Source organism: Chaetodon auriga, chromosome 17, assembly GCF_051107435.1.
Source record: "Chaetodon auriga isolate fChaAug3 chromosome 17, fChaAug3.hap1, whole genome shotgun sequence".
In the NCBI taxonomy this organism is placed as follows: domain Eukaryota; kingdom Metazoa; phylum Chordata; class Actinopteri; order Chaetodontiformes; family Chaetodontidae; genus Chaetodon; species Chaetodon auriga.
This window is the reverse complement of record NC_135090.1, coordinates 7,535,162-7,679,340: the sequence shown is the minus strand read 5'-3', so window position 1 is coordinate 7,679,340 and position 144,179 is coordinate 7,535,162. Positions and strand designations below refer to the sequence as shown.

Sequence of the window (144,179 nt, the reverse complement as noted above, 5' to 3'; positions counted from 1 at the left end):
ATCCCACAGAGAAGAAGCCAAATGAGAGAGGCTGTGCTAAAGCTTGACAGACGATCTCAGAGGAGCCAAGCCGCCCATCTCCCAGATGGCTCCATCTACAACAGTTAGGGGGGTGTACGTTGCAAAATTCCTTGACGAACTAATGAAGCTCCTGTTGCTGTGAGAAAACCTCTAACTGTGAAAGACAGTAAAATTTGGTTAAATGCTGGTAAAATGAGAAGGAAAACGCTGTCTTCGGCCTCACTCTTATGGCCTAAATGTTGAAAGATCAGTGCAGATTAAGAGTCTACAGCCATGCTAGAGGCTCTGTGAGGACATACAAAGCAGGCTTTCACTCTAATGCTAACATCAGCATGCTAACACACTTACAATGACGTTCACCATCTTAGTTTAGCAAAGCACAGCTAAGACTGATTAGAATGGCACTTGTTTGCTCTGGGCTCATTTGCTTGAAGTCAGGGTATAACCAAAGTGATTAAGAATCCATGAATATCTGTACAAAACTCTGCAGCAATCTGTCCAGTAGCTGTTGAGATATTTCAGCCTGGACTAATGTGGTGAACCGACCAGCCACCAGACTGGCATCAACATCCCTAAAGCCAAGTCGTTACCGTGGCTAAAGATAATCAACAGACAAATTTATAATGAAGCTATTTACTAATTCCATGTCTAGTGAAGGACTTTGTAGGTTGGTAACAGATACATTTTGCAATTAAAATTGTTGAATAAATGAATTATTTTCATATCATCCTACTTCTACTTGTAATTCATTACAATATTACATTCTTGATTCGACTTCCTGGTATAAAAAGCTCTGCTGATGCTGAGGGTCACTGAATTCCTCAATGTATTGCATTCAAAAGCAACCGTTTTCACAGCACGCTCTGTACTTTGACCCAGTCAGCTGACTCATATTACAGTAATGGACTACGAACAGCATGGGTGAAATGACTCAACTACATGTTATTAGATATGACTTTAAATTTCATTTTGTACTAATCCTAATGGTTTTTGTGAACAGCTGGATGTTTCAGTGATCAGGATCATTTCAGTGTGAATTGGATCATTTATTCTTTTCTTTATCCAGCTTTAATGAGCTGGATAAATAAATACCTTAAAGTCACAATCAAGCCATCCTTGGTTGACGCATGGAATCAGTTGTGTGGCCACAGACTGATCACTTAACATAGTGGGCAGATGTCAGTGTAAATCAGACATGCTCACAATACTGTATTAAACTCAGTTCACTCATGGAGCACCTTTGGGAGGCCTCTGAAACACCTTAATAATGAGAAATTGCCTCAAATGTTTTGTGTTATTTGGGGCAAAATGCCACTCTAGACAGATTACTTGTTATTGGAGAGGAAGCCTTGAGCTGCAGTGTTCAGCAGTCCTGATTGAGCACTAAATTGAGCACTTAAGACCAAACTCAATCTGTGTCTGTCAAAGAGGCTGTTAATTAGAAAGAGGGGATGATAACATATCTCTGTCTGCCACAGCACCCGTCCATCCATCCTTTCCTGTTGTTTTGTTCTTTTTTCCTCACCTTTACTGTTCGTCATGGGGAGCGACCACGACAACAAATCAGCGATCGAAGAACTGCTGTGACTTTTGTAAGTTTATCACTTCCTAGGAGGTGGTACTAAATCCAAGCCCAGGTGTTTTCAACATGGCAAACACTGCAGTTAATAATGCAGGACACATGTTTCGATAAGCATTGCAAGAACGTTTGTTTCTATATACAGGCAATATTCTGAGCCAGAACACCCAACGTGTGTTCTGCTGTAATTTCCTGCATATGTCTGTGTAAACTTTACAGTGTTGCACAGTCTTGGGAGTGCGCTGATTTTTTAATTACATCTGCCAGTAACTTTCCATTAGGTTGGTATTTTCAATGTCCAAATGCTATTTTCTCCACTTGGAAGTCCGTAGTGCAATCAAATGCTGCATCATTATATTCCACAAGGACAAAAAAAACCTCAGAAATTATGACTCTACAGCCGATACAATAAAATTCAAGTTTTATACTTGATGGTTGACTGCAATTACATACTTTATTCTATAATGAGCCAAACGTCCAAAAAGTTGGCGTAGTGCTTTACAAATCCAGTAAGAGCCAAAAGTACTTCACTTATGGTAACAAACAAATTCTTCAACTTATATCCGTACTTTGATAGATTTTCGAGACCTCATGTTTAAAATAATCTCTGTTAATTATACATTCACTACTGGCACTGAAAGACGTTATTTTCTACTAATCCTACATCCAAATTTAAAATTCTGGTATCGTGACGAGATCATTGATAAATAATTGCTTTCCATTAAACATGAGTGTCAACATTTTCAGTTGTCAACATTTACCCTGGAGCATTTCCACACTGGTGATGTTACTGTTGTGCCGCTGATCATTAGTGTTTTCACCGCTGAGGCAAGCCCCCTGAGAGGGAGCTACAGAAAGATTTAACACTGCGCGTTTGTGTATGTAAATAACACACATCCCCTTCTATCATAGGATGTTTAAAAATGTACCACAGTTCCCCCGACAGTGTCACATCGCTTCTCCTCATTGCTGACAGCAAGGGCAGCAGTAAAGCGTCTTACCTCTCAATGCCTGCCCTGCTCAGCTTGATGGATGCATCCACCATCACCACATGTCAAAATATGGCAGGCCTTGAGACAAATCACAGCAGCATATGCTTGCGTCTCTGCTGCTGCAGGGGGATTGGTATGATAGAGCGGTGCTGTATGGTGGAAGGTGATAGTTAGAGTTGCATTGTGGGGGGCTTGCACTTAAAATGTGGGTCCTTTCTCCAGTTCTTTTCCAACATCAAAAGCATCTCCAGCTCTGAAAAAGGCCTCTTAAGTTGAGGACTCATCATGATAATGAAGTTTATTCTTAGCTGAAAGTTCTTCCCTGTCACCCTGTCTTTATTTATGTATGCCTGCGGACCTTTATGGTGACGTGCGCTTATGAAGTCTCTCTGGTCTTCATTAGAGTTTATATTCACAACTTTTGTTACAAAGAGAGAGAGAGAGAGAGAAAAGGGAATACAGGAAAAGGACAGGGGAGAGAAGAAGACAGCGACAGAGACATGAGAAGATGTTTGAGAGGAGAGAAATGAGAATAGATTTGCACTTCAAATGCACATTCTCATCAACCACCACATAGAGCATGAGAGTAAAGGTTGAACTGACAGTGCTTAACTGTATCAAACTGAAGGCACATTTAATGCAGAAATACTGGAGGTAACTATGAGTACATGTAATGAAGTGTAATGTCTAAATATGCATAAACCCAGTGGTGTATAATTATAGCTGCAACTGGAGCTATAATCACAGAGAGATGGCCACAGTGTCAACTTTGAAAGACGCATATGAACATAAGGAACTGTAGAAATGTACCTCCAATACTGCTCTCACTGTTATGAAGAAAATACATTTTACAAGCTATAAACCTTCTTGTTTTCTATTACTACATTGGTAACGCAGACGTTTTCTGCAGATATAAGATGCAATAGGAGTGAGACTGTATTGGGAAACCATTTGGATGATGATGATGTCCGTGATGTCCTTTAAAGATCATCAGGAGGGTAAGGATCAGAGAAATAACACAGTATTGGTAACCTCGTGCATGTTAAATGCACGTTGCATCAATATTTGATGGGCCGAGAGGCTTCGCAGATATTGTGGCGTCAGCTGACAGATGTTGGCTTCAGAAGAATATGCACTGTCTGGTTAGCAATGTCCAGTTACACTAGGTTTAGGGAACAAAACAACCGTCCATTGTCTTAAATGCGAGTTGGGAGTGAGAAGAGGTCGGCTGTGCTTGTTTCTTACTGTTCGAGACTAAGAGAGTGTTAAAGAAAAAGTGACAATTTAGGTTGGGGTTTCTTTGAGAGTATGTTCCATTTTCCTTGTGCTGCCCTGATTTTCTAACCATATGAAGTTGTACACACTGAGATATTATCACCATATGAAGTTAAAATGGCTTACTTGCACATTGATCAAACATGAAACGAGAGTAGCCTTAAAATGCAATGTGTGTGTTGAATCTGAGTCTAATTTTCACTTTCCTTTTAGCTCCGTTTTGGTCTCCACTAAGTATCTGGCTCTTCAGTGGCTAAATGCTCCGCTGTTTTCACCAAGCAGTCACTTACTGTGTCCCCACAGGCAGTGTACAGCTCTATTAGCAGCTTTAAATATCTAAACTGTATGTTTTTCTTTAAATTGTGGTAGAATTTAACAAAATCCATTTTTATTCAGTTTTATCCAATTACATAAACCAAACAAATACATCTATAACTAGGGATACAGCACCTAATCCCTAACAATCCTACCATCATTTGATCTGAATAAGTAACTGGTGGCGTGCCACTGAATCGATCAGTGATCTGTTATGCCAATAGCTCTGTGTTTGCTGTTCTCAGTTGATATTGACTAAATCATTATCGCAGCAGAAGCAACGACGCCATCCCAGCCTCTTATCCTGCTATCAGATGACTTTTAAATGTTGTGCACACATCATTCGGCTCAATGTGCCGTGAATTAGACTTCAAACTTACCCACATGTTCCCTGTGGATCATTAACACTGCTGCTCCATGCCAGCACTTCAGCACGCGTGATGGATCAATTTCCATTTTCTCTACAGGAAGAAAATGAAAGCAGCTGGGGCCACTTTCTCATTCTAATAAGATACCCTTGATAAAGCCTTTATAAGTTTAGAAATAGTGTCAATGACCTATTTCCTATTGATTATTTAGCCTTTATAAAGCATGACTTATTACAAAGTGGTACTGAAATAGGTGATAACTCACTGTTGTTGAATATCAAGTTCTGGTTTTAATTTAAGTCTTAGTGCCAGTCAATCCGCTACTTTGGTTCAGAATGAAAATATTCCAGCTATCATCAACTATGGGATGGATTGTCATGATTTCTTTTGTCGATTTGCTGATGAAACTGACATTTTTGCTCTTCCATCGGATGGACTGGGACAGACATTTCACACATTTTCCACAGACATTCATGGTCCTCAGAGGATGAACCTCTGAAGTTCCCTCTGGTGCCAATATGAGGTTAACATTTGTGATATGCAATAGCTGACTATGCTGCTGGACACGTGAAATTCATCTGTATCAGCTGTACATTTTTTCTGAATTAAGAGCCTTGAATGGAAATCTTTTTGGATAATTTAACTTGCCTGCAATCATTCAGAATGATGCTCTAAATCTTCTACTTGGATGAATGGATTTACTCACACACTGATGACTAATGTCTGCGTTCTCATCACGTAAGAAGTGAGGTGACTGAAATGGGCCAGGCTCCTGAATACCCTGTGTATTTCTCTAAAGTCTATCAGAGTTCCTGAATGAACCCCCCCCAAACATGAAACAAACTACGATGCTCTTCACCACTGGGTCTTCTTCTGTCGTCAGAGATAAAGAAATGCTAATGTTCAAACAGAAAATTCTATGAATGAGTGGGAGAAAAAGCAGAAGGCAGAAAAGAACAAAAGGAGGATGGAGAGGCAAAAAAACAGAGGTGTTATGGGAAGAGAGGGCCGTGGGCGATGTATTCGTTGTAAGTGTTTGATCTATGTCCATGTTCATGACCCGTGTGTGTGTGTGTGTGTGTGTGTGCTCTGACCTTTTCACACTGTAGCAACATGGCAAATCTCCCCCTGGCTGCTTCTGTTTGTGACACACTTGTAAGAAACAGCAAGAGAGAAAACAAGAAACGCTGACTGAATAAATAATAAGATATATCATATTGACAAGCAGCACACCTTATTTATGCTTGACTGACTTGTACGAGGTTGATGTAACAAACAAGAGGAGTTAAGGAATGACAAATTGGCAGGATAACTATGAGAAACACTGGCATGGTGAAATTAAACAACTCTCTGGAGAGACTGAGAGCTTTTCTTCAAGCAAAATAAATGGCAAAAAAACAATAAATCAATAGGTAAATATTCATACAGCAGATGAAAAGATGTTTTTCAGGAACATGCTGCTGAAGTAATTAAATGGGGCCAGGTGACTTTTTTCCGTCATGTTTTCCTCTTCATATGTATGAAGTACAAAATGTAATCTTCAGAAAGACACACATTCTGCATCACTGTGTGAACTCCTGGAAAAGTTAGCACTGACCAAGTCAGCTAGCAAGACTTATTAGCATCGTGGTCCTTGATGAAGTGAACATGTCAATGAAAATGAAGAGATAGTGTTATGGAGATCGGCATTGTCAGAATCAGAATCAGAATCAGAATCAGAAAAAGCTTTATTGCCAAGAATGCTTTTACACATACGAGGAATTTTTTCTGGTGAAATTGGTGCATGACACATCTACTAAGTCACTGATGTACTGTAACTCCAGACTGCAGCGATGGCATCCAGCCACTTCAATGAACTTTGCTCGCTGAGCAGAGAAGCCAAAAAAAAGTTTTCTAGCTTTGGGGTTTACAAGGTAAGCCTATGCTGGTTGCCAACAACACAGTATCTGACAACCTGGTGAACCCATATGGTTGACTGGCACCCAAAACGACGGCGAGAGAAGAGGCAATTAAAACACACCTGTACCAGCATGATTGAACCCTACGTCAGCAACTGCACAATTAATGGCAATATCCAGATAAATGTTAGCAATCAGCCCAGTCTTTAAGCGTGCTCTCCACAGTCTGTGTGTTGCTGCATCTGTGTGTTGCCTGGCAACCATTCTGTAAAATGTTGCTGAAGCACTACATCGCTTGGAGGATGCACTAACTGTCTTATAGCAACAAAAAGAACAGCGAAGGGGGTTTTAGGCCTGGCAGCGCCCCTAAGCTGTTCTAAAATCCCTGTAAACCACAGCCTCGAATGGCTCTGATTTATTATTTTCTGTAAAAGGCTAGAATACAACATTCATTCTATGGCTTTGCATGTTTTCGTTGTGCAGTAATTCCTTCATTTGGCATATTTCCACACAGCGCAAATTTGAGTGCAACACCATCCAGTGTAGGAGCTGTTTCCCTGTCAATTAACTTTCTGTTGGTTTAGTTATTGAGATATACTAAATTCAACATGTTTGTAACAGTAAAATCTTGGATAACAACTTTGTGTTGCTCAGTTTTGGCATTTTTTGTTAGAAAATCATAAAGCAACATAAAAATCTGCCATTTCCTACTATTTGAACGGTCAAGATCCCAGAGCATGATGGAGGCGGGGGAGACGCATCTCACAAGCCTGAATGCGGCATCTACTGTAGATATCAACACTGGGATGATGTCACACACTTTAACATGTGTTTTCTAGACTCTGGGAAAGTCTGACAATTCTCAAACCTCTGTGGATTAAAAAGACGTAATACAATGAGCAATAATCGACCTTGTTTGCAGTGTCAGGTGTCCTGTCAACAGTTTACAGTTATCTCTTTTATCGTGGTGGTCTATGGGGCCTTTTGGGCTACAGGGGCCACTTGGACAAGTTAGCTAGCTAGCTTTTTTACCTTTAGCTTGCTGGCTCAGAAGCTTTAGCTACTGTTAAAAGAGCTTATACAGTGATGCAGTATGTGTTACAGTACATAGACAGTTAACATTAAGTGAACTGGCTGGTGTAAACACATAGTTTCATTTCAAAATAAAAGTTCCTGGCGAGGATACATCAGAGCGGCAAAAACCCCAAAGACACATGTCTTCACTGTGCTGTCTTTTATTAGAATTCACTGTTGAGCATCATATTCCATCTGCATCACTTCCTGTGGTTATTTTTTCTTTTTGTCATGCATACAACGCACGCATGAAAGGGCCGAAATTTCTGGACAGGAGCAGGCTATATCTGCTATATCTGTGCAGGAGATGCGGTGATCCACAATCTGTTTCATTTTGCTGGGAGGACGCATGGGATGGATGGACGGGTAATTTGCGCCAGTGAGCACAGCGCCCAGAACAGAGCAGAGGTCAATGAGCTCTTATATGGCTACATCTTCCATCTGTCGCTTTGTATGGTTATCAGTCCACTGGCTGCTGTAATGGAATGGTCAGGTGTGTGTATGTGCACACGCGGGCGAGTGTGTGTCTAATAAGCTTGTCTGATGCATGATGACTAGGGAGAGTAGTGGTCAGCCCAGACAAAACATGAGGTTACAAGGCCACACTGAGTCTATAATCCTATTGGTTTATGTCCCCCCCAATGTTATTCACATTCAATCACATTCACATTCTGCCTGACGACGCTGCTATAGTGGGGTTGCCATGACTCACTGACAGGAGGGGAGGAAGATAAAGATTGTTATGATCCAATTCGTCCGAGGAAGAAATTAATCAGAGGACACCAGGTAACGCAATGGTCAGAAGTAACCACGTGACCCACAGATGCTACGTCAATACAGCGTCACCCAAACTCATCCGTCCCATCTTCTTTAAAGGGGTTCACCAAAGAACTGCCATGCAGAGCTTCTGTCTCTTGGGACAAATTGAAGCAAAGTATCACTCAACTTGTCATCAAAGTGGGCATCATCTCTTGAGTTCAGTCAGTCGCCTTTGTCTCATTGTCGCTGGTGCAGAAGAATGCGTGCATACATACTATGTGTGGGCGCATTCTGGATGTTTGATGAAGTGGTGGTGTGGAAGTGTTAATGTTAAGAGTACAATAATGGATAAGAAAACAAACAAACTACCTAAGTGGATGGGGTGGTGAATGTACAGTAGGTGATGTTGTTTCTTGGCTTGCGGCAAATCTGTCCAGCAGCAGCAACGGAGAATAAACACCAGTCACTGCAAGACATAAGGGGGATTTTAACACCTTATATTTAGCAGCTGAATCTGCCTGTACGAGTCTGTCCTCAGCTCTGTTCACGGTGCGACAACAGGCATGAAAGAGGCAATGGTGACACTGCACACATGAAGACATGGAGAGGAATTGAAGGACAGTATGGCACAGAGTTCCAGATGATGTAAGAGAGACTTTAAGACTGCCGGCGCCAACTGTTTTTCTCAAATCCAATGCAACCATTAACAAAGAAGTTGTTTTTCATGTTTTTCACTCGGTGTATCTTGTTATTTTTCTTGGTGGAAAGCCTCATTATCTCATGCGCAGGGTTGTTTCCATGATGAGGCGCAGCGCAGACATCTCTTGGGTGTGAGCTGGAGTCAATATGCTTGAAAAGTCTTTGAAGAGAGTGAAATAGAAGACAAAATCAATGTCTGTATCTCTCTGTGTTTCTGTGCCGCTGCCACACATCTCCTCCCTCCTGACACCTCCTCAACTCTGAGGAATGACTCTCCTCATGACCACAGTTGAAATGGATATGACGGCACCTCGGGGGAATCACGTTCTTCAGGAGTCTCGACGACGTCACGGCCTGCATCACCTCGGCGTCAAGACTACGTCAGCAGCTGGCTCTGCTCTGTACGAGAGGGGTCGGTCAAATCCTCCCACGCCTCGGTATCTCAGCTAACATCGAGGTCCTGTGTCATACGTCCTGACCTGCTCAGAAGCTCAAACGTACCTGGAGTAAGTGCTCGAAGTTGGCTATGGGTCAAAAAACATACAATGTCTCAGAACTGACGACGGTTTGACTCTAAACCACTTTTTATATGAGGGAAAAACATATTTCCAAAGTGTTTAATATGAAATAAAGTAATTGTGAAGGAAATAATTACATGAATAAATACTGAAAAATGCATAAATAATTGGAGAAATGATTAAAACCCAATTGTCACTTTTATCTAAATTCATATTATAGAATGCTTTATTTCAAAATGTCTTTTTTTTAAAGTTCAATTAGTGCTAAGATTTAGCCTGCTAAAAGAAGCACAGTGCCAATGTAATTTATCAACCAGAAGCTGCTGTAGATAAACTCAGTAATTAACATCTCCTTTAATTTAGAGGATTTAAGTGATATTTTCATAACAATGTATGAATTGGCGAGATGAAAACAGCTCCTAGTGAGGAAAATACACAGAATTATCCTAAGAATCTGCCGCTCCCCTCAGCTTTATGTTGAGTTGCTCATGGTGTTGTTTTCGGCTGCAGAGGCTCTTGTCAGGGAAAAAGCTCTAAAAACCCACAGAACAATAAAGACTCTGCACCAAACAGCAGACAAACAAAGTTAGCCACAGGCTGGTTAACGTACTGAAGCATTTCCTGAAGAGCCAGATATTTCCCTCGGGAGTTTGTGGAGACCAAAACGGAGACAAAAGAGAGTGAATTTGTGGACTTAAATTTTTCAGGTGGACACCAAACACATGAAAATGTTGCTCCGTAGCTGCTGGATGTAGAAATAAGCAACAAGTTTGCCATAAAAGGTTTTAAAAGGTGATCATACTGTATGGCTATATATGTTCCCCACTTGTTTGCTGCCCCAAGTGGCCAAAAAACAAAATAAAAAGCCCCCAAACAAAATCAGTTATTGCTGGTTGAACAAGGCTAGTCATGCTACCTATGTAGCTTGCTAACAAGCTAGTTTTGACGTGAATGGCATTATTAATTATTAATGGTATTAATTATTATTGTCAATGTTCCTAATAATGATTTGAGTTTTAATAATTCCTTGAATTATTTCAGATTTCACACTTGATTATTTCATAATGTGTGGGTTTATTATTATTATTATTATTATTATTTATTTATTTATTTATTTATTTATTTCACATTGAACACTTCAGGGCTCCACAGATTTTGGGTCTCTCAATGTGAGCCTCTCGTCAACGCTCAGTGGAACGAGTAAGTGGAGTAAAATTATGAACATGTAACCCAGCTCTGCGGTGACTAAAGGTGACTGATGCTCTCGGCTGATTCTGGCAGAACGGCGAGTGTGCGCCGCCGCCAAGGCGAAACAATCTGGATCTCTGTGCTCTGTGGCACCTTCACAGTCTGCTACAGCTAATTGGCCCCTCTGAGAGCCATGTACAGCCACTCATACACATACAGTAGATGACATCCATGTGAGCGCACACCAGCAGAGGACCTCCCAGCCATCTGTTGGGGGCTCACACATACAGGTGCTCCTCTGCTCCTGCTGTCCCAGCTCAGCGCTAAGGAGATGTTTGAGGTCCCACCAGCCTGCTGCTGTGTTTGATCAGTGACGCTGCGTCGTGTCTTGTCATTGTAATTTTGCAAAGCTGCACTTCACACCTCATCTGTGTCCACACAGCTACTGCTCTCACATCCTCCAACCTCCAACTGCTCATTCTCTGTCTACCTGGCTGCTGGAAAGACGCACTTCAAGCAAGAGATCTCAATCAGACAGATGCTCCGCAGCACATTTCGCAAAGCCAACAGTCCTTTTGATTCAGATCATTTGTTAATATACTGTACCACATATCTACTGTAGCGTAATCAGCCCACAGTGTTGCTCTCAGGGTGAATCTGAAACGTAGCACTGCTGACATCAAGTTGTAGAGGGAAGGAACTACAACCGTGTCTGACACACATCACTGTCCCTCTGTGGGAAACTCGTCCTGGGACTTATTGTCAATATTAACCCAACTCCAACTCACTGAGCTGCTGAGTAAATGCAGGAAATTGTTTGAACGTTCAGAAGAGACTTGACATGCATTTTGCATTTTTATATGCTACAGTGGGAAAATTAATTATCAATGGCTGCATTCCGTTTAGCAGTAAAAAAGCTGCATTGGGCTGGCTTGCTCGTATGGTAGAATGTGACAGAACGGATCAGTTTTAACGTCATTTGTTACACCTGTGCTTTTCTTGTCAAACTGTTGTGAAATACCCAGAAGAATAATGTCAGTCCTCAATGATTCGGGGTGATTTATTTACTGACAGTACTGACAGTCACCAATCATCCAGTGCAAAAAGGCAACAGCAGCCCCAGTAAACCACAATCCACTGCAGCTACACCTCATCTCTTTGCTTGCCTTCATGCAAAATATGTCTTTTATGCAACATTTTACATCCAGACATGGCAGATAATGGCATGTCTCTCCCTTGACGCTGACTTTTATTAACTACCACACGCACACAACACACAAAAGCTTTCTGGGAAATGTAGGAAATCAGTATCTGAGGTAGCAAACGAGTACACCAAATATTAAGTGTTGACAAATTACAGGCTGACATGAGGTAGGCTGAGCCATTTGGACTTGACATATTAAGAAAAGCACTGGTGTTACCAATAACATGAACAATGACGCCCTTCTGTTCAAATGTGCCAGCAAGTTCAGCCAACTTTAACTATTCACACAGCAGTAGCAACAAAGCACAGGTAGTATTAGTTTATAATACCAGCAATAGTAGCAGTAGTGTGTGCATAAACTCTATCTCCATATAATTATTATCATACATGGATCTGAGTATTTCTGTAGTGTCGGAGCAAAGAAAGAGTCACAGGTTTTGAAGTCAAAGAAATACAACTTTATTTAAGTGTAAACAAAAAAAAGCAAACAAAAAAACTGCATAGGAAATGTTTAAAGTCCACAGAGTACAGAGAGAGCAGCAGGTGGCCAATATATTATAGTCTCCTCTGCCTTATTTAGACTGAAGACCTGACATCTGCACTTAAACTCAGCACCATGTGTGAGTGTGTGTTAAGAGGGAGGGGAGGTGTGCTGGCAGACACACACAAACACACACACATACATACACACGAGGTTTGACTGATAAACACACACACACACAGCGGCCTGGCAGAGGAAGTGCCAGCAGCACCCATCTAAACTCAGCTGGCCACCCTGGCTCGCCCTGCCTCTTGGACTGTTCGGAGGATACATTCAGTGGATTTCTGCTCAGACAACATGGATGCAGCGCACAAACACAATACACACTCCACACACAACTGGCTGCTGGGAGAACGGGATGCAGTGGAAAACAAGAGTTTGGACAAGATGAGCTGGCAAATACCTTCCTCATCTGATGTTGAAGCTGGTTTCTAAACGAACGGTGCTGCGTGTTCCACGACCACATGATTCTACAATACTCTGAGCATTGCTTGTGTGGAACATTTGGCACCACGTGTTAAGAGGGACATGGAGGATTCTTCTGTGGTCTCTTATGTAATGGCACCAGCAGCTGGTTGGAGCGAGTGAGCATCAACAAGATCCCATTTAACCCCTTTCTTCACAAAATACATTCTAAAAGGGCCAATGAGCATCAAGTGGTAAGAGGTATTTGTACTTTTTGTGAAAGAAAACAAAACTTGGCCAAAAATACTAAACAAAAGAGATTAATCAGGGGAAACTAATCAAAAGCCTTATTGTTTCAGATTTAGAAATAATTTGTTTTTATAATATGCAAATGGACACACGAAAGAATCAGACTAGTACTGAGAGGTCATAACGGGGGAGGGAAAAAGTCACTACATCATCACTATGGGACACGTTTCAATGAGACACCTGCAGGACAGGGCTGCCGAGAACTACCTGAGTTTATTTTTTTCCTTTCTAAATTTTCCATCCTTTTTTCTTTCTTTAGAGTATACAATCATTAAAAGGAGGTCTACGACCTTGCACACGCCACCCGGTGCAGCTTTGCTTTTTCTCTCTTAAAGCCGTGAGAGGCCAGAAATAAAATGGTGGAAAAAAAAAAAAAACAACCCCCCACCCCACCCCAACCCCCGCCAAAAGAATGAAAGAAAAAAGCCGAGCAGGAGTGCGGTCAACCAATCACTTGCTCAGCAGCCGTTGCCACGCTTCCTGGAGTCTTTTAAAAGACGAGGAAGGGAGCTGATTGCGAGTTTGTGCTGGAGGAACCGAGCTGCTCCTCACCTGAGTGAGAGGGTTCCCGTTCAAACACTAAATGGACTCATCATTGTTGGGAAGGTTCATCTCCAGTCAGCAGGAAGCTTTTACAGCCTGCTGACATTACAGGGCTTGCGTGTGAAAGGACAATATGTTAACATGTCTTCCCATATCATGCATATTTTTGCGAGTAACCGAAAATGAAGCACCCGCCTCCTGCATTTCTGTGAAAAACCCTGCCTCTGTTGTCGTTTCAGGAATCAAGGTACGGCAGGCTGAACAGATTGTGCTCTGCGGAGCCTCTTGAGAACAGGAAATACAATCGCAAAGGTCAAAGGTTAATTCCATCCAACGCAATCCTAACACACATACACATCTTTGGGTATATATTTTGGTAAAAACCATCCCAATATTCAGCCCCCATCTGAGTTTTGCAACACCTATCTGAGAGACGCCATTATAATACAAGGACTTTTTAAAGCATGCAACAAAACGAAAAACAAATAAAGGTTTAAAACACACGTTTCCTCTTTAAGAGTGAAGACCTAAGGATCTTAAAGATAGAATTCTGCCATCTTAAAAACGGATGCAACATGAATGAACATTTCACAGAGTAATACTGAAAAGCAAAAAACAACAACAAAAAAAACAATCTTACTGGTGAAGCTAGGTATTGAGTTCAAAGCAGCAGGGTGTGTGGAATCAAACTGGTTGCCATCTATGTGCTAACAGCTCCACTTCAATAATAAACCGGCCTGTTGTCACGCGTTAGGCGTAACCCTCTGAGTGTTTGTTTAAACACAGTCAGAACGGTTGAGTTTAGACTTGTCTCAAAGTCCTCCACAACCAACATCAAGCATCTTTAAATCCACACTGAAATATTGGTAAATTGTGCTGAAATTAGAGGTAATTCTTGTGCGTTAAAAGGCGAATTTGTGAAGTTCTTCTTAACTCTTTAAAAGAGGCCACATCCTCTTTCCCTCACTCCTTGCGCACAGTAACAAAGTACAAGTGGAATCTGCATGTTCATCATCATCATCATCATCATCAATCATCATGAGGTAAAGATAAATGGGGCCCAGCCCTCTTAAGTGCATCCAATCAGAGAGTAAGGATTTCTTCTCAGGTGCTCTGACTTAACATTTGCATCTATGATATAATGGTCCAGTGACATTTGTTGTCTACAACAGTGTGGTCCAAATGCCAACCCTGTTTGGCACAGAACTCTCACAGATCATTTTGGCACAATGCTTTCATCTGAAATATTTGGTTTCTTGATGATAAAAGGCATAGACTACCAGGCAATTTGACAGTAGAGGGTTGGAAGATGGAGCGATGACTATAATACAAATTTCATTTCAACTCAGAACAGTACCATGATCTTTGGTCCTAGAGCTGCGGGACATGTACTGTACTGTAACACAAGACAATTCATCGAATGAGGTATATTCGTAATGCATAAATATCTGATGAGGTATGCTTAAATAAAAGAGTAAAAATGAGGTATTCAGAATGAGTAACAAGTTGAGGTATTCGAATGTTTAAATGCACAGTAGCAATGAGTGACATATTTGAGGTATTCAGGAGTTGAGGTATTCGAGAAAGGAGGTAATATGATCGTTGAGGTACAGGATGTCTGAGATATGACAGATGTGCAGACAGCCCCCCCCGAGAGGTGAGAGGCAGTCAGAGAATCTTTTCATAGGTCCCAAGATTCTTTGCTAGGCTAAGGAAGTGGCTAACAAAACCTTAATTGTCTAGTGCTTCCAGCGGGACACGGATTGAACGAAGGGAAAAGGGGATTTAAAATCCCACAATGTTTTTACCACAAACAGTTTGTGTCAATTCGTTTCAATGGTAGATAAACTGGGATACAAAGGCTAATCTGAGATGCTACTTTGAACCTTTGGGCCATCTAATAACGATAAAACTGGGGCATCATTTGATGGTCTGAGGCAATAAATGCGAGGGGGAGAAAGGGGGTCTCTTTGGTGCGGGTATCTTCTGTTGTCTACGCGAACATCTCTGCAGACAGACGGACAGGATCTTCTTTCAAAACCTGTCTCACACAACAAGGGTCTTGGTGTTAGCAGGATGTGAAGTACTCAAGCACAACAAGCTGTGCCCCAAGCACACCTCATTCTTCTAAGTCGAACATGGACAGTGCTATGAACTCAACTCCATGAGTTTTATCAATTTTAGTCTTCCCAGCAAAATTATTTAAGATAATGTTTTAAAGGGGATTTTTTGTTTCTTTAATTGCCAAATCTACAGTTGGCCATTGTGCAGAAATTCTAACTTTGGTTGACTCCAGCAGCTGGTCTATAGACCTCCATCATTAGAGGATTCGGTCTACTAGCGCTCATTCTGGAAAGGTCTCCTCAACTCCTAGGATCAATAAATAGGGCAGGGCTTGGTACTCACGCCCTCTCGTTGGACTGGACTAAATCTCAGGCCCGAGGAGCTGAGGGAGTGGCTTTCAACCACACTCTAAATCAAAAGGATTGTAAAGGTAGGCCTTTCAATTGATGTCATTAATGTCCTCTGGACGGCCAAATTAGGAGTCTACTTGTGAGGCTTTTGTTAGACAGCATGCCTCTCCAAAAAGGTGTCATTCAATTATATGATTAAATCTCTACATTAAAATCACTAATAGATCCTGATCTTGGAAAATCCATCTCCAAAATCCTTTGGTGGGTCCTCCCTTTTGAAGGAGACGCTGCTCTCCTTGCATACTAGTCTTTGCATCTAGTTGTTCATGCAACTGACTGGATAGTAAAGACACAGGTTGTCTTATTTCATCAGAAACATGACTTCATCCAGCCTTACGTGGCATGATTAGGGGTGGGGGTGTATGGATAATCAAAGAGGGCTTATTTTGGGGATCATATCAGGGATCATTTAGGAGCTCCTTTCCTCAACTCTAAATTTTTACTTGTCAATAAATTCATCACATCAGCATTAGCTACTAAAGTTAGAGGGAGAACCAGAAAAGTACAGATCATTTTAATTAGTTCTACTGTGACCTGGGCTAATTTGGATTCTATCGTGTTTGGCATCGCTCGGTGCGCTCTTCTTAGGCTGTCATGACGCTACAAACTTCACAGAGCCACGAAGAGATACGCGTCGATGCATGAGCAAAAACTAAGTAGCCTAACATCATGGAAAGGACACTACTGTACTCTAGTTTCCTCTCAAAGCGAAACCCTCTAATGAGAATAAATCATGCAGCCTCTACAGCGGTCTGAGTATTGTCTCAGCAACAACATTCAGGAGGTTCACTTTAACTCAAAATGCACAGCAAGAATTCCATTAATCCTGTGCAAATATCAACTGAACAGTCTATTCTTTTTCGTCTCTCTTAAATAACAAAGTATAGAGGTAGACTTTTCTTCTTTGTAAAACTTCACGGACTAAAACCTCTGCTCAGTGACTATGAGTACATTCATAAAGAGCTAAATGAGGTAGGTATGGAGCAGAGGGTACAAGATTTCAAGAAAAGTGAGAAATTCCCTGAGATGGATAATTAAGGAGAGCTTCCAGAGAGAATTCAGAGCTGAGACTGAGGGAGGGAAATATGGCTCTTTTTCTACTGATTATCAATTTGTAGAGGTCCCCTTTGTCATACATACCACAGATATCTGATTGGAGAATATCAATGCAAATGAAAGAAAAAATAATATACAATTTTAATTTCCCTTCATTTCAACATGCTCTCAATCCTCTCTGAGCTCTCCTCCCGTTGTGTCTGTTGATTCATTCTCTCTCCTCCGTTTCCTTCATCAAAAAACTGCAAAAGGGCAAACGGAGGGAGAGAATGCAAAAATAAACTTTTTTTTCTTCTTCTTCTTTCTTTCTTTTTTTTTTTTTTTTTTTTTTTTTAGAACTTGAGAATGCGATTATTTCCAAAGTCAACAACCACAATGACTCCGTCAGGCATCACAGCCACACCGGAGGGGCGATCCATCTGTCCGAAGCCGCTCCCCTGTGTGCCAAATTTGCATAAGAAGTTTCCGTTGGGCTCGAACACTTGGACTCGGTGGTTGCGGGAGTCCGCCACGATGATGCGGTTCTCCTGGTCCACGGCGACGCCCTGGGGCCGTAGAAACTGCCCGTTCCCGGTGCCCTCAGAGCCCAGAAAGCGAGCTGACTGGCAGTCTGGCCGGATGACGAGGAGCCGGTGGTTGTTGAAGTCGGTCACCACCAGGTGGTCTTCGTGGTTAAAGGCCACTCCTCTGGGAGAATCAAAGTGTTTCCAAAGGGCCCCTTCAAAGCCGTACTTGTTGAGGAAAGAACCATCAGGGGCGAAGAGCTGTACGCGGTGGTTCCTGGTGTCTGAGACCAGGATCTTACCCTCAGAGTTGACAGCCACATCCCACGGATAGTTAAACTGCCCATTCTTGGTACCCTTTTCCCCAAACTTCAGCAGGAACTGGCCCTCAAAAGTAAACACCTGTCAGACAAAGCAAATGTGTTAGGGCCCAACGTGTTTATATCTGCAGTAGACAGACGAATCACAAGGAGTTACGTGTTTACATATGTGTGTATGAGTTTACACGTTTTCAAAGGCCAACATGCTCTCTGAACTTACACAATTGTACATTTACATTTTTTCTCCCGCAGCTTTCCTTTGGCTTTTGGACTTTCAGATTCACGTCAGTACTATAGACTAAGTTGGTGGGTGTTCGTACCTGCACACGGTGATTGTCCTTATCAGCCACAATGATTCGTCTCTGACTGTCACACGCAACCCCTGCTGGACGATCAAACTGACCAGGCCGGGAACCCAGAGAGCCAAACTTATGGTGGAAGGCACCACAAGGCTTGAATATCTGAACAGAGAAGGAACAAATACGTTGCTTATTGATTCAAGTTGAAAGTTACAAAGTTGGAGCCTTCACTATGTACCAGCTCTCTGCTACTACTGCTCTACTATAGACTCTCCCAATGTTTTTACACACAGCTAAAGCCAAGCAAAGCAATACACATACCAGCCTGTAGGAACTACTTGAGCATATGAGTGTGTGGTGAGCTGTTAGGGCCCTCCTGACACTGTAAACTTCAAATTTATGCCATTTGTTCACGTAAATAGAGCACTATTTTTAGTTTTTCAAACCACTGACTATACTTTGTTACCACAGTGTGACTGAAGAGAAATAGAGACTGAAGGTCGTGCTCTACCTGTATGCGGTTGTTGCTGCGATCGGCCACCACCACGTATCCTTCCTTGTCCACGCTGATGCCCCAAGGACGACACAGCTGGCCATCTCCCTCCCCCTCGCACCCGAAGGATGACACCTGGGAACCCAGGGAGCCGTAGCTTCTCCCAGACTTCACAATTACCTTGAAGGGGCTGCCCTGGATGTGCTGGTTACACACCAACACTGACACAAGGTGCTCCCCCTCACATTTAGGTAGGTAGCTGACAGTGTACGAGCCATTCTGGTGGTCCATTACCTCCCCTGCAGACAGGTTACCATCTGTGACCGACATGACTATTGCTGACACCGTGTCCCCGCCGGAAAGACGTGGCTCGCCGTCATGGTCATATCCAATCACAGTGAAAGAGGCGGGCTTGCCACGAAGCGCACTTTTTAGACCCTCACCATGGGCTTTGGTGACTGGGGCAAAGGCTCCGCTGCTTATGAGGCCCATGGACTGGATGGCTATGTACAAAGCCTGTGAAAACAATGATGGAATATATTCAACTGCTACGTGATTTTAAAAGGTTTCCTTGTAAACTTTCAATCTCCTACAGCTACTATTATTACATGAAGTATTCAGAATGTTAAAACCCATCCAAACATTAGGTGATGACAACTTGTTTATGATCCACGGGGTCTCAGTGCCTACCTGGTCTGGAGGAGTGAACATGAAGCGATCATCCTCTTGCGGCTGCAGCAGGCCCCTCAGAGCCTTGAGTTCATGGATCTGAGAGAGCATTCGCTCCCTGGCCAGCAGCACGTCGAGGTGACGGCCCTCATCCAGCACCTGGCTGACAGCAGCGATGGTGCTGTCCAGCTTGGTCAGACTTTGGTGCAGTTTCTCCACCTGCAGGTACAGAGACTTGGCCTTCACCTGACGAATCTTCTCCACCTGAAAGGAGAGAGACGCAATGTTTACCATCACAAAATGGGATTTTATTGTTCAAACAGCAGTGAAAGCACATGACAGAGGCATCCATAATTATCGTTATTATTATAATTATTATTGTTTTTTATATTTGAATTGATGATGTTTAATGTACAAGTAATGTTGGCACCCAAAACACAGACACAGCTAAACACATTTTTCTATCTTATAAGGTTTTCCTGTTCCTGACGTGACCCAACTACATGAACAATGTACAATATAGAGTAATCCAATTAAATAATACAACAAAAGGGTTTCAAAAATTACTCTGTGGTTGGTTCAATACCTTGTAAGTACTACTGGACCACTTTCTGTGGATGTGGTTACCACTTCTTCCACTTTTCCTCTATTTAATTTCAAAGTAAATTGAATGTGGAATTAAACAGTCAAGTCTCCAAGCACCTCCATTCCACAGACTGTTATCAGCAAGTGTGCCCACAGGATGGCAGCAATGTGCTGACCACGCCAAGTCTGTCAAGACATTCAGGAAGAAGAAAAATACTTTGCTACTAGCTGCCTGCACACCAGTTTTGATTGGGCATCACAGCATCAATATCAATCAGTCCGGTAGAACGTAGATATCACAAAACTGATTTGAAGCTGACTTAAGTGAGCAAAGAGGGGAAATATTGCATCATTGATTACAGTGGCAAAATCAAACTGTAGGCAACTGACAAAATGTAAATGAATTGTGATGAAATCACATTTAAATCACATTTATTTCTGAGTAATAATGATTAGTGGGGAGTTTGTTTTACAACTGAAAACACAACAATGGGATGCTCTTGCTCCAGATTGCTGATGAGGTTTTCTTTCAGCACAAATTCTGCCCTATGAAACATTTCTAAACCAACTGTAAAGCACCCATCGAAAGTATCTTTCTTCTTGCCCAAACAATACAATACAAGACAATAACATAACTATGTGCAACACTGTATGCAAAGCAGACTATTCAAAGAGATAGGGGGGTTGGGGATGAACAAAACTGAAAAAAAGTGTTACTGTGGTGAGCTCATCAACAAGAATAAGGTTGATCGTCACTTAATGATGGCACATTTCTGTTATGGTGAGCCAGATCAATTTAGAGTACAGTGAGTGAGAATAAAGCAGTAAAGAGTGGGGCAGAACCTGAGAAGCAGAGACTGAGCTCTTACTTACGGTCACCTAACAAAAAGAGTACAACACAATAGCCTGACTGGCTCCATGGTCAGAAAGACTTTTGATGAAAGAAACAAAAACTCCACAAGAGAGGGGCCTTTTGTTAATTCTTGGCATAAGTGGAACAGCAATTTGCATCTGTGAGACTAGAGTTACACTTTACAGTCACTGAGGACAAAGGCACCAGTTAGGCTTTCTGATGGACAGACAACTAGTTTCAGTTCATACGCTGAACACACTCAATGGCTGAGTCGGTGTGTATTTCACACAGTTACAGAAGGAAAACTCCAGAGACAGAGAGAAGGAGACCTTGATGTTCTTTGAAGTAATAACAACTCCCGTGCGACACATTCACACAATAACATATAGAAGATACACCCAAACTCACAGTCATAGCTCTCAACTGGCATGTTTTACCCATGAGTCACATTTAGGTTAGGGTCATCTCACAGCCATAAATCTCTCTACATCAGTGACACGGTGCTGAGTCACTTTGAAATGCCTTCCTAGGTTCAGCTAAATTTTTCCTGACACCACTGTCAGCACAGGTGGCCATCAACAGTGTCTCGTAAGATTCAGGTTTGTTTTAACTTACGAGCTTTCCACGCCTGAGCTGAAGGAAGTAGAGGAGCAGAGCAGCGTGCAAAAGGTGGCAGGTAAAGAGCTGAGCTAAAACCCAATAATATTCCATTTAAAATAAAACTGCAGCAAGTACTTACATTTAAGAAAATGGAACTAGCTAAAAGTTGCCATAAATGACTTATACGACCACTAAGTTGCTGACAAAATCAGTCAAAATGTTCTTCCTAATTGCCCTGTTTGATATGGATGCATACACAAGTAGTAGTGAACCCACAGCAGGACAGCCTCCTACCCCCTCTATAAGCAACAAATGACCATCCTATACAACCCATCAGCACCCTCCTACTTCACATATAGCTTTCTCCAGTCTCCAGTGATATTCCCGAAATTTTCAAATCCATTTCTCAATCAGCTATAGTTATGGCATGTTTAACAGTCAAGAAAGGAAACAAAGAGACTTGGTGTGTGAGGGGAGGTGCTATGGTTGCCTGTAACAACATTATCAGGTATAGGACAAAGAGTGAGTCCTGTAGTGGTGTAAAAAGGATTAAAAGGGGGAACACGAGTAAGTGAAAACCTTCTTTGTGACATTTTGACCTGCACACACACACACAGACACACAAGAGATGTGAGATCTGAGGGAGTAAGACACAGCTCAGTTTTTACGATGTCATCGAGCCTGCTCTCAGGAGAAGAGGAGAAATAAGAGTTTGGAGCCTAAATTATTGCTTACACTCTGTCAGGCTGGAAGCTACAAATTTTCACATGTACATAAATGCACCCTAACCCTAACTGCACACATACACATTTCACTATCTGGTTTCAGTTGTAATCGATAGGATGCAGATTTAGTGTGTTTTTACATGTAAGTGTGTTACAGACTTGACTGGTACATTGTCATGCATGACGCACAGTCTCCTTTTTATGTGGTTATGCATTTGTTACTCATGGATTGGGGATTAGAAAGCATGGTTGAGTCAAGGGTGAGGGGCCTCAGGGATGAAGGGGTCTTGCTTTCACCGAAAACTCCAGTCGCTCTGGGTAACCTTAAACCTGGGAAGCCTTTACAGAGGGTTCCTCAAGCGCAGGCCACAGGCCAAACTGCCAGCCTAACCAGCACCTTGGTTTTGTTTAACAAGTTTGAATTAATAAATCCTGGAAATACCACTTTATGTCAGGGGTAGGGAAGTTTAAAAAAGCTTGTTTCTTTGTAGCTAGGTGAGTAGACACATGCACAGTCTTTTATTCATTTCACCTCAAGTGATTTCACATTTGAAAGCAGAGAGCTGAGAAGCTGCTGGAGCTTCAGGTTCAGCTCTGAGGGGTATTTGTTAATGTCCACCATGAAGACCAGATCACACAGACACTTGCTATTACTGAGTTTCCACGTCAGCTTTTCCTTCATCTCTATGAATTATTCCAGACAAACTGACACTTTGGAACATTTTTATTTGTCTGCTTGTAGCAGCTCTGCAGCAGCATCAAGGCTCTCCTTCACAAACTCTGCTTCTGAATGAGGTTTCAGCTTCTTAGCTGTTAGCTCGCTCACCACAAAACCTGCCTGCAGAACACTGTCTCTGTCAGAATGTGGTCATGTGAAAGCTGCATGTTAACTTTGTCCAAGTCCTTGCAGCTCATCACTGCGAGCATGTCCCCACAAACTAATTTAGTCACACTTGCTTGCCTTTTACTTCAATCAATCAATCAATCAATCAATCAATCAATCAATAAATAAATAAATAAATAAATAAAATTAACTAAATTAATGTTTGTCCATTCCTCTGGGAAAGTGCAACACTCTGCATCTTTGTCCACATGGTTTGTTAACAAGCACCATGATGCATAGACATGATATCTTTAGCACTGGAAAAAGTCACAGTTTTTTTCTGGATCAAACAGTCTGGTGGGCTGTATACAGCCTGGAGGCTGTAGGCTTCTCCCTCCTGACAACAGCTTCACTCCGTGTACCATGAGAAAATCTACACCTTGCTAAAACTAAAGCAGTCGCAGAGCCCTGCACTAACTTCTACCTTTACGATGGCTCTAAGGTTGAGCTTTGGTTAAAACTGTTTGAGAGATGTGTTGATTGAACAGTAATGACAGAATAATGTGACAGCTAACCATCTCTCATATCACAGTACATTCAACCTACTGACAACAGTTTCTTGTGCAGGCTACTCAAAAAAGTGCTCCTGTACCTGTTCTGTTCTTCAAACAATAGCAATGACAGTCATAATAAGCATGCCACAGCTACAGTGTTATGCATGATGGTCCTGGTGCCAACAGGATATTTAATTAGTGAAAAGAACTCTGCCCAGTATGCGAAGTGACAGGACGCTTATGAGAGCTACAGCTCACCTTCCACAGTAGTTCACACTCCCTCTCCTCGAGTGCTTTCTTGTGCCTGAGGACAAGGGCCTTCACTTCAGTCTGCACCACTTTGGCTTTGATCTCCACCTGCTCTGCCATGGCCTGGACCTTCTCCATGCTTAGCTGAGGAAGCAAAACACAAAGATGTGATCTTACTGATGTGGCATAACAGCCCATCATTTTATCTGACAGTCAGCTGAGGCGAGAGAGAGAGAGAGAGAGAGAATTTTAAGAATGACCACTTTCTGCACACTCTGTAGTGTGATTAAGGACAAGGACAGGAATGTCTAAATGCTCAAATGCACCACTGGTCTGTTTTATTTGTCAGATGGGACACAGATGCCCCCCAGAAACAGGATGCAGAGGATCAGGAAGCATTAAAAGAAAGGACATCGTATGTGACATCTTCCTGGCAATTGAATGGACAAACACCTGCTCGGTTTTTGTGATCTATTCCTTTCTCACGTCTGGTGGTGGCTCCTTTTGAGGGGAAAGGGAAATGAGGGTCAGGAATAGGAAGTCACTTCACACTGCACGGGATGATGCAACTTCCTGCTGGGCTGAACCCCTGCTGACTCTTGATACTCTAAAAACTATAAGCACGACATTGGCTACAGTTTTCCCCGTCACAGAGCAGGATCGAACCTACCAAAAAGTGCCCACCAAAAAAAGTGAGTATTGAAAAGTCAATTTATAAGTCGGCATTGCAATCTTAAGCTTGGTTACCTACTCTTTGATCAGATATTTTATTATTAAAGCTTCTTTTTTAAATTTATTACTTCAATTTAAATTTTATTCCAACTTTAGAATATCTTATTAAGGCAAATTTCTTTATTTAACAGAGTTTTGATTTATGAAAACATGTTACATTCCCTCAACAAAGATACTGAAAAAACATGTTTTGGTAGCAAAACTCAGGCATCAATCAAACATTTTTAAACACTACCAAGCCCGATAAAACCATTAAAGATGATTCTTTTGGCGTGGTATTTACAGTTAAGAGTGCACGTACTGAACAAGATTCTTTTTACCCTGTGCCCCTCACTCCACTGAATAGATTTAGATAATCAGGGCTTAAATACAGCCACTAAAAAGCAACTGTATGGCACAAACTTTCTAACTTAATAGAGGGTTTTAGCTTTTACAACCTACAATTTGGGCTTAACGCACATTTTCCTCTTTGTTCCCCAGCCCCCCATTTTATCTGGCTTTTCCTCTGGTGCTTTCTGGGAGGTCACAGGGTGAACCGGACCTCACAGGGACGCAGGGGAGGTGGGATAAAGCTTCCTTTGTGATATTGGCCAAAGGGACCAAGGGTCACCTAAATCTCTACAGGTCGTCATCTGCAACCCCTGTCTTAAGACACACAGCGCCCTCCCCCACAAGAACAAAGCATAGCAGCAGGGTCCTTTTCTCTTTCGCCTGGCCATTTGAAGTGGACGGCTACAGGGTCAACTAAATCAGGACCCCAAAGATGGAACAGCAGGGAGTGAGTCCTGGAAGAATCAAGGGAGGAAGACAGTGAGGAAGGAGGCGGGGTGCCATGTACAGCCACCACCTTTCTCCAACTGTCTCTGTGTATTCCTATAAAATGCTAAGTTCCCTTCTCTAATTTTCATTCTATTTATTTTCTCCATTCTTTCTCCTCCAAGGTGACTGTCTATGCATGTCCATCTCTTTTTCCATCTTTCCCTCAACATTCCCAGAAGAGCACAGCTTGGAACACAAAGAGGGTCAAACTGACCAATCAAACTGCAGAGTCAAAGAGCTCTGGCCAACCAGGAGGTCACAAGTCCAGGGTCAGAGGTCAGGGAAGATAATGGGTGTGGAGTGGGCGGAAATTTCCGACCTCAGGGGACAGGAGCGTGTGTGGTGTGGTGTGGTGTGTGCGTGTTTACATATACTCTGGCATCAGCATATACTCCCATGGTGACCTCGGAGAAAATGGACAAACACAAACCAAACACCGCAACGTATTGCCAGATGGCAGGCGGTGTTTCTCATGACTCAGCTGCACAGATCCTGGTGCTTCTCATAAAATGAATTATTCAAATTGCGGATTTGTCTCTCACTAGTCAAGAACCAGTGAGTGCTGTGGTACGTGGCTTTGGCTTTAAACTCTGCTGGCCTGGAGTCGAGCATTTAACTGAGCACATCCATGTTGCCATATCTTGGAATATGTAGAACATTGAGAGTGATCCATTCAGGTAAAAGTGTGAACTGGTCACTCAAAGGTCAGGCACAGTGTGTGTGACCTATCCCAGTTACAAAGGGATGATTGCATTTATCTTTTTTGTTCACTTATATTCCGTAAAATGTTAAAAATAATAGTCAAAAATGGCACTTTTAGGCAAACTAGAGGCATGGCTGTAGTGATGGTAACATCGGTTGGTCCTCCATTTTGGTCTGATCTGAAACATCAACATGTTTCCCAGGCAGTGTATCCTAATGACATTGATGATGCCCTGACTCAGAACTTTTGTGACCCCTTCACTTCATATGGTCAAAATTTGGATCAGTGACAGCAAATGCTACTCGTGGTGCTTTTTGGACAAAGTCAAAAAAAGCCTCAACAAGACTGTTTAGACAGCTATCAGACTGTTAGTGAAACCTTTCATCCTTTCTTCACTTGTGTAACACTGTAGATGGAATATAAAGGTCTCAGAAGCTGCTGCCCAATCTCTAAATGAAGAGAGGCAGTGTGTGTGTGTGTGTTTGTGTGGGGGTGAGAGTAGGAGGTGGAGGGAGGGAGTGAGAGAGTGACTGAATAGGGGAAGGGCAAAGTGTTCCACTTTTTGAAAAGAGGAGGGGAGTTTTCCTTTCTCTGAAATCCTTTAAATACCTCATCTACCCTCCCCCATCCTCCTCACCACTCCCCCTCCCCTTTGACCTTCAGCCCTGCCCCCGCCAGACCTCACCCCATGCAACCCACCCCCTTTCAGGGCCAGCTGGACACCTCTAACCTCTGGTTTCCCAGCAGCGCAGGACTGGTCACTCTCATATATATTCAAGCTGATCATCTCTAATAGCTGGTTTCTCTGTGCCAAGGGATGATGGACAGACACAGCTGCTCTCTTTAGACTCTCCTCCATCTCTCTAGGAGATGGATGAGTGTGGATTTGTGTGGTTTGATCTTGATAAGGATCGTTTTTGTTGTCAGACCTTGGAGAATAGGGCAGGAGAGCTCTTGACTCTGTTAAGACTTACATCAGTTTGACCTATTTGAGTCCTGTGGAGTGATACAGGACCAATTATAAGAGCATCTTATTTATTATTATTTTATTATTATTATTTATTATTATTATTATTTTATGCATATGTATCTTGGTTCCAGATATAAGGGGTAGAAAAAGCAAACAGATTAATAAATGACTAAAGGATATTTGTTCACTTTATTCTCTGTGATTTGTGTCTGCCTGGGTTCTTGTCTCACCTGCACGGCCTGTCGTCCCTGTTGTGCATCTGCCAGCAGCTGTATGGTGATGGCCCTGCAGTCCTGTACGGCGTCTTGTAGATAAACAAAGGTGTGGCCCATGTGACGGCCCACACTACACTCCCTGCAGATCGGCACCGAGCAGGTTTCACAGAAGAACAGGAATACCTGGTAAAATGAAAACATAGATGGACAAATTAACCAACATAATGCCTGCCTCTATTAGCTTATCCACTAACCACATATAATTGTTGAGCCTTAATTTCACAGCATGAATGAGTCACTGTTTAGCAATAAAGAAACGCAATCTTTAAAATTCCATGCAGTACCAAAAATATACCAAACTGAGCCTAAATCAACAGTAATTAAGGACCTGTACATTTTGTAATACTGGCAGACTCAACGGTGCACTGTTATTGTTGTTTGTCTGTGGCAAAGTAAAAATTGTCAACGTTTTTTAAAACAGACACAAAGACATATTTGTCATCATCACATCTCTCTCTATGCCTTGATAAGAAGACAACCCAGCTCTATAAGAGCTAATGGGTTTTACTGTTGTGAGTCACCGAAGGCTGACAATGAATGAGATGGAGAGGACGAACACATTAATCACAAAGTGTCACTCTTTCCCCGTCTCACTCACTCGCACACACACAAAGGTAATACATGAGAAAAGACCATGAATGATAACCAAGTTATCCATATGCATGTGTTACCAGGGAGGCTCAAATAGGCTCGACACCCCAGAGAGCTTCTCTCTTCCAAAACACAGAGCCAGAAGAAGCAGGACCAGAGGGACCAAAGGCCACCAAAACTAGATCAATACTAATTCTGGACAATCTATGAACATCTGAGGAGAAGGGCCATAAAGGGATGTTGATCCAATTTCACATTTTCAAACAATTTATTACTGTAATTAAGTTGGAAACAGTCTTGTGCATTTCTGCTGAAAGGTTTTACTTTTAGCCGAAGATGTACAACTGTATGTGCGCCACATTACATGTATCTATCGTTTTAGCAGAAAAGCTCAGTACATAAGGGATGAAGTAAAACCAGCACTGATCATTGGTTGACAAAAAAGTGCCCCTGTCCATCAGGATGAGAAGGAATAATGATATTTATCCTTTACTGCTAAAAACTAAGCTTTGCTTTAAACCCCTTGTCTGAATGCTGATTGGCTGTGATAGAAGGCTAATTAAATATGCACTAGCCGTCATATCCCAAAGAGACACCAGATCAATGGCTTCCAATAGCAAGAGACCTGAGTGGATGGGGAGGGGACTGCAATCAATCCATCAATAATGGCTGTTCCCTCGGGGAGCAGTATAATCTAATGAGACACACACACACACACACACACACACACACACACACACACACACACACACACACACCTCCCCCGTTATCTGACTTCCTCCTCCTTTTTGCCTTCTCCTTAAGCTCCTCTTGGATCCTTTTCTTCTTGTCCCTTTCTTTCTGCTGAGCCCTGTCCTCTACTAGAGTCTCTGCACAGCTCTGTCACTCAATCTCCCCCTCACCCATCAACATCTCCAAAATTCCAAGGGGACTGAGCACACAAAGGCAAGGAATGCAGCCAGGCTGGAGTGGAGGTGGAGAAAACGATGACGGACGGGGAGCTGAGGCAGTTGTTGATGAGGGGCCAACAGATTGATGGTGCAAGGACAGGGTGGATTGGGGTGAGCGAATGAGCCGTCGTATCTCCAGCACCCAGATCACCAAATGAAACCGTTCCAATATTTACAATTACATGGCGAGTGTTTTTATGAACTACGCATCTTTACGGCATTTTCATGTTAGAAAACCGGTTCCCAACATAAAAATGCTGACTTGCTTACTTGCAAGTTGTGACGTTCATAGGCCTAGCACCTATTGTTCAGTAGAGGAGCCTGATAAAGTCTTAAAAACAAAATATCTATCCCACACCACCACCTGCAAAGGCCACCACCACCATGTTCTACCGGTATTACAAAGGTGTCTTGTTCCAATTAACACGTCATCGACTGGTAGCTCTACAGATGGGTCAATAACTGATAGCTGCAGCCCCAGAAAGACCCTCAAATTTGTATTCAGAAATATGAGATCACTGTCTACTAAACCTGCACTGATAAATGACTGGATTTTTCAGCACTGATGGACAGAAATACTTATGTTATATGTGGCTGAAAACATGTTTTCTTACCATTAAATGAAACTTCCCCACCCGACCAAACCAATAATCATGTAGCTTGGGACATTAAACAAGGTGAACTGTTTCAGATGTGTGTAGGTGTGTATGTGCAGTAAGATTTACGTACATGCACATCGGTATATGTGAGCGGTTTTATTGCTGTATAATCAAGACTTTCACTGTTGTGTGAACTTGATATCGCATCAAATTACGCTTTCACAATAACCAAAACATAAAAATATAAAAGCAATATTTGCTCATTGCACTAAAGGTGAATCATTTGCAACAAACTCATCATCATCATCTAGAGTTCGTGCACTTCAATTTCCGATGGCCAACATAAAACCATAAGGGGGAAAAAACATTATATGCAGCCACAAGCCTCCATCTACTGTTTAGTTGGATACATGTCGTTACCGTGGAAACGACGACTATTCCTGAAGTCCTGACTACATTCCCAGTTATCACCACTGCACCCATCACACATATAGAAACCTACAAAACATTAAGAACAACTGACCCATGAGATTTTATACGGACCTTTCAGGAATCGATTGTTTACAGTCACCTTTTGTGTATGTGACACATCGCAAAACGAGAAACGACGCCTGTTATTGAAATCAATGGAGTCCTGTTTCTCACAAGTAGATCCTCTGACAAATACCTGGAAAAAGCTTCAGATATCTTCTATCAGCGCTATTGCATCGTATGTGTCATGAACAGCTCAACACTCCTCGAGGTGAAACGCACTCATACAAGCAAGGCCGTAGATTACATAAGACGTCGGCCAATTGGAAAACCAGTCAATATTATTGATCCACACAGGATACTGGTTCTTCCAAGAGGTCTTCATGGAAAGGATCCCTCTCTGTTTGCCTTAGCCTTTATCTTCCTCTCTCTCTCAAACCCATCATTCAACAAGCTGGAAGCAATGTGACGATAATATTTATTTTATTCAACTTATGGGAGACAAAAAGGCACCACGCAAATCACATTCTTTGCAAGCCAGGAAAACAGCTACCCCAATAAACATGTGGTTCTTGAGCAGGCTGGGCATTTTACAGCCATGTCATAGACTGGACACGACGGATATCCTCACACATGCAAGAGCACACCAGAAACCTCCGGCGTACACGTGACATTAATGTGAAAAACAACTCAAAAAGATGTGAAATAGGCAAGGTGTCACGCTGACAAAGCTGTAAATTCCACAGAGAACGCCCTGGAGGGAAGGCTGTCAGGCAGAGGTGACTCACCTACAGGATTTATTTATTACACATCAACATGTAGCACGCTTTAACAAAATATACAAACATGTTGATGTGTATGTAAAAGGCTCAACAAAACACACACACACAGGCACACAGAGTGAAATGCTAGTAGTGACGTGCTATCGGAGAGGGGCTGGAACAAACATGCCTTCACCAGCTCTGTAACTGAGCAGGAGGGCTCAGCTACGTTGGGGGGGGAATGAGTTATTGTATTTCATTAGAGCACCGGATGTTTCTCATTCACCCTCTGTGCCCATTACGCTCCTCTATTATGAGTGTGCACTTAGACACGCCCACATATGTTGGGGTGTTTGCATGTGACTGAAAATGTCTTGTCATAAACCAAACCGATACTTCCAGAAGAATTTAGGGATTATTTTTGTTCACGTTTTGTTTTTGCTGCCACCTTATTTCCATTAAAACATGCTGAAATGATGAGTTGATTCATCGAGTGGAAAAATCAACAACAATTTTGACAATCCATTTGGAGATTTGCTGATTTTTGCTGTTTTGTATCATTGGAAATTGCAGGATTTGAAGACATCACATTGCACGCTGGAAAATTATGGGGGTTATTCAGACTTTTTTCTGACATTTCACAGACTAAGAATGTAACTGTTATATCCTATAATAACTGACAAACTAAATCAAGAGTGAAAGTAATTGTTAGTTGCAGGCATACATCCAAATATAGGCTAATACTGCTAGCGCGCCAGTCAGGTGGTGCCAAGAACTATAATGTAGAAATCATGGACTAGTAATTCTAGTAGCATAACAGTAGAATAGTTGATACATTGTGGAAAGTGTCTAATTTTGTGGGTAATTAGAAATTACAAAGTAGCAGAGACACACAAGCCCTGAAAACAACAGGAACATTACATTTTTTGATGTGTAATATCATGAATACATTAATACACATTCATGTTGTAATCTGCTGCTTATCTAGAACTTGAATGACAGTATCGCACCACGTTCTGGCTCGACAAGAGCACAACACTGAAATCTTAGGGGAAACATTCGAAATATGTGCTTGGCCTTGTGCTCACAAAGTGTGCAGGCAACGGTAGGATCAACCCGCGATCCTCCCTCCCTCTCTACCATCCTCCCCTCCCCTCCCCTCATAGGTACTGGGAACTGGGGGAGAGGGCATGAGCTCAACTAGCCAGTAAAATCACTGTATGCAGCACTCACTGCCTGCTTACACAGCCCAGTGGGGGGAGGGGACAAGGGCCATGTAATATCACACTGTGGTGCCAGAAAACCGGGGCTGCTCTGAGAACTGTGAAAGCACATTCTCTCAAAGAACTTGAACACGTTTTGCATAGACATTTGTGATGGTCATGTCTAAATGCCTTTTCTAAACAGTTTGCATCTTACTCTGTGCCTTGTAGGGTTGGCTGATATGATGGTTAACCCTTAGTGTCTCTGCTATATATTCAGGGCAGGCTATGTAGCAAATCAGGGCTTGATTCTTGCTTGATCTCATGATCTTGTGAATTCCAGCTGCCTTGCCAGGTAACATGACTTGGGTAGCAGGACTGCTCACTACATTCTCATGTGACGTGGGAGCGACAGTTGAAGGCGGTAATGCACCTCTCCCTCGTGTGTGACAAGCAAGAAAAAAGGATTTCAAAAGTATGTCAGAATTTGTTTTGCAGTGTCTTTCAAAGTCACGGCTTGTATGACTTGAAACTCGACCTACGACTGGAAATTAATGGATTGTTTTTGCAGGAACAAAAAAGAAAATGTAATCGAATGTAAAACATGGGGCGGAAAGTCATTTGATATCCCGCAAGACAACGTGCATGTTTGACTGTTATTTTGTGTCAATCTCTCTCGCTGTAGTCAGGCATCACTAGTTACCACAGTACTCGATCCTGATTAATCAGGCTAACATGTTTGCAGCAGATAATAAGTGTATTTATCTTCATAATCAAACTGAACAGTTGAACAGTTTTTGAACAGTTGAATTTCACATTGATTATAATTTCAGATGCACAAGGAACTGAAACTGATTAAATTAAATTAGAAAGATAATACTGTTAGTGACCCATTCAGATGTAAGAAGGAGAGATGTGAGTTTATTTCTAGAGATGAGATCAGACTCTTGTTTCCTCTGGGATTTTATTTTCCGAGAAGCAGTGGAAACGAGCTCAGGTTAGCAGGATCTGATCTGTCTTTAAACCTGTAGAAAGAAAATCTATTTCTGTTTAAGGCTGCTGGAAAAGTGTTTGCATCAGTTGATCGTCTGTTGAAAGGACAAAGTATCCAAAGTAATATTTTTAGAGAATTTGCTTAAATTTTTAACAGATACAGACCTTATTTGTTTTTTGTTAGACTACAAGGATTAAATGTCATAATATCCTTCTCTGTCTGGTCTTTCTTGCACTGCCTGTCAAGAGACAGAAGCAAGAAAGGTCAGAAAGGTGTGGATACAAACACACACACATACACACACATTCCTAGAAGCTGATGTCAGGTGTCAGTGTGTTTAACAGCTTGGGCCAAACACATTTTAGAAAGGAAGTTTCTCTTGAGAAATGGACAAATCCTGCTTGAAGGAATCATCTGAATGCACTTTTTACACACCCTGCTTTACACTCACTTAATTATCTATAATTTCACTGAGAAGATGTCCTGTTCATCTGCTGCTCACTGAGCAGCAAACTAGAGCATTTGGGGCAAAGGTGCCTTGCTTAATGTCATTTTAAAGGAAGTAACTAGTCATTCATAACTTCATTAACTCCAGTTAAGAAAAAATACTGCTATGAATCAAAAATGTGGGCTCTATTTTTACTGCTGTTTTTAATAATTACTTCAAAAACATAATAACAAAAGCAGCAGTTTTCAACTCAGCAAATGCTGGTTTTATTTTCCGTTGACAAGAGCATATTTCAGACAGATTAAACCTGCTTTTGAGGCCTCAACGGGACATCTGGTCAGCAGAGCTGCATCACAAATCATGTTGAAATTGTGGAGATCCTTTAAATTACAAGATAAACTCATGTCAGATACAACTGCAAAGCATTTGAGAATTGAGATTTGATGGCAAACATAACTGTCATGCCTCATTCCAACACACCAGGCGCAAGCAGGTGTAAGCAGGCTTAAGAAGTCCCACAAAACGATTTCTTCCTCTGCGATGAAAGTGATCACATTGTGGAGCTGTCTGTGAGGAAACTTGCTTCAACATTGTGAATCTGTTGTTGTTGGGCTTGAGAGGTGGGGAAGGGCAGAAAAGATTTGCATAGTTACTTCACTTATGAACGGCCAAATAGACATCACCAGCCCTCAACTAGTCTGGTACGTCCAAGCTGGATAATCTGTGGAATACCCAATCCCAACATAACCAGCAATCCCAGGAATACCATCTGCCAGACAAAGCTCCCTTTATGGAACTCACTGACACCTACTCTCATCTTTTCCAAACACCCTCCATATCTTCTTCACATGTAGTTTTTCCCTCTTCTCTCCGTCCCCGCCGTCAACCTTTTTCTCTACATTGCTATTTTCCTTCCTCCTCCACCGCCGCTCCGCCCTCTCGTGGTAACCCCTGTTGGCTTGTTGCCACCGACACAATGCGCACGCGGACATGCCTGCTGATGTTTTGAAACTCTGCCAGATGCAACATGGGGGGCGGTGGCTGTAAGCCAGCGATCTGATTGGACGGCCCCACAGCGGAGAAGGAAAACAAACCACAGTCAGCTGGCCTCCTTACCCAGCGAGCATGTGACTGACTGTCCTGTGCTTAATACTTAAGCAGTAAAAAAAAAAGAGAGAGAGAGAGAGAGAGAGAGCGCGCGCAAAGGGACTGAAAGGGTGGGAGAAATGACTGTTGATAAAAATCAAGGGAAAAAGGAGTTCAACAACAATAAGACAGTGAAGAAGAGAAACATGAGAAGGAGCCACAGCTTCCAGCAAATGACAGATGAAACGGAGAAGCTGTGCTGTGTTGCTGAGACGTAACGAATGTACATATCCGCCCAGTCACAAACCAGCTATTCTTAAACAACCCGCATGCTTAATGACCCTAAATCCTTGACAACGAGACTTCCCTTTAACCGCTGTCTACCACTCACACATCAAGCTCTCATTGTTGTCTTGATGATACATATGTCAATGAAACATAACCAGTGAAAAAAGAAAACAAAGAAAGAACACTTTGATTCATAGATTATCATTATGTTGCTATACTGCCCTGCAACAATTATATACATTTAACATTGATGAGGACATGTTTCAGGTACCAGTGAGGCAAAATATAATCCAAGGAAGTCAGTTTGAGTACTAGGTTCATGTGTTTGAAGTTCTATCAGACGCCAAAACGGAAGATTTTACAACATTGGAAAGTTGTCTCTGAATAATCCTTGTGCAACAATCATCGTCCTACAACTTAACTACTACCAACCCATGACAGATGATGAAAGACAAATGGTTCACCCAATCAAATGAACAAAGGGGCTGCACTTTTCCACCCGGTGCTGCTGCCTGTCAAAGCATGGCTTTATTGCAATGTTTTACACAAATGAGCCAAGCTTTAAGAGCCTGTTAGTCAACACTGCAGCCAATCAAAACAGATGGCTACCTAAGAAAGCACAAAAAAATACACACTAGAATCCAAATCTGTACAGCAGAAAATGGCCAGCAAAACCGTAGTGCTTAAACCTGCAAATACACTGGTATGGTCCTTTAATGCCATCATGACCATAGCAAAAGAAGCATCTGAAGCTTGAGAGCAGAACATATCCAAACTACGGAAAGTGTGCCACTTGTTTACCTCAACTGTTAACAAACTAGCAAAGTTTTGCCTAACATTAAACAAACAAACAAACGAAAAAAAATTTTGGTGGGCAAATTTTGGCTGGAAGCTGTGCAGCATCCCCCAAATAGGGCCGAGAGCTTTAACGTTAAATGTGTTAATAGTACAATCCCGTTGAGTGAGGTCAAATAATGGCCAATTAAAACCCCATTTGTGCCCGACCACTAAGAAAGGAAGTGGCAGGTTCAAGCTTTTGCATGGGTTTTAAATCCTGTTGTCAAAGAGAATGTGATAAATGCCTTCCTTTCTATCCATTAAATTTATATGGCCCAAAGTCCACAAATGGACATCAAAGCTAGGACACACACACATACACACTCCCCCTTAGTCTACATGAAACACATTCACAACACACAGGAAACAGGGAATGCGCTCTAATTACTGGGCACATGTTGCACATTAAAACCCTGGAAGTCCAACTTCATATAATCCAATTCTGCTGGCTGTGTGGAAACGCACACACACACACACGCACTAAAATCCTCTTCAGAGGATAACTACCTGCAGATGGGAGATGCTCTTAGAAAAGAAAACGCTACCGCCACACACTCACAGGGATACTTCCAGGAGTGATGAAATGTAATCACTTGGCCCTCAACAGCAACAGCTGCTAAATCACATTGAGGAGACTTTCTGCATCCATAATGTCCACTGTCTCTGACACAGAGCAGACAGAGAGCGCTGATGAGAAAGGCAGGAGACGGCAGAGGAAATACCCAGTGTGAGAGAGAGAGAGGGAGAGAGAGAGAGAGAAGGAAAAAAGCAAACCCAGGAGGTATAAACTCAAGTTACAGGAATTCCTCTGGCCTTGTATCAGCGTCAGTGTTGGGTTCGGTTTCCTTACAAACATTCTCTGCAAGCGAACTCCAGACAGGGGGAGTAAAACTGGTGATTCACAAAGCCATATGTTTTAAATGATAGTCTTCCTCTGCAGAACTCCACAATAAAGCAGTAAAGTTTTACAAAGAAAAGCAGAATTGTGGAAATGTGTGGCCGACTACAATTAAATCCTGAGACCTCCCACTGCAACTGATCATTGCACCTTTAAAGCTACACAAAAATGGCCCCTGAGGAGATACAAAGCATTGGCAGGCCGTCTACCTGATTAGTTCAACTTCACCTCATCCTTATAAACACGATGCATTGTAACCGCTCATTGCCCGGCAACCATTTTCTGTCCACTCTCAGCCTGCTCCGGTACGCCCACCACCACCACCACCACCACCACCCCCACCACTGGTATATAAAGACTATTATTTGTGTGTGTTGCTGAGACGCCATGTGCGCGCACAGCCAGGCATGCTGTCATGTTGACAACAATTCAATCTAAAGCGCAGAATGGCACATTGTAGGATTATCATATCATTAGGTGTCTCTCAGACGGAGCTGCGTATGCATCTCTGTGTTGGAGGGTGACATCACAGGGAGCCAAGGGCAGTCCATTGATGTAATCCAATTTTCCATTTCCACTCCACACACACACACACACACAACGTGGGACCCTCTCTGACTGCCACTGGTTGAGATGAGTAACAACTGACATTCATGCTGTTTAAGTAGGCTAACATATTCACTCATGTGTGCACATACCCTTTACATTCTTATCAGTGGGGAACTGGACTGCCGAGGCCCAAGAAGCCTTATCTTCCAACTGAAACCCTTCATTTTGCCATCAATCCTTCTGTTTCCACCATTTGAGAATCAAATACTTCGACAATTTCTGATCGCTTCTATTACCCTTCTATTACTTCAATTGAAGTGTGCGCTTTAACCATGGGTTAACTCAACATTACTGATGTATCTGTGTGCAGAGAACTGGGAGAAGACGCAAGCCAAAGCAAACAAAGGTGATTTTCACTTCCACAGTCTGCATATGGACAGAAAAAACAACTCCTCTCTCCATTACAGCTGAAGTTAAACATGAAGTGAGAGATTTTGCATATCCCTCCCTGTCAAAGTATCAGCAAGCCTGTTTTTCCAATATCAGGGTCTCCCAGGTTGTGAGGGTGCAGCAAAACTGAATCAAGCACTATGTATGTTACATACTTGTATAGAGGCTTCCTACATTTAGCCAGCACTGCCGCCGCTGTCAGGAGAAATGAGAACTGTTGTTATTGACAAAGTAAAGACCTTTGAGGCAAATTGGTGATTTGACTATACAAACTGACAAAATCTAAAAACCGACTATTGGCAATGGTGCAGTCCTAATTTGAACTGGCTTGAACTAGTACCTCCAGAATACAGAGCTGTGAAGCTGCACACCACGTCAGCCTGTGCAGCTATCATTTGCTGAATCTGAAACACTGTCGAGCTGTATCATTCAGTCAGATATCATTAGCTTTAGCACAGTCAGACATGACTTACCCGTTAATCTTCACTATTGCCACAGGCTGCAGCACAGTTACCATCTAAGATTTCATTCCAGAATGTCAGGCTTGACTTACAGTAAAAGTCCTTTTTCATTCCAGATGACGTGTCATAGCAGGAATAGCACAGGTGTAGCTAATAATACTAACGCAGCCATTGTTAATGTTAATTAATTACACCTGCGCTAAATTTCTTCTTATTGCACACTTTTTCCAAATCATGACCACCATCTCAGACGATGTGTTTCTGGGCCAACAAAATTCTTCTTCTTCTTCTATTTTAATGTTCTAGTACCCCTTTTCAACACGGGGAGCCAAGCACTTCTACAATAACCTAAAAAAAACAACACTTCTTTGCTGTTAAGGTGTTTCAGCAGTAACCATCGTCACCACCAATCTCCCGGGAGGGGAGAAATTCCTTGGACGGATTATGTAAGACTGTAGAGGGGACCAACTCCTGAAAAAAAAAGCTCTGCTCCATAACTCACACAACACTGTCCTCTCATTTTGGTACACCATGCTGAACTCAAAGAACTGGCTCAGACAAAGGCAGATGTAGTGCCTTTGTGTTCTTTTGAGAGTTGCACTTGAATGCACAGCGAAGGCTACAGCTGATGGCCAACTGACTGCAGACATGCAATGTATGCTCTGGGCTTGCATGAGAGGAACTGAAGGAAATACAGTCGGTAGTCGGCATTCTGAAAACAGAAAACAAGCCACAAAGAACACTGAACATATAAGGTGATTGTTTTTGTGCGACTGCAAAAAAAAAAAAAAAAAATCTGATGACAGAAGAGAAAATCATATGAAAGAAAAAAATCTCTGCTCTGCTGTCCCCTTTCAGTAACCAGTTCCCACAACCCATAAAACTAGATGACAGAAATATCTGCTTGGGGCTTTGCTGGACAATTGCATTCAAAATAGTAACAAGGTCTCCTCTTAATGTTCACACAGCTGTTTGGGACAATACAAACTGTCAGGCTAAAACAACCAGTTTCAACACAATATTGTTTAAATATGTCTCTCCTGAAGACATTCATGGAATTGTAGATACTCAACTGTCTAACAGACAATTCTGATGGAGTATGAAAATCACCAAAAAAGACCCCTACACAAACTTTGAAACGGAAACTTGTGCATTAAGTAAATTTGTATTGGATAAGCAAACTGGGGATTAACAGAGCAAACAACGTATGAAAATCCTGAAAAGGGCCAAAACTGGTTTGGTCAAACTGGAACCATTTTAACATATAATGGATGTGGAGCTGGGAGACGGACGCTGACTCTGCTTGCTCAGTGCTCATTGGTCAAGGCGAGCCTTCTCCTGTGTCATTCCCTCCCCCAGGGCTGAAGCACAGTGAGTGAGTGAGGTATTACTGGGAAATGAAGCCTTTACTGGAAAACTGAACCCACCTATTTACTGGCAATGGACAGGGGGTGTGTATGGGGTGGGGGCTCATGGAAAAAAAAAAAAATTAATTGGAAATCTGAACTGGGCCTTTGTGACTAGGTGCTTAATTAACGTTCTGAAAACTGCAGACAGAATTACTCATTTATTCATATCGCTGCATTTTAATGTGCATTCAGCACATTTTAACAAATGCTAAGTAACTGTGAACCTGAATTTACCAGTAAATAAACATTTGTCTGATAGCTGGGGTAAAAAAAAAAAAAAAAGAAAGAAAAGAATGGATGGTGGATGTTTATTAAACTTGAAATTCAAGAAGATTTCAACACAAGCTCACCTTGTGTTGTTATGTGAAAGCTGGTTGGCAAGCCGTTGGAAACAGAAAAAAAAACAAAAAACAAAAAAACACTACAAGCCACCCTGCTTCTTTTTCAAAGCCACTACTTTGCATTTGATTCACTCTGTATCCTGTGTGTCCCTCTGTGGCACGTGCACAGAACCAGCATTCAAGATAACTTAACCAATGCCTAAAGTTGTCTATGGCTACAATCCAGTACGAACAAACAAAATTAAAAGCACAGTCTATAGCATTGTAGTATAGAAAATTGTGTCGTTTAGGGTGAGTGACGTCACTGATAACGTTTGAAAGCCTCGCTAGTTCAGGAATTGGTTCGAGTATTGGCGCGATTTATGAACATGTATTTATCGCAATGGATCCACTCACACTTCGAGGGTTAGTGTTGGTGATTTGTTGGTTTGTGTGTGACACAGAGGTGCATTTTGTTATATTGCTGCATATTTTGATGGAGCCCGTGAGAAAGAGAAAGTTTTGATCTGATCTCTCCCAATAAAATAAGTACACTTTCAGTAACGTTTTTACATGTGTTTATGTTTGTTATGCAAGGTGAAGTGTTTGTTGTGTGCTAAAGAACTGGGGTACAACAACAACACCTCATCCATGCTGAGGCATTTTTGTGCTTTGCAAGAAAATAATGAGGGGAATGTGGCTGGTCCTTAAGTCCTTAAGTTGCACAGTCAAATTCACTGCCCTCTTCATGTTCACGAACACGTCAGCTGCCCCTTACCTTGTTAAAACACTGCAACAGTTTGAAAACAATTGTTCTCCTGTCATTATGAGTTATTCAAACGTTGACAAAAATTATTTATTGATAAACGTTTGACAATATTAGTTCAATATTATACAATATTATTCCATTGTGTTGTCATGTTACATACCCATAATACACTAAACAAAAATATTAATTGAATTGATATGAATGAATACATGAACGATACCTGAAATGTATTTATTAAGATTAATTAATTTATTTTACTTGGTAGTCATTCTCAAGGCTGCACTGTTGCAGGACAGTCTTGAGTATCTACAAATTGATAAAAATTTCTTATATATCTGGCTGTTTAGCAGTCTTTGACCAGCAGTGGGATTTGTGCTCACATGAAGCCTCGAGAAACAAACCTTTTTGTGAACCATTTTGTGTACTGTTAGGCCGGAGGGCTTCAAGGCTTCAAGAAGCTTCATCTCACCATCACTAATATTAAGTAAATGTTTTCTGAGTGCAGAAATGCCCCCAACGTGTTTGATCAGGCTCAGAGCTACACATTGTTTAATCTGGTGAGAAACACCACATGAGAAAAACTGAATAACTTTGCAAACATCTTTAATTTACATACTACTTTCTTCTCATGTTTCCACTGTATTGGTACAAGACAAAGCAGTTAACTTCCTAAGCTATGTGCTTCCATAAATTGCATTTCTTATGCTTGTAAGTCCCATCAGTGTGCAAATATATTGTAAACTGCCAGTTGTTGGGCTGACAGTGGCCGGTCAGAAAATTTTAACGCATCACCCAAACCCAGTGAGTGCACCCAGCACGTTCCCCGAGGTTCAATTAACAATAGCCTCTTTCACACATTAGTTTCACTAGTCACACGTGCGGCTTTCCATCTTGCGCCTCTTCACACATGCCATTACAATGCCAGAGCATATGGGGCAAGGGACAGTCCATCAGATGGTGGTAATGCAACACAACTGCCAAAAAATTAATCAGAAGCAGAAGAGGAAGATTGGGCAAGGTTGACGTAGCACGTGTACATGGTGGAAGACAATGAGGTCAAAGGGTGGAAGACTGGGTCTTGCATTGCTTGTTAGTTATCAAACCAACTGCGAAAATATTGGCAGGACAACCTAAAACAAGCTGCAGATTCAAATACAGCATCAGTGGAGTCTTAACATGCTCGTACCTGCAATGTTACGGTTTTCATTCACAACACAGCGATTTCCCTGAAATATTACTAGGTTCTGAGGTGGGGAATTGTCGGTACAGGTTTCCCTGAATATCGATCCCTGCTCTCCTTCACACATGACCCCATGCAGGAAATGTTCCTGAACATGTCAGGGATAGACTGCATGTGTGACAGGAATTAATGAATAGCATCCTGCCACATCTCCAGTGTTAGACACACACTACTGTAACTTTAAAGATTAATGTGTAACCCACATCTGTTGATTGACCCTTCTCTAAAACCTGCCCTCCTTAGTTACTGTTGCTACATCTGTCAAGCTTTCCCTCCTTGAACTGCACATACAGTGGTAATGGGGTCAAATCTACCATATAAATGCATAGAATTTTTTTTGACGGACTAGGTCTTCAATGGCTCACAGAAGCAAACAAAAGCAGGCTTATCATTTCTAAAAGGACGACTTCAGATTCTGTCGGCTAAAATGATTCTTGCAAGCAGATTTTGTTACTGTAGCTAGCTAGTCCGTCTCCAGCTGACCCTTCAATGCGAGACATTTTAGGACAAGAACCCTGCAAAAGGGTATTAAATATGTACTTGACGGCTGTGCACATTATAATGATAAAAGACTGAGGCTAAAGCTACATGTTCAGGGCATAACATTAGCATCCTCATCAGCTAGCTCACCCCATTGCTGGAAAGGTATTTTTCCAATGTAACCTGTAACATCACAAAATAATATAGACCAAATAACACGCAGATTGCCTTTGGAAGTAACGCTTGCTGACTCCTCTAGGTGGTTAGCCAATTAGCCAGACACGGTAACATTTGTAACTTAAGTTATAGCAGATAAAGACAAATGTTGATCCACGTTCCTCATGTTTTAGGTTCATGAAAGACTTAAAAAAAAAAGAAAAAAAAAAAGACACCAGCCTCTAGATAACTGAGTAGGGCTCTTCCTAAAGCCTCATGCATGCCGCATCAACATGTAGAGAAATGTCAGAGCTTGACAGGCCTGCTGGTGCCTACTTACACTTACTAAGCAATGATTGGACAGTTTCTGTTCAGAGGGGTTTAGCGAAGGGTCAATAGGTTATGTGGGAAAGCTAACATGGCTAAAATTCCGTAACAGCACTACACTCTTTGATAAATTCAACCATTGGAGTGTACGTAAATATACTGTGTGATTTGCTGACTTAGCGATCATACCTACAGATCTCATTTGGCCAGACCTTTTTGATAATGCACTTGCACAAAACATTTTTTACTCATGCTCTTGTGCCCATAAGTGTATTCTCCAGCAGCAGGAAGAACTTCTCTGAGCTCCTAGACAGAAACCAGAAATAGCACAAAAATGACATTCCAAGAAGCCCTGCTTATGCTATTTGTTATTTTTCCTGACTATTTGACTAAGCCAAGAAAAAGTCAGTTTCCTGTTTAACACACCTTTGTAGTTTACTTTGTTCCAATCACATGGTTGGAAAAAAGAGGGTCTAGAGTTCCAACTGGTTTCCCATTGACAGAGAAAAGCTAAATCTCAATAATATGTCCATGGATAGGACTTCTAACAGTCATAGAAACATGTGTGCAGTTACTACAGGGGCCTCTCTCTGCCCTGAATGGATGGTGTGGTACAGATTAACCAGACTCTGCATGTGTCTATGCTTACAAGTGTGTGTGTGCACGCAGGGTCTCTGTGTGTGTGTGTGTGTGTGTGTGTATAAATCCAGCTCAGCACACGTGCCTGTTTGTGTCCAGGGAAGTAGGTGAAGAGCCACTCAGCTCCCTTTGAACCTAAGGCCATATGGCCCCCAGTATGGTTCTATACTACACACATAATGCTATTACACTATAGGAGTGTGAGTGTGTGTGTGTGTGAGTGTGTGTGTGTGTGTGTGTGTACATTTAATATGTTATTACACAATACAACAGGACCAGTAGGCTGGGACGTATAGAGGCCAAGACAGCCCAGTCGTGCATATATTTCCTACTCGTTTCCAAAATGTGTTGGTTATATGAATGAACAGAAACAGCCCTTCTTCTGTCGGTCCATGGTGCAGTGGTTCAAATTTTATTCTTATGCTCTACTCACCTCATTATCATGGTGTTGGCAGAAGCTCATGCGATCCTGGAAGAGGGAGAGCAGGGCAAAGTTGTTCTGCAGGGACTGCGCGAGGGACACCGACACCCCTGGCTGGCCTGAGTTGCTGTTTGCATTGACACGGCCCAGGTGGAGGCTGTCTGCCAAGCACTCGATGAAGTGGTCCTTGGTCAGCCGCACCCGCTGGTGTGCCCGCACGCAGTTGTCACACAGATACTCCTGGCAGTCGAGGCAGTGGGAGGTGGCTGGGTTCTCCTCATCGCAGGAGCTGCACTGAGGCTCTCCCAGGTTGTGAGGGTGCAGCAGGCCTCCATGAGGGTGATGGAAGCTAGAGGAGCCTCCACCTAAACCTCCCCGGTGGTGGTGGCCGTTCTTGTTTTGGATCTGCTCCTCTGAGCTCACCACCACATCCAGCAGGTTGCTGAAGAGGAAGTTGGAGGAAGGCAGGGAGTCTACCCCAGCCTCAGAGATGGAGACCTTCTGGTCGCAGGTGGGGCACCGCAGCTTCAGCGGGTCCCCGGGACTGCGCTGGCCCTCTAGGCACTGCCTGCAGAAGGCATGGAGACATGGTAGGACGTGGAGCCTCCTGGTGGTCTGGCTGGAGGAGGATGAGGTATGTGAGGAAGATGAGGAGGTAGATGAGCTAGAGGAAATAGGAGCAGAGGAGCCACACAGCTCCTTGCAGAGCGGGCAAGTCTGCAGGTCCGACTCTGGAAACGAAGCCATCTGTAGCGTTACCGAAACACAGGCTGAGTCTACAACAGCAATGTGATTGAGGTATTGATTAGGGGACACATCGGCCCACTGTGTTGTGTAGAAAATTAAGTTGTATTTGAGGTAGATTCATGAGGTATTAAAGTCAGCTTCAACAGTGAAAACGGTGCTCATCGACTTACAGATTTTTCTCTGTATTATATAACTTCGAACTAATGCAAAACAAAGAGGTAGCCAGTTCTTCCAAACACTTCTTCAAAGATTGTTTCTGGGGTAACAAAAACAAAAAGACTTAGGCTGTTAAGATCACATCAAATCAGTTGTGTAAGGCGTCTGTGGAGGGGGGGGGGGGGGTACATCCGCGTCATTCTTTCAAATAAGACCAAACAGATGACAATGTACAATGTTGGCGCCTCTGTGCCGATAGATTGGCCGATGGTGCTGAGTTGAGGCTCATAAAATAAATCCGAAACTGGAGTGACACTGGATCGGCGTCGAAATACTAAGGGCTCCGTCTCTCCTCCCCCACCAACTCAGCAACATGACTACGGGGCTCTGCGCTACAAAACAACACCTATGAGAGTAGCCTATGAGGGAATTTATAATTTTCGTTTTGTTTCTGTTCTCCAAGTTAGGCCCGTGTTGTCGCTGTGGTGCTTCTCTCTAGTCCACCATTGGGGCCCGTTCAGTGGGCGTCGGGCGCAGCCAACGGACGGCTGGGAGTCGCAGCGCGAGCCTCGGACACCGAGAACGTTAAATTATTCATCAAAACAACGATCTCATAGTGTGCCTCGGGTCACTAGGGCATCAGGCACAAACACACAGAGTCTCGGATAAAGCCAAAACATCAGACAGGACGTCTGTCACCAGCCTCTGTGGGTGAATTCCCCGGTCCACCTTGTGAAGAGGCCGCTTCCAGCTCTCCTTCCTCGTTGAGTCCGTCGGTTGGTCTCCCTCTGTGGCGCTCTGCGTGGTGGAATGCGCAGGGTCTTTTCCCCGGGCAGCGTGGAAAACAGTGCCTCACAACCGGGAAAAACTCGGTCCAACGACCGTATGGACCTTATTTACGTCCCTTACTCCGTTGTTGTTGCCGTTGTTTCGACTCGGGCGAAATAACATTAACATAAACATGAGGCGTGCAGTCTCGTGGACGTGGGTTGCTCTCGCTGCAGCTCCTCGAGCCACTCTCATCCAACTGAGGCAGAAAAAATGGACCCACTTCCGCTGTAGGGAGGAGAGAGGAGCGTGCGCCAAATGCTCGCTCCCGATAGCGAGGGAGGCGGGGTCGTGCGCGCGCAACTCTCACGGGCGTGAGTGGAACGTGACAGACAATTTTTGCCGCCAGTCAAAAAGATCAAAAGTTTTAATAATTGAAAAAGCTAAAGTAAATGAAATGGTGTGAAACCCAGAGGCACTTATGTTTTATCAAATTTACAGTTCTCCTTGGACATACAGTACATGAAGCTAATTATGATTGATATTTGTACAGTTTCAACGGTTGAGAGAACACCAGCCCTCCAGCTGGTGCACTGGTGGAGGTTATCTAATGGCTACTGAAGTTACTGGAAAACTTAAAAGTTGTGGTCTTCAGTCAACGCTGTAGATAGGCTAGAGAAATTTCCACCATAATGAACAATATGTTTTTACAGTATTGTGTGCAGCAATTAAAGTTTAGCCTACAATATGTTTTCACTTGCACTGAAGGTGATAGCGTAGCAACTGCTTAAACCACATTTCCTTGCAATCAGTGCACAATTAAGTGCGTCTAAAATTAAGTAGATTCTATTAAAGCACTAGACTGATTTTCTTATACATTTCATACAGATAGAAATTGGCAGACAAGACGCAGCATTTAAAAAACTGCTCAGCAGATTAGTAAACTGTGTATGTATACTGACTAATTAACACATCCTCTAATATATATTTTTTTTTCTACAAATGGTTTCCTGAACTCAGAAAGAAAAGGAAAAGATGGCAGCATTCCACTGTTGGAAATCTGTATGCTCTCACGGATATGTATCATCTCTGTGACGTACAGCTCGGTATGTTGGAGCAAACAGTGGTCTGTGGACTTGTTTAGAGGCAAAGCAGCTTATTGGTCTGCATGTGATACATACAGTCATCTACACATCACATTTGAGAGGCCAAAACCAGAAAACATGTTGCATTTTTGCTTGAAAAATGACTGAGGTAATCTGTGGATACAAAGATGTCAATGATCTTTGCTGAAAGGGGGATAAATTGATGGACTAGGTCAATAATGAAAAGAAAGGTTACACAAGCATTGTAGGAAAGCAGTATATGGAGCAGACAAGTCAAAACTGTGGGGTTAGGTTGTTATCTAAGTGAGATCATATGAGACACTTGACAAATTTAATTTGACACACGGGTCACAAATGTTACTCCATTAATCTCGAAGGTTAAAGGAAAGAACGGTGACTCGGACAAAAAGGGGAGGCAGGGGGATGATTTACAGCAACCTTGCAAAGCGATCAAAGTAACAGAGGGCAGATAAAAGGATGAATCACTTGAAAAGATGCCAGAGGTTATGTTGATATGTCAAAGTGAGAAAACATTCCTCGTGAAGGAGCACTACAGAAGGCAGTGTGTTTCACACGAGCCCTTCACAAAGCCACCGCAGGCAACTGATGAGTCCTTATGACCCCAGCTACAGAAGTCCTCCTTTCTTTGAGTGTGAAGGAGAATTCATTCTGTCATATGATGAAGCATCAGCCGAAGATGACACATGGTTGGTCGCGAGGGCAGGCAAGGTTGCTGAGGGGCTTGAGGCGACGGGGTGGTCTGAACATGATTAAGACAGCGCTGCTCGGAGCAGAAAATAAAATAAGATCAGAAAAATAAATCAGTGTCTGTGTCAGGATCCTCTCTTTCCCTGGATGACCCACACACTGGCGTCTGTGTTTGGGCCCCAGCAATTTTCCATTATTTACAGCACATCATCTGACTGAGTGGTGTCCCTCTGTCAAGAGTTATGTTATAAATGTAGCTGCAAGCAGATATAGAGTATGTTATTAGTTATTAACGTACAGAATTGGACAACAATTCAAATTCTGACCTGCGCAAGAGGAGTTCTGATTATTAACAACTAGATTTTAAAGCAATTATTAAATGTTTATATACTGTTTCTTCATGCTAAATTAAAGGGGCCTTACTGGCACGGGCCTCCGGACAATGTCGGCATTCATGTGGGCAGACCATGTGAACTTATTAGAGCACTGAGTGGGACAACACATCATAAAGACACAGGATAAAACATCAGATTGAAATAATACAGTTTTAGTATTTGTGTTTCTTGTGGTCAACGGTGTAATCTCTCATTTCTCTCTGGTCATCTCAGGCGTGGAATTGTGGCTGCAGCAGCTGGGTGATTGCTTAACATGACAACCATTACAATTCCTCTCACCACGGTCCAGTACTTCCCCCTGGTGGTTCAGTTGTTCCGTAACAGGCAGCTCATGCCGGTCAAACACGTCTCGTCAGTATCAGACCACATCAAAGGAGAAAGTAATCAAATAATTTTGATTTGAATTTTCCTTTTGTGTGACAATGGCTGAGTGACTGTCCTGCTTTCTCACTTCTTCATAACACTGAAGGTTTGAGCAGCGTCATCCTTAAACCAGATAACACTGCGCTGCTGAATCAACAGGAAGTTAAACTGACTTCTGCTTTATCAGTCGACCATCCCCGGGCTGTCATGGTAACTGGTAACACTATTATTAAAAATAGTGTACGCTGTGCTCGGCTTGAGTAATTGCTCTACAGAGCTGAGAAAAGCTCCATGTCAGTGCAGCTCCCATCGTTTGTAGTAAAGGCTGCAGAGGCTAATTATGTGTCAGCTGGACATGAAAGCACAAGGTGTTTATCTTTAATTAGAGCGCCATCATTAGTCCAACCGTGACTGCAAGGCTCATCAGGCATGTGCAAAAGTGCAACCAGACCCGTCAGCTCTGTCAAAGTAATGCATTATCAGTGCAATGTGCCAAAAGGTTCAGCCCTCAAACTGATTGGTTGCGGTGTGGAATCTGCCCTTCCCAGTTACTGATAACTGAAGGGGGACCTTCAGGGCTGCTAGGAAACTGGTCTCTCTTCTCCAGAGGTATGTAGTGAAAATGCTTCAAATGTGGATGTTGCTGCAAAGAAACTACAAACTGTGAGTCGTAGATGCTTCAAACACACAGCTCAGAAGACCTACGTAGTCACCACAGTTTCAAGGTGGCGGCCAAGATAAGTGTCAACAATTCAGTATCTGACCTAATGTGGATTATGGTCCCAATCTACTTGAGTTTTGCTGTTGAAAAATGGCCAGAAAAGTGTTTCAGCAAAAACCTTTTGGATATAAAATGTCATCACTGGCCAAAAACATGTTTTGTGTGGTCACGCTGACCTTTGACCACCAAAATCCAATCAGTTCTTATATGAGTCCAAGTTAACATTTGTGCCAAATTTGAAGAAACGTCCTCAAGGCTGCGTTAAGATCGCATTCATGAGGATGGGACGGACAACCTGAAAATATAAAAATCTGTCTCAGGATTTCCTTTTCCTTTTATGAAGAAACACTAGAGAGTTAAACTTGTTGGAGCAGAACAACTTTTTTTTTGTTTTTTAATAAAAACGTCATACAAACAAAATGTAAATCACAGCTCTTGAACGAGCAACAATCGAGGTTTTGACAATCAGCGATATAAAACGGTAACATAATACTGTTGTTAAAGACTAAACACAATTACAGATATCTACCTATATACACTCAGATGTTATTTACATTTTCGGTATCAACAAAATCTAATAACCCTACAAAATGATGCTGGGCTTATTTTTTTCAAATAATCAATCACACAAACACTGAGTGACATCAATCAAAGACAAAACAGCTAAAAGAACTCCCAGGAAACAACAAGGAAGTAACAAAAAAAAACCCTTTGCAAAAAACAAAGTTGAAGGTTCTGGTGTTGCTTCTTAATCAAAGCCGAAGTTGAAATAGTGGTGTTGCAGACACACAGCCAACAGAGAGGCACATGCATTTGTTTTTCCTGATTTCATGGGTTGTTTCCCCAGAGTCAGCTGAAGGGAAAGTTAAGGACTTCACGGGCCTCAGTTTGGTTCAGTGCGTCCACACCTCATTGGCCCACAAGTGATTGTGTCGAAGCCAGCATCGGGCAGAGGAAATGTCGAGTCTGAACACTTGCTCCTGCGAGGAGTTAACTGCTGTGTAGTGAACGATTAGTTTAGGCTGAGGGATACAAGCAGCGGAGAGGAGGCGGCTGCCGGCCGAGAGGTACTCGCGCTCGCAGCTCTGAGTCCTGGAAGAGGAGGGAGCAGCTCATGTACATGCACGTCACATGATGCAGGCGGGGATCCCACACATGCAAACACACACACCTTACCTTTTGAGAGTGATGCTGAGGCAGCGAGTGGTCATCTCTGAAAGGTGGCAAATGGCCGTTGCGTTGACGGTGATAAACATCTCGAAGGCGAGAGCCAGCTCCACCTCCCCCAGTCGACAGGGGACCATCAGTGTCATGAGGCCAGGCGGAGCGGACACAGCTGGGTAGCATCCCACACTCAGAGAGTCTGATCAATATGAGTGGAATCATGAGGAAGTCAAAGTTTCAACAACAAGTCATTCACTTCTCTAGTCTTTGTGTTAATAATGTGTATTAATATAAGTGGAGCAAGCCGATAAAGCAGAAAGTGTTACTTACGTCTGAAGACTTCCCGAGCTCGGAGCCAGAGGTTTTGCTTGCCCAGTTTCTGTAAAAGTATCTGCAGCACAGTGTGGTCAACTGCCAGGTTGTTCGAGAGCATGAAGTCCACTGTGTCCGAAGCTACAAGAAGTGCCTGCCTGTCCACAAACACTTGCAGGTGAGAGTTGAACAGAGGATGGTACCTGGAGATACTGATCAAGTCTGAGGAAAAAGACAAACAAACGATTACAAGCAAACACGCTGAGGGCATCACCAGAAACACACCGACAGCTGCTGTGCTCGCCTATGAATATTCCCTCTGTGCTAAGAATGCTGCTGCTCAGATTAATGACTGCTAAAGTCTGAGTCATTCAAAGTCAAAAATGACTTCTGTCATTCACAACGATGAGTCAAAGCCTTGATACTGTGTCACTGAACCTCAATATACAGGTATGTAACAGTGTATTTGATCTAAAGTGAAAGAAATTGGGGTTTTAACATTACAGGCAGCAAAAATATATTCTTCTTCTTCTCTCACCATTGGGCTCTTTGATTCCTGGGAGATTCCGGAGCACATCCAGTGTGTCTCTGTGACATGTTTTCTCAGCCAAACGTATCAAGACACGAATCCGACTCTCCAGATCAGCAGGCTTGCACGGCCACGAGCACGAGCTCAGGAACCATTCGTTTTCTGAATTAAGAGAAGAGATTTAACCAATGATGCTCAGAAGTACAACTGCATTTGAGCCACAGAGTAGCGGAACTGTGCGCGAGGTCAGCTAAGCCGATCATGGCGCCCTGTTCGCTCCGGGGTCAGAGCTGTTACCTCGGAATGTGTTTAGAGCTCCCTCCACGCTGCCACTCAGGAGGAAGAGCTCAGAGGCCACAGTGACCAGGCAGCAGCGTGAGGCTCCATTCTCATTCCCAAACAAACCCTTCAGCGTGGAGTAGCTGACTTTTGAGATGGACATCACCTCCACCACCCTCCGACCCTACACATACACGCACACACACACACACACACACACACACACACACACACACACACACACACACACACACAATACAAGGCAATACCCTTTTGCTGGCATTAATGCATCTTAAATTCTCCATTAAAAAAGGCTTATATTTGTAGATCCGCATCATTTCTGTGTTACCATCATTTTTAATGAATTGCTAGTCGCTGATTCGTCGTCAGTGGAGATAACTTCACATTCTGTCTGTTCAATCTCTGCACTTGCCTTTTAGCTGCATCACTGGACACAGAGAAACGTAGGAGCAACAGGTCGGCACCAGTCGAGGCTCAAAATAACCACAAACCACAAAAGTGACTGTGTTGGAAGCAGAGAAGGGCGACTGCAGTCTGCTCCGATGCTCTCTGCTCCAGTGATGACTGTCAGTGAAGCCAAACCACTTCTGAACCACACCACGGTACGACCTTTACTGCCGTCCACTGTGATTGACTCTTGGGCTGACAGGCTGTCAGCAGCCCGGCGACAGAGACACTCCGTGCTGTGCTGGGATTTTATAACTGAACTACATGAGCAGGGTGCACACTTTTACTTTCTCTGTGTGGAAATCAGATCATTTCACATCACAGATGTTCGAAGTGAGATAAAAACAGGCTATAAGAGCTAAACAGAAACACGTCTGCTGCCTGTCTCATTATTTGACATTTGTCAGCAATTCAAATGGGCCACAGTTCAAATCTTGCATCTCTTGTGGCTCTTTTATTGATTTCTAAATGCTCAAAATTATACTTCCCATGACTCTGCTGCGTTTGACGATGTTAAAGTGGTCAAGATCAATACTGATACCCACAGCAATAGATTTTCCTGACTGCCAGATAGTTGATAAGAAAGCAAACTAACAAAAAGGAATGAATAGTCTAATCTTCACACTCAACAGTCAAATCTAACTGGACTGACAAAATTCTGAGTCAGGTACATCCCTAGAAACTACTACATGAATGTCGTGCTATAGGCACTTCTGTTACTTCCAGGACCGGCAGGCCATGACAGAGATGACATGTACATAAGAGACAGGCGTATGAAACACATGAAGAGAGTACCTTGGCCCACTGATGCGTTTTGTGGTATCGTAACATGAGAGAGACTCCAATTCTGCCTAAAAAGCTCTTGATCAGGTTGTCCTTGTCTTCATTCTGACACACTAGAAATCAGAACAAATTGTCAGCAAATTAGTCACTAGAAACAATCCCGTTTTATTTTCTTCTCATCTAACATAACAGGTTTTTACCTGTCTCAGCGAAGGAAGCAAAGGGCAGCGACAGCTTGTCTTTGCCCTCAGACAGCAGCGCTATGGCAATGCGACCGCTGATTTGTTCCACTTGGTTGGGACGTTGGCTGGATTGGCAGATGGACCTGAAAACCTCCCCCATCCGCCTCCAGTGTTCCTGCTTGGCACAGAGCTGTCAGAAGGAAAACAATGACAGACTGAACACAACACCATTTCATCCTCGGATAAATTCACAAAAATAATCCAGTGAAGAGAAGAGCTAACCTCTATTTCCACGATGGCATGGGCCAAATTCAGGTACTCTGGAAAGGCTGCACCAGTGGACAACCTTTTATAAAAAAGACAGAGCAAACCAGCCACTTGTGCTATATGTCAAAAAATAAATCACATGACATTTCAGAAATAAGAGTCATGATTATGGATGGAAATGAACTACTTTATTAACAGTGTCGTGACTGACAGTGTTTGATAAGTTCCACTCACTTGTGGCTGCCAGACGCTGAAACAAGTGAGTTTGGACAGACAGTCTGCTGGACCTCAGGAGCGTTTTTTACACAGTCAAGGCAGTCCAAACTCAGCACTAGGCCTGCATTGGCCATCTGTCAACATGCACACACAAGAAATTCTTACACATAACACATAATACAGACCCAAGTCTTGTCATAAAGTGTGTCGGAATGAAGATACCTTGAATGTGAGCTGCATGAGTTCAGGTACAAAACCCAAGAGAGCCTTTTCTCTCACAATGTTGAAGAGGGCCAACACGAACTCATGGCCAGGCTAGCGAGACAGGAAGAGAGAGTTCAACATATATCCTCATACCCGCAGTGGTAATTAGTGCTCATTTCCCAATACAAGATAGAACGTGCCCTGCCCTCTGCTGGACCACAAGGTGCACTGCAGCATTACATGACTGTTAAAAGACGAAAAGAAGAAAAACACACTGACCACAATCTTGTGGGCCAAGCTGACATTGAGGACTGAGAAGACATCGGACACCATGCCAGCTTTGAGCAGGGCCCAGAGGAGGGACAGAAGCATCGGCATGGAGAAGTACACTCCTGGAGGGTTGTTGTGGTAGTAGCCTGTAAACACAGCTCCTGGAAACAGAAGCAGATGACGGGCAGGAGACCCACAGAAAACATTATATACAATATATATTCACACTGTATAAAACTGTAAAAAATGTGTCCATTTGGGGTAAAATGCTCAGATACACTGAAAACTTGCCTGCTTTCTGAAGGCACATTGGATTTTTGGTGAAGCGTATCACAGTTTCAACACAGAACTGAAAGACATGGAAAACATCAAGTGACTCCACGAGTCTGAACTGAAGTGAGAGGTTAGAGCTACAGCACAGCAGAGGGAGACGTTGCCTCAGACAGCTTTAGCGTTACTCCACTTTCCAGTCAGCTGCTTCACACATCAGTCCTATACTGTACCTGTTGACTTAGTCTGTGAAGGAAAAGGTGCTGTAGAGATCTTTGCAATGCTCAGTGTATTCATGGTTTACAAGCTGCTGGCAAGCTAAGAAAACGCTGCTGTCACTTGGGGTGTACCTTCTCATCCCCCTCCACAGGCACATGCTGGAACCGACAGATCTTGAACCCACAGGACAGCGACTCACTGAAGTACTGCCTGCAGTACTGAGGGTTTACAGGAGGAGAGGAGTTGCCACATTACTCAAGCGAAATTAAAGACATCATGTCTGCGGCAGGAGAATGCACGACAAATCTTAATTGAAAGTCATTAACACGCCGAGCGTCTTTGTACTACATCTCCAAACATTCACTTTCTGCTTCTTGCCAAACACACATCAATACTATGATGCAAAATCAAAATCAAAAGTCTCACATGACTAAATTATTTCTAATTTCCTTTGAGAAAGCACAGAGATGATACCCAGAATCTTAAGTGTATGCAGGCACACCGCATCCTTTAATGTCCTTTCAAATTGCATGTGGACCTCTGACCTTTTCCACAATAATCACATATGGAGCTATTCTAGTCTAGAATTAATACACTACTGCAAGTGAAGTGCAAAAAAATGTTTGTGTGTTTTTTTTCTTGCCCCGAGCGTTAAGTTACAGATCACAGATTTGTTTGTATTAACACAATTCTTCAGTCTTCATTGCGGACTCTAAGACCAGCACAAACACTGTGTTTATCCAGCACCGATTAGTTTTGGTCAGATTCTTTGGAATAACGAGAAAACATAATTTATTCTGAAGACAGAGACTGTTGTTCAGTTGGCGGAATACTTACAGCAGTACATTTGTGGCGCCTAAGGTCGGCCATGTTTGCCTGGTTTGTGATACACGGCCCTGTGCAGAGGGCAGAGGAGTGAAAGAACAGTCATGCACAGCAGTTAACTCTACATGAGAAACACTGGACTGAACATTTAGGTTGGCAACAAAATGAGGAGTTGTCCGCGTAATCAAGACAGAAGTGGCACCAGTCTAAACATTAGTCACCGTCTATGGCATTTTCTTTTTCCCCTCACCATTTTTCACAGTCATAAGCGGTGGGATGGGATTATTCGGAGAGGGCGCTGTCTCAACGGGCTGGTTCCTATTACAGGACAAAACACAGTGATTAGCAAAACGATGACAGATTTAGTGGGTGGGAGACATGTTTCATCATGTAACAGACAGCTACCTTTCCAGGCCTTCGTTTACATGATTGTTGTTGGCATCAGGCTGATCCTGTTCAAAAACATCAAACACATTTAACATAGTCAGTCGTAACTATTTGTAGTAATTAACCCCGTTTGATCAAGATTGTGTTTATACTCTTGGTGTCAATTAGGCCATTATATCATCCATGATGCCTCTTCTCAATACAGTGGATGCAATGTTTCTGTGGTAGTGTGTATGTTGTTATGCTAAATTATGGATGTTATAAATTTGATTTCTCTTTTTGTAATGTTTCATTAAGCGCTCTTCCTCTCTTTTCATTAAGGACTTTTACTTGGGGGCAAACACAGAGAGCATTTGCACAAGAGAGACACTGTTAATGGTTTGTTTCTCCACAACTGCAAGCGTGGCAGTGGTGAAAGACAGTCCCAGTAAATGTGCTCCTTGTCCACGATGTGACACAGTGTCAGACCCTCTACATTACCATGTCTTCAGTTCGCTTTTCTGTGAAAGGCCACGCATTGCTTTGCGTTTTGGAAAGGGTGCTGCTCCGCTGAGGTCTCCATGGCCTCTTGTTGCTCTCCTCTATGAAACACACAAACACACAGACACACACACAAAAATCACAGGATGATCTTTCAATAAAATACAACACATTTAAGGACATACATATTTTTTCAAATAGGGAAATATTAGTTACATATCAGCTGCAAAACTGATGCATATCAGCTCAGTCTGCAAGCAGGATTTAGCTTCAGTAATATGCATGAAATATGTCTTCTTTGGTTCTAGATGTTAATGACTTTTTGCATGTTGGCTTAAAACACCTCACAGCATGGCTCCGTATGCTCTTCATTTATGTCCAGAAAACCACTTGTTTGGTAGGAAATCCTCACTTTGAGGGTTTGTAGCATAAGTGTGTGCATGCCATCACCTGTTAGCAACCAGCATGTGATAATACCTGAAATATATATAATGGATTCTGACTGGTGCACTGGCCATACCTGTGCTATCAGGGCTGTTACAGTGAAAATCCCTAATAACTGGGCTCAATCTGAAAAACAAACACAGTAATGTCATTTGTAATGGACCACACAATTCATCTGTGACTGTCAGAAGATGCTATCAAATGAGACCTTACCCTTGCTTCAACTCTGGTGATGCGCGGTCTATCCTTGGCAACAGCATTGCCACCCCTCCAATAGGTCTGGCTTTAGGAGCCCCAGTAGCCCTGCTAGGGCCCAGTTTCAGTAAACTTTGCTGGGTCAGGTTTTCAAACAGCTCTGGGTCGTCCTGGATCACATCAACAAGCAGGATATCCTGCTCATAAGCTGTGAACTCGTCCAAAATGTCCTGCTGAAGATTACAAACTGCCTCTCCTTCAGTTTGATCCCTTTCACTGCCGGTGATTTCAGATGGAGTAGATCCCTCATCACTGAAGGCTCCACCATCATCTTCATCACTGCTGGGGGATGAGCAGGGTTCTGTCAGAACACCTGAGGTAAGGGCTGACTTTATTTTAGGGTCTGAGGGAACTTGCTCAGATTTTTTGTAACTCTGTTCAACATCATATTCACAATCTGTTTCATCCTGGCTTTCCTCTTCATTACCATCAGCCGCATCTTTGTCACTGCTAGGACAAGACTGGGGTTCCCACAGGGCAGTTGGAGGTTTGAAATCTGTTGAAACTCCTTCCGCTTCTTCAATACCACGTTCAAGATAATCCTTAGTGTTTTCATTATTGCCCTTGACAATTTGTGGCATGTGACATCCAGGTAACATTTTGTGTTTGCAGGTGCCCTTGTTTATTTCCGCCTCTTCGTCCTCCTCATCCAAACACCCTGGACTTTGAGGCAGGAAGCTTGTCTGAGCGCGCCCTTTTGGTGAAGTGACAGGAGAGAGCACTGGTGGAAACATAAACTCGTATTCTACACACGATCCATCTTTAACGTGACCATGGTTAATGGGGCTTGTATTATAACATGGCTCCAGCTTTGGCGGGCACCTACCTGAGAGAAATTCTTCATCACTCTCTTGCTCATCTTGAGGGAGGAGGAGGGAGGATTCACACGATTCAAAGGAGTCAGAGTTGTGTGGAGCAGCAGAGGATGAGGAACTGCATGAAGTCATTTGCGTATCTTCACAGTACAACGATGTCTTTTCTGCAGCTGTGACCACACAACTGAGTGAAGAGGCATCAGCCAACTCGACACTTTTGATTTTTCCAAGTAGGAACGATGAAGGTAGAAGAGGAGACGGTGTGGCTGAGAGGCTGCTCAAACCACCGTGCGTGAACGGAGAAGACATGGAAGACAAAGTAGTGGTAGTTTCCCAGTCACTGAGGCCAAGTGCTGAGGGGGACAGGGTAGACATGGAGCTGTCGTTTTGAGATCCATTACCTGGCAAAGATGAGTCAGGTGCTCCTCTGTGCTGACTTGGGCTGGAGAGGCTGGCCGTATCTAAGGGAGGACGGGCTGGTGATTCTTCAGTCTCCATTAAGTGGCGCGCGAACTCCATGTTTGTGCTGTCTGAAGAGTACAAAGACATATTACCATGTCGTTTTTTCCCACTTCTCTCTGCTAAAATACTTTCTCCATCCTCTTCTCGCTTCCCGTCATCTTGATGAGAAACTTGGTGGGCTGTGTCGGAGGAGGGGTCTGCAGGTGCATCTGAGACTGTGTCACTGGTTAGGTTGCTGGGTGAACCTTGTTGATTTTGATTCATTGGAGAATCACTGTTGTCCAGTGGATTAACAGCCTCTGCTGGGCAGGCGGTGGTAGCAGCATGTGTTGCAAGGGTGCAGCCACTATCAGAGAAGGGCCACGTCATGTATGTGCGTGCACAGGAAAAGTGAATTTTTCTGAAGTAAATCCTCACTCTCTGGCAGGTAAATGACTCCAGTTCATCATTCATCTCACAGAACAGTTCTGATGACATTTGTGCTGCATTCGTTCTTGTGGGACTGTCTGTCTCTCCACAAGGTTTGTTGTTGGCACCGTTTTCCTCCACAGCTGAGCTCAAAGTGCTGCTGCCCCCAGCTGCATGCTCTGAACATGGATGTCTATCATCCGACACCCGAACGCATGTTTTCTCTTTTTCTCTACCGTCAGTTTTTGCTGGGTTTTTGCAACTAATACTTTCTATATCTGGAACGGATGGCAAAGTCTCATCTTTAACACTATCCCCAAGCCTCATTCTTTTCTCTCTGCTAACTTCCACCCCTGTGAGGTAAAATCTTGGCCCAGGATCCTCCCCAACATCTCTGTCTGTTTTTGCTTTTTTACGGTGTGCAGAGCTTTCACTTTTCCAAGTCCCAAGGAAACAACCTGCAGTATGACCAGATAACATCTGTTCATCTGTGCATCCTTTCAGGTGTCTCTGGTGCTCAGTCAGACTCTGAGACTGACAGACGCTCGTCTCAGACTGAACCCTGGGAAAGAGCCCTATATTTTTAGCCAGACCACCATCCTCACTTTCATGGTTGTTATGCCCTAAACAACCAGACCCAAACTGACATCCAGCTCTCATGTCCCGTTTGAAGCAATGCACAACCTTAGTCTTGAGAATATCTGGTAACACGTAGCCACAATCGTGACAAAAAGCATCAAACGTCTGGGCTATGTCACAAAGCGTCACCTTCGGGTACTGGTTTATCCACACAATAATCTTCCGAGAGGTCTCAGTGACTGTGTTTTCTTCCTTGATCTTAACCTCAGCCACAAGCTGCTCTCGCCTTGTGCCACTGCTTTTTTGCCTTTGCTGACCCACTGTCTTCCAGTGAGGGGGAAAGTATTTAGAGTCACCACAGGCACTGCAACTAGATGTTTTGGTGGCTCTTCTCGAGGGCCATCCTGAACGAGCAAGGCCAGAGGGACTTGGGTAAATATTTTTATCAGTGTCTGAAAGTGAAAGCAAAAATTCGTCAAATAGTGCAAAAGTGCATAACTCACCATCTGGAATTATTTGTGCAGTTTAGCACAAATAGTGCAAAAGTCACCATCTGGAATTATGAAGCACAAAGAGAACCTTCCCTGTCGCTACCACCAAAGTCGGCCACATTTGAGACTGTCTCATCAGCTTTATGGGAGCCAGTAGATATGACAAAAAGCTGAGAGAAGCAGCTGCACTCTGCTTTTATCAGAGTTGGGGACCATACCAAGGCATGAGTTTAACAGGTCAACAAGTTCAAAGCATGACAAAGCATGAATTTCTCCTTGGTGTGGCTTGTGCAAGCAGTTTTTCCGGTGAGGCGTCTCATTCTGGTCCACCAAGCTGTAATGTCATTACTAACTTTAATTACTACTTTACTGTAGAAAACATCCACTGCAACTAAGGCTGGTGAGAACCACAGTTGCAGCAGTTGTTCCACCCCACACACCCCGATCAACCACAAGGAGCAGCAATGAATACGTTCTCAAAAACAAAGTTGGACAAGCCACACAAAGGTGAGATTTACTCTTTATTGGAAGTGTTGTCAAACAGTATGTTTTGGTTTTGAAAGGGAGGAGTCTTCAGTGATGAGGACTAACTGGTTGGTTTAGCAAATGTTCATCTGGAGAACTTCCCCACCTCTGATAAAGAGCAAGGCTGGGTTGCTTCAAGTTTTTCCAATGGAGGGTATCTGGGACTGTCTTCCAGGCTGTGGATGAGACAGTACCAAATGGGACAATACACCATGTATAGCCAACAGATTTACACTGTGTTTTGATCCATTTTGTCACAGTGACAAATGACAAATCTAGCTCAGTCTACCCAAAAGCAATCCAAGTTAAGACATCCCCAAGGGTCCATGGTGCAGGGGATCTCCTCAAAACATGACAGTTCATGTAATTGGGCCTGAAGAGGTTATCCTCACTGCTATTAGTTGATCAGCATCTTAGTTCATTCAATATAGAAAAATATTCTGCAGGAGGTAACTGTGGTGATTAACATTACATTTAACGACCCCCTACACAACGTTAGTAATTCACTGACAAAACACTTTTATCAGAGTTGCTAGCTAGTTGTTAGTTCGATAGGGAAAGATAAATTTAGCCGCGCCGTTAGCTTAGCACTAACACGCTCGGACACACTTAGCAAAAACACGAAGTTAGCCAAATGTTAGCTAAAAGCTTTCGCCTACTAAGAAATGTAATTAAAAATAATTAAAATAATACTTAAATATCAATTAAAATGTTTGGTGGAGCAACGTTACAATGCCAGAACCTCCACAAATGGTCAAAGGGCGCCTTACTTGGCAGTCCGATGGGCATCGATGGTGCTCCTGCTCGCGCTGTGCTGGCAGCAGCAGGCTGAGGGTCCCATGCGCCGGACCTGGCCTTCCCTTTGCTCTGACCCTCCCTACGTCTGACCCTGCTTCCTGTAGCAACGCTGGTCGAGAGCGTTTTACGATCAGTATCCCCTTGTTGGCATTGACTTCTACCAAACAATCTTCCCATGCGAGTCTTTCGTTCTGGCAGTGTCTGGCTCTTCGGAGCCTTAGTTGGGTCCGAGTCCTTGCTACTCACTTTAATTTGACAAGACATTTCGGATATTGTGTCTCGGCGGAGGAAGTCTGTGTCTAAACAACGAGCTGTCTGAAGCAGCGCAAAAGCATCAAGCACACCTCAGAGTGAGGCTACGGACCTTTGTGGAGCGGTCCAACCTGAAGTAGCCCCTGGTATTTGGTTTGCTCTGTCGATATTTGCTTCTAGTGTACGGCCCCTCTTGTTTAAATACCCTACTATCATTCCGTTTGCATGAATTATTGTGACTTACATTATTTCTCCCTTTTACCGTCTGCCTACCTACGCTATTCTCCTCCAGATATGTTACTGCCAGCAGTACTGGTCATATCTTGCGGGGCGGGTTGATCTCTTCTGGGGACGAAGGCGTTGTCTTTCACTTACACTGGTTCATACACTATGTCTTGTATTCGGGAGTCTGCTGTCACGTTATTCAGCGACGCGGCACCACGTTTGGCCCATTAGCGTCTTTGAACTTGACTTTGTTAATGTTTTCCCTATTAGAAGATGATGAGAAGCTGATAATTAAATGGTGACTATGGACAGTAACTAATTAGTACGTCTTTAGCGCGGTAACTATAAAAATGTGCTTTCGAGTAAAGCGTAAACGTGCTAATTAAACCTGCGTAATGACGCACTACAGGTTCCGTCCCCAGCGTTCACCTCTGCCAACTGCGTCCTTTTTGGTTGGAGGCGCGCGCTTCGAACGCTGCAGTTGAAGGCCGAATACGTCACAGCTGCGCGACCTGAACGGCAGCTTCAAATGCGCCCGACAAAGTTGAAGGCGTGCTGGCCACATTGCGCATGTGCAGTGTGTCTCGCCTGGCAAATTAACATTTTATTTCTCCTCTTATATTAAAGTATGTGCTTCTTTATGTACTTTTTTCTGAACCAACAACACACATTGGTTATGCATATCAAGGCTGTCACATTACAATATTTCAACTGTGTGTGTTGATGGTGTTTGTGGTATTGTGGCTGATGATGCAGCCATCATTCGGCGTGTATTCCTGGGGGACAAACTGGAATACAGGGAGGTCATCACCAACTCTGTCAGCTGGTGTGGACTCAACCACCTGCACATAAATGCCAGCAAGACAAAGGTGGTGGTGATAGATTTCCGCAGGACTGTGCCACTGATCACACCGTCAACCAGGGTTTGGACATTGAGATTGTGCATGTGTACAAATAACTGGACTGGACAAACAACACATATGTCCTAAACAGGAGGAGCCAAGGTTCCTCATCATACATCATCTGCTTAGAGGACTGAGGTCCTTTAGGACACTGCTGACTGTTCAGCCACAGTTGGTCTTGTCTCCTATCACAGAATCCCTACAGCTGAAATGAGCTTTTTTTAATGTCAGATCATTGGCTAACAAATCCTTTTTCATTAATGATCTGATAACTGAAAAGAATTTAGCATTTTATGTTTTTATATGAGTCTTGGCTAAACAGTACTGCTGGTTTAGCTTCACTGTTAGAAGCTTGTCCTCCAAATTATGCTTTTTATCAGTCAGTCACACAAAACAGGAGAGCAGGAGGCATTGCAGTTAGTTTTTTCTAAAGAGACTGCCAGTAATGACATTGACCTAGGTGAATTTATATCATTTGAATATCTCGCTTCTGAGCTGAGAGCAGTTGCATTGAGTCGACCACCGAGATATTCATCCATGTTTATGGAAGAATTCTCAGAAGAATTCGCACTTGGTGTAACTAAATGTGACAAATTAGTCCTGAATGGAGATCTGAATATTCATATCAACAAAAAGAGTGACTCCAGAGCCATGGAGCTTATGAATTCACTGGACAGCTTTGAATTTATCCAACACGTAAATGAAGCCACTCATCAGCATGGTAACATTCTGGACTTATTAGTATTACAATTACCTATTTGTGATCATCACTATGTGTGGGGTTTTTTGTTTTTTTTTTCCAAACTTGACAAAGACTAAACGGGAATTTCTGGCTCAAAGACATTTCCTTGATGGCAAGGCTGAAAAGAGGTTTTGTAATATTATGAGATCATTTGAGTCACGTCATTTGATACGATTAACTATGATATCATCATCAATCGTCTTGAACGGTTGGTCGGTCTTTCTGACTGTGTGTTAAACGGGTTTAAAACATCAAACGGAGAAAGCTTTTCGTCAGTCTTGGAGGTCATGTGTCCGAGAAACATGACGTCTGTTTTGGGGTTGCACAGGGCAGCTGCCTCGGTCCATTACTGTTGTCACTATACATGCTGCCACTTGGTGATGTCAGAGAACACAATGTATGTTTCCATAGTTACTCAGATGATACACAACTGTACATCTGTCCTGAACAGAATGATGCTGCTGCAAAAGACTCCATCACTAACTGTCTCTTGGCAATAAATAAATGGATGAGCAATAATTTCTTGAAGTAAATGAGGACAAAACTGATATCCTACTAGTCTGCTCTTAAACAAAAAGAGAAATGGTGCTTAACAATCTGGGGAAATTTACTCCCTGGATTAAATCACCCTAGATTCAGATCTAAAATAAGCCCCACATCAACAAGGTGACAGAAACATAGCTAAAGTAAGACCATTTCTAAACCAAAGAGATGCTGAAAAACTGATTTACGCTTTTATTTCAAGCTGACTTGATTACTGTGATGTATTATTTACTGGCCTATTGATGAAATCCACTGAGAGACTTCAGCTTATTCAAAACTCTGCAGCTCAGCTCTTAACCAGAACCAAGAGGAGAGAGCACATCAGTCCAATTTCAGCTGCTCTGCACTGGCTTCCTGTAACATTCAGGATTGATTTTAAGGTCCTCCCCTTTGTATACAAAGCCCTTAATGGACTAGGACCAAGATACATCGCTAAGTCCCTCGTTTATTATTTGCCATCAGGAACACTGCGATCATCTGCTGCTGGTCTACTGGAGGTTTCCAGCAACAGCTGAAAGAAAATTGGGGATGCTGCCTTTGAACACACTACCTACAGATCTCAAAGAGGACAGCTCACAGAATATTTTCAAAAGAAAGCTAAAAAGGTATTTCTTCACATTAGTCTTTCACTCGCTGTGACTTCCTGATACAGGCCTGAAACTTTTGTGCTCTGCCTCACACTTACACACTGTTGCATTTCTTTTAAAATGTTGTGTTTTACTTGATTTTATGCATTCTATAAACTCTATTTTTTACCTATACCTATCATGCTGTGATTTGCTTTATTCCACTCTATGTTTACCTTTGTTTGGTTTTATGCATTGTCTTTATTTTTATTTTTCCTTATTTCAGTATTTTTTTATGTCCATTCTGTCTTTTTTATATAAAGCATGCATGCATGTGATTTTTTCTTGTAAAGCACTTGCGATTCCTGCATGAAAGGTGTTGTACAAATAAAGCTTGTTATTATTATTCTTGTCATTATCTGCAGTTTTCTATGCAGTGGTCTGCTGGGGTCGTATAAGCACTGAGAGGGATAGAAAAACTCAACAAACTGGTCAGGAGGGCTGGCTCTGTCCTGGAATGCCCTCTGGACACCATCGAGGAGGTGGGTGAGAGGAGGATGTCAGCCAGGCTGACATCGATCATGAAAAACCCATCCCACCCCCTGCATGAGACAGTAGGGGGCTTCAGTAACAGACTGCTCCATCCAGTCTGGAAGAAAGAACTCCACCACAGGTCCTTCATCCCAACTCCAGCATCATCATGTAATGTAGCACTGCTTTTCCAATTCGACATCATAAACCTACTTTTGTTTTGCCCTCCTGTTATCAATGCTAATACATGCTCACATTATCCATTTCATCTGATGCAATTTTTAATTTGTTGTATATGTTTTCAACTGTGCTATAGTACAAACACTGTATTTATTACCCATACTGGCAACAGTATTTTTACAAACTGCACATATTGTATATATACACAGACCCATACAATTCAATGTTCTTTTTAAGCAACAGCAATTCAATACATGGCATTGGTAGTTTTCTCATGAGAGTATGGCAATAGTACTTTCATGGGCAGTAGTATTTTTATGGCAATTAGTATTTTTAGAATCTGTACATAATGTACATACATAACCGATTTTTATTCTTTATCCTGTATCCTCCTTATCTTGACCCTTCTATGCCACTGTTTTTGCTGTTCTTGCTTTTTAATTCTTTGCCGGCTGTAACGACTTAATTTCCCCAGCCTGGGGTCAATAAAGTTTTATCTTTTTTATGTTCATGTGACATATAGATTATTCTAATGTTAATACACTGGTGGCTGTGCATTCTCATTTAGTTTGGCTGCTGCAAAGTGAATGAAATGAAGAAAAAATGACTAAATCAACAAATTAATAAATAGACAAACAACTCATAATAAGTATAAGAGCTGTGGAACATACAACCACAGACTGACAAAGAAAACCACAGGGGCAAGTACAGAACACCTAAACTGTACATATTTCACTGAAAGGCTTTATCTATATCATGGAATATTTTACATCTTCAGAACAGAACAACATCAACTTTGAGTGTGATTTCTTTAATTCCTGAGATTTGTGATGATATTTATCACAAGTCATAAAATCTACACCTGAAACTGTTGAGATGTACAAAAGAGATGTACAAAACATACATAATTGTTCTTGTGTGTTCTACATTGAAAATCTGAAACTTACAAAAATACAAACTGGAAAGGGGTAGAAATGTGGTTGGACTAAGAGTGGTGCTCGGATTCAGTTCCGCTGTACAAAGTGAATAATACATTTCTGTCTTGATATAACTGAAAGTGATCAGAGCATACAGTAGCTTTGGTTTGAACATTAGAGGAACACACTGTTGTCCTACATGCTTCTGAGCACACTGCACTGGCATGTGTGCACACTCATGCACAACTGTAAACAAATGGTATTTACATTGTGCGTTCAGGTAATTTTCTGGTGGAGCATTGCCTTCGCACAGAATCTCATGGTCTCTGTGACTTGACAAGCACGCATTTGTGATGTGCTTTTTGTTTTGTATTGCCTGTCTTACGTATTCTTTTTTCCATAACTTTAAAAGTTGTTTTTACACTGTACTGTTTGTTATTGTGCTGGTCTTTTTTTTTTTTTTTTCCTTGCTCTGGTGTGCCGAGGGACCACAGATGCAAAGTAGCTTGAAGCCAGAATCTGATGCAGTGCATCAAATGGTGACATTTATGTTTGAGCTGTACACTGCCACTTTTAAATACATCAAATAGATAAATACTCATATATAATCGATGCCTAAAATGGCAGAATTTGGATTCAGACTCAAACCTTTTTCATCTTTACTTGCTCAAATCTTGAGGGACTTTTTTTTTCTCTCTCTCTCTCTCTTTAAAATATCATCAAGTACTTGTACAGCTGTAGCCTGTAGGCCCAGGGTCTACAGAAAGAGCACCCAATTACTTACGAGCTCTCAGGAAACTCAAAGGAAATTAAATATGAAGTTCAATTTTTGCAGACAGACACAGCATCACCTTTAACTGCAGCAGTCAATGTGATCTCTTGCTTCTCCTGTCATAATCATCACAGCAGATTTGTCTTTTAGTCATTAAAGTCAGTTAACAAGAAGGTAAGAGATGAAATACAAGATAGAGAAGGGATGCTAAGCACTCACACAATAACTATATCATCCCACGCTCCTCACACTTCTCTCACTGTGTTTCAGTCAGCCTTACTGCATCGGGCAGTGTAATCGCATTTTGTCTCATATTTGAAAAGACATCAGTTTGTACTGAAATTTGAGAGTGCTGTCAGCACTTCTCATAGGACAGGTGGATATATCCCCTGCCTGGTCTCCCCCTCAGTCCAAGTACTGAGAATCAAGTCATCCCGTCATCCCGTCATAAATGTCCATCAAAGGGAATTTTGTTTCTCTGTTGCATTTTTACATTGAAGTAAGTACTGGAAATTAACACAGGTAATGTACATTTGGGGTTGTTCAAATATTTTAATGTAAACTCAAAAATAAATAAAGGCCCAACAACGGAGCCCTGTGGGATCCCATTCTCAACTGATTACAATAAATTGGTATCTGTTAAGAACGTATGAACGGTGCAGCCATTAATGAGCATTTAGCTCTTTTCAAATTTGCCATAATTTATTATTTGGAAGGAATCATTCAGACACAATCTGTGATGGGTAAAAAAAAAAAATGTGGTCATTCTGAACAAAAATATAACAAATGCGAAACAACAAAATTTTCAAATAAATGACATCTTGAGAACTTTAAGTTCCACGTGGTTTCTTCATATTTTCTGAGACACTGAAAGAATTAATGCACAACATTTTTGAAGTGTACACTTCATTTATTTGGGGAAAATGTATGGGCTGTGATCTAGTTTTGAAAATATATTTAGCCTATTGTATGTCTGCTATACCTTTGTCTGATTCATAATTTGAGAGGACATGACGCAGAGGGAAAATACGGGACACAGATTTGGAAAAATAAGCGTAAGTATTACCAGTAACTAATCAACATTGCATCAGGCATAAGAGTGTATGTCGACTGAATCCGTCAAGAGAGAGGTGAATGCATGACAAGGGGTGAGGAGTGAGGGTGAGACCCTGGTGTTGGGAAGTAGCCGGTCCCTGAACTATGGCGGCCTGATTCACAACACCAGCTGTCCCGCCCCACCGAGCCAGCAGATGGCGCTCTGATGGTGGAAGTGGTTTTCCCTTAGAAAGCAGAGAAGTGGTTCCATCTCATTGCGTCCTCCCCGGGGGCACAAAGTCAGCTCTCCCTCTTTCCTAATCTTCGCTACATCTGTGACAGCTGTGAAAAGAGAACATGCAAATTAGATTCAGTGGAAACCATTCGAGGTGAGGGGAGAGACACTGAGGCATGAGGGAACTTTCTCCGGGTTCCTCGAGTTGAGTTCTCAACATGAATACAGACATGAGGGATTCTGGGAGTCTCTGCCCCACCCCTCTACACCTGACAGGCATTAGACCACCCACAACCCCCTGCTTCAGCTCTGGTGCTTCAGCACTCCACAGCTCCAACAACATCCTCTATGCAAATTTTATAATCACACAACAGCAATGAGGGATGTGTGTGTAAGTACAGTGAAGAGGGATATAAGCTTTTACTTAGCATATGAAATGAGTTGGGATTAGAATGAGATAAAGAGCAAAGTGAAGAGCAGAGGGAGTGTTACGAGAGAGGTCACTCATAATTTTGCCTCTATGAAGCACTTTAAATCTTCCTGACTGCTCTCACAGGCATCGCAATAGCACGCCGGGCTCAACCGAGTGATAAAAGAACACCGGCAGTTTCACCAATAATTGTACACTTCAAATTAAAATGTTGTAGAATATCGGCATGATAAAAGGGCCGAAAAATCCAGAGCGTGTATTTATAGGAGAGGGAGAATCACCCATCAACCCTGCAAGCTCAGACCAGTGGGGTTGAGTCCTATAAATCATTTAGCGTTTTGATTTCAGGCGTTTAGCTGATGCTCATTTCTGGAGCATGTGAGCGTTCGGCGTCTTGATCTGAGACGGACCAACACGTAGAAATCTGAGCATGGCTGCGACGATTATTGTCATTATCAGTTATTCTTTTGATTATTTTCTCAATCAGCAGCAAAAAAAAATAGCAGTAAAAACTTAATTGTCTAATTATACAGGAAATCTAGAAACAATAGCTTTTTAAAAACACCAGTTAAATGTTTGATCTATGCCTTAATTTGCTGACTGGGAAAAGCTAACTCCTATGACCTGAACTCTGGGTTCAAAACAGCGTTCTTCTGGCGGTTGTGTGGTGAAAAGCTGAGATGGGAAAGTAAAAGGGGCTCAGATGCCTGCTAAAAGCTGCAGAACAGAAAGGAGCCACTGTCTATCATTAAATGTTAGCTGTTAAATGTTGACAGAGACACATGGGAGGTTAAGTGAAAATACAGCTATTCTCTCAGTCGACGGTGGGAAATAAATGCCGTTTCCTTTCAAGTGTGTGTCTTCATCCAACCAACTATAATGACAGAAATGCAGGATGTGTGTAAAATAAGTGAGGAAATCGTGCTTTCCTTTGTTTGCTCCCCCTCGTCTCTGTTTGGCATGCAAAGCACTGTACGTGCACAGCAGTTCTTCCTCTCACACTTGTCTCCTCATGTGTTACTGTCCACTGAGGAATACCTCTCTGGAGACAAAGCATGTTTTTTTTTTTTTTTTTTTTAGCATGAATAATCTGACAGAATTTCACATTTACAGTGGCCTCTTGCACTGGTAATTCAAGCATATACACATCACCTTTAAAAAAAATTATATATATATAATCCACTATTGTGGAAGTAAGCTTACATATCTATCTATCTATCTATGCATGTCCATTATATGTAAAAGGATCTAAAATGGGTGCAGCACGTTCTCAACAAAGTGATGGTGCGTTCGCGTTTAACTGTGCTGTAATGCTGCAATTAAATCTGACTTATTTAACTGGCAAAAGGGGAGAAAGAGGTGCTTTAAGACTAATTACCAAGGAGTGGTGGACAAAAAAAATCTGAAACATGAATTTCATGGTCAAGGATCCTAAACGAGGAGTTAAACCAATGTTCAGCCTCCTAACAGGGTTAAACGTAAATGTATTGTTCATTTGTGCAACCACCAATTTAGAATGTCACAAAGGGATTTGTTGCATTTTACTCTTCTGTGTCAGCAGACATTACATTGTGAGGGTGAAACTATCAGGATCTATGTTTTCCTGCACTCACATCTATTTCTTTGTCTTTCACTGGACCGGTGTGAAGCTGATGGGAACGCGAGCAGCAGCTGAATTCCTTTAAATAGCCCTGCCTGCCTCATCATATGGTTGCTATGGCAGCCAGCCCCTCGTTTCAAGATATCGTCCACATGCTTCGAGAGACCTCCTCCACCTGAATGCTATAGATCGGCGTCGCTGCTCGGTGGAAAAAGAGATTTGCCAGCCGCTAGACAGCACATATGAATAATGTTCAGTGTGTCTACACGTCCATGACGTGAGAAATAATCAATATTTGAACTATGCATATGTGTGTGAGATCAACCCGTGGTCGTCGAAGCTTCTGTTAGCGGTGATTCAAAAAAGCACTTATTGGAGAAAAAAAAAAAAAAAAAAACGTATGAAAGATATGAGGGAGGGAAGGAGAAAAAAATGTTAAGCAGGTTAGAAAAGGAATATGATCGGATGTTGGTGGAAAACGAGATCAAAAGTAACAGATGAGTGAACAGCTGGTACAAGAAATGAGGTGACGGAGAGAGAAATGAAGGGTGAAAGAGAGGATGAATGCTCTGTGACATTTTGGAGAGAATGAAGGAATTGAAAGATACAGATAGGACAGTATAATAGGACATGGCATCGCTTTCTTTTCTTAATAACTCCTTCTTCCAGGCTTCTTTTTTTACCACCTCCTCTTCTCATTTCATTCCCAGCCCCCATCCTTTGTCTTGCCTCCTGCACCTCGCGCTTCAGTTTTTGCCCAGGCTCTCATTTAGTCATATGTTTAGCTGAGGGTCAAACAGGACATTAACAGCGCAGGATTGTCGGCAGCCGGTGTGTGCGCGAAGAGATCTACATGGATGCGCCTCTCAAGCTGACTTTGTCCTGAATATCTCCCCTAAGTGCACTCAGAAAACTATTGTGAGGCTCAAAGGTGTGAAATCAATTACAGGGAGAGAGAGGGAGAGGCAGACTTTCAGGGTATCAGCAGGTTTCACAAAGCCACATTTTAAGAGCTTTTTAATGCTACCTGGAAGTGAATTGAAGATCAATTTTACAAGTAAAATACAGAACAAAAACCTGTAAAAACAGGGTTATTTCTCACTGAAAAAGAACGATCAAATGTAAGTAATTAAATGTAAAAGGAGGCACTGCATCAGTCCTGCTGATGTGCATAAAGGCTGCATTAAACTCACTGTCATGAAGCATTGAAAGCACATTTAACGTAAGAAAGTATAACAGGCACTACTGCCGCCCCTTTTAGCATTTAATAACATCATGACACTTGCATTATTTCACATTAGTTTAATTTATGTCAAATGATGTCATTAAATCGTGTTAGATTATGTCATCAGTAAATATGGAACAGAATGAAGAACATGTAAATAAAGGTGCTTTGAAAAACTACTGTATAAATCTGTCATTTATAGGATGTGAGGATTAAATTTAATTAATTAGAACATTTTTTTAAACTGCAGACGGACATTTCATATAAAAATGTTGTTGTCTTTTGCAGCCAAAAAAGGTGAAAAAGAACAGGAGCAGGTGGAGATAGAGGGACAGCATAAAATGGGAAGGTTTTAGTATGCAGCCAGATACATTCTCAACTTACCTTCTTCTGAATCTACTGTATCTAACTCATTATGAGATGAGTTTAAACGGTCCTCACAAACATCCTCTTTGCCTTTTTCCATCCAGCCTAAAAGAGAGACAGATCAGTAAAGGGTGGTCATCAACATCGTGTACAAAAATCCACGTTCCTGTTTACATTCTGAAATTATTTCAGTGGGGGAAAAAAAAACAGGTCTACGAAAGAGGACAAGTCAGAACGACGTCGATAAAGATGGCACCCTCAATTTCCTCTTAAAACACACAGGCAGGCTGATTGCATTTGAGAGAGTTGGGCGCGCCTCAGCATCTCCTAATGCGTCTGTAAATTGAGTTGGAAAATGACGATGTCTGTTGTCTGCACTTGGGATGGACGCCAGGGAGGCAGAAAGCTTTGCTGTGGAGAGCATCCTCCCTATCTGTGCGTTTTAGACCCACGCTATTAACCGCAGACCTCCACTTGTGTCAAACACTGTTCTTTTTTTTATTCCATATCACCTCATGTTGAGAAAGACACAACCTTACAGTACTAATTTCTTTACTTTTCTATACACTTTATATGTCTGTCTGTGCCGCATCACCCCCCCCACCCCCCCCACGCCTGTCTTTAAAGCAGACGATAAATGACCGCCTTAATAGAAATGAACAGTCTCCTGTGTTATGATACATTATTTTGTGCATTAATGTTATCTGTAGCAACAGACTGGAAGGCTGAGAGGTGTTAGTGAGTGCATAAATAGAAATGACTCTGTGCTTTGTGTCCATTATGAAGGAGCTGTGGTGGTCAGCTCTGAGAGCAGGAGCGATAAGGATGCTGGCTGAGCATTTGCCAAGCATCCATTTCATCTTTACTCGGGTCTAAAAGGCCTTTTTCCCAAACACAGGTACACGCACACACGCGCGCACACGCAGGCTGCTGTCCTCATGTTCCCTTTACTCAAAGGTAAACATCAATATTTCTCCAATTAAATAGGTTAACAAAACAGGATTATGTCTTTGCCCCGGTCTCTCTGACTTGATCTCTTTCATGGTCTTATTTCTAACTTGTCGTTGGCATGGCAGTGAATAAATATGATGCAATAATAGTAAATGGCCACTCTGCTTACTGTAGCTTTCCAATAGCTCATACGATAATTAGCAGGTCATATAACTGAGGTCATATTTAAATAAAGTTTTAAATGTGCATATTTTTTTACATTCAGAAAACTGCGTGTCGTCTTTTAGATGATTACAGACAACTACTGTCAGCATATAAAATGACAATAGTTTTTTCTTTTTACAGTCATTATCTTTTACATTTTTTTACAAGAAGATTTCCTGACTTTAGCTGAGCTTTTAGCCCTAATCTGCTGCATTTGTAGACACCAAAAAAAAAAAAAATGGCTCCATTATGACCATACAGGAATGGTGGAGAGAAGCATTATTCGCTCTAATCAATAGCAAATAGCAAAAGCTATCTCACATTCACATACTCTCCCTCCCGACACACACACACATCTACGTGCACACATCCACAGACACACCCGTTACGGTGTGATGCATGTGAACGTATAGTGGTGCACTGCCTCGCTATTGTCTTTCCACCATTCCACTGAACGGTGTGACCACACCACTGCTCGACAAATGCATTCGAAACAGCAGCAGAGATTTTAATGTGTAAGCCCCGACCCTCAGTTGTCACATTCAAGACTCGGCGCACACACATTCACACTCTCCCTCTCTCTCTCTCTCTCTCTCTCTCTCTCTCTCATGAGCACACAAGCCGCACACCCACACAGTTGAGATAAGGCCTGAGCGCTGGTAGTCATTTAGTTCAGCTTTGTCTTTTTACAGCGTCTCCCTGATGAACTGCAGAAAATGCTAACACTTGCAGTATTTGAATTATTAGCAAAACGGCACAGCTTTAAGTTAATCCAGCGATGCTTATAATCTGCGCTCCGTGTGTGCATGTGTGTGTGTGTGTGTGTAGCCTAATATGAAAAGAAGAAAAAGTGGGTATGTAAATGAGAGAATGCTGCTTATCTCGGTACAAAAGTGTGTGTGTGGCTGCGTGTGTGTGTGTGTGTGTGTGTGTTTAAGAAGGTACCCACCTCTGAAAGCTGCTCCTTCTCTCAGATATTATATTGGACTAGTGTCATAAGAGAAGTGATGCGGGAAAGAATGAACTAAGGACTTTAGAGAAGTCGCTTCTCTCTTTGTGTCAAAGTATAAAGAAACACAAGCATAAATCCAACAAACAAAATTGCGACCACTCGATATCTCCTCGAAGATTACAATGAGACATCGGTTTTGCGCGACAATAAAACTACTGAATGTCTCTTGACTTGTCCTATTGACTGTTATAAATCAGGAGCAGCAGCAGTGCTTTATGGATCGCCCCACCTCCTCTTATGTAAGTGTATTATTTGATTGTCTGGCCTTTGCTTTAAGTGCAGATCTATAAATTTACAAGTTCCTGCCTGATGCTTACAGATGATTTTGGCACAGAGGTGTGCCAAAGGCGCACTAACCCTGATGACTCCCGCAGGTTGCCAGTTCTGGGTAGGGCAGGGCCGGCCCGGCCGAGCGGATGGATGGGCGGATAGCGGGACAGCGGGCTGGGCGGACGGCTGGGTGCTGGGCTGGCGAGGCAGAGAGCTGTAAAGAAACAACAAGGTCAGCTCTTTGGCAGAACACATTCAGCACCTTAATGCTGGTCTGTGAAAATGCCGACGTTCTGAAGATGGTGGACGTGGAGCTGAAGGGACTCTGGCGACTCAGAGCGCCGTCGCCGTCTAAAGCCGAGAGCCCAGTTTCATTTTCAAAGCTAAATGTAGGTTCGCTTTATAGGTGCCAGGAAACACAATCATCAACTGTTACAGTAGGGCGGTTTGACATAATGGCTCCTACAGTCTAGGTATACTGAGCTTGGTAATTATGGATTAGCAGAGATCTCCGGTGAGCAGAGACTTCCCCTGACACAAAGCAGTCAGTAAAAAGCAAAAGCAGGATTACTCTCACAGAGAGTTAGTGCAAACACACGGAACAAACACGCGTACATACAAACAGGCATACACACTGACACATGCACATGCGCAGCTATACACGCACACACCTTAGACCTACACACTCTTGTCGGCCATCACAGACAGTGTGCCGGCTCGGCAGCCATTTTGCAGGGCTGCTCTGGAATGTTCAATTAGGGTAATTGTTGCTTACGCCGTCATTTCTCAGCATTACAGACATCATATACGCAACAAAGTACCATTTCAGACACCAAGCGGCTACACTCACCTCACAGCATCCAAATTATAGACAAAGAATCCGGATTCTGTGTCTCCGAAGTCTTTTCTCAGCACAGAGGCCCCATAGTGTAAACCAGGACGTATATGACAGCCAGCATGTCAGTTATTGTGCAGCCGTGTGTGAACCCCACATGGCGTGAATGTATATACGCTGCACGGCTCGTTGTAACGTATGTGGCGATGAGTGGGTGCGGGTGGGGGGGGGGCTGGGGGGGCACGCCCTACAGATTGTCAGTGCTCACATATGGAGGAGGGGATGAGTGTGTGCACGTGAGCTCAGAGAAAAGAAAGAGGAAATGGGAAGGGTGAGACATGGAATAAATGGAAGAGGAGGGAGACAGAGAGAGGGAGAGAGAGGGAGAGAAGGGCACCGAAAGAGAAATGTACAGCTTGTTCTCGTCACCACCATTTTTTCACACTGACTATGCAGCTTGGTCACCGTTAATTCGGTTTTCGGAGAAGCGGTGGGCTAAAGATGTAGATTACGGCGGTCTCACGATGTATACAATACTCAGAGGATAATGGCAGCCCACACCTGTCACGCACCATACTCATCATATAAAACATTTCTATTGAAGAATGTGGGATGCCGTCTTTGTCGAACACTGAATTCAGCTTTTCCAGGTTACTGCACGCTGAATGACCCAGTGTCACTGTAGGTGAATGCGTGACCCGTGCACTTGCATGTCCAGACTCCGAGCCCAGCTCTCCACCCATGTAGACCATCTCTAACCTAACTTTGCTGTCTCGCCCACACAGTACGAATCAATAAATGCCACAGAAATGATCTGAAAAAGATGGAATCGTCACTTCTTATGTAAGAGATATTTTTGTCCAAAGAAAATGGGTCTTTCTGAATGCACAGTATTGTCTTCTTTGAATACGGAATAATGTCCTTTTAGAGTTCACGTCTCTTATACCGCATTTGTTAAAACCAAAAAAAAGCTTCGACTTGTCCCACAATGCAAATCTACAGTACTACAAACTACACTAGACTGCACCCCTCCCGACACAAAGATCTGCAATCACATGGGCAGGATTTAACAAAGGCCACATAAGGATAAGAGCACATCTATCGCAGCTGTGGACACAAAGCGCGGATTGATAATCTCGCGTCATATGGACGGGATTGAACCAGTCTGCAGCCTTGTGAGACGGAGGCTGAACGAGGCTCCGCTGGTGCGGCATGATGGTGGAGAGTTGGGGTGGGATGACGACCGGCTGTCAAACAGGACAGGTTGAATAAGGGCGTCAGGCAGCGAGAGGGAGAGAGGACCGAGAAAACGGCAGCGCAATGCGCACATGTGGTCTTCTGGAGACGAAGGCCACCTTACAGGACGAGCTCAGACATGATGGTCAGACACACACGGAGGGGCCCTGCATATACGTGACCACTGAACATATGAACCCTCCCCCCTACTCCCCCCACCCCCACCCACATAGACACACGTTCAGAGTATGACACGAGACTGCACATATGATCCGCCACCCTTTGTCTAGGTTTATCGGTCAGTAATGGCCGGCAGTTCGGCACATTACGCGCCTGCCCCCATTCTTTTCCTCTCGCATGCGCACAGACACACACACTCACACACACACACACACACACGCAGACACTCTGGCAGTCATGTGCATGGCAGATGACCCCTCCTCTGACACATGTGTTTTAACCTCATTCTCTATGGTATGCCTATCACACATTACAGTAGTGTCATGACCGCCAACTAAACCCCCCCGCCACTCCTCTCAGCCTCCGTGTCCTCAGAACACACCCCCACCCCCACCACAACCCCAACCCCCACCCACCGGGTGATCATCCGCTGTGACCGTGTCCTCCTATCACCGTGAGTCAGGAGTGTTCGACAGCGATGGGTGGGTGGGAAGGTGGGGGTGGGGAGGGGGTGGGGGCACCCTATTTGACTTCTTTTCTTTTTCCGATCAGACATGATTGCTGACAGAGAGAACTTTCCCACCCATCAGCGGCGGTGTGAGCGGTGTTACAGCGCCAGACAGAGGGGACCCTTTGTCTCCCACCAGCACACTGGGAGGGATGGCGTATGTACACACACATATACTGTACATTCTGGCATGGCTACAGACATACACTCACACACGCTCGCTGACAGCAACTACACACACGTTCACACACCACACTGCTACAATGTTAGTACAGTGCTGAAACGTAGGATGCAAAAGTGACAATATCCACATCCTGGAGCACATCGGCAGCAGCACACCTGTGTATGTAAATCTGTTCAGTTCAGCGCATCCCTATGAGGAAACAATGTTGGATCACTTAATTGTGAGCATGTACAGCATGTGTGTCAGAGTGCACGTGTGTGAGAGTGCGTGTGCGTGTCCTCAGACTCACCTGACAGTACCCCTGGAGCTGGCTGTCGTGGTAATGCAGCCTCAACTGGGGCTGCAGAGCTGTGACACCTGATGTCCCTCCTCCCTCTCACTCTCTCTGCTGTAGTATAGGATCAGTAGCTACACCCTAGCACTGACAGAAGAGGGGGAGACAGAGAGGAGGGGTTCTTATTGAGCCTGGCGGATCGTACCACCAGCTGACCGCAGACGAGGGGACGCCGGGGGGCAGAGCGGGTAGGGATGGCCCTGATAATGCTCCGTCGAACTGCCTCCGAACCACCCTGCTGTCTGCACCAAGATGGTCTCTCCCTGCTCCCGCTGCTCTGATTGGATGACGTGCTTCCTCCTTCATCAAAATGTAAAATTCCAAGACAGAGAGAGTAGTGCAGCGTTTGTGTGTGTGTGTGTGTGTGTTTGTGTGTGTGTGTGTGAGAGAGAGAGAGAGAGAGGAAAAAGAGAGAGTGTGTGTCTGAGAGAAAGACAGACAATGCAAGAGAAAAAATGTGTGTATTTGAGAAATATTTGTCATGCAGACTAGTGACTGTATGCATGAATGTGAGTGTGTCTGTGTGTGCACGAGTGTGTGCATGCGTGTATGTGTGAGCGTGCGTGTGTTTGACTGAGTGTTCATGTAAATGTGTGTGTTTGCGTCTTTGTGTCAGGGAGACGATATACAGGATGCCATTGTCTGTGTGGGCGTGTGATAGAGGAAGAGGTAGTCGAGGGAGAGACACAAGACAAAGAGAGCGAGAGATAGGAAGACATGGTGAGTGTTTGTGTGTGTGTGTGTGTGTGTGGGTGGGGGTGCATGTGTGTGTGTGTGAGAGAGAGAGAAAAAGAGAGCAGTGTGTACGGCCTGAGAGCTGTCATCATTAGTCTCTCTGCAGTGGCTGGTGTTGGGCTGCAAAGGGGCTTGTCAGTCAGTTTCTGTCACAACATGTCACACTGAACGGACACACACACACACACACACACACACACACACACACACACACTTTCCCAGAGGATATCATGTCAAGATGGAGGCAGTTTGCTCTGACAAGCTGATCCAACCGACCCCCCCCCCCCCTTGCCTCAACCTTTCACCCCACTCCTCTGACTCCCCTGCAATGGTGTCACGCACAGGTTCGGTCCCCTGATTTGTCTGTTTCACTATGTACTGAAAGCGTCTGACAAAAGGCGGAATAAGGCGAAGGGTGGCAGAGGAGCACAACACACGGAGAGGCGGCAAAAAGGGCAAGAGAGTGGCAAGAGTCAGCGAGCGCTCACACACTGCCCAGTCTCCTGAGAACAAACCGGTGAAATACTGCTGACTCACTGTACTCTAGCAGGCCCAAACACACACACACACACACACACACACACACACACACACACACACACACACACACACAGATTAACCTCTACATACAGTAGATTCACTCAAGACTATTCAAAACAAAAAAAAAAAACCTGATTATTGATAATACCAATGTAGGGGTGAGTAAGAAAGATCACACAACACACGGCGTTTTGTTCCCGTCCAATCGATCCCCCGTAGTTCGCTGCAGAGGGGAGTTTTATCCTCACACATAAAACAGACCTTCCCTTTTTCCTGGCTTTTCTCTGTCTCACTCCTGCTGCCGATTTAATTACCTTCTATATTTATCGGAGCTCAAGATGCTATTTTGGTTTCGAGACTCTTGTCACTGATATCGGGAGGCTACATTATTCAGAGTGAGAGCACCGGGGGCCGTCACACACAGAACAAGAGCGCTGTTGTTAACCCTATGGAGAAGGACGGAGGATATGTCACACTCAGGACGTGGCTGCGTTTGTGTGCTGTCTAACCTCCTCGTTTCCTACGCCGTGAAGCTGTGATTTTGCACAAAGCGTGCGCATAGGGCTGGTGTAAGGTGTGGTCCGTCTTTCTGGTGTCTCCATTTTCTGGCTGCTCCATCTCAAATCTCGACTCGGAGCATCGGGAGAGAGAAGAAGAAGATTTCCCACAGACACCCACATACAAACAGGTTGCCACAAACGCACAAAAAAACGTAGAGGTGCGTGCAAGCTTGTGCACGGCAGCCCCGTGCACGCACGCACATACGCACACACGCACACGAAGCGACACACACACACACAGCTGGTATGGATCGTGTCCTCCATATTTGGTTGTGATTTATGATCGCTCTTCAGTAGAGGCCACAGTCATCTGGGAGATGATGGCCATATTGATCTGATAAACAGTTTCATTTACTGCCATAGCCCGCCATTCATACTAACACTCACACACACTTCGGCATGTGCACGTTGGCACACACACACACACGCAGCAAAGACACATAGATTCACAGCAGGAATAACCCAGCTTTCTGCTTCATCAATTCCCCACCTCCTCCACGTCTGCTTTTCTGTTTCTCTGCTCTTTCTCTTCTCCTCCCCCCAGGCCACCTCACCCTCTCCTCTGCTCTGAACACGCTTTAACCCGTTCCTATTCTGCCCTCGTTCTAGTTCTTTCTACCAGAATCCTCTGCCAGTCACCTGGTTCTCTACCAATATTCTCCCCCATGCTCCGTGGCCTCTTTGTTTCTCCGTTTAGCTCCAGATGACTTCGTGCTCGGGTTATATCTCAGTTTGCCAACATTTCCCTGCAGGCATTTGACAGGAACATGCAGGAGGTAGCTGGCATGCAATATGATATCATGTCTCGTTCAAAAGACATATTAAAGCATAGGTTCAGATTTTTCAAGTCTATCTTGAAGCAATACTCACATACCACCATGCCAAACACAGCACACTGAAAGAGTTAGTTCATGCTTTTATCTTTCTTCATGTCCAAACTGGCTGGGAAGCAATAGGTTAATAGTTCGACAGTAATGTAAGAGGCAGGGGACAGCATCTGCAAACTAAGATGCTGTCCCGGACCTAATGTGAGGCGGCAGTGGTTAGACAAATCAGGAGGGTGTCTTCATTCTGGCGGTCACATGTCGGATTATTTCTCTTTTGTCAGGGTAACAAACCTACATGCAGCTGTCAGAAGTATCCCAACGATGCTACACACACAAGTAAATTAGTCCATGAGAACACAAAGAGGGAATTAGATACAAAAAGATGGTGGAAGATAACCACTTGCTCGGGTTTGAACGTCTCTCTCTGCCTCCCTTTTTTCATTCTTTGCATAGCTATTCCACTTTAAATGTACAAAACAGGCGAAGCACCATGAATGTGTTCCACCAAAAGATCATCTAAAAGTGTGCAGTGCTATCCTCACACATCAACTATTGTGTCTCACCTCTACGACATAAGGTTTTCCACCCTGCCTTCAAAGTGCGCCTGTTCTGGAAAGTACAAACTACAAAGTAGTTCTTTTCAAGCATATCCCCCACCTTGACGGTGGACTCATTCTACAAACGTATCAGTTCTCTGCCACTATAGACAGGAGGTATAGTTACAGCATCCAATAACTCTTTCAACATACATATGGAATATGAGTATTGTGTTTAGGAGCTCTGACAGTTGCTGGCATACGAGAAAGATTTTTAAGTCCCAAGTTCTCAAAATGTAGTCTGAATGTCAACTTTAAGCTCTATATGTACACAGATATTCAGCGTATGGTGGTATGGGCAAACCTACTGTATCATTATCTATGTTTATTTGCTAGGTTTGCACAATTGCACATCTGCACAGCAACATGCAACTTTTATCAGGAACTGATGTTACAACAATGTTGCAAAATAGTGAGCTATGGAGGTAGAAGGTTCAGTTTAGCGGGAGTCAAGGTCAAGATTGTTCTCTACCACAGTTGCCAAAGAGTCGGTGTAGTAGAGCAGTGATATGTTAGCCCCACACAGTTAACATTCACGGCCAATAACAAAAGTTGCTTGGCTGTTTCATATGTTAAACATTACAGTCAGTGATGGACTATGGCTACATCAAAACAGTCTTTATTCCATTAGTCCATTATATTTTTAATTCAATTTCCAATAGGGATGTCAGGAATTAATTGGGCATTAGAAGGACTAATGTTTTCCAGAGTTTCACTCCTGTTTAATTGGTGTGATGGGTCAAACTGCCTTAATTAGACCTGCTGCTAACTCTAAAATTAGTAAGGGAGTTAGCGGATGGTCTAACCGTTCCTTCGGAGGCCTTTCCAGGCTGAAAAGAATAACATCCTGGGATCAAACACTGTGTATTTGTGCTTTTTGGAATGAAAATGGCCAAATGCAAAAATGTATTGAATATCAACCTTCAAATCAGTCAAACCACCTTCATACGTGTGTGTGTGTGTGTGTGTGTGTGTGTGTGTGCCTCATTTGTGAGTAAACAGATAATGTTAGAGGCGTGGAATGGAGAAAAACATACACCAGTGAGTGCGCAATATTTTCTCTCTCTCACACACACACACACACACACACACACACACACACACACACACACACACTAGAAGGCTTTCAGTTTCTAAATCAATCCCACATCCGTAGCTAATGCAGTGCTGGGCCCTCTTCAGGAAGCATTAGGCCTATTAGTCAAAGTGCGCACGCATTCCTGTATGTGTGTGTGTGTGTGTGTTTGAGAGTGTGTAGAAGCCGCACACTCAGCAGTAGCCGATCTCAGTGGATCCTGTGGGGTCAGCAGGTGCAACAGGGAATGAGGGACCATCTTATTGTGTGTGTGTGTGTTCCCTTCCCTCGATATCCTCTGGGCTCTTTATCGCTCTAAAATTATCCTCCATTTACTGGAAGACACTGGACAGACTGAGAGGCAAAGAGAAATATGGACACTCTAGCTTGAATGTCTTCCTGGATCACTTATGGATGCAGGACTAAGAGACAAACAGACTTCATGCTTCGTCAAACAATCTAATTTGATAAACGCAGATAAGTTAAGAAGTTTGACGGACAGGGTGGCACGTGACGCCTCGGCTAACCGGAGGGGGCGTTTTCGTTTCTTGTGACATTTTAGCAGGACAACGCAGAACATCTGGGATGCTCATGTGACGTTCCTGCTAAAATCTGATTAGTAGTCGTGTGTTAAGAGGCTACAGCGTAGCTGCTGAGCATGTAACCACTGTAGCTACACCACAGGCTATAGAGATACCACATGGAGTGTGATCGGTCAACGCGGCCGCATGTGTTTCCAATGCCAGTGGGAATCCTGACAGTGAGGACACATTTAAGGATAGGTTTACATTTCACGTCAGTCTTAAAACACTGAAATATGTACAGTGTCGGCTGTGTTAATGCTGTCCATACTGACTTTTGAGTACAAAATTCCCTGTTTGCGTCATTGCTCTCCTACTCAGCAACTCAACAAGGAAACACTGTCCAAGGCAAACAAAATAGACTGTGCTGTCCCTGATTTGGCCAACTAAGAATGCATTTTTGCAGACTGAAGACTGTGGATGTTGTCCCCAATCTCTTAAATTGGAATTGCTTTAGGAAGGGATCTCTTCACAGCTGCCCGAACCTATCCTTTAAGGAAGCTGAAGAAAGACTCAGCAGTCTCTTCGGCGACACACATCTAACAAAGCCGTCCCCACTGCAAACATTCTGCTCGCCATGGTCCCTGCTATCTATCAGGGTGAATGAAATAAAGAAAACGCGGCCATAGCACAGCAGTTTCCCTTATTCAGTAATGAGACACGCTGAAATAGATGTTTCCAGGATGTAATTCAAGTTATGCGAGTGCATGCTGTCACCGTCACTCTCTATCACAAAGTACATGAAAGGATATAAATACAATAACTGTGGAGAAAGTAATGAAAGCATGTTAGAGCCTGATAACGTACGATAGGTCTGTCTGACGCGGTGGGGCTATCAGCAGGTGGAATCAGTCGCTGAACTATAAATCGAAACCGACACTGTTGTGTCGATGGCAGGACTCCCATTAACTATAAATCCAGTTCAGGTTGTTTGACTCCTCATACCTGCATGAACCGTATTGCCTTGCGGATACAGAGGACTCTCATTTTCAGACAAAACCTAATTTCTCGTTCCTCTGCTGGTGTCTAAATATGCATAATTTTGCATAGGTTTTGAGATATCCCTTTTTGTCATTATCCCAGTAGAATGGGAGTGAATGGAATTTCAAAGCGTTGGAAAAATCACAGTAGGGAAGTTTAAAAAAAAAAAAAAAAAAAATAGAGTCTCTCCTGTAAGAGTGTCCCTGTTATTCTGGATGATTCACAGACCTGACTGTAAATTGTTTTATAAGGGACTATTTGTTCAGTAGAAAGTAGGTCCATTGAAAACTGTTCACAGTGAGATTATTGAATTAACTGGGACGTTTCCGGAAACGCGTTGCAACTGAGTTTTTGAAAGTTTAAAGAAACTGCCAGACACAACCAAAATGCATGAACATCAGCATTCAATCAATATTAACTGCCTCTGATGCAAAAACTAGCCAACAGTAGAATCTGCAGAACAACCTGTGTCACTCCGCTTAAGGACTCACTTATCCAAGAGTAATTCTATTAGTTTGTCCTTTAGGAGAAACTTTCAGCATCTCATTATAGCCAGAGGAGTGTTCTGAGACGAATCTCCACCCAAACACAAACAGAAAGTTCTCAGACAAACCCTCAGATTCGAAGAAATATATTTTAAGAGCTGGCATCAGCCTTCAAAATCCAGTCTTTATCAGACCCAACAGTGTGCATCGCTGCATCCTTGTGTGGCATCCTTCTAACTTACAAATGGCCCTCCATTTCCCTCTTTGTCTCCTCGCCTCACATGGCCTCGTGCCGCCTCCTCCTCACATCGTATTTGTCCGTGAGGAGTTTCACATCCCAAGGTGGATCAAATCTAGGCAAATCAATATCATCCATTCATGTGAGTGCGCCTCATGCATGATCATGTGAAAACACACGCTCGCACATACACACACAGACCTGTAAAATTACACTTTGCGTGCACAACCGATGAGAAAGAGATGGACTCAAAATGAGTTTGTCGTCATTGTCAAATAAGCTGAAGTTGATTGGAATTTATCTCAGTGTGCTCGTGATGGATGCAGGAAGGAATGTCAGGAACACCCATATAAATAATAGCCTTTACCAATGCCAGCAGTAAGTACTCAGATCAGTCAGACAGAGCCAGTTAATAGACCCATGGAGATGCTGAGGATAGAAATGAGGGTAGAGGATGGAGAGAGGCAGTGGAAAAGTGAGAGGGAGGAGAGGAAGGAGGAAACTAGCGGGGAGAGCGAGACAGTGAGACTGGCCATTATAAATCATATCCACTGTTGGCGCCGGTCACGTATCCTAGCAACCAGACAGACCCTCCGCCTCTCCTCCATCCCCTTTCTATCTTCCACTAACAGCTTGGTCACTCTTATTACCCATACTGCACTGGGACATGGCCCAAAAACTCAGGACGGAGTGTGGCCTCCAGCTAAGCAACTAATCTACAGTGAGTCTGTGTTAGCCTTATGCTAATCAGACCTAATAGCAGCTGACCCCAGAACAGTGCACTGTGAAGAGCTGACAGACACACATGCTGGTCCCACACACAAGCACACACACAGACGATATGAGTGTGACAGTTTCAATCTCCATCCCTCTCTTTCTTTTCCATCATGGACTGAATCACACACTAATCTATACACGCACAAAAAAAAATGGCTTCACGCTCCAGCACTATGACAGAAGTACCCTGTAATTCTAACTTTATTTCGTTAGATTAATTAGCGCCCCGCACACCCTCACAGGTGTTTTCAATTCCTCTGGCTAATTACACCTCCTGTTCAGGTTGAAGTTGGCTGTAGCTGCGCTGGGAATGACACGAGGTCACCAAAAGTCGTGTACTAAATAAGAATGATGAAGGTTTAAATTAACAAGCGTAACAAATCGAGTGGGAGAGTCTGCGCAGCCCTAACTAGGTCCAATTAGGCATAAGTGAAAATCCCTGTGTGGGTTAAATTTGCTCCCGTATCTTCACTGTATTTTCCAGAAAACAGCGACGTCAGGTGAACTTTGCTCTCTCATCCTCCGCAGCCGTTCATGTCACGTGGGTAGGAAGCTTGTCCCAATTCTAAACCACGTATTAAATGTATTCAGCTCATGCCATTAATCCTCATAGTACGTTGTTTGTTGGTACATATGAAATCTATAGGCCTTTTACACAGAAGACATTCAGACGGGTCACAGCAGGTGTGAGTAAATAATAAAATGAATGACGGCTGAATTCTATTAAGCTGCTTCAGCTTCAGGGTCCGGGTGTTGTGTAAGCTGGGCTCACTGTCATGACTTACTTGCACACTGGGATAGAACTTTAATTAAAGATAGCTTTAATGGACCTTACAGGAAATGACGCAATATTCACAAAAATAAACACCAATCAAGTTACGACTTTGGAACGTCACTGTCAATTAAACTTACAGAGAACTCAAAGTCATTTGTGTTTTCTAAGATTTTTTTGGAGCTGTCTCAACAACTTTCTTCTATTTATCTATTTTTTTTTTTTTTTTTTTTTTGCAGCTGTTAGCAGCTCCTCTATTTCCTTTGTGCACTTTCATTATGCATACTGGCTTGTTTGAGTGTATTTCATTTTGTCACCTTTCCAGTGTGAACACACTCCACACAAAACCTGCTTAAAACTTTTCAAATCCAAGCACAGGTTTTTCTTTTTTTCCAACCACCTATGCCTTTTAAATCTTAAAGGGATAGTTGGGATTTTTTTAAGTGGGGTTGTATGAGGTACTTATCCATAGTCAGTGTATTCGCTCCAGTAGATGGAGGATGGAGAAGCAGCAGGAGTAGCGATGTAGGAAGCTAAGCAATGCGCTGCTGTGGACGGGGTCAACAGCAAAATGTATTTTAACCACCTGAAAGAAGGCCCACCTAAAAAAAAGTCCCAATTTAAGTGTATGCTATATTAGAATATTTCCAAAGCTTTACCTTAGCATCAGACAGTCCTTTCATTTATAACTTCTGCATTCCTCTGCAGGCGCTTATGGAAGAGACGACAAATATTAGAAAATAAAAATGAGTGATTTTAACGGCAACAACGAAATGCGGAGACAAGAGAATTCCTTTCTGAACCAGAGCATACAGAGGAAGAACGTTTGCAGATGGAGACTGAACTGAAACTGCATTTCTTTACTGGCTGTTTGGTTAGTCATTCATGTGTTTGTAGATATTTAGATTATCACTGGATAAAAGCCAGACTCTGCACTGCACGGCACGGGGACATATTTCTGCAGACTTGTGCATGCAAGACGCCCACAGGATGCCCGTCCACACCACAGTGAAGTGGCACGATACACACCTCAAGGACAATCAGATTACACAATCAGACAATTTAGACCACACTGAAATGCCTCTTTGGTCAAATTTCCTCTCCGAATGCTTCACGGCTGATGAGCCTTAAGAGACTCTCTGTTTAGTCTATTTTAGCCAGGTTACAGTAAAACAAGAGGTTATACTGTGTAACCTCTAGCTAGCATGACCGGCTGAAACCCAGTGAGCACGCCAGCTCTGTGCTGCAGCTTTATGCTCCTCACTAAAAGCTTCACCCAGTTACTGGTCTCCAGACAGCTACAGTCTGATACTACTGCTGCTCCTCTATGGGCTTGACTGCAGCCTTATTGTCTACTTGCTTATGAAATTTTGAGTGCTCAGCAGAGTGAACGGACAGTAACACGGAGAGAGCGTGCGCGTCGATGAGAGCAAAGGAAATGAAGCACTCAGGAACCACTCAGTCGGCCCGTAGTCCGAGAGCCACCAGAAGTGGGTGGTATGAGAGGAAAATGATGTTTGAGAAATGAAGGACAAAGCAGGCACAGAGTGCGTGTGTGTACTAATAGAACACAAGTACGCCACCTTGTGGACCAGGACTGGCAGGGCTCCCCTCAAATTGTCCTTGACCTGTGTGAGAGAAAAGCATTTAAGAGGAAGAGTTGTAAAAAGTGATGGTGCACAGGGACTTAGTTAGTAAGCTCCCACTTCCCGATGTCTCAGAGACACAGAGAACTGTGCATACACTCGTCAGCGGACAGTGACAACAGCATCATTTCTTTAAGGATGCTCCTGACCTTTTCAAGGATGATACCTCAGTAAATCTATAAGATAAACCTCCTTTGAAGATTTAATGGCATTCACGGTGAGAGTACATGTTAAACAAAAGATGCTCTTGCTACAGCAGCAGGATCATACTGAGCACTCAAATCCTTCATAATGAATTAGATTAATTTTTCCTTTAATCTCTTCCCTTATCTTAAATTAGAATAAAAATGGATGCAGATAAGCAAAGGATTCGTCTCTATGGCAGCAATTGTGTTTTTTGGTCTACTATCAGTGGAGATCTTAGTTTGAGGAAAGCTAAAGTCATCTCTTTTGATTTGTCATTGAACTGGACCCACAAAACCCACACAGATCTGTTTTTCAGCCCTTCAGGCAGTGTTGGAAAATTTCTCTTGGTGTATTTAATTCTAATTAGCCGTAATGTTTTTGTGCTTCTTTTTTTTTTTTTTTACACCAGTAAGCACCAGTTGTTTAGTGAAGATTAATATTTGAAAAAGTGAAATATTCCACACAGCTTTACAATGTATAAACCAATGCTGCGTTTATGCATAAGAATTGCGCTTAACTTAATTATGTTCATGTTTACTCAAAAATGATCTTAATAACATACACAGCTAATCTTAAACACATTAAACGTGGGCTATATTCAGTTTGTAACCTGTAACTTAACTGAAACCTTATTTGGACCAACAGGACCAACTAACATGCTAATGCACAAAAACACTTGTTCTTGTATTTTACACTTATATTTAAATTGTCGTGTTTAATTCTTAGTTTTTATTTTTATTTGGTCTAAGAGAGGCAAAGTCTTTCTATGATAGTAACCTTATATTACCTCTGTTGTGTGAAGCCGCTTGAGGTCAGCCGTGTAAGTCAGTTTTAGCGCATTGATTATGGTTTGGCGCAGTGCCCAAATGCTTCTTACTGCTTCAGAATCCATATAAAGCACAAGTTCTTGAAATCAGCTTAAACTGACCGAGAGGGGAAGTTCTTCCAGCAAAGTACAACATAAAAGAGTCAAGAACGGATGAACGCAGCTCACCTGAGCAGTCCAGAGCCGTTAGGACTACGCTGATGCCTTCAAGTGTAGCTGGACAGCAGCGGAGCCTCTGGTCCTTCCAGTTCCACAAATTGTTAAAGAATTCACCAGGCGCTAAACTCTCAGCAGAACTGAGGTTTTTATTACCACAATTCTTGGTAAGTTCATCAAACGCCCGACATGCACATCGTTTACGAATGGTATTTTGTTATTAGTTGTAATTTTTACCGCACTTTCAACTTTAATTCTGTACGAGATGTACTAGAACGCAACATAACAAATTCTGACCACCTTCTGACAGTCGCGAGAGCAATCAGTAAACAACATGCGCAGGATGGCGGAGGAGATACAGCCTGTCAAGGAACAGAGGTCAGTTTTCCTGAAAAACCTTGTTTTTATTTTAAATTGTATTAATACCGTGGTTGGTCATTGTTTGCATGTAGTTCTTCCCGATGGTTTTGTGGTGACACTACCCAACTACACTGTGTTCTTGAACCAGTACCGACCCCCTTCCTTACCGACATAACTACCCGAACACGGACCAAACCTCCCTTGTAAAATTGTGTTATTTTACTAGTCTACTCGGCTACTGTCAAATATGCAGTTTTTGTTAATATTTCACCAGTAACGATTCACCAGTATCTAGTGGTGAATTCTGGGCACAAAATGTTCCCTCTGCAGATCGTTATGCTTATATAAAAACAAACTTTATTTAAGTCGTTAATGGAGTCTCTGTCCGCATTTCTAATCCAAATATTGAATATGTGTTGGTGTATCGGTCATTTTAGCTGTCTCCCGGTTAACATAACGCTAAAACACGTCAACATCAATCTTTAATTGGGCATAAAGGTCCGAAAATACAAAGTACAAACCATCTTGGCTTCAATCTATTTACTGTTTGCATGTTGCCCAAGTTTACCAAAAGTGAGATTCAGGGAAACATTGTAAAGATTTCATATCAGTAGCACTGATAGCAGAAGTGTCATATGGTCAAAGTTCAATTCCTAGTTTGTCTGTGTTTGCATGTACTTTATGTGTTTTGTCTGCCTGCCTGGGTGCATGTCCGCTGTCTGAATCCCAGCTCCTGGATATTAAGTTGGCTTCCCTCTTGGTGCCCCACATCTCCCTCTCAGCTGAAAGATGCAGAAGAGAAAATGCTCAAGAGTAAGTGTGTCTTAAAGAGCTGTTCAGCCGCTTAGAACAACTTGAGCAGTTTTCAGTGAAGAGTTTTGGTGTTGCATTGTCTACACGCTGAGAGGATTTGGTGTCTGCATTTATTTCAGAGTTTTTTTCTTATGAAAAAAGGTCAAAAATACCAGAACTGGCTATTGAACAAAGAAAGTCATGAGTAACATTTCCCCTATTTCTCCTCTCTCCTCCTTTGTCCCATAATTCTCCCCTGTTCTGCAGGTGTGAAGCGGCCTTTCTCCAGGCAGCACGTCCGCATATCAAACAACAACTATCTGTGGACCTTAGCTTTTTCCACTCAGCCATGCACGCTCCCCCATCCCCCTGCCCAGCCCAGGTCCCCTCTGGTTCTGCTGCATGGATTTGGAGGCGGAGTTGCCCTTTGGGCCCAAAACTTGGACACTCTCTCCAGCTGCGGACCGGTCTACGCTCTAGATCTGCTGGGCTTCGGCAGGAGCAGCCGCCCCGAGTTCACAACTGACCCCGAGGGGGCTGAGGAGCAGTTTGTGGCAGCCCTGGAGGAGTGGAGGGAGAAGGTGGGACTGGAGGAAATGGTGCTGCTGGGACACAACCTCGGAGGATACCTGTCTGCTGCCTACACACTCAGATACCCACACAGGTGCTTTGGTGTGATTTTTTGTGTTTGAGTCTCTGTAGGTGGGTGAGAAGACACAAGCGTCACTTGCACAGAAAAATCGAACTTTCTGCAACAGGGAGCGATCTTTTTATGTGCTCTGTTGCCCTCTACCATCTGCTGAATAAGTTGCAGCCCCATAAACAAGTAAATGTGGGGATTTGTAATTGAAATTTAACCTTTAGTGTGTACATTTATGAAGTGACTGTGTGTGTGTGTGAGTGTGTGTGTGTGTGTGTGTGTGTGTGTGTGTGTGTGTGTGTATGTATGTGTGTGTGTGTGTGTGTGTGCGCGCACAGGGTAAAACACCTGCTGCTCGTAGAGCCGTGGGGGTTCCCAGCACGTCCAGAGAACCCCAACCACAACTCCATCCCAGTGTGGATCAGAGCCATGGGGGCTGTCATGAGCCCCTTCAACCCTCTGGCCGGACTCAGACTGGCTGGGCCTCTAGGTCAGCACACACACACACACACACACACGCACCAATACCTGCAAATGAACAAACTCAGACATCAAAATACTGTAGTAGTGTAAAAAATGAGAGCATGACTGTGACAACTCTGCCGCCTCATGCCTATGGTCTTGTTAGATGTTCTCCACATCAAACATGCATTTCATTCAACCCCTCTAGCTTCCTGACACAAAGAGGATGCTGCTCCTTCTCCCTGTGGCTCTGCATTGTCGTCACTGATTGTTTTCACTTCAGCACTGAAAAAGATGATCATGTTGTCATCTTCTTTGAAAAGAGTTTCTGAGAAGAAGTCTGTGTGGAAAATGTGGATAGCAAAGTAGAGGTCAGAAGAGGCTGCCAGTGTTCCTGTCAATGTGCTTGTTTGTTTGCGGTTGTCATGCTCATATCTGGGGGTAAATCCCCTTGTTTTCTGATTTGGTCTCTCTCCCCTCAGGTCCAATGCTGGTCCAGACCATCAGGTCAGACTTCAAGCAGAAATACTCTTCTGTGTTTGACGACAACACAGTGTCTGACTACATCTACCATGTGAATGCCCAGACTCCGAGGTGAGGACACGATATGCGATATACTTTACTTCTCTGACAACACATCATACAATCTCCAACAGTATTTCTTTGCGTTTCAGCGGAGAGACAGCCTTTAAGAACATGACCATCCCATATGGCTGGGCCAAGAGGCCCATGCTGGAGAGGATTGGCCAGGTCCAGGCTGGCATTCCCATTTCCTTCATCTATGGATCGCGCTCCAGCATTGACAGTGACTCTGGGTATGCGTTCAAGAAAACCAGACCAGATGTGGAAATTAGGGTAGGTTCTTTAATTAGCTTTTTTGCAACTTCAGTTTCACGTCAAGTCTCTTTAATATGTGGTTTAAAAGAATTATGCATGGCAAGATATGATCTAAGTTTGCTATGTTTAAGTATATCCAAAACTTACTCTCATTTTGCTCATATTTCTATTGACAGAAATGGATTTATCTCTAAACATCCGACTCTTTCTGTTCGACTGTGTGTTTGTCAGGTGATCAGAGGAGCCGGCCATTACGTTTTCGCCGACCAGCCGGATGACTTCAACCAGACAGTCCTTCAGATCCTCGCTAGGACAGAGAAGAAGAGCGAAGATTTGGGAAAGAAGCAGGAAGAGCGTCCTCATTCAGATGATGCACAGGAGGGTCCAGTGTTGAACTAACTCAAACCCATGACACAGCCATGACAGTTTAACTGTGAGCCTGTCTATCATGCACTTTACTCTGAAGAGAGACCATCACTGACTGAGAACACTTTGCTCATCATTCCACAATCTAACACTCCCTAAGCCTTGGGATCAAAGGTCAGATGATGCCTCCAGCCTCATGTAAAGAAATTTTCTAAATAAATGTGAGATGCAGTCTTTGTCGCTCACTTTGTGTTTTTTCTGTTTTTGAGCAACTTTTGTCCATAAAAACAGAGAAATCCTCCATCAAGGGAATATCTTGTTTTGGGTTGAGGCTGATGTTAAGCACACAGGATGTGCTTTTTCTGACCCCTCACCCACTCTGACAGATGTGAGGGAGGAGTGAGTGGGGCAAAGGGCTGCTGTGTTTTTAAGGAGAATTCTTCACTTCTCCAGAGACGCTCTGACACAGAGCAGCCAGCAGATGGCAGCACAGTGACAGCATGCACACATTACCTCCCCTCTCCTTTGCAGAGGGGTATTGAATCCCATACAAAGCGCCCTCACATGCATATTGAGCTGAGTGACCTACTCAGGAGACCTGGACAGTGATGCTTTAAGAGCAGTATGACTCTCAGCTCTCTGCTAAGTCACAACTGCAGTGACAGAATAGGGTCAGAGATGTGTGTTGGACTAAAAATAGGCCTTCTGCTTTGACATGAGTGAAACAACTTGGGCCTTTACTAGGAGACATTCATTCTGTGAATACGTGAGTCTGCAAAAATAGCTGGTGCATGGCAGCCATTGTTTTTAATTTGACAGTTGTCCTTTTATGTGACATTTCATGGAATTGTTAGTTGCAATAATACACTCAATCCACTAAAATCATATTTACATTTGACCATTTATATGCTGCAACATGCTAATTCTCCACTGGAATTGTTTGTGGAATTAGACAAGTTCCTAGGTTGGTACAATGGAAAAGATGCGGCCTCATGAAATTATTTACAAGGTGTGTCAAGGGGCTTTATTGCAATGAGCAACATAGTTTCTCCCTTAATTTTCAGTCTTGCCTCCTCAACTTTAAAAGAGTACGCCACCAATTTAGCAATGCACACCTACTTTTTTACTCCACCCATTCACCCAACCTGGTGCCTACTTTACCCACAATACAACTTGACAACTAACGGTTCAGTTTCGGTACAGATTCAGCTGCATTGTGCTGGTAGCGGCTAATGTAGCACTGTGCTGCTAGCCTCATGCAGAGATGAGGAGTGGGCTACAGAGGTCTGGCGAGCTCACTCCACACCCCCCACTTTTTTTTTTTTGCAGTTTCAGTCTTCCAGTCTGCAGCTCCAACCGATGCTGACTCGAGGGACATCACTTGAGGAAATATATGCGCAGCTCCCTGTGAAGCCACAAAAGGCTTTATCCAACTTTTTCCCCACATGCAGTAGTAGAACTCCACCACACCTGTAAACAGACCTTGATGTGTAAAATCAGTTCCCCTTCAAGGTGCCCTGTGGGGGTTTTTCACCACTGGTAATGCTGTGCAGCAATGGATCCCCATTTTGCTTGAGCACATGGGCAGTGAGATGCACCTTCCTGCCGTCAGGTTCGTGCTACTCCACTGACCGACACTGGTGCCACACAGCATGTAAATAAGTTTATCAATGTGCCAACAAAGGCAAACAAGAAGAAGGCTTAGCTAACAAACATGGATGTAAACATTTACAATATTAAAAGCTTTGGAAATGCATTTGGCATATTTGTCATACCTCAAGAATGCTAACAATGTCTACTGGTGAGTAAAAATAGCTTGGGTTTGTTTACAGGAACACTCAGCCGAGCACATTTAATGCTGTGATGTTTTATATCCAATGAATGTCTCCACCAGCAGGATGCAGAATGTGAAAGATGGCGTTCCAGGCTGCAGTTTAGTAAATTAATGCAGGAGAGAGAAGATAACCCGAAGACATTATTTCTGAGCTCCGAGCACCCTGGTTTTTCCTCGTGTAACTGTTACCTCTGCCCTCCTCTGTCATTTCTGAGATGTCAACCCGGCCCACCCGAACTGTCTCCCGGCAACAGGGTAGCCACGGAGACTGATCCTTTTGGATCGTAGACCTGCAGGAAGTGATGCTGTGTTTGGACGGGGTAATTATGGGTTGTTTGTTTTCTTGAAGATGCTGGCTGGCTGGCTGCTTGTCAAGGCAGCGAGGAACATTCAGCAGGAGCTGCATGTGCACAGACTCTCGGGGTTTGAAACGTGCGCACACAATGTGCCCAGGCCTCTGTCCATAATGCTCGCTTAATAAGTTTGCAGGCTTATTCATCGTGTCTCTCCTTGTGTCACCCACTCAGTCACATGGGCACGAAAAATCATTTCATGAGGAAAAAGTGACAAAAGTGACGGGAGTTTTCATACGGAGTGCGGATATAAATGAGGCTCGAAGGCCTGAAATAACTGCACATAAAAGGTGTGTCCACACGGGAGCACACGCTGTTGCACTGCTGCTGGCACTCTATCAGTTTGTCTATAATCAGCACCACCGCACACAGGTTTGTGCAACCATAGCAGCAGGAGCTCAGTTTTAAAAGCTGACAGTAATATCTCCCTGAGTTGACATTTCACTGATTATTCATTTTGGATCCTAACCTTCGCATAAAAGTGTAACTTCACTCATTACATGAAAGCAAATTATGAATGAACATGGAGAGGTCTGTCCAGGACCGGCACCACTCTCTTTTGCCTCATACTATAGGTATCCATCACCACATGTCAGAAACCCCATAGAATTGTGTTCATTTTTCATGTGACAGTCCACCAGTGTAACGAGATGCATGCATCACCAACAGGCAGCTCCACTCCCCTCGAGTCTGGACCAAACAATTATAGTCTGGTTATGAGTGACTGATGATATTTACAGTCCGGAGATTTATTTTTACCACAGTTGGCAGCCAGGCTGACATTTGCACAATAAAAAGGAACAATATTTCGATGAATTCTGTGCAGCACAACTATACTGTTAAATGAAAGCAATATCTGTCTATCTACATATCTCTAAATGAGCCGAAATGATCAATGATCTGAAAGGTGCAGCCATTTTCACAGAGCTCCAGAAATTGTCAGTCTTTATGCAGCGAGAGCACTTCATCGCACCTCACAGCCTTCACATTACACCAAAGGCGTCGGAGTCTAATGATCACAGCATTTCAATTCTGACTGAGTGCATCAGGAAAGACTAACAGAGCCAGAGGTGGAGCTCGCCAGCTGGTTGGTTATTCTCTGCAGACACAGCACATGAAAAGCTGCCGATGTGATGACTTCTCTTCACCTCACGGAAGGAGTGAAACGGATCCAAAGACGCATTGAGACTTTGACATTGAGACTCATGCGAAGGCATCTCATCTGTGACATAACTGGGACTGATGCTGAAGTGCGACTGATTCATAAGATCCTGTAAAGCGGGTAATTTCTCTCTCTTCACTGAAGCTATTGATTCTGCATAACTAAATCTGGTCTCTGAGCCACAGCCTGTCACCAGGCACATTTCCATGCTTGTCCCAACCGTTTGTTTACATCGATTTAAAAGTACATCTGGGCCTTCCTCATCTGCATATTTACACATATTATTATATTTATATTATCCATTATTATCATGACAAATTCAGATCAATTTAAAGATCCCCCTCCACACGTGTATTAAGGCATTCATAAAAGGTCTCTAATGTGTCTCTGAGCTATAATAATCCTTAAAAAGGCAATATGTTGAATATTGGACCAGGATTGGCTTCCAAACGGATTTACGATGCCACAAATCTTGCTCTTAGACCTGACTCAGTTAGCACAGAGAAAATACACTCACTTTTTTTTACTTGTAATAAGGATGAATAAAAATAATAACTGTTGTGTCTTCATTACCTTAGAGTGAGCTCTTTGTATCTACAGAGGGAGCAGATCCTCTCCCATGGAGTCCGCCATGTTGCGCTGCCATGTTTCTACAGCAGCCCAGAATGGATGAACCACTGACCCTAGAGAGGGTCTTCCATGTTTTTCAGGAGTTTTGTGGCTACTGTACGTTCTCTAACATGTTATCACCCTACTAGGCAGTACCCCTCATCTATATGGAGCATTTTAGCATCTTGGTTCCCACATCACTATAATCAATATCATTTCCAACAGTGGGCATCTGTTTTCATCAAACAGTACCTTCCATGCACCAAATAATAAAGTTTGCAACTAGCTCAGCTGCTTAAGAGACAAATGTCCCCCCAGAAGTTGGTAGAGAACTAAAACAGAGCTAAAAGAGACTGAATAATATTAGATTATGATAATATATATAACCATTTGGGCTCCAAACAAATGCTAATGCTGCTCTGTGTCAGCTGGATGTATAAATAAGCAACTGGTGCTATGAAGTTCATGTAAATGAATAATACATCACTATGGTATGCACAACTTGTCTCCACTGCCCCCGAGTGGTCAAAGCTATTGCTGATTTTCCCTAATTTTGGGTTAAAATCCCCATGCTCTGGAACCTACACTGAACCATGCAGTCTATAGCCTAGCATCTTGTGTCAAACTGTCATGTACACTCCAGGGACCACTTTGTAACGCAGCTGAAATACCACTCGGGTGATGTTCTCAGACTTGACCAATCTCTATTCAGAGCAACAGCAGACATGATGCAGCTTCACAGGCTGAGTAATACTCACCATGACTAGTGAATTAACTTTATCTAATGTAAAATCAATGAAGTGCCCCTTTGAAAGAAAGCAATGGACACTTATTGTCACCCTCCAGACTATTTTAGTTTATTTGGAACAAACAAACAAAACAAAGAGCTTTCTGGCCTGAATTTCTACCTCGTGGCTGAGGAGCCTCTGTGGGTTTTTTATCAAAACAAGTCTGGGAAACATCCAAAAGGCCTTTCGCATATGTAAGATCATTAAAAGCAGGTGTCCTTCAGAACCAACAGGATGTGGCTGGGGGACAGGATGTGGCTGGGGGACACCCACAGATGTCCTTGCTACCAGCAACTGACATTGTAAATCCAACTTTATCTATGCTTCCACTACAATTCATTTGACTTTGAAGTGGATACATTGTCTTAAAACTGGCTGATTTGATCCCCATCTTTGCTGTCATTACACAAGGAATCCTCTATTCTCAAAATCTAAAGTCATCTCTGCGTCTCTGCTGCTTTATGATTTCCTGTTTAGCAGCAGCGTTGTGGCTGCCTGTTACAGCTTTGATGTCCAGTGCTCTCCAGCTGTGTCCTGCCTTCTTCACACTGCAAAAGTGTATTTTTTTTTTCCCCTCATCCATTTCCCTGCTTGTGCCCTGCTGCTGTTTGCTCCTTCTATTCCTGGTCACATAATTTGAGTTTCACAGGGTTATTTGTTGTTAAATTGCCATGGCTTCTGCTGTCTTCTATGTGATGCCTGTAATAACTGTTCTTTTTTGATACCCTCTCTCTCCTGTTTGCCTTCTCCCAGGCTGTCACGGCTAATGAAAATGTGCCTTTAATTGACTTGCTCTCTCTCTCTCTCTCTCTCTCTCTCTCTCTCTCTCTCTCTCTCTCTCTCTCTCTCTCTCTCGTCTGCTCTCTCTGGCAGTCCTTGGTTTCACATTGTGTGAGATGGGCAAACACACTGTTTCAGTAACACTCTGAGCAAGCCTACAGTGAAATTAAATGTACACACACACACACACACACACACACACACACACACACTCAATGTCAGATGAAAAAAGCGCCATCAGATGACCAAACAGTGTCTGTGTACTCTGAGACCAACTGCATGTGTGTGTGTGTATGTGTGGATGTGCATTACTGACATTGTGGGGACATAAATCGTTTTATGGGATTTAGGATGAAGAGTTGGGTAAAGGTTAGGTTTAGGCTGAGGTTAGGGTTAGGCAGGCAGTGGTTATGGTTAAGTCTCCAGGAAGTTAATATAAGTCTATATAATGTCCCCAAAAATGATGGAAACACAGCTGTGTGTGTCTGTGGTCTTGGTTGGACGTTGTCACAAAGAAGAGAGTAGCATCTCAGCAGGTTTTTGTGTGTGTGTGTGTGTGTGTGTGTGTGATGGGGGGCCTTGTTCCTTAAAACAGTTTTCATCAGCAGCTCTACTGACAGCCTGATGGCAGGAGTTCAGCCTTAACATTCAGCTCCACTGACGGTCAAATTAAATGCTCTGCTGACAGACGCACCCATCAACCCACATTTAAACCAGATAAGAACCATTGTAAAACCAGGGAGGTGCACACAGTGAGCATGATTCTCAGGAAGCAAGTGCAATAATGACTTATGGCTGACTGATTATTGATTATTGAACATACTGTCATTACACGCTGGAAAACAAATATGTTGGATGAAAAAGAGAAGTTAAAGATGGTTAGAGAGAGTTAAAAGGTGAAAAAGGAAGGAGTTGGGTTTGTAGATTCTTGACCAAGCAGTCTCAGTCAGGGGCAAAGGACCAGAGCATAGGAAGGATTAAAATGCTTGGTTTGTTACTGTGTAAAATAAACTAAAATCAAAGTGACATTTAGGCTCTAATCCCTCAGTTATCAAGAGCGGAAGAGAAAGCAGTCAGTGTCCAATTTACAAGAGAGGAAGGGAAAAACAGTCCGATGCCAAAGGTCAGCTGCGCCGCAGGTTGGCTGCTTCCTCAGAGTCCGTAGACAACTTTTAAATGTCACTTTATGGCAGTCGTCGCTCAGCCGTCACAATGGATTTGACTGCCAACACCCTTCAGTCTTCAGGAAGCCCAACTCTGCCTTAGGACTGCAGTGCCTGGCCTGCACACAGGGAGACTCAAAAGAAATGACAGGCAGCAATCTTTGCTGCATGTGGCACAAGCAGACTACAGCATGGAGGCAGGCACAGCCACTCACCTGCCTTCAATCAGCACCTGAATCACAGACACTGGCTCACAGCAGATGTGAAGTTCCCCAACCCCCCACCACACAAAACCAATCCCAGCCAGGGTCAATTAGTGTGAAGGTGACAACACAGGTTTAGCCAATTACAAAATCATTTCCAACTGCTGTGTGTAGATTTTTTCTCTGCCATTTTCACATGATAATTTTCATCTAATGAATCACTACAGCTCAACAGTTGCTGCTGGTGTCACCACCAGGAATACCAGTCACCACAAACACCAGGTTTAAAAACTCTGGTCTGCTGTGAAAGACAGCCAGCAGTATTCGGACGTTATTTATATGTAAAAGTGACATTGTCCAGCTTTCAAGGGAAAAAAATGCTTTTTCAATAGCACAAATGGCCATAAAGGGTTAATGTTAACAGGCCGCTTCTGTTAATGCACACTGACCTGCCAGAACCAGATAATCTACAGTCTGCTGCTGTGAGCATAGTGTCTGTGGATGGTGTTTCCCTGCCAGTCTGCCAGATTGATTCCCTGCACACACACACACACACACACACACACACGCACACGCACACGCACACACACACACACACACACACACACACGCACACAGAGCATCTACTATGAAAGCACAAAAACTAATCTGATTCACAGGACTAGCTACACCTTGACATTTCCAACATGTCAACATTGTCAATATTTGGTACTTTGCATATATTGTGAAAATATTGAAACTAATTAAACTAATACAGGTGAATAGAGAGGAGTAATGAGCAAACAGGTGGCAGTGCTGTCTGTCGCTGCAGTGAGAGGACTGTGGGTTAATGATAGGATCTGACGGCAGCACGTGCCTGGCGCAAACATGACATCGTCTCTCTGACACACTACCCTCATTCACTTTTTGAAACGCACATGACAACCTCATCACTCTCTCATTTGTGTGTGTGCTACCCCACACGGCTTACGTGCCCCAGCTCGTTTGTGTGTATTACATCATATGTTTGTGTGTGTGTGTGCACATGTGCGCGTGTAAGCCTGTGGGTCACACGGGTTTATGTGTCGACCCTAGAGCTCATTCTGGTCTGATCTGATTTCCTCCCTGCTGGCCGATGTGGAACAGTAGCCCAGATGTTGCAGAGATTACAACTCCCTGCAATGTTTGCGGGGGAGGCTTTGAGACTATTCAGGAAAATAAACACAACCAGAGAATTTGTACTGCACACAGACCCATTCCGCTCTATCCAGCCTCCTCTGTAGAGATAATCTCTATTTACAGATTTGCAGATGACAAATAAAAACTCATGTTTTGGGCAGAATGACCTATCATGTTACTACCAACAGAACAGGCACTAAAGTTCTGTCTGTCTTCTTAGGCCCTTCATGCTATACCCTTTAGCATGCATGTTAGCTGTTAAGCTAACAGTTATGTGTGATGCTTAAAACTTAAAAAGTTAAATGCTGCTCAACAATGTCTGACAGTTTGGGGGGAAAGTTCACAAAAGTCACATTCACAAGTAACACACAGAGCAAATGAAATAGCACCTTTGAAACAAGAGACATTTTCCCCTCGTGCAGACAAAGAAACTGTCCAGTTTTGAAGGGTGCAGCAGTTTGTGTTGCACATCCATAAAGTTGGGGGATTCACAAGAGGTGGATTTAAAAAAAAAATGAAGCAGCAGATGTAGAAATATCCTGACCTTTACTCTGTGGTATGGGTCAAGGTCCTAAAATGCTTGATCCTTCATTTCCCATAATGCAAATCGTTAGTGTCTCTTTATTAGACCCTCCTGGATAGATGTTACATTTTATTTACATTATGCAACTGTGCCAGTCCTAGATCAGCTACGGCTGAGTAATACTCTGAATGACAAATAAACTGATTTTTATGAGTAAATCAGTAGGATGCTTCTTTAAATTACTCATATACCATCAATGTGGCTATGTCTGCATGTATGTGTACAGAAAAAACATGGGGGATATGGAGGCTCTGTATCGACATCATATGGACTGTGGAAATGAAGCTGTTCATCTCTTTATCTGTCATCCTCAAACATAGAACCAAATCCATGATGTTTGAAATACTGAGGCCATGAGTCCAAATATACCCGAAAAAATTTGGACTATACCCACTAACCAAACTTAGTCATTTTTTCTGAGTATTTAAAGAAATTAGATTTCCTGTTTCCTGTTTCCAGTTTTATCCCCCAGATTTTTTTTTTTCCAAGCCTTCTCTACACTGCTGGGAATGCTATTCTGGTGGAGAACACTAAATCCCTTATTTTCTAATTTCTAATTGTTCTAGTTAGCTGTAAAGCAGTCAAACATATTTAGTCTTAAGACATCACAAGCCTTGAAAATCCAACGTGTAATATGTGTTTAGTCACAGAACACATGTAGTTATCCTGAAATATTACAGTGAAAATAACCCCAGTCTCCTCGAACATAGCTTTGACCTTCTCACACAATGCAGTGAGAATTCCTTTACTCTCAAAAAAAGCCTACTTTTGTCTGTTTTTCGGCTTGTATCATGATGAACATTAAGGGCTGCACAACTGACACCATACCTCATCCTACTGTCTCCAAACCTGTGCACAGATCTAGAAAAGGTTAACGAAAACAGGGACGCACATCACTCAATAAAAGCCAAGAACCAGACCTCAGACATCATTCACATGATTTTATTTTAATAGATCTCTATCATATACAGTACATACAGTACAATATGCTCAAGACAGATTTTATGGCACATCCATTTTTGTTGTACATTTTGCAGTCGCTGGTATTGCTGTGAGGCTACAGTAAAGTGACCATTTGATTCTGTTACGTAGGTAGTTACAGCAGGTGGATTGACCTTAGTGGGTAAGAATAAGGTTGCTACAGCAAAACACATGCACTGTCAAGTTACAGTATATATTCCTCTAGGGGTGGGTCACACATCCAGTTACACAGACCGATACTTGAGGGGGTGGTGTTGTTATGTTCTATTAAAACCCCTTTGTTGTTTTTGTCTTGGAATACGCTACAACAGTGGCTACCGTGATCCTGGAAAGCTACGGGATGTACATGGTTTAGGTTCCACCCAGTGGTCGTTCGCTTTGATTTTAAAGAGCTGCCGTTACACATATAACAATTCACTCTGTTTAGTTTCAGGTGAGACTGTAAATCTATTTGTTATTCGTCAGCAGTTAAACACATTTCCGGCTCTGGGTTCAACCGAAACCTTGAATATCCCGCAGGAGTGATGAATAATAGTGTATAAGGATCTAGTATTCAGGTTTCTACTGCAATACAACTTTACCATCAATACTACAGGTACAGAGTACTGCTAGGAGGTTATTCACATATGTACAAACTCTGCTGTGTAGCTGCGCAGAGACTTGACAAGTGGGTGTGCGTCTTCTTTCCGAGTCTGCAGAGCACGTTCGAGATAGAAAAATAAAACAGTGATAGACTACAAAATACTGTGTGCCACCATCATAGAGAAGTGCTGCTGTCCATTTTCACCCTGTTATTTGTCCTCACGTGAATGAAAACGCAGTCGTGATGTCACTCTTTCAGTCAAGAATAAAAAAACGGATAAAATGATTGTCTCGAAAAATAATTTAAAAAATAATGATATTAAAAAAACAGCATCAAGTGAAACAAAAGACGACATGTAACATGATACTAAAACTCACCAGCTCGTCAGCTTGCCACTTTATCAGCTTATCAGAGAGTGATTATAGGTGTGTGTGTGTGTGTGTGTGTGTGTGGATGTGTGGATGTGCACAACATGTGTACATACAGTATATAGAAGTGTGCAAGTGTAGGGATGTGAGCACCTCCTGCATGTGTTTCCAGACTTAATGTCTCTTACTTAAAAACACACCAGCAGGTTAAAACGTCCCCTTAGTGTCCCGTTTAATCTACTGAAAGTGCTTCACATACTTGGCATGGCACCCAGTCTCCTCCGTGGAGACTTTTTGCGTCTCTGAATGTGCAAGGCTGGCATTTGGACTTTCTCCCAGTTATTCAACATAAGTGTTAAATAATAGGAAGCAGCATAAAATGCACAAGTAACTTGAAATCATGAACCAGTGGTGACATGACTGCAACAAAAGCGAGATGATAAGGGATGTATTGACGAGAGTGGAGGAGTGTGGAGGTGCAGCAGCTGAGGGAGCGGCCGTCCGTCGAGCTCTAGATGACCTGGCAGCAGCTGTGTGGGGTGGGGGTACATAGCAGACCCTCCTTGGGGCTCCGGTGGATGTTGACGGACAGAGTCTTGTCGCTCAGAGGCATCTGCAGCACGCGGTTCTTCATGTTCCTGTGGTTCTCCCTGGCCAGGTCCAGTTCTCCCAGCCTCAGCGTGCCTGTGCAGGGGCCCTCCAGCAGCGGGTCCGCCAGCGTGTCTCCCAGCGGGGGCTGGTGGTGGTACAGGTTCCCCCTGGGTGAAGGGCCGCCCAGGAGTGAGACCTTATCCAGGCTACCGGTGGAGCCGCCCATGCACATCCTCCACATGGGACGGTCTTGGGTGTCCCCCCCACCGCCACCGCCGCTGCCACCACCACCTCCCCCTCCTCCCCCTGTCAGGTTGTGGAACTGAGAGCTCAAACACAGACTCATCAGCTTTAGGCTTTCCACCAGGCCGCTGGCAGCTTTGGCTGTTCCCTTGCCTTGACCTGAAACTGATCCAGGACTGGCACAGTTGGAGGGACTGCCCTGCCCTGACCCCCTTTTCTCTCTATCCTCTCTCCTCCCTTCTCTCTCATCCCCTTGTCCACCTAAAGTTACCGTATCTGGTTTATGGGGACTTTCTGTCTCATCATCACTAGTCTCTGAGCTGGGGGTGAAAACGGCAACCGGTGCTGTTACACCAACAGTTTTAGGTGATGACATGAGTGTTGACGGTGATGGTATTCTCGAGTTCAGATTGAGGCTGAGGCTGGGTTTGGGTGGGCCAAGTCCACGCAGCTCCCTCCTCTCCTCCTCTTCCTCATCCTCTTTATCTTCCTCATGGATCTGGTTAAGAACTGGGGCACTCATGCGGGACGTCAGCCGATTACCAGAAGACATTGATGATGATGTGGAAGAGGTTTTGCAACGAAGCACCACTTGAGCAGGTAGTGCGGAAGGAGACAAACATTTGTCTTCTTCCCCCTCTTCTTCCTCATCCTCCTCCACGCTGAAAAGACTGGGACTACGAGGTTTGCAAGGGCCCACTGAGGCCAGAGAGCTCAACCTGAGGGGGTTGGAGTGGGGCTTTACCAGAGGCCTGAGCCCCCTCTCCTGGTTCTGTCGAGCAGGCTGCTGCTGGCTGGATGCTGGGGTGTGGTTCTCTTGCCGTTGGCTGAGGTCCAGCAGAGCTGTTTTGGGTCTGGGGCCTTTGTGGAGGCTCTCAGCACTGCGGGCAGGGGACTGTGGGCCCCCAGGGTGGGAGATACCAGGACCCCCCAGGCCATCACTGACATCCTGATGAACATCCACTCTGGTGGGCCAGGACTGCCTGTGAAGCATTAAACACACATAACAGAAAGTTTAGTGGGTTGAACAGAATTAGTAATCCTGTATTTATATGTTTAGACTTTGACATTTTTGAAGATTTTTTGAAGACAAAAAAAAGCACTTCAAAGAAAAAGCTCCGCATTTTGGGAAATATATTCTGCTGTTTTGTTTCCAAGAGTATGGGAATATTGATATCTATAGACCTCTCATGTCTGTAACTAACTAAGCTAAGCTAATCACCTTCTGACTCCAGCTCTGTACTGGTACTCTGTACCAATAAATGAATAAATAAATAAAAAGAACAATAAATGTGTAATTAGTGAGCTAGTGCTAGTGCTGGTTACATCTGAGGAGAGTCGGGCTTTATCCCATATTTCCAGTCTTCATGGTAAGCTAAGCTAACCGGCTGCTGGCTGTAGCTTAACGTTTACCATACAGACATGAGAGTGGTATCAGAAGAAGAAAGTGTACATAAACTGACAGAAACATCACTTTCTCTATTTAAATGTATGCTACATTTGAACAAGGATGTTAAATGACAACATTTAATATTCTATTGTGTTTGAGCACTTTTGTTTTCCATTCATTGAAAATCCAATACATGCTAAAGATGGAAAAAAGGTATCTGCATCAGCTGTGTAAAAGCTGGAACTTGCAATGAATTTGCACGTCGTGAACACACTTAACCAGTTGAGATAGTTAACATGACTTATTGGCTGGCTAATTACAAATGGGCAGTCCTGCCTGGTGTAAACAGAGGGAGCATGGGAGCATGAATACAGAGCAGATAGTTAATATCCCATCATCGCGTTTTTTGTTGCTGATGTTCAATATTTCAGCATTAGTCCCTTAGCTGTTAGCTTTTGGCCTGCAGCCACTTTTGTTTCTATGAATAGGGGGCTAAACGCCAGATATATAGCTGCTAATGCTAAAAAGCAAAAGGGTCAGACTGCTTTCACTCAATATAAACATGCATCTGAAAATGCATTCAAATTCTGAAAACTTTGCTTTAAAATTTTCTGTCATTCCAATTTCAGTCTAAGCCAATGTGTTTTTTATAAGTTTCACTTCCTCAATAAGGAAAATATAAGCTCTTTTCTGCTTTGCCTCAAGATATTTTTGGTTTTGAATCCCTCACAATGTTACTGATGTGCACCCTCTCTTCTATTCTCAGTCTGTCCTTCATTCTCCCCCGAAAAAAAAAAAAGACTCCATCTGTCCATCTGCTGTCAAACTTGACTTCTGGAAACTGACAGGACGCAGCACTGCAGAGGCAGCACTCTGTCTGTCTCAAGAAACGTTTGTGTTTGTGTGTGTGTGTGTGTGTGTGTGCGTGTGTGTGTGTGTGTGTGTGTGTGTGTGTGTGCGCGCACGAGTGTGCATGCATGTGTGCGTGTGCGTGCGTGTACCTGAACTGGGCCTTGCTGGGGCTGGGCGATCGTGTCTGGCTGTGCTGCTCCTTCTCTTGCCTCTCTCTCAGCATCCTCTCAGCCAGCAGGAAGTATGTAGCTGTGATGTGGTTGTACTGATTCGACTCCAGAGCCCTGAGAAGATGGAGAGAGAAACCACTTTGAGAGAGAGAAACTCACACACAGGTACGCACGCATGCCAACACTAGTATACAGACACACACATATCAACAGACAGATCGGCACCAAGCCCTGACCGTGAGTCAAAAGGAAGTGACGGGGGTAGAGATTTAATTTGACATGGCAACAGCTCAGGATTGACGGCCAGCTGGTTGTTAATGGCAATTAAACTGTTGATGACACTCAATTAAGCTGCGGTTGAACTCGTGGACCATGGCAAATTTTTGAAGATTACACAGGAAAGAATAGCTGCATGTTAATTTATGTGTGTGTGTGTGTGTGAGAGAGAGGGACACATACTCAGTTATGGTGTCTCGATCTGCGATGCCGCCCAGCACCATGCGCTGGATGATGGAGCCGTGCTCCTCCTCTGACAGGCTGCGATGGGACACCAGAGGGGTGGACAGCTTGGTGGCTGGGGAGGGGTCGACACCTTGAAGCCATTCGTGGCCCTCGATCTCGTCTAGGGTGGCTCGTTTCTTGGGGTCCCTCTGCAGCATGCGGTCTATAAGACTGGAGGAAGTCACAGAAACATCTGGTCAGTACTCTCACTGCCTTGAGATACACATATATTGGTTGTACAAGTTAGCAGGTAGTCACACATTGATGACCGATCCAGTAATTGTGAAGACTGAGTGAAGCAGCCGGTGCAAATCAGCTTCAATGCTCTGCCTGAACTAATTTAATGCTCCATAAATGAGGCCAAAAGTTTGAAAAAACTCCCAAATTTTGATAAAGCAGAATTAGACAATGAAGGGTTAATCCTGTAAACAAGGACCCACCTTTAGCATTTGTTGCAATCTAGCTAAGACAGGTTATGCAACTAACACCAGCGGCTGGATCATTCACACGAAATAGGAAGACACGCCATTTCCTCAAGGCCACATGGGTGAACAATGTGTCGAAGGGTTCAAACAAACAATGCATGAACAGGATGTGCGGCAGTGTTTGAAGCATGTGCCCAAGTCAACATAAACTAATGACGCTGTGTCCAAAAACAACACGTTTTCAAAGCTAGAGCCACTCAAAAAGTGCACAACACCTATTCTGCCCTCTCTGCCTTGATGCATCGTAAAAAAAAAAAAAAACCCTCACAATGTTAAAAATAGAAAGGCCGATTTTAAAGGGTGCATTAGATACACTTAACGCAGCACTGCATCTCTGGCGGAGCAGCTGACTGCAGCACCGAGCAAAAAGCAGGACGACAAGGAAGCAGCAGAAGAGAGGCCGGTCCTCTTTTCTTCACACATCTACAAACATGAAATATGCAGCACCAGCAGAGTACTCCGTCCATCTGTGTGGGTATGCACGTGCGTGTTACTCACTCTCGGCATGCATGGGAGATGTGTGGAGGGACTGTGTATTTACAGTCCATGATCATAGTCAGCGTCTCGCTGTCGTTCGCCTCCTGGAAGGGGGGCTGACCGCAGACCAGCATGAAGAGGATCACCCCCAGACTCCAGATATCTGCAGAGACACAGAGAGAACACTGTCTGCTCATACCAAAACATCTTTGCATGTCACGTAATATGAGAACTAAGTGTGAATTTTTTAAGGAGGGTGGCCACAGAAATGTAAGAAATAAGGGTGACTGACACCAAAGTGAAGCACACATGTCCTTTCTGTTTAGTGACCTAGATCTAAAAAAACAAGAGCTGTCTCCCCCCACCTCAAATGAAGCATGAATCATATTCGATCAGAGCCATTTCCATAAATATGTACTGGCTTAGGACACATCTGTCTAACCAGGGATGAAGCTCTGCACTGCTGCCTGCCGCCGGCGTCATGCTCGACACACGCACGCACGCATGCACTCCCACACAAACACACGGTTGTAGGAAAGTGGGTTAACGTGTTCATCCCTCAAGCTTCATACAAATGCTAATTTCATGGAACAGTTCTCTTGGTCCGATTATCCATTTTAAAAGAGCAACTTTTTGCTCTGGGCATTCTCCGTCGCTCTGGTCAGCAGGATGGTCCACTGACACACATTCTGCCTGATGCGTCATTCCCATTCAAGCTAAGGGGGCACACGCCGCACCAGATTTCTCATATCTGGATCTGTTGATATTTTTATTTTATTTCAAATATCCTTTTTTTTTTACTATTATTTGTTGTAGTTATGATCATGTTAAAATTTTCTTCTTTTTTAATTATAACTCATCATTAAAAGCCATATATCACCTTTTCCTGTGGCACTGCTTTCTTCCAAAAGTTGCATAATGAAATCAGGTGGCCTGTGCACCTGCACTCACACAGAGACGCCAGCTAAAGCCTGACAGCGTGCTGCTGAAGTGATTAGCAGAGCATCAATCCCTTTTTCAAACGTGTGAAAGCAAAATGCGATTAGTTATACACACTTATTTGCATTTGAGAAATACAGGCGTGTTTTGCATACGTTTGACGGCAGTGGAACAAGCTGTGGATGCAACACTGAGGTATCAGCCATAAAACCAAAACAATAAGCTCAAAGATGCTAAAATTATCAGTTAAGGTGAAGGGAACTGCAGAGCTGGGTGATGATTCTTTGTGGGTTTGTCAACATGACATTAAATATAGTAATCTGATAAATTGCTAATTTAAAAATGTTGATGAGTGCAGCTTTATGGCGCTTTTCTTTTTCTGAGCCGACAGCTGCGGCTTCTGTTCGGAGATCACCATCACTACCACTACCGTGTGACTTTCTGTCTTTGAGATCTTCTCTTGCCGTGGCTGCTAAGGCTGCACAGGCCAGATATCAGTTAAGAATATTAACAAATGTAAAATACTTCACTTCCTGTGAAGCAGATGACTTTTTCTCCAAAGACAGAACAAACAAATATCAGTGACAACCTCGTGTAGCTCGCATCATATAAAGACTCATTCTGTAAAAAAGAAAAAAGGGTGGTAAACTGAGTTTAAGTGGGTTTATCCTCCTCTACATCCCTGGTGATGTCTTCACATTTCTTCAAATCTGCAGTTTGCCAGGATACGCTGGAGATTTCAATCTGGTAAAGTAAACGTGCCAGTTCACTGTGGGTGGCGAGTATTTATTGCTCTGCGGCTGTGAAGGAGCGTCTCATACTGCTGATGGAGGGAGTAAACGCTGCTGCAGTCCCCACCACCATCTTACCCATAGCCAACGTATCCTAGCAACCGTGACCCTGCTCCTTCATTACTTGCGTCAGCGGTCCACCAAACTTCCTTCCGCGATAACTTTATTTATAAACCAGATGGCGGACACATCTCTGGGTAACACCGCTCACATCACTGCACATTAGCATCACTTGAGCTAATGACGCCGGCTACTTATTGGCAACAGCTGGGAGTGTAAACATGCCTTTCTGCTGTCCTGCATTGCATTTTAACACCAATTGCTTCCCTGCGATAACCAACAACCTCTCCCTTGCGTCTTGACACTGTTAACCCCGAGGCTGAGTCGGCCAAGTTCTGCATCCTGTCCTGCTGATCATTATGCAACATCTTTTTCTTAAAAAAAAAAAAAAAAAAACACTTGTGCATGATCATTATGCACAGATATGCTCTGAATTATGCATGTGCCCAGGATATGTTCTTTGTAATTGCTATTAGGTAAGTTCTTTTTTTTTTTTTTTTTTTTTTTTTTTGAAGTGTAGCTTGTGCTTCTTGAAGAGGAAGCAGAAATCTATATTTAAATTTCCATTTACTGGAGACAAAAAGGAGAGAGCCCACGCACTGCATTACATCAAGGCGCAGGCATCTTTTCATAGCGCTTATTAGTCCATCATCTGCTCCCTTAAGTGCACAAACATGCTTGCACTGTGTCAAATCGGCCACTTCCTTCACATTTTCAGCACATTTCCCACACTTTGGATTACTCTGTCCTAAAAATTCCTTTTGCTCACTCACTGTTTGTCTTTAACCATGTGTTTCTATTCTTCAGAGGCCGGAGTTTGGACTGCTGGTAAGACAAATTGGGAGCTGGGAGAATATGATGGGAGTTTTTCACAATTTTTTTTGACATTTTATGGACCAAATGAGTAATTGAGCAAACAAACAGATAAATCAATACAGAAAATGATTTGTCTTTGCAGCCCTAGTCCTGATGCTGAAGCATGTGAGAGAATGATGAAGTTTTCTGCTGGTAAAAGCACTTGACACCTTGGATGAAAAAATAAATGTGGCTTTTTCTCTGCTTTCTTTTTTTTGTAGTTTGGAACATTCAGCTCTTGCTAATTGGCTCCTTCTGTACGCTGTGCAGGCCTGACTACTGGTGCAACATTCCCCTCTCTATTTTGGATCACGTTTCATCTCAAATTATTTTCAGCACTTGCTCAAAAGAGCAGCAAACTCCGCACAGGGCCGACTCGAGGCCAGGACAGCCTCTTTATCTCTGCAGCAGACCGGGCTCGCCGCCACCTGGCGCGTCACCAGCAAAACTCAGCACCCTACAGACTGTCAGCAGGTACCTTGGCAGCGACGTGATCCCAGGCCACGTTACCTCAAAGCCCTGAACGTCAGGACTGCTGGCCTCCATTCAGCCTCCACATCAAACTGCACCGCTGATAGAATCACACGATATTACATCCCGGCTGGGTGGATAATCCATGCAATCAAAACATTATCATCTCAGCTGAATGAACAATAGCACACAGGCTGTATGAAGCCTCCGTGGGATGGAACACATGCACACACATGCACTAAAAATGTCCACTAATGTCTGATTCGTCATCTGGGTCAAATGCTCAGACGGGCTTTTACAGGACAGCTGACCTCACATGTACAGCCACCCACACAATCCTCCAAAACCACACATGCAGTCAAATAACAGAGACTATTATTACTCCACTCTCAATATTTGGGAGCATCTGCTCGGTACAAAAGAGACTGAGATGGAGCGAAGGCAGACAGAAGAAAATAGCCACTGCATATCCACTCAGTCAGAAAAATAGAAAATGCTTCTCCCTTGCTCTGACGCAGTGGCCTCTGGGTAGACAGAGGGCCTACTGATGCTTTCTCTCACTCTTCCCTTCTCTCTTGCCGTTTTTTCCCCCTACGCTTCTTTCCCCCCTCAATCTGCACGCCTCTGTTTCATTTCTTTTCCATTACATTTTAATCTAATACCTAAGCTGTGGCTCAGCGAGGATTGGTACCACTATCAATGGGAGAGACGATGGCCGGGCTGCTTGAGGTTTGTGTACACTGCAACCACAGAAGAAGAGAGTGGTGAGAAGTGTGGGGAAACCAATTTCAGCCCAATCGGATATCAGATTTTATTATACACAGTAAGGCCAAGATTGTCAATGAACGCAAACTGCAGACACGAATAAACTGCAGGTGTAGGATTGCGATTTCCTGGATTAGGTTATGGTGTAATTTCCAAAGAATGATAACACCTTCTGAACTTTGAGCAGTTCCTCTCCTTCTAGATGATAAAGCTGACAGTGTGCCATCCAAAGTACTGTAGGTCAACGGTCCCCAACCACCGGTTGTTTTTATTTGTTTCTATGCCGGTCCGTCAAATTATTGCTTTAAGTGAAACCGGTCCGTGGCGCAAAAAAGGTTGGGGACCACTGCTGTAGGTTATATAGTGCAGTGTATGCATAGATATCAGTAGGTCATATCAACAGATAAAGAGTGTGTGAATGTGAAAGTGTCAATCAACCAAGGTGATATACAGTAGAGGACAGCCTGTACCATGGCCTGTTGCTGGCAACACACACTGGACTACCGACTGAGACAGTGTCCTGTTCCAGTAAAGGTAAAAGCTGTAATAACTGCCTTACTTTGATAAATCAACATGGATCACTCCCCGCTACACAAACCAGAACTCCCTTGCATCAGTGCTTTAGACTTACCCACAGCAGGAGCGTCGTACTCGTCCCCCAGAAGTATTTCAGGTGCGGAGTAGGCCAGCGAGCCGCAGGAGGTGTTGAGTTTTTTCCCGGGCTGAAAGCGGTTGCTGAAGCCGAAGTCGGTGAGCTTGACGACGCCCTGCTTCTCGAAGAACACCACGTTCTCGGGCTTCAGGTCCCTGTGCACCACATGCAGCCGGTGACAATAGGAGATGGCGTGGACAATTTGAGCGAAGTAACACTTGGCCACCTTGAAGAGGGGAGACAGAAATGATAGAAAGCAACAGCAATGAATCTCAGTGTAATAAGTATGTTGGTAAGTGAGCTTGTGGGACAGGCTATCTCACTGTGTAACAGCAAGTGGACATAAAAAGTCCACACGAAGCCACTGTTCCCTTTGCACAGTTTGAGAACATCTCATCCTTTTTCCCCTGCTTAACTCGTAGCGTGTCGTCTTTCAATGTCATGCAGTTGCCTCCTGGTGTCTGGAATTTATTAACTTTAAAAAATCTGCATGCGCAACGCATTGGTGAGCTTCTAACTACCTTTGAACTGTCCTTCACTGGATTTCCCCAAGACAGCCTCAACTAAAACCAAAAAAAGAACTACATTCAAGTTCTGTTCCCTGAAGACTTTAACGTCAGCCATTCTCATCCAATTGCAGGAGGACACTTATTCAGGTATGAACCTTCACCTGCCAGTTGAAGGATCGAGCATATGCAACCTACTGGTTGCCATGCTGCCGCTCACCTCCTCAGTGAGGCCTCCGTCATGCTTCATGATGCAGTCATACATATCTCCTCCATCTCCCAGCTCCAGGATGAGGTAGAGCTTGGTGGCCGTGTCGATGACCTCGTAGAGGCGCACCACGTTGGGGTGCTGCACCATCTTCATGCATCGCACCTCCTGGAAAAGGTGGCCCCGCGCCACCGGGTCCAGCTTAGTCTTATCTATCACCTTCACGGCAACCTAGACGAGCAGCATAGTGAGAAAAAACTGATGATAGACATCTGCCCCAGCCTCCAACTATTGCAGGTATTTAGTGTTTAGTCTTATCAGGTTGGGAGCGCCTCTAGAAACAACACAACCTCTAAAACACTCATAAAAGCTAAGATCAACACAACATATTGGCAAATCAATCCACCATTCATCACAGACATTACTCAGATGTCTACAAGTGTTACCACTAACCCATTTTTGATATGTCTGTCTCTAAGGGTGAGGCTGAAATCTATTTAAAGCTATCTAAATATGAGGAAATTCAACTGGCATCAAAGCATTGCACTTGCATGTACAGACATGGGCGAGCATACCTTTTCCCCAGTGAACACATGTCGGGCCAATTTGACCACAGCAAAGTGTCCACGGCCCAGCGTCTTGTCCAGGTCATACAGCCCGGCGATCTTCCCATCATGATGGCGTTTGAGGCCCGCCATGGCTGCTGGTGGACGGGGGAGGGAGGAGCTGCCTTCTGTTGCCTGCTGGTCTGCGGTCAGTTCTCCATCTCCTCTTGAGCAGGCTGAAGCTGGGTGAGGTTTGTGTCAGCGGTTCGGTTGATTCTAGACCAGCTGTGGGCCTCTCGAGGTAGCTTGTCCTGCTGTGATCAATTCAGCTCCATCTTCTCGTGATCTGAGAATGGTGCAACAAGAGAGAGGGGGAAGAATTCACTCACACTGATAATGTAACACGTCGCTGAATTACCAATGTCATATGTCCTTTATCAAGTCTAGATGCTGTAACTTCCAGAGAAACATGAGAAACACCTGATGTGATGTCAGAGTGTGAGTGAACGAGCTAGCTAGTGGGCATGATTTATTCATTTTCATCTGCAATGTTGGCTGTTTAACAATGAAGGCAACAACTCCCATGATCCCACGCTACCTCACGACGTCATCAAACTCCATTTTTGTTTCATTGTTTTGACCAAGGGACCCCTCATGGCAGAAATCAAATACTGTGGGTTGAAGTGCTGACAAGACATTTCAGCACAGCATTGATAAAGGGAAATCCCACAAGATGACACATTGATATTCAATTAACAAAGATCCCCAACTGAGAAAAGGAGAAAATTCTCACATTTGAGAACCTGGAACCAGCAAATCTTCAGCATTTTTCATGCTTAAATGATTATGAAAGTCTAGCCGATTAACCTTCTGGTGATCTACTTATCAACTGATCAGCCCTAGTTAATACATTGCATCATTCTAATCATCCTCTGCGACATTTCGAATTGTGTCGTAATCAGTGTTGTCTCATTGGATGTTTTTCGTCTCTCATGGGTGACGAAACTCTCCCGATCTCAATCAATTCATGTCAAACACCACCATGCTCACATCTGACCCTCTGCTCTGTTCACTAGAAACAGCTGTCGTCATACAGCGTGTTGCTTCATGGCCCTGATTTTGAAACAAAGCCTCCAGGCAGGGACTTGCATTCCTCTTCCAGGAATCTACCTGCACGTCAAGAGCCCAGAGATGGCAAAAAGAGACACCGTGTACAGGCAAAGAACATTCCTGGGAGGTGATCCTCACCTAGGTGTGCCCCACTCACCTGGACTGACAGAGACAAAAGGAAACCATAATAACCGTCGCCAGGGAACACACCTAACAACATCACCAGATAGAGTAAAATGGAAAAAAATAAAACCGTCTCCAACCCACCAGCAGTCTGCGTTTGCTCAAACGAAACTATGAAAGCCCAACAAGCTCTTTGTGGTTTCTATGTGATCCTCACTTGGAGGATTGTACCTGTGAGAAAAGAATGAGTCATTTTTCTTTCAACAGGAAGGTGACATCTCAATCTGTCTCTGCTGCCTCGCTCACTTTTGTATGTTTGGTATGTTAATTGCAAAGCCAGCCGCTCTTCTAGGCTCTCTGACATGTCAGCACAGTACAGCGGCGTTCCGGTCAAACACACCTCGAGGTTGATTGCGTAACAATCACGGTGCTGGCGGTGTATTGATTTTACGAGGCAGTAGTGTGCATGTGTGCACACAAACACACACATGAGGTCAAGGACCTGTTATGATAGCTGCTAAACTCTCACAGCCTCTGAGAATCAAGATGTGACCTCTCTGGAAAATCAGTTTCCTGGTGATATCAATGAGTCAAAGGTACCCAAGTTAGGTCACAAGCTTCACATACATCATTATCTTCATCATTATTATTATTACAGATTTTATTCCATAAGCAAGAAAGAAAAGGCTAAAAAAAAATAACATAACATTTTTTTTGACCACTCAGAACACACTTGTGGCCCCTTACAAGGGTCCAGATCCCCAGGTTGGGAACCACTGCTTACAAATACAATACAAATGTGCCAGGAAACACTACACATCACTGGAGGAATATTACAGTGACACCACAGGATTTTAGTGTCACCTAAAGTGCTGTACAGATATGAGAAAACAGGGGCCATAGAGTGATTTTTCAGTAGGATTCAGTATTTTTACTTTCACACACTGATTATGTGCAGCCTGTGCACAAAGAACATAAACACGTTTCTTCAGCACTGACACCTACGCTGTAGGACCATAATAAGTCACTACACAGCACCACGGGACACTTCAAGTCAATAGATGGAGACAGTAGGAGTATTAGTAGCATCATGTGTATCATCTTTCAATATCAAAACGTTGCGTTCAAACTGCGCTGACCGCTCTCCACTGCATCAGCTATATTATATATAGGTGCTGCTGTCCATATGGGACCCCCCTCGTCCCCCTGTGCTGTCAACATGCCTGCTGGCTGCATCCACAATAACATGACAGTGCAGTGCAGCCTGCGCCAACAGCTCTCACATGAAAGCGGTGAGGACACGGGCAGCATGCTCAAATGCGCCTCGAAGGATGCGCATTCAAGAAAAGTCCCCGATTGAAATCCAGCGAACTTGACACATTTTACTACACGGGCCCTCAGCTCCAGCCTGCATGCGCTCCACCAGCCCCACTTACCACAGCGCCAGCCGTCCTATCTGTTCCCTTCAACCGTGCGGGAGTGTGCGGGGCTCCGGGCGGTGAGCGGCGGCTTTCACCGAGGCTGAAATCCTCCGGCGGTCAAGTAAACGCTCGGTACCGAGTGACAGCAAACCGGCCAACGATTAGTCCAATGAGTCCCTGTGTAAGTCTGTCACACTGTCAACTCAACCTCCCTCTTTCTCTCCCCCTCTCCCTCTTGCTCTTTCTGCTGCGTCAAACACACACGTAGCAGGGTAGAACAGGAAGTGTCGCTTTCAAAATGAAAGCAATATCCTTTAGTCGTTCCAGTTCAGTAGTATGAGATGGATCTATTTTAAAGAATTTTTGGGCTGTAAAAAGCAATTATTAATTTTACGGTCCGACTGTTTTTTCAAATACTGTTTCTAAGTATTATTGAGATATGATTTTTTGGGGGGATTTGTCTAATAATCTGATATGTAACTTTGACCTTTTACTTTGGATTTCATCTTCTTTCCTCACTTGCTTGTCATACCTATTGGACCTCAGGAAACTAACCACCTCAACAGATAATTAATTGCTGATCAGTGTGCTTGCATGTGACACTTTCTAGAATTTTGTTCCTCAAATATTACACCTTTGGAAGAATGTTGGGGAAAATAAACAGAATTCAGTTGAAGGAATCCCATTTGATTGAATACATAAGTATGTGTACATTCCTGAATTCAACGAGCTAAATTATACAATTACATAACAATTAACACAGAGGTACAGAGGTAGAACTTGTAAAATATAGTTTTCATTTCATTTTGTCTTTAGCTTTAAGTAAGAACAGCTTCAAGAAAGAAATAACTCTAAAACTGTGAGCAACGAACCAGCTGTGTGTTTTCTGTCTCAGTCTATAGGGTAAATGAAGCTAATGGCGTCAATATGTCAGTATTCATATTTTATTTTATTTTTTTTTGAAGATCCTTGAAAACGTCAAGATCAGCTTCACTCTCGGGCTGCCTTACGGGATGTGAATGCTTTTATTTTGTAAAGTGGGATTGGCGTGTTTTCCGGTGTCTTTACTAGTTCTTGACACCTCTATCATCACTGCGCCTCGGCACTTCATCTCTGACGTCAGAACGACGCTCAGAGAAAAGCGTGTTTATCAGGGCCCACGATAATAACACAAACGCGCTCCAGCTTTATCTTCGCCTGTGTTCATGTCTGGACCGCAGCTGAAAGCATTCAAATGAACTGTGAGGGTGAAAGTTAAAACTGGTATTCACAATGTAAATCAGACCACTGAAGAACAATGGGTCATTATCAGCTTTCAGATTTCTGCATAACATCCAAGCAGGCTGTCACTGAGGCCGCAGAGTGAGTTGTCCCCAGGCCTCCTCCACCACTCACCTCTCCTCCATCACATCTCTCAGGCTGTCAGGGAGGAATCCAACGCCTGGTGTGTGGTGGTGGTGGTGGTGGGAGGTGTGTTGGTTGGCATAAACTGTGTGTCCCTGTTTTTGCACTGAACCAGCTGGGCAGTGTGCAAGCATGCTGTTATGTAATATTTACAAGCTCCTCTCTGAGATTTGAAGTAGAACCTGTTCGGCTGGTGGCAGCATCTCCCACCACGCTGTTCCACTTCAGCCGGGACTGGGCTGCAGGCTGCTCCATAAAGGGTCGTTTTTAATGAGCACCGGTTTCGAGTCAAGGCCGTTGGTGGCAGGCAGCACTGTGTGGTGATCTGCTTGAGTGGCAGTTTAACAATTATGCATTTTTCCTGGCGGCGAACAGTTCATCCAAGTGTTTGGTCTGTAGAGGACTTTGCAAAATCAAGCTCATGCATGTGGAGAGGTTTTGCCTTGGTTATTCTGATTCTTTCAAATCAGGTGGAAAAAAAAGACAAAGGGGTCATGGTCCACCACTGGCCGGCACTGCCATCTAGTGGAGAGAGCGGTTCTTAGCACAAAACAAACAAACAGGCAATTTGGTCCAGTATTGAAGTCAAATGACTTAAAACATTACCAGGGCTGTAGTGAAGACCCACTTAGTGGATTATCCAAATGAATCAAAAGCAAAGAGGAGATGAGGAAAAGTAGGTAATAAACACGTCAGTATTGTAGCGGCCCAGTAGACCTTCCAGCAGGAGCTCTGGGCTCTGTATTTAAAGTGATATCTCATTTTTTAGCTGAGTATGATCTGAACCAACTCTTTCCTCTTCCCTCATCAGTGTAAAAACATACTAGAAGAAAACGAGTCCCAAACACTGAGGAGTCTGGATGACTGATCATACTCTTCATCAGAACAGTCACTATGCTTAAAATATTACAGCTTTAAATCAGGAAACCCTCTGCACCTCTGTATGATCTCACAGTATGCTGCATCAGTAAAAAGGACAGTGGGTGGGAGATGGTAAGATTATGTAACAACCCTCCCCCCAAAGTTTATTTATTACTGATCCTGTGGTTTGAACTGACTGATACCTCCCTAACAGATCCTTTGGCTTAATGATTGTTGAGCCGAGCGACAACTGACTCACTGTTACCTGTATGTGAAAACAGCTACTCAATAACAAACCAACCATAGATGAAGGCTGAAGCACTACACCACTGTATGAAGGCTGAGCACCTGCAGACTACATTCTGCATTCAGCTGGATACTCCATCCAAATGTGTGTTCAGTTCAAGATCACGTTCTGCAGAGCCCTTCACATTCAGATTTTAAATATTAATGTAACACACTGGAGGCTGGCATTTAGCAGTCCACAGAGTTCACTCGTAATGACAGCAGAGGTGAAAAATCTACTTGAACCATGACATGTTTTGCCAAGTGGACAAGAAAAAAAAAGCAGAGGAGACACAGATGAACAATTGAACAGGAGATTTATTGAATGAAAACTGTTCACTTCTTTGCTGCCTCCTTCTGGAGCTTCTTCACCTCATGCTTGATGATCTTGTTCCTCTGCAGAAACAAAAACATTAGGAGTATTCATTAAAAACTGCTGTAGGATCAACACAGCTTACACTTAAACTAAGGGACCCTTTAAATGGAGGAGCTTAAGTCAGGCTGCAACTCAGTCAAATAATAATCAAATCTCATCTGCCGGCCAAAAAGTGAGCACTGACAACAAAGCTAACATAACAATGCTTACTCATAGGCACAATTAATGCCTAGTCCACATGTATGCTGGGATTTTTCAAAACGCCCTCTTTTTTTTTTTTTTTTTTTTAAAAATCAGTGGTCATGTCAACTGGAATATTTTTAAGAATGAAGAAGGGAACCCCTGTTGAAATATGTGTGGATGAGGCATAAATCAAACTGAGCCATCATTAATCTCATTAGCTGCAGCAGTTTAGTCAGCCGTCTGTGAGACGGCGCCGATGACTTTCAAAACAGCTGCGGCCAACAGCAGCACAACATGACCCGCCTCACAGAGCGGGCTGGAGGATCGTCAGGGTTCACCTGAGAGCTGGCCTCACTAAATCAACCATGCTCACCCATCTCAAAAGTGGACTCCTTATAACTGAACTCATAATGAACTATAAGGGTGTCTTGTTAGGGTCTTATTAAAATGGACACTGTACTGAATGACATCGCAGGTAACACGAACACATGGAGAGCAGCGTGTTGAATCTAAATGAAAACAATTAGTCTGAGGGAGAACAGGGATGCAGCTAAACCTGACTACACTTAGAAAAATCAATCATCCAGAATAAAAAATGAATAAAATAAGTATTTACTATTTCAGTAGTGCTCCTGACAATTACACACATGCTCAACACAAGTTTTTCTCCCGGTTTGTTTGTACCAAACAACCATGACTGATGCTGCAATCCACTGCACTTGGAACTTGGTTCCCTGACACAAACACACGACATCAGCGCAGTGCGGTGGCGCACACTGTTAACAGTAAGCAGAATTACCTTTAACATCAGTTTGCTGCAGCCATCTGTATTCCTGAGCAGATGCACTGAGATGTATTTATGACTCAAAACTACTAACTTGCAGCTTGCAGTGGGTTGCAGCACAAGCTTGTGTCTTTTTGCATGTTTTGCAGTAATGAAACCTGCCTAAATGAGATAATTTAGCAGTCTCTGCTGCACTTACCATTCTCTTGGCCTTCATCACCTTGTAGCGGTCAAAGTCGGTCATTTTGGCCCTCTGCAAAGTTAACCAAGAACACAGCGTCAGGGATACGGCCTGAATCACCTTAGCTCACCATTTGGACATGCTGGTGTGCAGCACAACCTCAAAAGTGGGGAAACCCCTTTAATGGAGCACGGTCACTACAGTTTAGCATTGAGAGGGGAAAAAATGAGTTTAAACACAGCAACTGTCTTATTTTGGTGTATGTGACATTCAAGCTAACTGATAAGTGTTGGTGAGACTGTACAATATATCACCAATGTTAAGGATGTGTTAACCAATCCACAGTTTCCAATAGCTGCTGGAGGGGAGTTATGAAATACATTCTTAACCTCTAGAAAAAAAAGGTAGAGGCACCATTTCACACAACACGGGTCATATGTTTAGTGAGTGTATACCATCGTCTAGTGCCTGAATTAATCATGCAAAATACATGATGCCATCAGGATCCGTCAGGTTCAGCTCAGTAATGATTGTTCAGTCTCACACATCATACATCTGAATAAATCTCACACGAGAGAACAGCTGTCATCATACACTAAGCTGGACGCACATTTTCCATTAGGTACTGGATTAAAGTTAGTTTTTCATTTTAAATTGATCAGCACCTGGAGGAAACCTTGCAGTGTTGAGCAGCACATGTCATCTGTCACACATGGCAATGAAATGTAACTACACAACACAAACCACCACTGCACCGATATTCAGTACCCCCCAGATGCTCTGATAACACACTCAGGTGAGATGGGAATCTGTATCTTCATCTACCCGTTAACAACTTTATCCCAACAACTACTTAGGCTTTGACAATAAGAGTCAATGACGGCATGTAAAATATACACTTCCAGCATAACAACTCAAATTCAATATTATTTATCCATGTTTGATCCATTTTAACAAAGTTTACAGAACAGCTACAGACTAAACAAGATTAAAATCTTCAACTTGTCCAACTATTAAGCCACGTTTTCGACATTTCCAATATCAGCTGTGCCATGTCTTAAATAACACAACACCCTATGGCTGCAAAAGCCAAGAAATCCAACAGTAAATCCAAGACACTGCTCCTGCGGTAATGGTGTCTCTCTTAGATGCTCCTGTGTATTCTAATATCTAATATGATGGTAGAGACCAGAAACACAAACACAGCCTTTACCTTCTGTTTAGCCTCGATCTTCTTGGCCCAGCTGCTCTGTTCCCACTTCTCGTTGACTCCGGCCTTCTCCCAGGCTCTCCTCACAAACTTCTGGCGGGCACTGTGAACCATTACACGCAGTCAGTACTCAGACAAGGCATTATTAATGTTTCATCACATATAACCAATTCATACATAGATTTCTAAAGAAAAGACCCCAGAGTTACTGCAGGCGAGGTAGTCACAATGATATACTTCTGTAAGTATTTGCAGTGTAGCATGCACACAAATCAATAGACCAGCTTCTGAAAAGGATTTTTGGTGGTAAAGAGCTGACCAGTGCCCCCACTCACCTGTGGGGTACTTTGATGACATAGTCTGTGAGATGCATGCACTTGAAGGGCATGGCTTGCCTCTTCACGCCTGTGCATGGACCATCAACAAGAGCCTGAAAAGGAAGAGGGACAGACAACAATATTAACACGTGGAAAGTGGGGTTAACACTGATAAATCAACCATCCTCCGGGGTGCTCACCCTGTTTTGGTCGATGACATCTACGATGGCCACCAGCTTGCCAGCATGGGGTCCGAAAGAGACGTAGGCAACACGGCCGATCTCGACGAAGCGTTTGAACACCTGAGAAAGACACCAGAGGACCGCATATCATAAACGACTGAAACTGAAAAGCAGGCCGGCAGCAGTATTTTCTTGGTCTATTACATATAAGTACAGAGGCACAACACAAGTGATCACTTCCAGGACAGCAGATCAGTGTACAAGTTGAGGAACTGTCCGACTTAAAGTGTACACAGCTTGTAGCGCTGCACTTGATCGCGATAGCTCATACATACTGTTACAGTAGCTAACGCTAGCTAAGCTACCTAGCTAACGTTAATGGTGCTGCTAACGACTTATGTGCTGTTCACAAAACAGAACCGGACTTAACAGTGAACATAAAGTTAATTTAATGTGAAAAACGTCGTAAGCACATGGATAGAAAGACGATGTTCTGAGGGCAGAAGAGAAGGAATGGGTTTACTTAGCCGATCAGCTCTCGGCCCTCTCGGCTTTCAAGACCACGTTGTAATGCGGGCAATAGCCGACATCTTACAGACATAGCGATAAAACTTAACATAAACCTACATTCCCTTATTAAACACTCCACAAATATGCGTTTGAGTATGTTAGCAACACACAGTAATGCTGTTGCTTCAGAACAGTGACATATATAAAAAGAAATTTGACTTAGAAATGCTAAAACTCTCATGGCGAACTCACCATGATGGCAGTCCGGGAGCAGAAAGGCCGTCACAGCTTCCGCTGGCGCACATAGGGCTTCCGCTTGATCGGTACGCATGCGTAGTGTGTCTTGTTTATATTTTGACACGAGTATCTTAAAAAACGGTCTTTCGGTATAAAATGCAACAATATTTTGAGAATATATACAAAGTGGGACCAATCTGATGTGAAATAGATGTAAAATATGTCAGGGTCCACTAGATTAAAAACTTCTGCGCCATACTCTCTTGTTGCCTTCACGGACACTTTGAGATATCAGAATTAACACCAGTGCAATCAAAACTGCTAAGCCTGGTAACGCCAGGCATAAACATGACGAAAAAAACCACAATTTACACGAAGGTTTCCCATAAGTGTTTTTGGAAATGGAAAAAATGTAAATTACTGAAACTTGGACTACGCGACTTCTTCCTTTATCTAACGTTTCCCCAACTTTGCACAATCTGCCTCTATAACGCTGATTTGTAAAAAGGAAAACATGCAGGAAAAACGGGTTCCTGTTTGTAATTTCCTCTGACATGCTTCTGGTGCATGATGGAGATCGAGCCCAACGATTCATTTAAATGTGGAGTTGTAGCTGAAGCTGAGGGGTTGATTAGCACAGCTCTTGAAGGCAGCACAGGAGCAGGGAGTGGCGTGAAGCGGAACGGACCCAAAATGTGATCTCTGAGCCCATAATTTCCTTGAGGACTACGAACGCTTCAGTCTATCCTCCACCTGCGGTAACTACTCTTATTCCAGTTAATTTAATAAACGTAAATGATCAAGCATTTGTCTCACATTTTCTATTTATTTATTTCAGAGTGAAGGTAATCCCTTAAAATAATGCCGTAACATAAACAGTGATGATAGAGAAGAAGGCATACGCATGTTTTTTTGTGCCTGTCATACACCGCACTAAACACTGTTTTCAAATTCAGGATTTTAAGGTGTGATTTCAGTTTCAGTTTTCATTTCTGATTATTAGGAAACACAAAGGCTGACGTCCGTAGCTTTTGATTCTGGCTGGAGAAGACATGCAAGAAAATGTTTTTATGTTGTTTCCTTGTTGTTAACTTGGGCACTGAAAGTCAAGGCGCTCCTATAATACAGAATTTTATTGTACGTTATTTCCATAAATGCACTATGTATGATAATATTATTATACTATTGTTTCCTAGGTGACAGAGAGACAGAATGGCTGATGGTCCACTGAAGTTCTGCACGTAAGAACCAGCTTTGTGTTCTATTCAAACAGTTTTGAATTTTAAAAGCAAGAGCTGAAGAAGCAATGCACCTCTCTTCCCAGTATCTTGTCCCACTGCATTTTCAATAGTGGCCAGTTTGAATACTGGAAAGGAGTTTAAATGTAAGGCAGTTCCAGTCATTGCTCTCACACTGAGCCTAGTCAGCATTTTGCCACTTTCACATGAATATTCTGTTCTGTCATCATCATCATCACTACATCATATTCTTCTCACAGTGGTCCAGTAAACACTGCTGTGAGCCTCAGCTCTTCTTTTAGCTCTTAAATCTTTTCTACCTTTCAGGCCGGCATCTGACATACTTAACTTCCTGCAAAGCAGCAGGGGTAGGTACAGGTAGACGACACACACCTTTACCTCACACATCATCGAAGCTTGCTGTCATAAGTTTTTTTTTTCCATATTCCATCAAACCCCTCTTGCCTGGCTTTGTGTTGCAGGTCCAGATTACCTGACATCCGTGTCAGACCTTGTGTCCAGGTGTAAACGCAAAACTTGCGCCATAAAGAATCCAGCAGGTGCCACATGGACGATAGGAGACCTGGATGACACCATCTACAAAGAGAAACATAGCAAGGTGGATGGGTGGGGAAAGTTCTACCTTCCAGAGATAGTCAGCATGCAGGTTGTGGGTGTAGTGGATTGGACCTCGTGCCCGTGTGACCAGCTCGTTCTGATGACCTGTGAGGATGAAAAGCTGTATGCCTTCGATGGAGAGGAGCTGCATGTGGTGGCTTCAAGCCTGAAGCGGCTATTTGAGAGCGGAATAGAGTATCCAGCATCCAAGAGCTACTACTACGGAGAGGCCTTCAAAGATATGGTGAGAAGACGAAGTTGCAGGGAACAAGCAGGGCATTGATGATCGATCACCTGTGGGCACTGACAGCCTTTTTTTTTGTTTGTTTTCTGTGTTGTCCGTTGCATGTAGACTGAGAAGGACTGGGATAAAGTGAGGAAGGGTGCTGTGGGGAAGAGTTTGGACCAAGCACATCATAAACTGGTGACAGCAGAAAAGTCCAAATTTCTGGAGCTTCTCAAACCCTCTGCTGGTGCGTGTCTTCATCTCTGCTACAGGCTAAAGATTAAGGTCACATGTTTCAAGGATATCAAAACATCCAGAGCAGCATATTACCTCTACAAGTTTACATTAAGAAAGGCTATTATGTTTGATTTCTATGTCACACTCACACATATTTATTCTGTATTGAGTGATCTGACTTGTTCCTTCTCTCTCTCTCTCTGTCGCCTCTCCAGGAACCAGCAGCTGATGCATTTGGTTATTGTTCTCTTTGTGTTGATGGCTGTTGTGTAAGAAATGTAAATGCATTAAACCACATTGTTGCATTAAACATTAAACAGTGGTTATCAGCCCAAAGGTGTTGACTGTTTTTTTTTTATGGAGTTCATGGAATCACGCAGATAGCCGACAGATTGAAGGAAAAAACGAAATGAATCAGTGGACAACAGTGTGCCACACAAAAAAATCAACCCAAAGAGAAGCAACTGGAGCTCCCATTGGCCAGCTGTTATTTTCAGTGTTGTTTAGTACAGAAATATGAAAAAAGAAATTGTTTTTAGATGACCATTGTACACATAGTATTATATAATAAAGATAATATTATGATACTATTGTTCATTTATGGTATTGAAACTTTTAGTAACTGAATACTTTCTTTCACCTCTGCTTTAAAAAACAAAAAAAGGTTTTCGTTCTGTTCAGGCAGGCTGAAATCAACACTGACAAACCACAAGATATGAGGAAGTTGGCATTAGACTGGGTTTAGTGACTAAACTGAATAATCGAGAGGAGTTCACATGAAGAGGATACACCCAGACACCACAAAAAATCACAAAATTGACACCAAAAGAAAGCTTTTTAACATCAGCCATAGTGCTGAGTCACAGCCGTTAAACACATACAGTCGATAAAAACTCAAGGTTTCTTTATTAGTAGCCATGCTTCAGTTTACTTTAGCACCGCTCCAAAGTACAGAGTGCACATCCTGTTTCTGCTGTACAGTGACATTGCAAAGACTTCCTTCTTAAATGAGAATCGGGGGAAGGGCTTCATTCTTTCTTTCTGTTTCTCTTTCTCACAACCTGCAGTACAATGGTGAGTAGCTGCTTTCACACGGTTTCCAATGCCAGTGTTTTCTACCATGCTGATTAAATTCGACCTGGCTAACCTCATGTCTGTTGTCAGTGAAATGTGTCGTTGTAATGTGTCGTGTGTTCTTTCCAATGCCATCAGACTTCTGCGCAGAGGATGACGAGGTGAGTCAGCTGATTTACTGAACAACAAGTGGTCACTGCTGCATTCTGCTTTACAATCCCCTACAAACCACTGATGCTTGTTATTTTAGGGAAGAGGAATTCCTGAAAAAGAAGGACCTTTTCAGAAGGAATGCTTTCTTGATTATCAATGAAATGTTGAGCCTGAGTCCAACACATCCTTCAGTGTTAGTGGATGAGGTACGTCTGATGGGGGCTGTCATGAACTTCTCAGTTTTTTAGAAATAATGCATCACTGTGTCATTGTGTATTTTTCGTGTGATTTCACATCACAGGTTCTTCACAGCATCTTCTTTTTAGGAGAGATCAACAGGCCACGATACAGCCCAAAAGATATTGTGAGTGATGATGACATGTTGAATGTGTTGAAGGGCCGCTACCCTCAACCCTTTAAATTCTACTCCTCTCAACTACCCCAGCGGAGTCCAATTTCCTGTGTGCTAGACATGGTAAGATCATAGTTTGTCAAAAGATAACCCAGTTGTTCCCTGTCAAGGTGTATAGAATTGCTTTTTCTCCTGAACATCCTCAAATATTACAGTGTACAATCAATGCACACCATAGCATTTCACAAGCACAAAGCATGACCTGCTAAATGAAATCACATTTGTGGCGATTAAAGCAACTTGATCATATTTGTCATTGTTTGCAGATGGTGTTCCTGATTAAACAAAAGAATGAGAACGAAATAATCAAAAGGCTGCAAGAGCTCATCCTTCAGCTGAAAAAGGATGAAGCAACAGATCTGGTCTCCTACGTCATCTGCGTCTCTCAGCGCAACAACAACCCAAATTCCGACAGGTACTATGGAGTGTCCATGTCCACTTCTGGTCGCAATCCAGGACGAATCATGATTGCTGCGTCCTGCCTCAGCACCTGGGAGACTTACGTAGCCGGTGCAGTGATGACGTACTATCCAAAGAAGGAGAAAAAGGCATATTTTGATGGAACCATCAAGCTTCCAGAGCAGGTCAGGTGTCAGGCGTTTAGCCTCAGTCAAGGGAGACCAATGCCTCCTTGCAGATCATGTGGGAATCTGTTTGGTTTGAAGACGAGTGAAAAACAAGAGTGGCCTTATGGCAACTGCGCTGAAGCTGAGAGTGTGAGTAACTTGCTCAAAAATGAGAGAGAAGTGAAAGAGCAAGCACGACCAACATCTGAGACGTGCACAGAAGCCAACAGGCAGGAGGCTAAAAAGAGTGTCCTGAAAGAGCTCACAGCTACTCTGCGCATGCTGGAATTTAAGTGGGATAACAATTTCTACACCCCACAAGCAGTTTAATCTTAAAAAGGGGAAAATATTCCATATTAGATATTGATGAAGTGCAATTCTCATGGTCCTTTATTATAGAGTGACCAGATAGATCTCTTTTGATGTGTTTCTGTATCAGTAAAAACTTCTCTTAAACTTTTTACGCACTGAAATTCCTACTTGTTTGTGGACATGGAAGTCGTGATCCGAGCTGTAAACGTGTCGTGCTTCATCGCTGCAAATTGTTAACGCTCTTATTACTGTTACAATAAAGTCATGGCAAAAGATGTCAGCCAAATGTGTATCAACTGTTTGAATGAAGCATGCAGAAGATGCAAAAGTTGATGTACCGATCATGTTATTCACAATAAAATGGTGCTGATTTAAACTCCTGAAAGCTCATTGCGATTGTTTGCCAGTATATACAACTCTACAGAGAGAGTACCTGGACTCATGAGACCAACGTACATATTTCCACTGACCTTGTGTTTCTTGGCCTGAGCAATTCAACTTAATGCTTCATTTTGATGACACTTCTCAGTTTCTTTAATTATTATTATTTATTTCATTTAAAATTACGTTATCAGTCTTTTAAATCAGGAAAAAAATTATTCTTTTTCCATGGAATCCATCCTCCTTTCTCCCACCACCTCCACTGTGTCCAGGGGGCATCGCAGGACAGAGCTGACACTAACCAGTCTGTTAAGTCTCATCCTGTCAAGAGTCAAGACGCTGAATGACAGTAAAACACTTGAAGGCGATTTCTAATGTAAAAGAAGAAATAAGTAAAATCAAAATAATTTGAAACACAACTCATGTCAGTTACACTGACTTTTCATGAGGAAGGCAGAAAAAGTGAAGACCATCAATTTTCTGCTTTAAAGGGTCGAAGTTTACTGAGACACCATTGTCCAGTTTGGGTCAAAAAACAAAACAACGGATGTGTTTGGACAAAATTGTGTGGAAAAATGCTCTTGTGCATTATAATTTCAAATCTGAAAGTGCACTCAAAGATCTGGTTCAAATAAAGTGCATAGAGCAGAGTACAAAAATACACACTTCTACAGTGCACACATAGGTGTACACTGTATGTATTAAGTGGCAATAAAACTGAAGAAAGATGACTATGTTTATATGTTACTGAGGTGTGTGTGTGAAGAAACTGCTGTTCATTCTAATGTTGGACTACAGTTTCACTGCCATTAGGCAATGAGCTTCAGGACACCCACAACACACTTGAACCGTGTAGAATAGCCTTTAAGTGAGGTACAACCTGTAATGAAAGTGTGGGACCACATGTGAGACTTGAACTGTTTCAGCTGCTTTTAAGCTACCAAGCTATTAGGTTTTTGTACAGGAGCAAATGAACCCAAATGCTGAACCTCAGACATGAGTCCACTTCCAGTTTACTCATGACACAGAGTGACGGGGTGCAGGCTGGAGCATGAAGGTAGGCACCTGAGCACAAAGGACAGTCAGGATTCAGGAAGGCAGCAAGCAGACAGGGCAACTAATAGCAAAAATATTTAAGTGATCTTTGGAATCTCAGTGGCAAAGATGCACCACTAGGTGGCAGCACACCCATGTTCACTTCAAATCTGCCATGGGCTCAAACTCAAAATCATCATTTCAATATCTGTCTTAACTGTTGAGGACTCTAAGCCAATAACAGCAACATCTTTTCCTCACACTCTGGATTTGACTGGAATTAGGAAGTGGAGTGTAGACGCTGTACCAGCTGTCTTGTTGGGATCCTATGAGTCCACTTCATGGGTTACTTCCTCCCCCACCGTCACCTCTGACTGGCCAGACTGCTCCTTTCACACCAGACAAAGACAGGAAGCCATGCTGTGATCCACATAATATTTCCCCATCTTCTAAAGGAAACACAGGTGTCAAAGTGCGACAAGAGGAGCAAATTATTCCCATTCATCTGTCATCAGGTAGTAACTCAGGCTTATTCATTGCAAGGAGGAATACAGCTTATGGCGTCACATTCATGAATTTAATGAAAAACTATGCAAACAAAATAAAGGTTGCAAGTTTACACAGATTGTTTTGGCCATCTGTGGTCAGGGAAGAAACTCAATTGGCACAAATTTGGATTACATTACTGTATATCTACCACTTCATTCAAGCCAAATGTTGACTAATGTACTAATATGCAGGCCTGTCTGTACCTGTGCGCGGGTTTTTGACGTTGCTGAATCAGAAGTCTTGAGAACCAAACAAAATGCCATTCTTCTGGTGATGGGAAATGCGATTTATTTTCAGCTGCTACGTCATAGACGCTTTGTCTGGCTTTTCCTGTTGCCCTCTCTCCAATAACATGTTTGTTTTCAGGTCTATATTTGTGCAGCCGACTGCTACCGATGGGGGGAAATCCTGTCTGACCTCTCAGCCCGCTCTGATGAAAACACTGGCACTTGGTGACGTCCAGGAGACAGAATGTTAATTTTTCTTTAAGCCTTATGTAACTCTTAGCTCTAATCTTTGTTTGAACAGGCAATCCTCGGTGCCTTACGGAAATATAAGGCCTTAGCATGGAAGCCGATGCCTTGTTAGAGCTCTACAAAAACATCCTTTACTATGAGAGCACAAATACCATATGCACACATGATGAGTGCTGCATCACACTTGCGTGCACACACAGACACACGCAGATGGTTGCAGTTAAACTGTAATATTTTCACTGACGTTGCGCTTGGTGTTTCATGTCTGGAAATTCTGACTCATGCTTGTTTGACAAATCATCTCTGATCTAATGTAGGCTTTGTTAAATCACCCGATAATGCATTAAAGCGTGTTTGTAAGTGAAACAGATGCGCGGATAATTAACACACATCAGCATCCCTACGCTCAGATGTGAGGGTGCAGCTACAGTATGATTCATTCATTCATTCTCTCATTATTAGGCACACCTAGTTGAAACTAATGCAGTCTAATACGAAAGTCCTGCCATAGATAAAATCCAGTGTCTCTCCATGACTGACCCCACATGATCTGATGCCTCCCAGCACAACATCTGTTCTTGCTGCTTTGCCTTGCTCATGTTTGAGTTGTGCTGGAAAATATACTGTCGCCTGCATGTGCACACAGACTGCGTGTTACATTACAGCACACGATAAGTGACCCATGAAAGCTTTGGCGTGTGGCTAGGAAGGCTCACTTGAAGCAATCCACATGTTAACAATATAAGCAAAGCTAAAATAGCTTTGTCAGTGGCCACATTTGCAACTTTGAGCACAAAGAATGACAGGTCTTTTTCTTACACTGCTGTCCATTTACAAACAAAGCAGAGGGCAACAGGGACATTTGGTGGCTCGCTGCTCTTTGTGTTATTGGCTGGTTGGTTCTGTCTGGATTATCTCTGAGTGAGCAGCACTGCTAGCTCTAGCTATAGCATCAGAAGTACAGTCACAGATCAGAGATTGAGGGTACCTTGATGCCATAAGTAAAGAAAACTGAGCTTGCGTAGTGTGATGCTCGTAGTGGACGTACGCACGGCCAATGATTTGCTGCTGCGATGATGGTTATTGATCATGGAATAAGAAGTTTTCCAGCTGTATATCATATTGTCTCTTGTCTGTACGCTCCAACATCACCAGCTGTCTTTGAAATATGACGACAAGACTCCAGGAAGGCAATGATGTAGGCCAGCACACAAGTGCTATAAACCGAAATGTCTCATTTTTAAACCGAGGTTTTTGCCGGGATTAAACAATTGAGATATGAAATGTTAATAAGATTTAGAGGTGCTGGAAGGCGGATTTTGTTACCAACTCTGTTGGACAGAGCCAGGCCAGAGCTGTTTCCAGTCCCGCTAAGATACGCTCACCGGCTACTGCTGGTTGCTTCATATTTACCTACAGGCAGAGTTGTACTAATCTCCTCATCTAACTTTTCACAAGGACACATATCATTCATCATCTAATAAGACACATGCATTTAACAAAACAAACACGGATGATCACCCTGACCATAAGCTTTGGGACCTTGTTTCTGAGATGTTCTTAATATAAAACGAAAGCTAACTTTTGAGTTTGTATTTTATAAATGTGTCGTGTGGACCTGGCAGCTGAAGAGGGAAGCCATCACTTCAGATCCCATCCCCTCACAAATGTACTGTATGCGAGTCGGTGCAGGCTCAACGGTCTGCTACTCTCTGTGTACAGGACCTTTTGTAGCACTAATGCTAAGCTTTTCCTGGTATGTACCAATCCCTCTGACCACCCAACCAACAGTGTGTTTGTTTGTGTGTAAACACTGAGAACCAGAGGACTGTTTTTCGGGTGTGTGTGAGTGTGTATTTGACAAAAATAGTATCAAAGTAAGTTACTTGTTGTTGGGACATACTGAAACAGGCCAGTGCTTGGTACACACATCCATGTGGTTAACAATAGCTTTTGTGAATAAGTTTGTGTGGTTGCGTGTGTGTGTGATGTTGTTGCGTCTGTCTGCAACCACTGATCCAGACTGCCAGGCAGCCGAAGGCCAGGCAGCAGCTCAGCAGGGGGTGTGAGGGATTTCGATGAGGCAGCTGCCATCAGACCACCGCTTCCCATCATGCCGTTCAGTATGGCCGGTTCTGAATGGGTGACTCAGCAAGGCCTTGACGGACATTTTCATGTCACTGCTCCGTAACAAAGAGAGGAAAGAAACACAGTGCTCCCCGGTGTGTGTGGAAGAAGCCAGGCCTTCCCCACCAATCAGAGTCCAGCTGTTGCTTGTTTCTCTAATGGCGACTGTATGTCTTCGACTACTGGATTGTGTACCATCACATGTGTGCCATTCTAGCGCTTTTTTTTTTTTTTTTTTCACGTGTCATTCTCAGCCTTCCCCGTTTAGCCAACTCCATTTTTCTCACTGGGTTAGACACAAATAAAAAGAACAATACGAGACATGAGCGTTACTGAAGCACCAAAGTGGGAGGATTTTCTCCTCTCTGGTACATAAAACCCGACATGAAATCATTTATTAAGTGTTGCTGCTGGAAAATGCAGCAAACTCGCCAGCGTCAGTGAAGGTCTTATATAACAGGCCATATACAGAGCAAATGGGCCCCAGCCCTAGTGAAGCTGTCATCTGCTGGAGTAGTAAAACAATGGGAGTGAAGGGTGAGAGATAACAGAGCACCACCCCTGCTGTGATAATAACACTGTGCAATGGCTATATTTAGGGGCTCACTTTGACAAAATTGCTTGGTGTGTGTGTGTGTGTGTGTGTGTGTGTGTGTGTGTTTGGGCTGGCCTGAGCTCAGAACTATGCAGTGCCATGACAGCTTCACCAGCAAACCCACTTTCAGATACACTAATGTGTGAAGTTCCCCCTTTCCTGCAACAGAGATATGTGCTGTTAAATATAAAGCTGCGTGCGTCATTTCATTTACCTCCTTTAAAAGCATCCTCATATACTATACAATGTCATGTTTACCGTGAGTTCCCCTCATAACAATTCATGTCAAATAGAGGGTGAGAACACTCATTCAAGGTATGACTGCGTTCATAATCAGGCACACACACACACACAAATTGAGACACACACATACACACACTGACCTTTTCGTAAAGGGACATTGTGGCCTTTCCACTACAGTCTCATGCTGAAACACACCGCTCATTAAACCAGCACCAGAGCTTGCTACCAAGACCTTACCTCCAATAAAAGCAGCTCAGGCCTGAGCAGCAGAATAATGTCTTTTCACTGGAGTTTTACTTGGGTTTGAGGCCAGCTGATGCATTTATAGGGGGTGCAATGCAATAAGGCTCCCCTGCCTTCCTCTCTCCTCTTGTGCCCGTTGGCTACATTTACTCAGAGACTACCCTGAGAATAAACCTTGATCTTGGTCTTTTCTTTAATTTCATTCATTTGGAATTGAATTTCTGTCCACCTGATAAATGTAAGTCCAATATTCACTCTCCTTTTAGCTCCGTTTTTGGTCTCTTCCAAGTCCCGAATGGAATATCAGGATCTTTATCTGCTAAATGCTCCACTGTGTTTATCAGCTGGTTCCTAAGTGCATCTGTCTGGATTTATTATTTGGAGCTGAGCAGGTAGTGTACAGTGTGTTTTTAGAGCTTTTTCCCTGAAAACAGTTTCCTGCTGTGGCTGGAGATGGTGCTATGAGGGCAATGGGAGTGAACCAAAACAGTAAAGTTGTGGGCCACACAGCTAAACAATGAGCTGAAATCTCACTATGAAGCTGCAGAAAGCTGAGGGGAGCTGCAGATTCAAGTGATACTTCTCTGTCTACATTGTCAGTTGATTATTATTTGTAAAATATCAATTATAGCCACCTTAACGGGTGCTGAAACAAATGTACGTATCTGAAGAAACCAAAGGGGATCACATTTTAATGTTAACTATTGACCTATTGAGGGAATAAACGTTTCATTTGAATACACTATACTAGGATGAGCACAGGTGTAATTAATAACATTAACGATGGATGAACTCAGTTATCCATGATGAATTACACCTGAGCTTTTCCTGCAATGACAAGAAAAATGTGCACTGTAAAAAAGGTCTATTGAACTGAACTAGGAACTGGCAATAAGAGAGGAGCATTAATATGTTTATATTTGATATTTGCTGCAGTGCTACCAGTGCCTCACCAGGTAAGTGGTGTTTGTCTTTTATACTATATGAATCTAGCTTGTGTATCTAAGCTGACTAGCTGTAGCAAACTAACTTACAGATATCCTCCCCCCGGAAAAATTGGAATTTAAAACAAATTTCCAGTATTTCTACACCACCTAAACTCTTGGATTACATCAAGAAACAGCCACCAGCAGTAGTGTGGATGAACTAGATTGAGTATTTTGTGATGCCATCATAACATTATCATATTTTATGACATTGACCAAAAGGTAGAAACCAAAGTGAAAGTAGTGATTCAGTGCCACAGCGATTAATGTAACATGGGGTAATGTAATGGGTTTTCCACTTGCTGATTAAACGTTTACATTTTTTTTGGATGGTTGTAACATGCATTATTCCGACATTTGAGTAACACAGCTAACATAAAAGTCTATGTGTGAACACTACCTCAGAGGGGAATGAATAGGCCCGGCTAGTACTGACGGACAGGCCATATCTGCTATACAGTAAGCAAGACCTCAAGAGGTCACACTCCTGAACGGGTTCATTCCTTTCCTGTATCTCAGCACATGTTTTGTTGCCATTGGTTGGGGCAGAGTGTTCTCTGCCCTGTTTCTATTGGCTGGCAGCCAGGGTTTTTGAGGCCATCGTGAGGCGATAAACCAATCAGAGTGGCCAGGGTAACCTCAGGGTTATCAGCACTACTGTTTACTTAACCCTGTTCACCACAGATACTCAACACGTGTGGATGTGTGTGCATGTTAGCAGCTCCAGCTAGCTGTGTACAGCACAGTGTTTCTTTGTCATTATATAAAAGAAACCATCAGAGGAGCAGAGGTATCATAGGATGTCCCTTGCTATTATGTACGTACTCAATCATCTAGACACCTCCACAGACACGCATATGCTTACACACAAACCCTCACACTGTATCATTATTTCGCACACTCCTCCCTCTCCCTGTCTTTTTGTCTTCAGATTCTGGACAGATGTGTCAGGGTTTGGGCGAATGCCAGTTCCAGAGATACTTGAAGTTCAGACACAGCCCTGCAGAACAGACTCTCTGTCATGCACACACATGAATGCACACACACACACACACACACACACACACACACACACACACACACACACACAGGCACACAGGCACACGCGCACACACCTCCTCTCCTCCTTCCCCCCTCTTCCTGTTGGATTTTGTTCCCGCTGTTCTGAGAAAAATGAGGCTTGACTTTTAAAAGGGAATGTTCTGGACCTTGTCAGCAGGGTTTGGTACCGGTCATCCAGTCACGGTCGACCGGGACAAACCCACAGTCTTACATGTTACATCATGTTCTCCAGGTTTGCTCCTGTTTGACCTTTCCCTGCTACCTTAAACGGAAAGTCCCGCTGGGCTCAGACGAAGCAATAATCTGGAGCTCTCTGAAATGACTCAAAATCAAAGAGGGAACTGTTCAGCTGCATTGTGGCGGTTGGAATTGGAGTTGTATTACTTTGTTGTATGATCGCCTCGTGGTCACAGTGTGTGCCATCCCTGGAGAGATGCTCTGCAAAATCCCTCACCCACCTGGTCAATAGTTTGCTCCAGAGCTGTGGTGGTTAAATAATGGCTCCTTCAATACTTCAAGAAAACCACCAAAACTGACTTGACTTAGATTGCTGATGTGGCTGAAATCAGATATACACAATATTATGCGAATTTTCATGTCTGCTGAGGTCTGTGCACTAGATGTCACTGTTTTGCATGGACACCCTTCCTATGCATCACCCTACCAACTAACTATTAATAGTTCTAAAGCTACAGTTACAACTCAGCATAAATACAATCAGCTCACGCACTACATGAAGACTAATATCTACATGTATTGTTGGCAAGACAACACGTTGGATCATAGAGGCTCAAACTGAAGTAAAAAGAGCTGCAACTTGCAGTAAATCTACTAAAAAATGCCAAACGTCTCTGATCTAAAGGGGTCGTTGGAGATTAAATGGCTCAAAAAGCTTCTGGCTTCTTAGTCTTACAGATGATCTTCGCGCTGCAAGGCAACCCTCGCTCCGGCTTGGCTGGCGTTCAGCAGCGAGACTCCAATTTTCTGGCTGACGCATGTACAGTGCACTCACCGTCACCAGGTTTAAATGATTAACCTCCTCACTCGCCTTTTCCATCTGTAGCAGTTAGAACATTGGAGATCTGTTTAGTTTATCTCTCATTCCTCTTCTTTATGCTGCCAGAGTCGTTTGAGTTTCTCTACATTGTTTAATGGCTGCCCAGCTCAGCCTTGACCTAAACAAATGTGGTTTAGATTCTGGTAGTGTTGCTATTAATATCCAGGCAGTCTTTTGGCAGCAGATAGCTGATACTTAAAGAGGGAGACAGGGCATGATGGGAGGAAACTGCTTGCCTGGTGCACAGGGGAGAGTCTTTGCATAACCTTGGAATACTTAGTTTTAATCTGTTTCACAGTCAGTAGCTTAACATATCAGGAATATGCAATTACACAGCAGCTTTTCCAGCGGTATGGCATGTCTTAGCCCCGGTTGGAGTTGATAAGCATTGACTGGAGTGCAGTTTCAAGGCAGTGCTAAATGACTGTGTAGCCTGAAGTCAACCCTGGCGAGGTTTAGATCTTTATTCATTATCAATGATTATTTAGTAGACATGATTGCAATCCAGACGTTTGAGATATGATCGCAATCGATGTTGTAATCCAGGTAGATGTTCATTGTCTAAGAATGTGAGCCCTTAATGACAAGCTGAAAGATTAATATAGAGAAATACCTTTAGTTTATCACTCCTAAAATCTCATTTACACTGCTCACAGAGTGTTTGTTGCTGTATTTCTCTTTCGCTTGATGAGACTGATTATTCATGCCAGCCTCACTCTCAGGACTCGTTTGCCCTGCTCATAATGAAAATCCCTGGTGCCGGGACAGACTCCATTTCTGAAGTGCAATGCAAACATTCCAAGTGATTTAGCTGAGGCAAAATTAAATTCCTCAAATGATTATTGCTCAAGTCTTTTTTTTTTTTTTCTCTCTCTTCTGGTGCGCTCATAAAAGAAAAGACTTGCAGGTGCACGAACATTCCTCTATCATGCTATCGCTATTGAAAGGGGAGTTGTGTTCCCTGCTTTCTCAGTACTCTATTCCTGTAGCCTACAGAGCCTGAGCCAGATGGAAGGGTGGCGTTCCACCACGAGGCGATCCAACCCAAACATCTGCCTGGCAACGGCTGAGGCCTTTTCACTGAGACAAAACACAGGCCCGCTCTGTGTGATAGCATTACAAATGATTTCTCTGTTTGATAGGGAGTAGCTGCTGCACACCGCTTCCGGCAGGGAGATTTTATGTTGGGAATGTGTGGGTCTCAAAGTGGATGAAGTAGGACTGGATGTTTCACCTCACCCAGCCTTCGCTCAGTTAAACCAGTCTTAACCCAGTCCTTGTCACAGACTGTCAAAAGATATGGAAGGAGCCTCCGTGACCTCCCTGTTAAGAGACATTTTGCAGCTTAGACTCACCATTTGGTCTCAAGTCAGATGATTCAAGTAGTGATTGTAATTACATTAGACACAATCTCTTTCAACGGATATCTACACATGAAGGCACAATCTGGAGCCAAAGGAACAAGATTTTGGTCCTGGAGGAGTTCTGGTTTCTGTTTGTCATCCATCTGTGGTCCTAGTGGTATTAACTAATAGCGTTTGAGTTGGTTTTGGTTGCATGCAGGTAAACAGTCCATGTGGAGAGCAAAACAGACGAAATGCAATCTCGGAACCCATAAATGTTTGTCTCATAACAATTTAGCTATTTATTAGCTTCTGCATTCATATCCAGATAACAGTTTATAGAATTACTCTTGTTGGAAAGCATCTCAAGTTGCTTATCACACTGCAAACAATGACCGGTGCATGGAAGAGGATGTCTTAGCCAGGATATCGGCTATCTGAATATCTGCTGGCTGCACCGGGAGCCCTGACACATTGGTCATTGCCCCCAGATGCTAAATCATCCCCAGATGATAGCTGATGGGTTCCAATTTTTCTTTGGACAAGACTTTGACTTCTGTTACCAATGACTTGTGATTCGACTTAGACCTCGGCCTTATGACTTGGAATGACAGTATCGTTCCCAACTTGTCAAAAAAACAAAATAAATAAATAAAAAAAATGTGGAACCCATCAATTCTCTTTACAAAGGACATACTATGAGCTGTCATGGAAAGGTGCATTTGACAGGTCAGAGCAGCAGACAGACAAAAGATAATACCTCAGATTATCACATGGAAGAAAATCATGTCCTGCAACACAACAAGCACACGGCTCATAAATTTCAAGTGATTGTAATTGTGTCACAAGAATAACATAAACAGGGCATGTGGACCGATGGATCAGATGACTGTGCCTCATGTTTAATAGGTCACTCATAGTGATAAACCCGCAGAGAATTATCACCCATGTCTGCAATGCCCCTCAGCTCGAGACAGCTTTTTGGCCTTTTTGGCTCACAGATTTGATTATACGACCAGCAAATTCCAATTTCACCAACCTCTTTTCCAGCAGCAGCAAGCAGCTGTTTCCAGGAAACGAGCTCTAAAAACCCAGACTACACTACCTGATCAGTCCCAGAACAAAGGTACTGCCTTTGCTAACCAAAGTTAACCAACCGTATTGAGCATCTAAGGAGACAGATATTTGCCTCAGGAGTTGGAGGAGAGTAAAAACAGCTAAAAGGAGCGTACATTTTTGAGCTTTACTAAGTGGCCAGAAACACGGTTTCAGATGAATGCTAATGTTTTCCGTAGCTGCTGCATGTGTAAATAAGCCACTGTTTGCTAATAACTTTGCCATATCAAGTTTAAAGGTGATAGTGTGTCAGTGTTGTTGACTATAAAAATCAGTTATTGCTGATTTAAATGTGAAGTTGTTTTGAAATTTAATTAAAAATCTGTACTTAAAAGTGCCCTTTACTTCAACACATTTAAGTGCATATAATGACTGGTTTAGAAGTCGATATACAAAACATGGGATTTGGTTTTAACTTGTTTTTAGCTTGTTGGTCTTGACCTGAATCAGGACCTCACAGCCAAGATTTGAGACCATTTCCAGAGCCCCTTGACTTTCATTCAATGTTGCCCAGGCCTGTTTTCACCTACTTTGAGGCCATGATAAAGTAGAAAAAGTGAGGATGGTTAAACATTTTAATGGGAAGCATAATATAATTTTCTTGTATCTGCCTGGTGATTACACACAGAGAAAGGTTAATGACGTTAGTGGGAATTAAATCTGCTATAATCACTAAGTGGAGGCCCTAGTTTATCTATGATTACCATTCTTCTTTCTAATATCTGGCACAAGGGTGATGGACATGAATGCCCTCTTTATATTCACCACTGTGTGGAACAGAAGAGTCCCCACCGTGCAGACATAGCGTTTTGTAGCTGTGGTCTAACTCGCTTTCACAGAGATCAGGTTTGAGGTCCGTGTTGGTGTGACTGCAGAGGCTCGGTGGCACTGACGTACCAAGCAGCAGAGTGAAAAGAATGTTCTGTTATTAGTGGAAAGGCTCCTGTTATGTGGATTAATCTACAGCTTCGACTTTGATCTCCTGACTCACTCTGAGCAACTTTGGAGGGGCCAGTGCACATTTCAGACACACACACACACACACACGCACACATGGCAAATAATGTTACATAATCAACATAATTCAAGTCAAAACAAGTCAAAATAATCATTCAAATTTCAGCGTTTAGTTAATTTAGTTAATCATCCAAAATGTTGAATAGTCTATGTAGGTTTCCTAATATTGACACGTCTTTCCTAAAATACCTCAAACAGATGAAACTATTATGAAAGCAAACACAATTCCTCACCCAATTAGCCGAAATGTTCCCTTGTTAAACCTTGAACTTAAGATAAAACGTTTTGCAGCACCAAAACTGAATGTAGATTTACTGTAAATAATGAGCAATTAAGATGTACTCGCCTGAATGTGCGAGTGCATGTAGTTCAGGTCTTATCATGACTAAAAGAACCAAAATCTCTGAATCCTGCCACAGTGTTCCAAGCTCTTAATAAGATTTAAGTTTGTAATGTAGATGCCTAATTATATCCCAATCCCATGTGGAGGCAAAAGATAGAAAAAAATTCTTTTGTTACTAATTTGCATTTAATGATTACTGAGGTGTTAAGGGATTAATGATGCCTGAAAACAGCAAACCACTGTAACCATAGTGTGAAACCAGCGGTACAGTCCAGAGGACTCGAGGCGTGTTTTGGGAAGCAATGAATCTCATATTGTGGGCTGATTTATGGGAACTTACTGAATACAGTATGTCTTTTCTGGGCAACATAAACTTGTCATGTTTATGTTGCATGTCAATATCAGATGATGAATATTCCATCTGTGGCAAAGCATAAATGGCTTGAAATGATAGAAAATTTTTACTACTAACCACATGATTAAATAAACGATGACACACAACTATTGCAACAAGACTGACGGTGTGTTCAGACAGAACATGTTTAGTTTAGATGTGGCACACTTGCATGTAAAGTCAATGGAAAGATGCAAATTCGTGCAAATTTGCCCGGAGCGTCCTGAAGAGACATCCATTTTTTGTCTGAGCACACTTTAAAATACAGCCATGCTCGTGGCTCTGTGAGGCTGGAGCACCGCTGTGCTTTGAGCTGAACGCTCACAGTGTCACAGTGACAATGTTAACATGCTAATATTAGGCCAGCTTAATGTTCATCTTAACCATCCTACTTTCACATGTTAGCATGCTAACGTTCGTTAATAAGCACGAAACACAAAGTACAGTTGAGACTGGTGGGAATGTGTGTAAGTGGTCATAATCCAAACAAATTGAAATTTTGACTTTGGGTACCCAAACTCAAAGTTCCTGGTTCACATCCACATGCGGACCATTGTTGCATGTCATCCACCATCATTCTCTCTCCTTATCACTACCTAATAAAGGCATAAAATGCCCCCAAAAGACTGTGTTGCCATCCCTCGAGCAGCGCCACTAGCATGGCTAAAAAAAGAGCCGATCATCTTCCTTCACGCAGGTCTTTGCTTTATCAACCACTTCCTCCATCTCTGCACCAAACCCCGCCTCTGTACAATATTATGCTTGGAGAAGTAGCCGCATTCCAGCTCAGACGTGAACATCAATAAAAAAACAGTAGGTTGTCAACAACAGCTCTCAGACCACCCAACCACAGACACTTGGTCCACACAGACACACCCACAAACACAGACGCACACAATGAATCACCTACAAAACACGCCAAGAGAGCACACGTTGTGCCCCGGAAGAGATGGCACACACACACACACACACACACACACACACACACACACACAGACACACACACGCACACGGACACACGATGCCAGGATGACCCAGTTCCATGTGGCCGAACTCAGCTTTGTTTACTCCGCCGAGCTCTCAGAGATTTAAAAATGCTCGCAATACAATGAGTGTGTGACCCAACCATTCGTGGCATTTTAATTGTCTCACACATCAAAACACACACTCAGACAGGATACCGCTTTGATGTCACTCTTTAGCTTGTTATGCAACCCATGTAAGCATACTGTACACTGTATTTACAACTGGAGACAATTTAGCCCATGGTGGTGGTGTGAGTAGTGGCGTGTTGCGTGTGCGTGTCTGAGCTGACCTCCTGAGGCCTCCAGAGACTCAGATTCCACCACATCTGGGATGTCTAACTATTTCCCAACGAGGGTCAGTGGAATTTTTATGTAACAGCCATGCTTCTCCTGTGTTTTCAAAACACTGTGCTCGTCCATGTGTTTGTGCGGCTGACCCATTTCAGAGGGAAGCGTCAAGCTGTTACTGTTGTCCATTGCGTAACTGTATTACACTTAACCTATGAATGCAAACAAACAGAGCAGTGGGACTCGCCGGTCATCGGACCAAGCCAGGCCTGAGCCTTTCAAAGTTTGTTGGCTTTCCTAGAAGGCACTGTGCTTTGAAGTGTTGGAGGCTCTCTGCTCTGGTTTCTGCCACCACACAGGGTTTTATGTTGGAATCCATGAGCTGTCTTCCAAGGTACCCGCTCAGATATTCCTAAAACCCTTTCTAACCGAGCCTTGTTGTCGGTGTTTCATCTCTTTTTACACGTTAGAAAATCTGCCAGTTGGAGCTTTCAAATGCTTCCAAACCAAGCCTGTTAAAAAAATGTTGCAAGAAGGGAGAATATCTTGGACTGACTATATGCTGCATTCTTTCATGATACTGACTTTGTGATTCAAACAGGTCTTTCTGGGAGAAATGCACACTATACATCCTTTACACAGCTCACAGCCAAAGTAAATAATCTAAGATGGAAATTGCACTTTTATGCAAGCATATTTAAGATGGTCCACTTCACCTCTATTTACAACGTGTGTGTGTGTGTGTTTGTGCGGTCAGCAGTTTAATGTTGCTGGTAAGAGGGGCCCAATAGGTGCAGGATTTTGTTCATGATTGGATGGGAAGTCCAGGAGAGGTGCTGTGAAAATGTTGCTCTGTTGTGAACAATGAACAAAAGTGTAAAATACATTCCCTTCCTGCTGTAGATACATCTCACAATGTTAATACAGACTTCAATCGATGTGACGTTTAAAGCAAAGTGACTATCAAAGATTATTCGCATGTACTGTAGGCTTGAAAGGTACAGAGATAAGGGTGTACAATGTGTACATTTTCCTCCCTGATGGAGATCAGCTGCTGTCATGAGCTTGTATTGTTAAAATCATTTGCAATGAATTCCACTGCTGCTGTCCAAACACTTCATATATAGCTAAAAGTGGGTTAAATACATAGCTTTTGTGTCATGCTCCTGCCATCCTTGAAGCCCAGCTGGATGCAGGCTGTTCAGTGGTTTAGAAATACAGAGACGTCCTGTTTGAAAAGTACACAATGTGCATATTATCCTCTGGCCCTGAGGTGGCCATCATGGTATCCTTAAAAACAGACTGTCTTTTTGCTTTCATTGTAATGTATAAAGACAAGACGGCCTGAAAAAAGAGTGGAATTTGAAAAAAGTGGAGTTTCTGCTGAGTTTTGCACTAATTTAATGATAACCTGTGTTTTCATTGGTGTGAATAAAGCAGCACAAAGTATACAAAAGAATAAAGTTGTCACTGCTGCCTATCTGGAGAAGACAGTGATGAGAGAAGCTGGAGAGAATGCGGAGTAACGTTGGAGCTGAAATGATGGAGGAGCAGTGGGTATAATCAAATGTATCAAAACATCCATAGGAAATGTATCCTGCTCCATAATTCACTGCCTTCCGATACAAAAAACCCCTGTCTCCTATTTGCTCCTATGAGTGAAGATGGCCTCTGTTCCAGCTGCAGTAAGCACCAGAGTAACGTAGCCTAAAAAGACCACCACACTCTGATTCAAAAGTTCAGTCTGATATGTGAGTACAAATGCGACAGAAGTGCTACACATGTCAGAGAAGTTCTGCCAAGTTCTGTAACTGAGCATAAACACTCCCGTGCGATGGCTGGGGGGGGGGGGCTTAACACTCCATGCGTTTTTCTAGTCTACCTCCTGGTGTTGGCTGTGTAAACAAAAGCCTAGATGGAGCACTGATTCTGAAAATAACCTGTATACCTTTGACCTATTTACAGAGCAGACTTTTCCCCCCAAAACTGATGAAGCCTCACATACATGTGGCCTTGAGCTCCTGTAGGTGCGGGCTCATGTTTGATTTTGGCAGACTTACACATGTGTCGAAGCTGGCTGTCAGAGGCAGGAGGGACGTCTGCAGGGGGGAGGAGGCGCCACCTTTAGGTGCCCATAAATGTCTAACCTTGAAATGAGTGAATGTTGCGCTGTTACATGAATACATGCTGGGCTCAAATCAAGTATCCTCTCTCCTTACTGGATGCTCTTCTCTAAGCCTCCCTCTTATCTGCTGTCAGCCTCAACATGTGCTCACATACTGCAGGTCTGAAAGCAGATAAGGTGAAGGGTTGAGCTAACCTGTGAGTGGGTGAAACCTGAGTTTGTGAATGGCCACTGATGATGGATAGGTGAAAGCGGAGGAGGTGTCAAGGATTATCTAACATAGTGCAGACAATTTATGGCCTGTAAAAGAGGTTAAACTACATTAGAGCCAACATGCCTACAAGTAGTGGTGGGAGCTGCACTACTACTGCTGTCACCTTTTTTCACGTTCAGTGGTTTTGGGGTGTGGGATAATGTTCAGCTGCTTAGGCCAAGTATTGATGACATTTAAATTCAAACTGGAGAATTCATTCAATGATGACAAGTATAATAAATCTCCAGTGTGTGTGTGTCTCTCTCTCTATCTATATATACATGCTATATACTCACAGTGAAAGTGCCATCATGAGGGGAATGTTTGCCATCTAGGTTAGTGTTACTAATTAGTACTTAACAAAGTCACTTAGCTGTTGGAATGTCAGTTGCTTTGCAGGTATTTCATCATAAACCAAAAGCACTGGACAAATTTTGACAACATTTTAACCTGATGTTGGCACCAAAAGAAAGGTCAGACGGCCATTAAAGTCGTTACAAGTCATCCTGCAGGGAACATGAATGTAATGGCAACCAATAGCAATTCATGGAGGCATGCCAAAACCCTGTCACGTGGATGATATTTTATGGGCTCTACTTTCATAGTTGCAATGTGCTGTATAAATTCTTCTACTTTCAGGCCAATAGATGAATAAACAATCAGTGTTTCTCATTAGATTTTGTCCATGGCAGCGCGAAGACGGCTCTTAAAGTTTAGACCTCCATGCTGGGAAATAAAATTTGCAGATAATAACCCTTCAAACCAAATGAAATGTTCTTTTTTCAATCCAAACAATAATGAAAACACTGAGCTTTTATTTGTAACGAGGGATGGGGGGGTCTCCCTGGTTTTTCCAAATGTACTTAATGTTTGTTTATGGTGCTCAGTCGTAGGCGCTTCATATTTTACCTTTAGATAAGGCATAAAGGCATTTTAAAAAAATGCCTTTATGCCTTACATCCTCTTTATGGTACACTGTAGTACGATAATTATCCTTCTTTATTTTTAACTCTTGTGGTATTGCTGTAATACGCCTGGAGGAACTTGGAGCTTGGTTGTTTTTCAGTCTGCTGGTGTAAATGTGTGATTAGATTTGACATTAAGGACATATGCTGCGGGCTACAGTGCATATACATAGTGTACACACCTGCAGTAGTGGCACCAGATGGATGGATGGATGGATGACACTAATGACTGTGTCTGTGTCAGTTTAGCTCACACAGAGGACCCCCCCCCCCCCCAATCAGGGGTTGAGTACGCTGCAATTTCACAGTTCTCAAAAAAGTAAATAAACAATAAGACAGACAGAACTCTTACAAATATTATTATTTTCTTGCATGTTTTGCCGATCACGAGATTTGTGTCATGGCCATCAGCTTATAAAATAAATAAGGTGGATTTTTTTTTTTTTTTTTTTTTTTTTTTGCAGT

At 43.2% G+C, this 144,179-nt stretch overlaps 6 protein-coding genes and 1 long non-coding RNA gene across 8 annotated transcripts; 3 read left to right on the top strand and 4 right to left on the bottom strand.

Annotated features, from left to right (window-relative positions):
• Nucleotides 1-17,422: 17,422 nt before the first annotated feature.
• On the bottom strand, nt 17,423-45,668 carry trim71 (tripartite motif containing 71, E3 ubiquitin protein ligase). Its single transcript, XM_076754364.1, has 7 exons — nt 43,749-45,668; nt 27,346-27,513; nt 23,901-24,035; nt 19,524-19,766; nt 18,852-19,349; nt 18,362-18,502; nt 17,423-18,123 (listed from the first exon to the last, which is right to left on the bottom strand). The coding sequence occupies exons 1-7, from the start codon at nt 44,481-44,483 to the stop codon at nt 17,551-17,553; spliced, it is 2,493 nt and encodes an 830-aa protein (XP_076610479.1). The 5' UTR covers nt 44,484-45,668; the 3' UTR covers nt 17,423-17,550.
• Nucleotides 45,669-65,893: 20,225 nt separating this feature from the next.
• On the bottom strand, nt 65,894-71,427 carry LOC143334829 (uncharacterized). The gene is made up of 2 exons (XR_013078369.1): nt 70,872-71,427; nt 65,894-67,339 (listed from the first exon to the last, which is right to left on the bottom strand). It is a non-coding gene; the product is annotated as an uncharacterized LOC143334829 (long non-coding RNA).
• Nucleotides 71,428-87,633: 16,206 nt separating this feature from the next.
• Nucleotides 87,634-91,249, top strand: LOC143335328 (1-acylglycerol-3-phosphate O-acyltransferase ABHD5-like). The gene is made up of 8 exons (XM_076754653.1): nt 87,634-87,715; nt 87,859-87,926; nt 88,639-88,721; nt 88,968-89,364; nt 89,679-89,830; nt 90,285-90,396; nt 90,477-90,657; nt 90,871-91,249. Exons 2-8 carry the CDS (start codon nt 87,883-87,885, stop codon nt 91,036-91,038), a joined length of 1,137 nt encoding a protein of 378 aa, XP_076610768.1. The 5' UTR covers nt 87,634-87,715; nt 87,859-87,882; the 3' UTR covers nt 91,039-91,249.
• Nucleotides 91,250-100,559: 9,310 nt separating this feature from the next.
• LOC143335341 (SNF-related serine/threonine-protein kinase-like) lies at nt 100,560-114,985 on the bottom strand. Its single transcript, XM_076754693.1, has 8 exons — nt 114,741-114,985; nt 112,102-112,417; nt 111,539-111,757; nt 110,792-111,038; nt 106,301-106,442; nt 105,276-105,488; nt 104,796-104,930; nt 100,560-103,387 (listed from the first exon to the last, which is right to left on the bottom strand). The coding sequence occupies exons 2-8, from the start codon at nt 112,222-112,224 to the stop codon at nt 102,082-102,084; spliced, it is 2,385 nt and encodes a 794-aa protein (XP_076610808.1). The 5' UTR covers nt 112,225-112,417; nt 114,741-114,985; the 3' UTR covers nt 100,560-102,081.
• A 2,590-nt stretch (nt 114,986-117,575) lies between these two features.
• On the bottom strand, nt 117,576-121,395 carry rpl14 (ribosomal protein L14). The gene is made up of 6 exons (XM_076753750.1): nt 121,271-121,395; nt 120,527-120,628; nt 120,345-120,439; nt 120,013-120,112; nt 118,818-118,871; nt 117,576-117,671 (listed from the first exon to the last, which is right to left on the bottom strand). Exons 1-6 carry the CDS (start codon nt 121,271-121,273, stop codon nt 117,612-117,614), a joined length of 414 nt encoding a protein of 137 aa, XP_076609865.1. The 5' UTR covers nt 121,274-121,395; the 3' UTR covers nt 117,576-117,611.
• Nucleotides 121,396-121,888: 493 nt separating this feature from the next.
• On the top strand, nt 121,889-123,910 carry LOC143335378 (uncharacterized). Of its 2 annotated transcripts, XM_076754769.1 has the most exons (7): nt 121,910-122,013; nt 122,259-122,309; nt 122,452-122,496; nt 122,821-122,861; nt 122,976-123,355; nt 123,464-123,584; nt 123,790-123,910. In XM_076754769.1, the coding sequence occupies exons 3-7, from the start codon at nt 122,468-122,470 to the stop codon at nt 123,801-123,803; spliced, it is 585 nt and encodes a 194-aa protein (XP_076610884.1). In that variant the 5' UTR covers nt 121,910-122,013; nt 122,259-122,309; nt 122,452-122,467; the 3' UTR covers nt 123,804-123,910. The 2 variants fall into 2 exon arrangements, with proteins under 2 accessions (XP_076610883.1, XP_076610884.1); XM_076754768.1 differs by lacking the exon at nt 122,259-122,309 and having other exon boundaries at nt 121,889-122,013.
• A 686-nt stretch (nt 123,911-124,596) lies between these two features.
• Nucleotides 124,597-126,464, top strand: LOC143335546 (uncharacterized). The gene is made up of 5 exons (XM_076755063.1): nt 124,597-124,648; nt 124,787-124,809; nt 124,899-125,007; nt 125,103-125,276; nt 125,480-126,464. Exons 1-5 carry the CDS (start codon nt 124,646-124,648, stop codon nt 126,107-126,109), a joined length of 939 nt encoding a protein of 312 aa, XP_076611178.1. The 5' UTR covers nt 124,597-124,645; the 3' UTR covers nt 126,110-126,464.
• The last annotated feature ends 17,715 nt before the right edge of the window (nt 126,465-144,179 follow it).

What these genes read in the sequence shown, in the direction of transcription:
- trim71 (XM_076754364.1), bottom strand. Translation starts at nt 44,483, where the DNA reads ATGGCTTCGTTTCCAGAGTCGGACCTGCAGACTTGCCCGCTCTGCAAG. An exon ending in GCCAACACCATGATAATGAG is followed by an intron (nt 27,514 to 43,748) that starts GTGAGTAGAGCA and finishes TCATTTTACCAG; the next exon opens with GTATTCCTGTTCTTCTGTGA. An exon ending in AGGGACGACAGGCCGTGCAG is followed by an intron (nt 24,036 to 27,345) that starts GTGAGACAAGAA and finishes TTGCTTCCTCAG; the next exon opens with CTAAGCATGGAGAAGGTCCA.
- LOC143335328 (XM_076754653.1), top strand. Translation starts at nt 87,883, where the DNA reads ATGCGCAGGATGGCGGAGGAGATACAGCCTGTCAAGGAACAGAG. An exon ending in CAGCCTGTCAAGGAACAGAG is followed by an intron (nt 87,927 to 88,638) that starts GTCAGTTTTCCT and finishes TCTGAATCCCAG; the next exon opens with CTCCTGGATATTAAGTTGGC. An exon ending in GTGAATGCCCAGACTCCGAG is followed by an intron (nt 90,397 to 90,476) that starts GTGAGGACACGA and finishes TTTGCGTTTCAG; the next exon opens with CGGAGAGACAGCCTTTAAGA.
- LOC143335341 (XM_076754693.1), bottom strand. Translation starts at nt 112,224, where the DNA reads ATGGCGGGCCTCAAACGCCATCATGATGGGAAGATCGCCGGGCTGTAT. An exon ending in ATGTGTTCACTGGGGAAAAG is followed by an intron (nt 111,758 to 112,101) that starts GTATGCTCGCCC and finishes CTGCTCGTCTAG; the next exon opens with GTTGCCGTGAAGGTGATAGA. An exon ending in GTACGACGCTCCTGCTGTGG is followed by an intron (nt 106,443 to 110,791) that starts GTAAGTCTAAAG and finishes GTGTCTCTGCAG; the next exon opens with ATATCTGGAGTCTGGGGGTG.
- rpl14 (XM_076753750.1), bottom strand. An exon ending in ATGTCATCGACCAAAACAGG is followed by an intron (nt 120,440 to 120,526) that starts GTGAGCACCCCG and finishes CTTCCTTTTCAG; the next exon opens with GCTCTTGTTGATGGTCCATG. An exon ending in GTCATCAAAGTACCCCACAG is followed by an intron (nt 120,113 to 120,344) that starts GTGAGTGGGGGC and finishes AATGGTTCACAG; the next exon opens with TGCCCGCCAGAAGTTTGTGA.
- LOC143335378 (XM_076754768.1), top strand. Translation starts at nt 122,468, where the DNA reads ATGGCTGATGGTCCACTGAAGTTCTGCAC. An exon ending in GGTCCACTGAAGTTCTGCAC is followed by an intron (nt 122,497 to 122,820) that starts GTAAGAACCAGC and finishes TCTACCTTTCAG; the next exon opens with GCCGGCATCTGACATACTTA. An exon ending in CTTCCTGCAAAGCAGCAGGG is followed by an intron (nt 122,862 to 122,975) that starts GTAGGTACAGGT and finishes TTTGTGTTGCAG; the next exon opens with GTCCAGATTACCTGACATCC.
- LOC143335546 (XM_076755063.1), top strand. An exon ending in CTTCAGTGTTAGTGGATGAG is followed by an intron (nt 125,008 to 125,102) that starts GTACGTCTGATG and finishes TTCACATCACAG; the next exon opens with GTTCTTCACAGCATCTTCTT. An exon ending in TTTCCTGTGTGCTAGACATG is followed by an intron (nt 125,277 to 125,479) that starts GTAAGATCATAG and finishes CATTGTTTGCAG; the next exon opens with ATGGTGTTCCTGATTAAACA.